This window comes from Hevea brasiliensis, chromosome 11 (genome assembly GCF_030052815.1).
Source record: "Hevea brasiliensis isolate MT/VB/25A 57/8 chromosome 11, ASM3005281v1, whole genome shotgun sequence".
In the NCBI taxonomy this organism is placed as follows: domain Eukaryota; kingdom Viridiplantae; phylum Streptophyta; class Magnoliopsida; order Malpighiales; family Euphorbiaceae; genus Hevea; species Hevea brasiliensis.
The window spans coordinates 2,446,537-2,563,961 of record NC_079503.1 but is presented as its reverse complement, the minus strand read 5'-3'; the positions used below and the strand labels follow the sequence as shown (position 1 = coordinate 2,563,961).

The following is a 117,425-nucleotide window of genomic DNA, read 5'->3' as shown; positions in this document are numbered from 1 at the left end:
TTGATGATGCTGATGTAGATACAGCTGCTGATCTTGCTCTCCTCGGCATCCTCTTTAACAAGGCAAATTAATTCATTTCCTTTATGTTCCGATTTAATTTCCAAGGTACGTATTTGTCTCCTATATTATTTCCTTTTGATTCATTTTTTCAGGGAGAGATTTGCGTGGCAAGTTCAAGAGTTTATGTCCAAGAAGGGATTTATGACGAATTTGTAAAGAAATTGGCAGAGAAAGCAAAGCAATGGGTGGTAGGGGATCCTTTTGATCCTAACACTCGCCAGGGTCCACAGGTAAAAACTACAAATTCACTCATGGCACCACCAATTAATCTATTTTCATGAACCCACCAATTGAAATGTACTGTGTACACCTTATCCTGTGCAGGTGGATAAACAGCAGTTCGATAAAATTTTGTCTTACATTGAGCATGGCAAAAGAGAAGGAGCCACCTTGTTAATAGGTGGCAAGCCTACTGGAGAAAAAGGATACTATATTCAGCCTACTATTTTCACTGATGTTAAGGTACAGCACTGTACAAGACTCTCTGGCTAGTCAGGCATTTGCATATATTTCTCTTATTTTGATTGTTTCTCAGGAGGACATGTTGATCGCCAAGGATGAAATTTTTGGGCCTGTAATGTCACTGATGAAGTTCAAGTAAGCACGGTAGATTTGATCATTTCTGCTTTATTTCCCAGACCATCCAAATAAGACAATAATAAAAACATAAAGCAAAATACAGATAATGATTCCTAAAAAAGTAGCAAGAGCTTAGGAGAAAGAAGAAATCATTTCTTTGTTTAAAGTTAATGGAATTTAATTACAGGACAATGGATGAGGCAATCAAGAGTGCAAATAATACAAGATATGGGCTGGCAGCTGGGATTATAACCAAGAATTTGGATGTGGCTAACACAGTTTCAAGATCAATAAGAGCTGGTATCATTTGGATCAATTGTTACTTTGCATTTGATAATGATTGTCCTTATGGAGGATACAAGATGAGTGGGTTTGGAAAAGATCTTGGATTGGATGCTCTGCATAAGTATCTGCAAGTGAAGTCTGTGGTCACTCCTATTTGTAATTCTCCTTGGCTCTGAACATGTTTACGGTGAATTAGTGTTGATTTGGAGAATGGGTTGAATCGTCTTTTAATGAGCTTATAAAATAAATTTTCAATTTAAATATTGATGTATTATTGGATTGTCTCATCACTCTCATCTTATATGAAGATATTAAATAATTTATCCATCTTAGATTTCATTTTCATTTTTTTCAGAAAACTGAAAGAAAATTTTTTAAATTTATTAGCTTTTTTATAACGTGTGTTGAATGTTGTACTCATTATAAATACTAACAATTTAATTTTTTTTATATAATTTTATACAAATTTTCATACTAATTAACTAATAAATATTAAAATATTTTGTAAATTTATTTTTGTATTTTCTTAAGAATATATTGTTGAAAATTTCCTATATTCAGAATTCATTTAACTTATTAAAATAATGATTTTGATTAACTTAATTAAGGATTATTTAATTACTTTTTTTTGTATTTTTTCGTGTTTTTAAAATTCTATTAGAATTCCTATTCTTTATTAAGATTTTATTAATTAATTAATGTATTGATTACTTTAATTTTTATTATCCAATTAAAATAAAATAAAATAAATTTTTTATTATTATAATTCTAAATTATTATGAGTAATTTTGACAATCTTTAACTAAATATTTTAATTGATTTTCTTGCAGTGTGTTGTGATACATATTCATAATTAAACTTAATTATGCAATTTCATTCCATTTAAATCTTTGTTTTTATAATTTTATCAATTTTATTATGATTTTATAATTCAATCACAATTCTATCTAACAAAATTTATTTAATTATAATTAAAATATATAATAGAATTGTTTAAAAAAATATATATAAGAATTCAATCACAATTTTATCTAAAAAAATAGAATTGTTTAAAAAAATTTTCATACTAATTAACTAATAAATATTAAAATATTTTGTAAATTTATTTTTTTATTTTCTTAAGAATATGTCGTTGAAAATTTCCTATATTCAAAATTCATTTAACTTATTAAAATAATGATTTTGATTAACTTAATTAAGCATTATAATTACTTTTTTTTCATTTTTTTATGTTTTTAAAATTCTATTAGAATTCCTATTCTTTATTATGATTTTATTAATTAATTAATGTATTGCTTACTTTAATTTTTATTATCCAATTAAAATAGAATAAAATTAATTTTTTATTATCATAATACTAAATTATTATGAGTCTTTAACTAAATATTTTAATTGATTTTCTTGCAGTGTGTTGTGATACATATTCATAATTAAACTTAATTATGCAATTTCATTCCATTTAAATCTTTGTTTTTATAATTTTATGAATTTTATTACAATTTTATAATTCAATCACAATTTTATCTAGCAAAATTTATTTAATTATAATTAAAATATATAAGAGAATTGTTTAAAAAAAATAAACTCAACTCAACTAAGCCTTTATCTCAAAAATTTGGAGTCGGCTGTATGGATTCGCTTTCTCCACTCTAAACGATTTTGGGTTAAGTCCTCAGAAATATATAATACTTCTAGGTCATATTGTACTATTCTCCTCCAAGTCAATTTAGGTCTACTCATTTTTTTCTTTCTATCCTCTAACCTAATGTGCTCTACTTGTCTAACTGGAGTTTCCGTATGTCTATGCTTCACATGACCAAACCACCTCAATCTCCCTTCTCTCAACTTATCCTCAATTGGCACCACTCATACATTTTCTCTAATACTCTCATTACGGATTTTATATAATCTAGTATGATCACTCATCCACCTTAACATTCTCATCTCTGCAACTCTTATCTTAGACGCATATGACTCCTTCAGTGCCCAACACTCACTACCATATAACATAGTCGGTCGTATGGCTATACGGTAAAATTTTCCTTTCAACTTATTAGGAATCTTGCGATCGCATAAAATTCCTATGACATGTTTTCATTTCAACCATCCGGCTTTAATTCTATAACTAACATCCTCCTCACATCCCCCATCTACTTGAATGACTGAGTCGATATATTTAAAGTGATTACTTAATCAAGTTAATCATTAAAACCGTTAATTCAAGAAGTAAAATGAATTTGAATATAGAAAAATTTAAAAAATATATCGAATTTCCAAATAAAAACTTATATAAAATAAAAAATATTATATAAAATTATAAATATAATTCTATTTAAAATTAAATTAGAAAAATTAGTTGAAATATGATTGCAATGTTAATAGTGTACTAAAATGATAAAGTAATTAAACATATATATATATATATATATATATATATATATATATATATATATATAATAGTTTTGTAGAAATTGGCTTAACATTCTATTAAAATTCCTATTTTTATTAAGATTTTATTAATTAATGTATAATTAATTTAGTTTTTATTAAAATAAAATTAATCTTTTGTTATCATAATGGTTAATTATTATTGGTAATATTTGACAATTTTTAATTATATATTTTATTTGGTTTTCTTGCAACATGCACCCCGCACATTATTTGTGCATATTTATAATTAAATTTTTATATGAGTAATGTTTTTGTTAATTTCTCTTATAATAATAACTAATTAATAATATTTTATTATATAAATAATTAAATTAATAACACAAAGATAATTTAATATTATGAATTAAAAATTATGTTTTTTTTACAGCTTTATCAATTTTTTTAAATGTTATAATTTCATAAATTTATAGTTGAAAAGAATAGAGAAGTTATTACAATTAAAATATAAAAAAAAAAATCATAACACATGCTTGGTTTGTCTATTTTCAAACACGAGTATAAAAATTTATATTTTATAATGATTTAACTTAAAAAATTAAAATTTTACAATTTCATTCCATTTAAATATTTGTTTTTATAATTTTATTCAAAATTTTATAATTTTTTCTATTTTATTGTGATTTTAAAACTTAATCACAATTTTATGCAATAAAATCTGATTACTTATAATTAAAATATATAAGAGAATTTTTTCAGTAACTATAAGTCAGTGATAACTCATTAGGTAACTTTAATATTTTCAAAGAAAAGTTTAAAACCAATCTATTTTTATAAGTTTGTCTAAATTTATCCCAATAAATCAAGTGTAATATAATGACTGAATACTCGCATTATAATACAAGAAGTTAAACCCCATTAAAATTGTAAGTGGGTACAAAATATTCATTGAAACCACAAGTTATGTCCCGTGTATATATATCAATGAAATCAAGCCCTGTAACCTATGCAATTTCATTACTATAAATATTACATTCTTATAATTGGACCCTAATCGATGTTCATATGCTTGCTTCATGATTAGCTAAGCTAGCTTTATGCATTTTTTTAACTATTGCAATACTCATAATATATTCAATTTCTTCAGTAACATCTTTTATGGCCTATTCTGTCTCTTTTTCTCCAAACAACCCAAAGCCAAAAATCTCAATGTCTTCATGGTCTCAAATTACATAGTAGTCGCTTTCTCTTTTAGCAAGGAGTTAACTACATCCATTAACCTCTCCTCCTCCACCATCCTTTGTGCATAAACTACCAAGTTTACTCTTTATTATTCTCTATTGAAATTTATTATATTCATAGAAGTCAAAAGCTCCAACAACACAATGCCAAAACTTTAGACATTACTCTTAATAGTTAACCGATATTCTTCATTTGTCTTCTTACAGGTTGTTCTTTGCGTGGAGTCATGTGTTTCTGTTGAACTTGTATCGCAGGTAATCTTTATAGGAGTAAGATTGTGAATTTCAAACATCTACGTGATACACTGTTGTAGAATTTTTTACTTACGATTGGGTTTACAGCTGCATCAACTTCCTAGCTTTGGCATCTCTCTCGCATCTTTGTTCGGCATTTGTTCTGTGTGTAATTGAATATTTATGTAGTTAAAAACTGGTATTAGGATTTGCATGAAACTAATCAATGGAGTGTTTTTTTTTTTTTTAAATTAGACATGTATTCTGCCTAGTTTGTTTCAATATATATATATATATATATAATTTAATTTTTGTAAAATACTTCAAACGTCAATAAATAAATAATCATTTCTCTATACGTATAATATTTATCTACTCATCATACACTACACTATTAGATGGCCAATGATCTATAATTGAAAGAACGTTAAACTGTCCTTTTAAACTGTACTTTTATAATAAACACTCAATTAATAATATTAATATAATCCAAGTTAAATTAAATTGCTATTTTCTATTCAAATTAATATATTATAATTACATTAATATATATAAAATATAATTCAATTAAAAATTAAAAAAATATGGTAACAAAAAAATATCTTATATTTTTGAATTAATCATTATTGTATTATTCTAGCGAAAAAACTTCGTTTCCACAAGGTAAGATTGTTATTTACACTCAATTAATAATATTAATATAATCCAAATTAAATTAAATTGCTGTTTTCTATTCAAATTAAAATATTATAATTGCATTAATATATATAAAATATAATTAAATTAAATTAAAAATTAAAAATATACGGTAACAAAAAAATATATCTTATATTTTTAAATTAATCATTATTGTATTATTCTAGCAAAAAAACTTCCTTTCCACAAGGTAAGATTGTTATTTACACTCAATTAATAATATTAATATAATCCAAATTAAATTAAATTGCTGTTTTCTATTCAAATTAAAATATTATAATTGCATTAATATATATAAAATATAATTGAATTAAAAATTAAAATATACGGTAACAAAAAAATATCTTATATTTTTAAATTAATCATTATTGTATTATTCTAGCGAAGAAACTTCGTTTCCACAAGGTAAGGTTGTTTTTTTTTTTCATTATATTTTTTTATATTATAAATATTTTAATATTATAAATAATATAAAAATTAAAGATATTTTTATTTATTTTAAATTGTAATAAAAAAAATTCATTGAGTGCAAACTAAATAGAATTTAAATATAAATAGAATTAAAAATTTTAAATTTATATAAACACTGAATTAATTTAAAAAATAAAAATTTTAAATGAATTAATTTTGAATAGTCAATTAAATTTTATCTTTTATTGTTGTATTAATAAATTATTAAGGACATTCTAGGCAATACAAATGTTTCTCCCCTTCATTTATTTATATATAATAAATAAATAATATATAGATAAAAATATTTTTATATTTTTTGAGAATTTACAAAAATTATATTATTTTTGGGAATTGAATTTTTTTTTGTAAATATTATTTTTTTAATAAATTTTAAAAAAATATTTTCCTTTATAACTATTATATTTTTTAATTTTTTTAATTATTTTTTTCTCATCCAAACATGTTATTAGATTAATACAAGCATAATTGCCTGTGGCAAACCACAGATCGACACAATATCTTCTTATAATACTAAATATAAATTTATATTAATTTTCTAATTATTAAATTATAAGAATATAAGAATTTAAATTTTTTAACGCTTGATTATTTTAAAATTGATAATATATTTTCTAAAAAATTTTTATATGTAAATATTCTTAATACATAAATTCATTTTTAATATATTATTTAAATAAAGTAAACATTGTATACTTAACAAAAATAAAAGATATTTTTATATTTTTATATAATACGCTTTTTATTATTAATAAATTAAATAATAATTATAAATATTTTTTTTGTAACATTTCTAATTTTTAAATTTATTATTTTGTGGGTAAATATTAATATTTTATTTTATTTAAATTTTAAGAAATTATTTAAAATTTTTCGGGTTTTAGAAATTGGGTATGATTTTTCCAAAATATAAAACTTTGATAATTTTTAAAAATTTATTTAAAGACCACGTGGCAAAACTAAAAATATATTTGGACTCTATGAATTTTTCTGAGTTTTCTAGAATTTTTTCAGAATTTTTGGGCTTCGTTTTCGATCCCAAGGCACAATAAAAATTCAAAATTTTGTATCTTGAATCGGACCGGATGAATCAAACTGGACAGGATCGGACCAGTTGAATCGGATCGACCTTTTCTTTTTCTCCTTCCTCCTCTTGAGCGTGCTCGACGTCTCCTCTCTCTCTCCCATTTTCTCTCTCCTCTCACCTACCCTCGCCGCGCCGCTGCCACCCCAGCCCTCCTCACTCACCGACGCGCCGCCCCAGCACCTCCCCACCGCCGGCCTAAGCTCCAGGGGGCCGGAAAAAGCGCGCGAAGTTCCCTCTGCGAGTGTGCGCCGTTTCAACTTCCCAGCCAAAATTCGGTCGATCCGGCCACCGTTTGGGCTGGGTCTTATGTCAAAACACATCTACACCTCGAGAGCTTTCCATAGACACCAAGAACACCAAAATCTATAAAGCGGTTTGCCCAATTTTTATCCGGGAAGTTTTAGCCCATTTCGACTTTTGGGTTACATTTCTCGCAAACCGTGAATCCCACGAGAAAACCAAAAGTACTGGAGCTCTCCACTTATCGAGACCTTCGCGGCAATATAAGTTTCAAAATTTTCCGACACTATTTTTCGGTGGATACCATGAAACTTTGTAATGTTTTTCTGAGCACTAAATGAGCTTAGAAAATTCTGTAAAAATTATATACTAACCCTCGTGTTGTGGGCTTCGTGCAGGTACCTTCAATTTGCAGAAATTCAACGGTTGCCCAAATCTGCAAATTTCCGGTCAGACAGACAGGCTACCCAAAAAGTCTTGGAATTAGGTCAAGATTTTGGCTACCCTACCATTGTCAGACATCTCGAGTGCGTTCCCGAGGTCGGAATCGGCATAGGTAAACCCGAACCTTACTTTTTCTTAATTATCTAGTGCTTGAATGGGATTAAAAATCCATAAAATATTCGTTGTAGCTTAGAAAATTATGATTTCTTTTACATTAGCTTAGTAATAATGCTAAGGACAGTGGGGCAAAGTTTTAGAATTTTTAAAACTCATTTGGGTTGTTTTTTTGCAAAAGGATTAAATTATAAGGACTAAACTGTAATTTTTCATATTGTGGTTGTTGACTGGTTGAATGGGCCCAAGAGGGGCTATGTGATGTGATTGAGTTGTGGATGTATGGTTTGTGGATATAGAAGTGCGTTTTAAGCCCTTTTGTAGGTTGGGTAGGTCCTAGGTATAGGGGAGATTCTGCCAGATTTTCAACATGACTTAGGACATCTTTGGTCTTTTCTCAGTTTGTATTGAGTAAAATATATTAAATAATTATAATAAAAATTGTCAGGTGATGTAACACCCCTATTTGTATAGCCTAGTATATTTCACTGTTTCGGTGACCGGTGTCGGTTCAGACAATTAAGGGGATTAGAACCACACTTAAGACAACTAGATAAGCCTTAAACACAAATAATTAGTAATTGTCAATTAGTTGAGTATAAATAAGAAAAATAGAACATAAGAAGTTAAACGAGCCGAGAGTCACAGCGATGGTTGACCTTCTTGGGAAGGACTGCGAAGTTGTTTTAAACTCAAATTTAGAAACGTAAAATGTGACGCTACGGTCCTTAGGACTATTATAAACACAGTGGAAAAGAGAAAATCACGAAAAAGAACTGTTAAGCCAGTCAAATAATTAGGTCAGGGAGCCGAAAGAAATATTGAATTAATTGCAAACCGGGATGAACCGGCGAGGGGCAATTTGGTCAATTGACACCGAGAGCTGACTCCTGACCTAACTGTCAATTAAAATCAGAGAAAAGAAAATTTCGGAATCGAGAATTAAATTAAAGAGCTAATAAAAAAATAAATAGAAAAAAAAAAAAGAAAATGAAAAAGTTAAAAAGGTGATGACATCATGCATGACATCATGCATGATGCCATAAAAATAATAATTAATATATTTAATTAATTAGATTTTTGGTCTTCCTAAAGACATAAAAACAAAAAGGAAAAGAAAAAAAAAAAGGATCAAAAGTCTTCTTCCTCACCTTGTTGCCGCCCCATCTCTCTCTCCATTCCTTCACCATGTTTCACCATTGTTAAGGGAAAGAAAGCTTAAATTTCCCTACTCTCTTCCATAAATTCACAAAGTCCCAACATTAAAAATTCTCTTTACATGTTGAGGAAGCATTAGAGAGTAAAAAGAAGAAGAAAGACTTGAAGAAAGGGAAGCCTAAAAACCCTCCAAGCAAGGTTAGTAATGCAAACTTCAAATTTTTAGTTTAATTAGTGTGTGTATGGCATCAAGAATATAGAAATAAATTTAAAATGAAATGAAACAAATTGTTGGGGGACTAAGCTGAAATTTAGCCAGCATGAAGGGGAGAGTGATTTGCATGATTTGAATGGTCTGAATGGGTTTAGGAACTTTAATTAGTTGAATGGTTAGGATTAAAGGCTTTGAAAGTAGCTAAATGCATGAGTTTATGAATTAGGGTTTTGAACATTAGGGTTTAGAGACAAAAAAATGTGAGGAAGTGGTAAATGATGTCTTTGACCTAATGTGAAGTGAAAAATGGTCATTTGTGACCAAATGAAGTGTGTTGGAATGGTTGAAGTTAAGGCAAATTCGGATGGAGTATGGTCATGCTGCTGGCAGCATGACCAAATTTCTTTTGAGGAACCAAAAATGAAATTTTACAAGTCCAATTGGTATGGGACCAATTGGGGATGAAAATAGACACTAAATGATACAATTTTCATTCAGGAAGCATGCCCAAAAAGTGACCAAAACCTAGTGAACAAATTGACCAAAGTTGAAAAATCACAGTCTGCCTCTGTACAAACTGACCAAATGAACAGTGTTTATTCATTTGGTCATAACTTGAGCTAGGTAGGTCAAAATGACCTGAAATTTTACCAGTGGTTAGATAAGATATAGACCTAAAACTTTCATGAAGAACACAAACCCAAATTCTTCCATTAACCAAGTCATTTGGCCACCCAAAGTTGGTGACCTAAAACTGCCAGAACCAAAAATTGCCCAGAATTCTGGGTTGTGTCCAATCTGGCAGTCATGGTTCAAATGGCTATAACTTGAGCTACAAAACTCCAATTGGAGTGATTCAAAAAGGAAAATAAACTTAAGACAATAGGGAACATTTTCTATGAAGGAAGTTTTGCCAAATTCTAACAGAAAAGTGACCAATGGAACAGTGCAACCTTAGACTCCAAAACTAAAAATTTTCAAATTTGCCTAAAAAGACTTAGAATTTGAATAAACAACTAAAACCAATAAATTTAGTGACCAAAATGTGGTATGTGGGTGAAGTTGGAATTCCCATACCTATTAAGCCTTAGAAAGTCAACAATTTGACCTGAATAGTATAGTGAATAGTAACCCCGAAACACAAAATTTTAAGAACGTCGAGTTTAGCACGTCAGAGCTAGGTAAAAGTAAAGTTAAATTTATTTTTGGATTTATGCTAAGTTATGATACTGAAAAACTGTAAAATTGTGTATTTCAGTTGAAAAGAATACCGGGAAAGAACCCGATAAACCAAGTCAAGGCCAAGAGGCGACTCGCTTTAGGTTTGTGCACAACATCACTATGCTTTAAAATTCATTGATTAAGTGAATGAAATATGCATTTTACTTTTGCTTTGAATTGTTGAAAGTATTGTGACCTTATTTATGATGTTTTGATTTAAATTGTGAAGTTACTGTGTATATTTGAAATGATAATGTTTAGCAAATTGTTAAGATAAGTTTTGAAACCACAGTGTCATGACCATATATTTGAACACCTCACTAGCACGACTAGTGGGGGTAATTAGTTTCGAATTTTGATTCCTTCTCTAGAGAAGTGTTGAGGTGTGCCAGTAGAAGAGGATGTGAATGGATATCCATATATTTGAGCTAGCTAGCCTTGTGATATGATTTCTCTTTAGCCTCTGGCTTTTGAGATTCTATTTCTTTCGAATGGCATGAACTAACTGTGGGTTTTATGAAATGCGATTTAATACTTCAAAATGAAATTGATTGGGATTAAAATCTCATAATGCATGATTTGTATTTAATTCTCATGTTCAGTCAAATTTTCAAATAAATGTGATTTAAGTTCTGCATAAAGATTATTTTAGTATGTTGTGCACCACTGAGTCCTAGTACTCAGCGATAGCTTTTATTGCTGTTACAGATATAGAGACTAGAGGAGCAGCAGACTGAGCAGCTGAGGATTGAGGATTTATCAGCTTGAAGTTATCGGGTATAATTTATACCCCGCCTGTAAATATTTATTTTGATGTATGTATTGCACATAAATGTATGGACATGTAAAAATTGGTCTTGAGCAGTTTGTACAAAGTTTGTATAAAGTTGTAATAAAATTTAGTTTGGATTTTCCCAATGTAGACTTTAGTATGATGTATATATAGATTGTTTGTCTTTAATGAATGGAAATGTTTTATTTTAATTTGAATGAGATTGATAGATATTATTTTACTGATGATTGAACTTTGGAAATTGAGAAATGTTGACTGTTGAATTTTGAGATTTGAGAAATTGTTGAGATTGATTGTGAAATTGAAGTAGTGGTTGAGAAAATTTTTGGAAGTGTTTTTTACAGGTATTTGAAGAACTGTTTTCTCAAAATATAAACGGAACTCTGTCAAAATTTTTATAAAATTTGTGAAAAAATAAAATGGGCCAAAAGTTTTAACTAGTTTCTAATTTCAATTAAATGTTTTAAATACCTATTAGAAAATGCTCACCACTTATCAAAAATAAGAAAATTGTTTTAAAATCCCTTGTGGGGTACTTAATGAGTTATCGGTAGGTGAAATTCGGTAGTTTATTAGGTATTCTGCGGGATCATGTTATGCCTTACAAAGGGGTAAGGTGCGACATGTTTTAGTGGTATTAGAGCAAATTTTTGAAGTATGTTTTGACTTGAGAATTTGTGTCTTTCTTGTTAAGTACAACTGCTCAATGTCCATATTTGTTACATACAGTGCATTACATCATAAATATGAACTAACGGAGGGAATCTCCATGTGTTACTTGTTTAGGAGATATCCTACTCCATATTGAAATGGAAGAAGGGGATCGCTCAGTTGAGCAATCTGTTGAAGCTGAGGCACAAGGGGAAGCCCCAGCTCTACAGAATGTCAGTGGGTCAGTGGCACCAGCCCCACAAATGCCGCAGTTTCCTGCACAGTTCGCATAGCAGATGGCTGCGATGTTTCAATAAATGGCTGGGGATATGCCTGCTCAAGCTCCACCCCAGACTACTGTGGTGCAACCTCAAGCTCCAGTTAGACAATATGATAAGTTATTGAAGTATGGGGCTATGGAATTCAAGGGTACAGTAGACCCTTTAGAGGCAGAGCAATGGCTTGAAAGAATGGACAGAGTGTTCAAGAAGCTGCATTGCCCAAATGAGCTGAAATTTGAATACTTCGTGTTACTACTGCAAGGGGATGCGTATAATTGGTGGAAGACCATCGCCCACAGCTTGGCTGAACTACCAGTACTGACCTGGGATGACTTCATCAGAGAGTTCAAACAGAAATACGTCCAAGATGCATATGTGGATCAAAAACTACAAGAGTTTCTGAGTCTAAAACAAGGCAACAGAACAGTGGCAGAGTATGAGAGGGAGTTCTCCCGCTTAAGTCATTATGCTGGGAGTCTCCTTTCCACCAGCAAGGCAAGGTGCAAGAGATTTGAGACGGGTTTGAAGCCCAACATAAGGATGCAAGTTGTGAGATTTCGACATAGCAACTTCTCAGAGCTCATGTCTCAAGCACTTGAGTTGGAAAGAATAGAATCAGAAGCAACCCCAGTGAAAAAAAAAATCAGAGAAAGTTGAGAAATCACAAAAAGACAAGGGGGAAAAGTCAGTAGAACAGAGTTATGGTGGGACTTCTGGGAAGAAGAAGAAATTTAGTGGACCCAGCAGGGGTCGAGGTGGAAGATTTGGTAGGGGCAGATTTTCTGGATAGAGACGCCCTAGGTCTGGTCAGCAGTCGAGCAGGGGTTGGGTTCATATTCTGCCCGCCCCTGTGAGACTTGTGGCAAGATTCATGGGGGGGAATGCTATTGGGCCACTGGAGCCTGTTTTAACTGTGGAGGCAAGGGCCATATGGCTAAAGACTACACTAGTGCTCCATCTCCGAGATATGGCCCAGTTCCTACTACTACCGAGGGATCTATTCAGAGTCCTGCTTCCAGAGGTTCACAGTCAGTTGGCAGAGGAAGAGGCAGAGGTAGAGGCACTGCTTCTGGCAGTCAGGGCACGGTTAGTCAGTCAGCACAAGGAAGTGCTTCAGCCATAGTCTACACAATGAGACAACAAGAAGAGGCTGAGACTTCTGATGTAGTAGCTGGTACATTCTCTATCTCTGATCAAGAAGTATTTGTATTGTTTGATCCGGGTTTAACCCATTCATATGTTAGTACTAGCATAGTCTGTTCACTTGCTGTTCCATGTGTGCAAATGGGTTTTGAAGTGCTAGTAACTAGTCCATTAGGACAAGAGGTCCAGGTCAACAGAATCTATAAGGACTGTCCTTTGGTGATCCAAGGACATGTTTTCCTGTCAGACTTGATTGAAATGCCCTTCAGAGAGTATGATATCATATTGGGCATGGATTGGTTAGTCAGGCATCACGCCATGATTGACTGTAGACTGAAGACAGTCACTTTTGGTCTCCCTCTGTACGGTGATGTGGTAATACACGGGGAGAGGCATTTACTGCCATCAAACATCATTTCGGTTGCACTAGTCAGAAAAATGATCAGAAAGGGGTGTGAAGCATACTTGGCACATGTGATAGACACCCAAGTGGAGAGTCCAACACTAAGGGACATCCCTACGGTATGTGACTTTCCAGATGTGTTTCCTGATGAATTTCCAGGATTACCTCTAGAAAGAGAGGTGCAGTTTGAGATTGATGTTATGCCTGGTGTGGACCCAATCTCCATAACACCGTATAGAATGGCACCTGCAGAATTGAAAGAGTTGAAAGTGCAGTTGCAAGAGCTGCTTCACAAGGGCTTTATCCGCCCTAGTGTGTCACCTTGGGGAGCGCCAGTGTTGTTTGTAAAGAAGAAAAATGGCACTCTCCGCTTGTGTATTGATTATCGGCAGTTGAATAAGGTGACAATAAAGAATAGATATCCATTGCCCCGCATTGATGACTTGTTTGATCAGTTGAGGGGTGCAGCTGTGTTCTCCAAAATTGACCTGAGATCAGGTTATTATCAGCTGAAAGTACAAGAGCAGAGTATTCCTAAAACTGCCTTCAGAACCCGCTATGGCCACTATGAGTTCTTGGTCATGCCATTCGGGTTAACTAATGCTCCGGCTGCTTTTATGGATCTGATGAACACTATCTTTAGATCATACCTCGACCAGTTTGTTGTGGTATTCATTGATGATATATTAGTCTATTCGAGGAATATAGAAGAGCATGATAGACATCTGTGGATTGTACTGCAGACTTTGAAGGAGAAACAGCTATATGTCAAATTGTCGAAGTGTGAATTTTGGCTAAAGGAAATATCTTTCTTGGGGCATGTAGTATCAGAAGAGGGCATCAAGGTAGATCCAAGTAAGATTGAAGCTGTCCTTAATTGGAGGCCACCCAGAAATATCATAGAGATTCGCAGTTTTCTGGGTTTAGCTGGATACTACCGTAGATTTGTGAAGGGATTCTCCATATTGGCATCTCCATTAACCAAGCTGCTTAGAAAAGATGTAAAATTTCAGTGGACGAATAAATGCCAATAGAGTTTTGATGAATTGAAGAAATGTTTGACTGAAGCTCCAGTCCTGACTTTACTTACCCCGGGTAAAGAATACACAGTTTATAGTGATGCTTCTCACAATGGGTTAGGCTGTGTATTGATGCAAGATCGAAATGTCGTTGCCTATGCATCACGCCAGCTGAAACCGCATGAGAGGAATTATCCGACACATGACATGGAGCTTGCAGCTATTGTGTTTGCTCTTAAGATCTGGAGACACTATTTGTATGGGGAAATGTGTTACATTTACACAGATCATAAGAGTTTGAAGTATTTGGGCACCCAGAAAGAGTTGAATTTGAGACAGAGGAGATGGTTAGAGTTAATAAAAGACTATGATTGTCTGATAGACTATCAGCCAGGAAAAGCTAATGTTGTGGCTGACGCCTTAAGTCGTCAGACTATAGCAAGTCTACGGGTTACTCCTTTGTCTTTGGTACATGAGTTAAGATCATTACATGCCAGCTTAGAGATTAATGATGAGGGGCAGACAGCAGTTGCATAGCATGTACAGCCAGTGTTGAGTGATCAGATCAGAATGGCTGCTCAGAATGATTAAAAGTATCAGAAGCTGATGGAAGAAGTCCGACAGGGCAAAAAACCAGAATTCTCAATAAGAAATAATAGTCTACTGCTACACCAGGGCAGAATGTGTGTTCCTAATGATGTTGATTTGAGGCAGATCATTTTGAAGGAAGCACATGAGTCTCCTTTTGCCATGCACCCTGGTGGCATAAAAATGTATAGACGGTTAAAGGAACATTACTGGTGGATGGGTATGAAAAGAGATGTGGCAGAATTTATTTCTAAATGCCTAACTTATCAGCAAGTGAAGGCAAAGCATCAAGTACTCGCTGGGTTGTTACATCCACTACCAATACCAGAATGGAAATGGGAGAGAATAACGATGGATTTTGTAATAGGACTTCCGAGGACATATAAGAGTCATGATGCAGTTTGGGTCATTATTGACAGACTGACCAAGTCTGCTCATTTTCTGCCAGTCCGGATGGACTACAATTTAGAAAGATTGGCCAGGTTATACATTGATGAGATTGTGAGACTACATGGAGTGCCAGTATCCATCGTATCAGACAGAGATCCTAGGTTCACTTCTAGATTCTGGGGTAGTCTTTAGAGAGCCCTAGAAACTAGATTGAACTTCAGTACTGCATTCCACCCACAGACAGATGGCCAGTCTGAGAGGGTAATTCAGATCTTGGGGGATATGCTATGAGCTTGTATGATTGAGTTTGAGGGCAGTTGGGATACACACTTGCCTTTGATTGAGTTTGCTTACAACAACAGCTACCAATCAAGCATTGGGATGCCTCCATATGAAGCTTTGTATGGCAGAAAATGTAGAACCCCGTTGTGTTGGGATGACGTGGGTGAAAGAAAGATGATTGGACCCGAAATTGTTCAGCAAACTGAGGAGAAGATCAGAGTAATTAGAGATTGACTTAAGACTGCATCAGACCGTCAGAAGTCCTACATTGATCTGAAGAGAAGGGATATTGAGTATGCAGTGGGTGAGAAAGTATTCCTCAAGGTTTCCCCATGGAAGAGGATTATGAGATTCAACAGAAAGGGGAAACTGAGTCCTCGTTTCATTGGGCCATATGAGGTTCTAGAAAGAGTGGGTCCTTTGGCTTATCGTTTGGCACTACCTCCAGAGTTAAAGAAGATACATAATGTCTTCCATGTGTCTATGTTGAGGAGGTATCGATCAGACCCATCTCATGTACTACCAGTAGAGGAAATTGAAGTAAATCCAGACCTCACATATGAGGAAGAACCCATAGAGATTCTAGCTTATGAGGTGAAGCAGCTACGGAACAAGCAGACACCGTTAGTGAAAGTGCTGTGGAACCATCATTCGGGCCAAGAAGCTACTTGGGAACGAGAGGAGGACATGAGGAAACAGCACCCACAGCTGTTCAGAGATTGATACCAGGTAAAATTTCGAGACGAAATTTATTTTAAGGGGGGGAGAATTGTAACTCCCCTATTTGTATAGCCTGGTATATTTCACTGTTCCGGTGACCGGTGTCGGTCCGGACAATTAAGGGGATTAGAATCACACTTAAGACAACTAGATAAGCCTTAAACACAAATAATTAGTAATTGTCAATTAGTTAAGTATAAATAAGAAAAACAGAACATAAAAAGTTAAACGAGCCGAGAGTCACAGTGATGGGTGACCTTCTCGGGAAGAACTGCGAAGTCATTTTAAACTCAAATTTCGAACCGTAAAATGTGACGCTGCGGTCCTTAGGACTATTATAAACACAGTGGAAAAGAGAAAATCACGAAAAAGAACTGTTAAGCCAGTCAAATAATTATGTCAGGGAGCCAGAAGAAATATTGAATTAATTGCAAACCGGGATGAACCGGCGAGGGGCAATTTAATCAATTGACCCCGAGAGCTGACAACCTGACCTAACTGTCAATTAAAATCGGAGAAAAGAAAATTTCGGAGTCGAGAATTAAATTAAAGAGCTAATAGAAAAATAAATAAAAAAAAATGAAAAAGTTAAAAAGGTGATGACATCATGCATGACATCATGCATGATGCCATAAAAATAATAATTAATATATTTAATTAATTAGATTTTTGGTCTTCCTAAAGACATAAAAACAAAAAGGAAAAGAAAAAAAAAAGGATCAAAAGTCTTCTTCGTCACCTTGTTGCCGCCCCATCTCTCTCTCCATTCCTTCACCATGTTCCACCATTGTTAAGGGAAAGAAAGCTTAAATTTCCCTACTCTCTTCCATAAATTCACAAAGTCCCAACATTAAAAATTCTCTTTACATGTTGAGGAAGCATTAGAGAGTAAAAAGAAGAAGAAAGACTTGAAGAAAGGGAAGCCTAAAAACCCTCCAAGCAAGGTTAGTAATGCAAACTTCAAATTTTTAGTTTAATTAGTGTGTGTATAGCATCAAGAACATAGAAATAAATTTAAAATGAAATGAAACAAATTGTTGGGGGACAAAGCTGAAATTCGGCCAGCATGAAGGGTAGGGTGATTTGCATGATTTGAATGGTTTGAAGGGGTTTAGGAACTTTACTTAGTTGAATGGTTAGGATTAAAGACTTTGAAAGTAGTTAAATGCATGAGTTTATGAATTAGGGTTTTAAACATTAGGGTTTAGAGACAAAAAATGTGAGGAAGTGGTAAATGATGTCTTTGACCTAATGTGAAGTGAAAAATGGTCATTTGTGACCAAATGAAGTGTGTTGGAATGGTTGGAGTTAAGGCAAATTCGGATGGAGTATGGTCATGCTGCTGGCAGCATGACCAAATTTCTTTTGAGGGACCAAAAATGAAATTTTATGAGTCCAATTGGTATGGGACCAATTGGGGATGAAAATAGACATTAAATGACACAATTTTCATTTGGGAAGCATGCCCAAAAAGTGACCAAAACCTAATGAACAAATTGACCAAAGTTGAAAAATCACAGTCTGCCTCTATACAAACTAACCAAATGAACAGTATTTATTCATTTAGTCATAACTTGAGCTAGGCAGGTCAAAATGACCTGAAATGTTACCAGTGGTTAGATGAGATATATACCTAAAACTTTTATGAAGAACACAAATCCAAATTCTTCCATTAACTAAGTCATTTGGCCACCCAAAGTTGGTGACCTAAAACTGCCAGAACCAAAAATTGTCCAGAATTTTGGGTTGTGTCTAATCTGACAGCCATAGTTCAAATGGTTATAACTTGAGCTACAAAACTCCAATTGGAGTGATTCAAAAAGGAAAATAAACTTAAGACAATAGGAAACATTTTCTATGAAGGAAGTTTTGCCAAATTCTAACAGAAAAGTGACCAATGGAACAGTGCAACCTTAGACTTCAAAACTGAAAATTTTCAAATTTGCCTAAAAAGACTTAGAATTTGAATAAACAACCAAAACCAACAAATTTAGTGACCAACATGTGGTATGTGGGTGAAGTTGGAATTTCCATACCTATTAAGCCTTAGAAAGTCAACAATTTGACTTGAATAGTGTAGTGAATAGTAACCCCAAAACACAAAATTTCAAGAATGTCGAGTTTAGCATGTTAGAGCTAGGTAAAAGTGAAGTTAAATTTATTTTTGGATTTATGCTAAGTTATGGTACTGAAACACTGTAAAATTATGTGTTTCAGTTGAAAAGAATACCGGGAAAGAACCCGAGGAACCGAGTCAAGGCCAAGAGGTGACTCGCTTGAGGTTTGTGCACAACATCACTATGCTTTAAAATTCATTGATTAAGTGAATGAAATATGCATTTTACTTTTTCTTTGAATTGTTGAAAGTATTGTGACCTTATTTATGATGTTTTGATTTAAATTGTGAAAGTTACTGTATATATTTGAAATGACAATATTTAGCAAATTGTTAAGATAAGTTTTGAAACCACAGTATTATGACCATATATTTGAACACCTCACTAGCACGATTAGTGGGGGTAATTAGTTTCGAATTTTGATTCCTTCTCTAGAGAAGTGTTGAGGTGTGCCAGTAGAAGAGGATGTGAATGGATATCCATATATTTGAGCTAGCTAGCCTTGTGATGTGATTTCTCTTTAGCCTCTGGCTATTGAGATTCTATTTGTTTCGAATGGCATGAACTAACTGTGGGTTTTATGAAATGTGATTTAATACTTCAAAATGAAATTGATTGGGATTAAAATCTCATAATGCATAATTTGTATTTAATTCTCATGTTCAGTCAAATTTTCGAATAAATGTGATTTAAGTTCTGCATAAAGATTATTTTAGTAAGTTGTGCACCACTGAGTCCTAGTACTCAGCGATAGCTTTTATTGCTGTCGTAGATATAGAGAATAGAGGAGCAGCAGACTGAGCCGCTGAGGATTGAGGATATATCAGCTTGAAGTTATTGGGTATAATTTATACCCCGCCTGTAAATATTTATTTTGATTTATGTATTGCATATAAATGTATGGACATGTAAAAATTGGTTTTGAGCAGTTTGTACAAGGTTTGTATAAAGTTATGATAAAATTTAGTTTGTATAAAGTTATAATAAAATCTAGTTTGGATTTTCCCAATGTAGACTTTAGTATTATGTATATATAGATTGTTTGTCTTTAATGAATGGAAATGTTTTATTTTAATTTGAATGAGATTGATAGATATTATTTTACTGATGATTGAACTTTGGAAATTGAGAAATGTTGACTGTTGAATTTTGAGATTTGAGAAATTGTTGAGATTGATTGTGAAATTGAAGTAGTGGTTAAGAAAATTTTTGGAAGTGCTTTTTACAGGTATTTGAAGAACTGTTTTCTCAAAATATAAACGGAACTCTGTCAAAATTTTTATAAAATTTGAGGAAAAATAAAATGGGCCAAAAGTTTTAACTAGTTTCTAATTTCAATTAAATGTTTTAAATACCTATTAGAAAATGCTCACCACTTATCAAAAATAAGAAAATTATTTTAAAATCCCTTGTAGGGTACTTAATGAGTTATCGGTAGGTGAAGTTCAGTAGTTCATTAGGTATTCTACGGGATCATGTTATGCCTTACGGAGGGGTAAGGTGTGACAGGTGAGTCGGGGCAGCCTTCCTCCTTTGTCCAGCCACCACAGTGGCTGCGATTAAGTTTGTGAGTAAAATATTAATTTTAATTGTAATTTCAATATTATTATATGTTCAGATATGCTCATGCATCACTTATATGTATACATCTATGTAGTTAAACACTAGGCACGTTTTATATTGCATTCTTAATTGATGAATTGCCATGGGTGTTGTTTGTGGTAATTTGGAGCAGTGTGCATGCGTTGGCGTGCGTGTGGTATGGTGTTGGATATGGACAGGACGGGTAGACACTACTTGAGGGATACTCGCTGGGACCCGGTCCTTTGGGGTAGACACAGCTTGAGAGATTCACTGGGACCCCATATTTGGTTTATTAAGCGAAAGTCCGGCTTGAGATCTTTGCTGGCAGAGGTTGGATTAGGAGGGCTGTATAGGGGATCAGCTCCCGTATATGTATTGCTTGACATTATTGGGTGTGTGAGTGCTCCAAATTACTTTTTTGCTGTTATGATGTGAATTGTATGAAAATTTATGATGATATTGCATGTCACTTCACATGGTGCATTAGCTTTAGATAGCTATAGAGATTATGGTTAAAATTGATATTTTACTCTCTGAGTTGAATGCTCACTCCTGTTCACCTTATTTTTTCATGATACAGGAAATTTCTTGTTGAGTTCTAACCTGCCTCTCTCCCTCGCAGGTCGTCTATTAATGTCCGTAATGTTTGTGTAATTCTGTTAACTCCTAGAATTCCGCATGTGTTAGAAATATTTATTTGATTTGGGTCTGTAATATAATTGTCATGTTGGACCTGTAAACTTATTAAATACATGTATATTGGACTGGATGAGGGAGCCGATCTCCCATTTATTTTTACGGCATCATGATTATGTGGAGGGTGAGCTGAGCTCCCCAGATGATTATATATATTGTGTTTACAGGTCGGGTGAGTCAAAAACTTCCCGTTAAATAATCCATTTTATGATCGGACTCTGTCTGGTTGAATTCTTGAAATTGGGCCCAAATGGGCCTTAGAGTTGGGTTGAGAAATAGTTAGGCTTACTACGGGCCTCGGGGACTTTAGGCTGGCCCAAGACCTAGTATCGGTCCAGCCCATAGGTTGGGTCGTGACATTTTTAAATATAAATAATTTATTTTATGTCAATTCCTATTTTATTATAGGTGAAATCTTATATAATATATTCATTTTATTTCTTATTTATTAACTTTTAAGAGATTAAAAATTAGTTCAAGTGTTTAACTTATTGGTAAATATCATATAGAGATCTTAAAAGCTTTAAAATTTGGCTAAATCTAATAAGTTATATAGCGAATGGTGTATTAAAAAAAAGAAGGTATAATTTCATCAGAAAATTTATAAAATTTATTAATAAAAAAATATGTAATTATAATATCACGAAGTTCAAATCTTTATTGTGTACACGAAACGCGCATATATATATATATATATATATATATATATATATATATATATATATATATATATATATATGGTTAGTTAGTTAGTTATAACATCAATAATTATATTTTATCTATAAGTATTTAAAATTAAATATTATATTTTAATTTAAGTAAAATTCTTTGTTTGAATTTTTATATTAAACTATTATTTTATTTTGATATTTATTTTTTGAACATAATTAAAATAAATAATGCTTTTTTACATACTAAGTTTAATTTTAAATTATTTATTATTATTTTTATTTTCCTATATTTATCATAATCTTGTAATATCATTTTGTACAACTGTTTTTATAGTTTTTTTTTTACATAATCACATATTATTTTACATTAAAATACTTAAAGAATGAGTAAGAAGAAATTTAATATCACTCATAATAATATTTTATTATTTAATATTGATTAAAAGTAATATATATTTTAAAAAAATACATGAGACTCTTTTTTTTATTTAAAGAAAAATAAACTTTTTATGAGTATCACATGTATTTCTAAGACATTAATAATATTCTATAATTTATCTCATTTGAAGTATATATTTTTTAATTTCAAAATCAAAATCAAAGTAAAATATTAATTTTCTCAATTTTTACTTAATTAATGAAACTAAAAGTAATATAAGTAACTTTTTCTTTAATCAAATAGCATGAAAATAAGATTTTTTCATTGATAATCGACAAAAAAATATTTAATTTTATACATCTAAATTATTTAGAAATGTCACCTAATTATAATAGAAATATCAAAATAGGAAAAAAAATTCAACCATACATATATATATATTATAACTTTTTAAATTCCCTATAATTTAAAAGGAAAACTTTGAAAGATTCAATTAAACACATTAAACACAATAGGTTTAGTATATAAAATTAATTTATGTTCACATTGTTAAAATATTTTTAAATTATTAACATAAATTAAATATAATATAAATTACATAAAAAATTGAGAGCAAAATAATTTTAAAAATTTGTTACTTACAAATCAGAATTACACATAAACAAACAACTTTAAATAGATATTATGAAAATGTCTATAATTATGAAATTTTAATACTTTTTAGATAATAATTACAAAATTATAACAAAATAATAATAAGTTGAATCAAAATCTTACTATTTTAAAATAGTGCTTATAGTAAAAATAAAAAAATACAAAAAATAATGCTAAAATAGATCAACAATTTATTGTTACTATATTTTTTTTTGTAATAAGAAAAAACGTATGATATTTCATTAATATAATGTTGATAAAGTAAAATTTAATTTAACATAAAATAAAGTTATCTTAAAATTGATTTAATAAAGATAATAATAATTAACAAAAATTTAATTATCAAATAGTCAAATGATTAAAAAATTAAAAAAATAATAACAAAAAATAGTAAAAAAATTATTTGAATTTGTATATAAACATTTAAGTGATTTAGTAATTAAAATAAATAAATAAAATTTAAAAATTCAATTAATAAATTAAATACTTAAATAAAAATAAAAAAGCGAGATAATATATCAAAAGATTTAAAGTTATATCCTGTAAAAATTATATTTATTTCTAGCAAAAAAAATTATAAAAAAATAAAGACATAAAAAATAAAGAATCATAATAAGATAAATTGATTATAATACTATAGTTAGAACAGTGAATTATACTTTATTAAAATTAATTTATTTTAAAATTATTTTTAATAAATGTAATAATTTAAAAATAATTAATATATATATTAATCCAATTCATGAATTAAAAAAAAAAAGAAAAAATAATGAAATGGTAAGGTTAAGGTTAAAAGTAACTTTTTATTGTTTTTAAGAATAATAAGAAGTCGTTCTAATTTAATAATATATAATAATTTTATAAATTCAAACCAAAATTAGCCTATTCTTTTCACATTGACACATAAGCATGGTTAATACTGACAAGACTTAATCTACAACCACAACCATACCTTTCCATCGATTGCCAAGAACAGGGAGCCTCAGTTTCCAGCTACTTCGCACCTTTGTCATCTTCTTCTTGTGCAATTTCTCCACCAAAGGACCTCTGTATTATTTTCTTGTGAGCTTAATTAAAGAACGCTGATTTCCTTTTTCTTGACCACGCAAGCATGAAACCTCCATACTGCAATTGAGAGAGTCCAAAAGACTGCAGCCACAACTTATTAACCCTTATTACGAGGATGCCAATCCCTTATTGTTCTCCTATTCAAATAATAAGATAAAATACCTAAAAAATAGATATTCACAATGAGAAAATATCAAATCCTCGCAAAGAAGTAAAATATTAAATTCTCAACAATAATAAATTCTATCAAAGGAAAAGATAAAACTCAAATGAATTAAAGATAAATATAAATTTATTTTAAAAAAATATAAATATAAAAATTATTGAAAAAAATATAATATAAAAAAAAAAGAGTAATCATATCGGTTAAAATACTTACCGATTGTCACTCCAAAAGGGCTTAAAAAGAAATGAATAGAATAAAAAGGTGGCTAAGCAGCAAAGAATCTTAAGTTAGAAATGTTGTTTTCATAATTAATTTGGAGGTTGAAAAAAAATCAAAGAGAGTGTAAGGTATCATTTCCCCTTTTCTTTAATCTGCTTTCTTAAATTTCACTCATCATAATCAATTTGTTAAATGTAGGGATTTGGTAGCCCAACGTCCTCCGCAAATAAAGAAATGGGGGGCCTCACACTCAACCTTTTTTTTTTAATGAGAACCAATAAATTTGATATATTCAAGAAAATGGATTTTGACTCCCAATGTATAGCTAGCTGTGTAATTTGGATAATATATATATAATACCAAGTCAAATTCATGCGTTTACAAATTATTATTATTTTATTTTAATAATATTAGAATTATTTTTAAAATTTTAAATTTTGATTTTAATTAAAATTAAAAAAAATTATAAATCAATAAAAGAAATCAGATCCCGTAAATTAATGGTTAAAGAGTCATATTCAATTCCAATGTGACGGCTCCAAGAAAACTGTCATTTGGCGATTATAAAAATAAAGTCCATGGAATGTGCTCATTGCTGATGCATATATATATGTATATATAATTGTAAAATTCTATTTAAATGAGTTTAATAATTATTAAATTAAATATTTTTATATAGATTCATGTATTTATTATATGTAATTTAATTAATTTATATAAATTTTAATATAAATATTTAATTTAATAATTATAAAATTTATTTTTATATGAGATTGAATTTATATTAAATATGTCATAAATTTATATATAAAATTATGAAAAAAATTTTAAATAAGCCCTCAACTTTTTTATTGATGACTCATAACTTACATTTAACTTCAACTTAGTTCATTTAAAAAAAAATTAAATAATAATATTTTATTTTTTTATTAATAAAATATTAATTTTATGTTTCTGAACTTGTTTCTAGTTTTCTATTTTACAGGTTTACCCTAATCTTTCAATCTTGTACTGATGGCATTTATCAATTTCAATTTCTTTAACAATGGGTCCAATAAACCTCTAAACCCACTTCCTCCTGTCAATCTTCTTGTCACGCACTAAAAGTTGAGAAGATTCTAAATAAATAAGCATTTTTGGAGAAAAAAGATAACCCAATTGAAGAAGAAATCAAAGAAAACGAGAGATGATATGTAACACCCCTATATGTATAATTCTGTGCATCTCACTGTTTCGGTGACCGGTGTCAGTCCAGATAATTAAGAGGATTAGAACTATATTGAAGCCATCTAAAAAAGTCTTGAACAAAAATAAATAGCAATTACATGAAAGTACAAAGGAAATAAATGAAACAAAGCACAATGAGTTAAATGAGCCAGGGGTCACAACGATGGGTGACCGTATCGGAAAGTGACTACGAGGTCAGTTATAACTCTATTTTTGTATGGAGCATTATGACACCTCAAGCCTAAGAATTATTGCGAAACTAGTGGAAAGGAGAAATCACAGAAAAGAGTTGATAAGTAGATCAAATAATTAGGTCAGGGTTCTGGAATTTTTAGTAAATCGGATTAGACCGGCGAGGGGCAAATTGGTCAATTTACCCCTAGAGATGACTCATGACCTAAATGTCCAATAAAATGTGAGAAATTAAAATTGTAAAATATATAATTAAATTGAAAAAGAAAGGAAAAGAAAAGAAAAGAAAAGAAAAGAAAAGATTAATGACATCATACAAGTGACATAGGCATGACCTTATAAATAATTATCATTTAATTAATTAATTTGACAAAGTAAAATTTAAGATAAATATACATAAAATGAAAATGAAAATCAAAATAATTTGGTCTTTTTCTTTCCATACTTGCCGCCCCCTCTCTCTCTTGGTTCTCTCTCTCAATTTCCACCATGAAAGCTTATGTTTAGGGTTTCTAAACCCTAATTTCAACCCTAAATCCCCTACTTTCCTTAAACAAAATTAGTAATTGAGCCTTGTTAAGAAGTTTAGAAGAAAGAAATTTGAGAAAGATTGGAGAATTAAGAAGATTGAAAAGCTATACAAAGGTTAGTGTTATTCCTTCAATTCTTTCCTTATCTTTATGCTTAGATACTTGAATTAAGTTGAAATTTAATGAAAAATTGAAAGAATTATACAAGTAAAGAGACCCCATGAATTTCGGCCATGATAGGGAAAGGTAGGATTTGATGGATTTTGATGAAACTAAAAGTGTTAGCAAGCTTGATGGAATGTGTAAATGAGATTTATATACTTTGATTGCATGAGATGTAACAATTAGTGAATTAGGGTTTGTGACCATTGAAAGTTTGGGGGGAAAAATTGGGAATTTGGGGAATTGATGCTTAAATTGGTTAATTGGTGTGATTTAGAATGTGTTTGAATGGTTAAAATTGAAATGGGATTGTGAATGTGTGATGTCCAATTCTGGACAACTTGACCCTTACCCGTTCAAATAGGTATAACTAGAAATTGGTTGCTCCAACTGGCATGAGGCTAATTGGAGATGAAAATTAAGACATAATGCAACAATTTTGGTAAAGAAACCTTGCCCTAAAACTGAACACAACGTGATGTAAAATTAGATCAAACCCGAAATTAGCACACTGCCACTGTATAGAAATGACCAAATTAACAGTATTTATTCATTTGGCCATAACTTGGCCTAAGCAGGTCCAAATGACCTGATTTTTAAACCATTAGAAAGCTATGACATAGTACTATAACTTTCATGAAGAATACAATCCCAAATTCAACCCATAACCAAGTCAAAATGTCAACCAAAATTGGTTGCTCAAAACTGCCAGAACCAAATTTGGTACCCAGAATCTGGATTTAGACCAATCCGGCTGGCCTTAGAAAAATGTCCATAACTTGAGCTACAAAACACCAAATGGAGTAATTTAAAAAGGAAATTAAATAAGACACATTAAGGAACAACTTTGATGGAGGAAAGTTGGCCAAAATTCCACTGTAGACAGACTAATGGAATAGTAGAAACTTGTGACCCAAAACTGAATTTTTGGGATTTTACTTAGGTAGTGTGGAAATTTAATTGGCAATCAATGCCAATAAATTTGATACCCAAAATGTGGTATGTGGGTGCAATTAGAGTAAATAAACCTATTTAGAAGGAAAAAGTCAACATTTTGACTTGAATAGCGCCATGAATAGTATCACCATACACAAAAATATAAAGAACCGTAATGAGTAGGATAAGTCTGCAAAGAAATTATTAGAATTAATTATTAGAAATGGATTGAATGGATGCTGAAGTACTTTAAATTTATGTGTTTTAGTTGGAAAGAGATCTTTGAAGGAAAAACAAAAATTGGAGTAAATTGAGTCAACAAAAGAGGTTTGTGCACAACTAGTTTTCTATTTATAATGTTTTGCATATTTCCTTTGATTAAATGAGTTTATTTTCTCTATGTATTATGTTTCTCAAGCATTGAAGTTATTTCAACAATTATGAAAATGTGTTACATTATGCATGAGTTTAGTTTTGGGAAATTGTTAAATTATGACTTTAATGTTATTATGGATTGAAAGGAATTTTGCTTTGGAAAATTATGATTGGAATATGGTTATATGGGAAATGGATAAAATATGTTTTGAATTGTGATGGGCATGAAAATTATTGGTTATTGGAATTGACATTGAATTGAATTGTATTGTGATTTTATGCTCACAAAAAGGATAATGAAATTTATGATGTTGTTTTATATCTCACAACAAATGCTCGATATGTTATTACCCGTTCCTCATTTGTTAAGGAGACACTATAGTTAGCTTTGTTTTGATTACCATGATACGTGCACATACTTAGATCCTCCTCTTATCAGAGGTTAGATCTAAGTTTAACTTGGCCCTTTCAAAAGTAACTTGTTGTGTGGATGTAATGTGCACGACGATTCGATCTCCCTGACCATAGGGAGTGAGAATCACTTCGAAGATAGCTCTTACGGATTAGTCTTGCATAGAGTTAGTGAGATTAATAATGGTTTTTGGAAATTGAGCAATGATGATTTTTTTAAAATGAGAATTGTACATAATTGATTTTAGTGAAATTTTCTCTTTATTTCCATAAATTAATGGAATTATTTAAAATGTCCATTTATGATTTGATAAATTGTGATTATTATTCAAGGTCATTTAAATAAATGATTTATATTATTGGAAGTTTTCATTTTAATTTGAGGAAGTATGATGAATTTAAAGATTTTCAAATTCTTGTTCTAATTTTGTCAATGTATATTGTATTACATTTTAAATTATAGTTGTGCACCACTGAGTTCACCGTTCAGCGATAGCTTTGTATGCTGTTGCAGGTGAAAAGAATATAGAGTAGCTGAGTAAGATTCCTTGAAGACACATTGGAACTACCTCTGGGTATATCATAGGTATACTTTAGTATATTAGATTTTGATGTATTCATATAATTATATGTATGTAATTTTATTTGAGTTATTGTACAAAAACTCTTGTAAAATATTTTGGTATGTAATTAAATGCAAATTATTGTAATGTAAATTTGAGATTTTTATTTACCTGTATAGTTTTGTAATATTATTTTTATTACCTTAATGAATGTAATATTCAAAATTCTTCCTGAGTTTGATAATGAATGAATTGTTTCCTCTATGATGAGACTGACTTAAAAATTGAATTGAGTTACTTGTATTGATTTGGGAGATGAAATTAAATTTATTGGAGTTGTGGTTGAGAAAACATATTGGAAGTATTTTTTTTTTTTAGGTTTTAAAGAACTGTTTTTTCAAAATACAACCGGCACTCTGCCAAAATTTTGAAAAATTTTCGTAACATCAGATTTTAATCGAGGATTTGATCCATGACAAAAATTTTAATTAAAAGCTTTTAATAAATATTCAACATTCCCACCACTATAAAAATAATTGAAAATTGTTTTAAAATATCTTGTAGTATATTTAATGGGTTACCGGTAGACGAAGTACGGTAATTCATTAGGTGTACTATGGGAGCATGTTATACCTTACGGAGAGATAAGGTGCGACATGATAGGAGGAGTTCCAAGGCCAACTTTGAGCAAGACCTAAGTTGACTATGCCCTTGATTATTTAGCTAATTGGATCTACCAGTCTAGTGGGTTTGTCTCGATTTTTGCCTCTCAATCATCCTAAATTTTAGACATTCCTAAATCAAGTTGGCTTGCATACGATTTCAAGGAAAGAGTATTGTGGTGGTAGGACTGGGATGTTAAGTTTGAGGGGCACTGTGTGGTGTCTCTATTATTGAAGACACATATACATCGTGTCATCATCGCCCCTGAAGAAAGGAATCACAAGTCTCGTTGTTGGATGGGTGTGACTGGATGTTAAGTTTGAAGGGCTGCTGGGCGAGTGAGTTTTTAGGTTAGAATGGGTGAGTTCTTGGTGTTCTTCAGTTCCTAGTTTCGAATTGTTGAGTTAGGGTTCTTAGTGTTCTTGAGTTTTTGGATTTGAATTGCTGAGTTGTTGGTGTTGTTGAATTTGAATTGTTGAGTTAGGATCGTTGATGTTCTTAAATTGTTCTTGTTGGATTAAAGTATTTTGAGTTTGAAGTTGTTATTTTTGTGGCTTGAATTTTGGATATATTTTTCATGGACTCGAATTGTGATCCGATCCGAAAGTTTCGCGCTACGACTCGATTGGGATAAAAAGTGAGATCTATAATGGTAGCAGAGGGCATGGGTATGGACCAGTATGAATATTATAATATTCTATCCTTTATGGGAGAGTTGTGAAATATTTGGGAAACACATTGGGGTTGGAGTTAGAGAGTTCTGATTGATTGTATCTTGTTCTTTTCATTATAGTCGAACCTTTTTCTCTTGTCTTGCCCGTAGACGTAGATCTTACTATTGAACCAGTTAAATTCTGTGTTATTCTTCTTTTCTTTTCAATTCTGTGTGATTATACGATTTATATGTGTGCGCCTTAAATTTACGTGCTTGTTATAACATAACCTTTTAGTTTAGTTGATTAGGTTTCTTAGTATTCTTATTTTTTACAATTTCATTTCAATTAAAAATAAAAAATACTTTTACTATTTAAAATTAGAGAAATTATATTAGTAATTTGATCTTAAATGAAAAGTTTAGAACTAATTTGATTAAAAAATTAAAATTAAACCTGTGTAGACTTAACCCAAAAGTTGAGGACTTATTTAGAATTTTCCATACAATTCTCCATTTAGGATTTGTGGGGCTTACATTTGTTGGCACGCCAAGATATTATATTATATATACCCTACATGGAATAATAAATTAATAGTAAATAAATTTAAAAAATTATAAGTATTTTAGTAAATTTTAGTAATTATATTTATATATTTGTCCATTTCCAATTAGTCTGCTATTTATGTAAAATAAGGGTACTGGTGTGATGTCATCCCGCACTGTATAATTTCTCCTCCACATTGGCCTGTCTATAAATATTGTGTTGGATGATGATAAAATAAAAGAAGAAGAAAGGAAGAAGAAAGAGCACCGAGCTGACTAAATTTAAGGTATAAAAGATCGATGGCAATTCAAGGCAATAGAACCTCTGATGAATCTTTTTTCAAGATTCCTGCCATAAAGTTTACAAAGCTGTTCATTAATGGAGAATTTGTTGATTCCATCTCAGGTTCTGTTAATCTCTCTGTTTCTTTCACTGCAAATTTTCTTGATGTTATGACTCTGTGAAAGGCATAGATTTCTTTCTTTTTTTAATTTCTTGTTGCCTTTCTTCTTCTTCTGAATCCAATGGAAAGTCTGTTCTCTGGTTTGAATTCTTCACTTTCCCTTCTTTTACAAAACTACAAAATACAGCTGGAACTCATCCTGCCCAGAAATAAAATACTTTTTGCTTGTGATTCCTTATGTTCATCAAGAATGAAGTGAGATTATTTCATTTGGAATGGAAACAATGTAGAGTGGAGTTAATTAATATCAATCTATTGATCAAGATCTTTTATCACGATACCTCATTGATCTTTAATCAAGCTTGTATTAGTGATTTCTACGCTAGGACCATTTTAATTTTTTTTTTTTTAATTTTCTTGACAGTGACTTACATTGTTGAAAACAGAGTATTTAATTTAGAAATCTGTATGATGAGAATCAGTCAAACGGATGAATTTTGTTGATTCACAGAGACTTTGATGTAAACGTTTATCTCGCCTTTGACTTATAATTGCAAAAAACTGTACAGGAAAAACGTTTGAGACAATAGACCCAAGAACAGGAGAGGTAATCGCAAGAATTGCAGAGGGAGATAAGGCTGACATAGATTTGGCTGTGAAGGCTGCTCGCGATGCATTTGACAACGGCCCTTGGCCCCGCTTGCCTGGTGTTGTAAGTTTTCTTTTATCTTCTACATCGTTCTGCATCGCTCTCCTTTTCCACAATTAAAATTAAATTAATTTTGAGAGAATTTATTTGATAATTTATATGTGATAAAATATTATATTTTATTAATTTTATAATTATAATAGGAATGATTTATTTTTGAAAAATAAAAAATAATAATAACCTGTAGCATAAAAAAAATTCAAAAAAGTAATTAAGAATAATTTTTTTTGAACATCATTTTTTTTTTTAAACGTAAAGTTCAAACCTTTATTTTTCTTACTTATATTAGACAAATTTATGATTGTAATTGTGTTCTTGAATGGCGATGATTAGGCGAGAGCAAGGATTATGCAGAAATTTGCAGATTTAATTGAAGAAAACGTAGAGGAATTGGCAGCACTGGATACTATTGATGCAGGGAAGTTGTTCAGTGCGGGCAAAGCTGTGGACATTCCTCACGCAGCAAGCCTCCTTCGTTACTATGCAGGTGCAGCAGATAAAATCCATGGAGAAGTGTTGAAGATGTCAAGGGAGTTCCAAGGCTATACCCTGCTTGAACCCGTTGGTGTTGTGGGCCATATCACCCCCTGGAATTTCCCTAGTACCATTTTCTTCATGAAGGTCGCCCCTGCCTTGGCTGCTGGGTGCACCATGGTTGTCAAGCCAGCGGAGCAAACACCTCTTTCTGCTCTCTATTATGCTCATCTCTCCAAGCTGGTATGCCTGCTCGATACTGAAGTTTTTGCAGTCTTTGCTTTCACTTTTATTTTTCTTTAATTTTTGGTTCTTTAATGCTTGTAAATCAGGCTGGGATTCCTGATGGAGTGATCAATGTTGTGACTGGGTACGGACCGACAGCTGGAGCTGCCATTTCCTCTCATATGGATGTTGATAAGGTTACATAAACTTTGTTCATTTGGTTTAAAAAAAAAAAGTAATTAGAACGTAATTATGAATGCCATTTAACTTCATTGTCTTGGTGTTTTCAGGTCAGTTTTACTGGGTCTACAGAAGTTGGACACATGGTAATGAAGGCTGCAGCAGAAAGCAATTTGAAACAAGTTTCACTTGAATTAGGAGGAAAATCACCTCTCCTAATTTTTGACGATGCTGATATAGATAAAGCTGCAGAGCTTGCCCTTTTCGGCATCCTGTATAATAAGGCAAATGAATTTCTTTTTCCTTTTCTCATGCTTACGTTTCAAGTGAGTTTTGGTTAATATGCAGAGACGATTAATTTAATTCTTTTATTCACATTTCAGGGAGAAATTTGTGTGGCAAGTTCGCGGGTTTATGTTCAGGAAGGGATTTATGATGAACTTGTAAAGAAGTTGGTGGAAAAGGCAAAAAACTGTGTAATTGCAGATCCTTTTGATTCTAAATCTCAGCTTGGTCCACAGGTAATTAATCATTATGAATTCCATGATTTTTCTAATGTAATTGTATGAACCCACCAACTGAAATCTGCATTTCATCTTATTTTCAGGTTGATAAGCGGCAATTTGAAAAAATTCTGTCTTACATTGAGCATGGGAAAAGAGAAGGAGCCACCTTGTTAACCGGTGGTAAGCCTTCAGGAAACAAGGGATATTATCTCCATCCCACCATTTTCAGCGATGTTAAGGTAACACTATCTAATAATTTCAGCTGCTCTTTACCAGTTGGAATCCCAATTTTAACACAATTAGTCGAAGACTTACTCTTAGTTCAATTGTTATTCTTGACAACTTGTTCAGGAGGATATGCTCATAGCAAAGGATGAAATTTTTGGACCTGTAATGGCACTCATGAAGTTCAAGTATGCAATCGACATCTTTCATTTCATTACATTACGCTTGTACAATTATTATATTAAGAAATTTTGTTTCTCCTGTGTGATGATCAATTGCAGGACTATCGATGAGGCAATTAAATGTGCTAACAATACAAGGTATGGCTTGGCAGCTGGGATTGTTACCAAGAACTTGGATGTGGCTAACACAGTTTCAAGATCAATCCGAGCCGGCATTATCTGGATTAATTGTTACTTTGCATTTGATAACGATTGTCCTTATGGAGGATATAAGATGAGTGGATTTGGAAGAGATTTTGGATTAGAGGCCCTTCATAAGTTTCTTCAAATCAAGTCTGTTGTAACCCCCATTTACAACTCTCCTTGGCTGTGATCAAATACGGTGTCGTTTTGAAAATTGCCAGAATGGTCTATGATTAGATTACAATCATTATACTTTTGTATTTCAGGATTTTAATAAATGACCATTCTTTTCTTTCCCCCTTAGAGCAAAATAGTTCAAATCTTTGAATTGTACAACTTTGATTGATTATAGATGAAATTTTATATTGGTCAATAATTTCATGTGATAATAAAAATATTTAAAAAAAATTATGAACTATATAACAAGAGATAGTTTTTTTTTTTTTTTTTAATTAGTTACAAATATGAAAAAGTTAAACTCAAAATTTCTCTCATTTCCTACATCTTATTCCTTTAAAATGAAGAAAAACTAATCAATTTACTCATAATTTCTTTAATCTGTATTTTAAAAGTACTAATTAGTTATTAATATTGAAAGACTTTTTTTTTTTTTAAATTAATGGTTAAATATTGATAGGCTCTCATTGCCCAATTAAATAAATATAAAATATATTTTTTTCATAAAAAATTAGTTTAATTTTTTTTTATTTAATAGAGACTCAATAAATCGAATAACAGCTGATAAGCTACATAACGGGAGGTAGCTATCTCCTTTCTTATTATAAAGGTGAATTATCTTAGAATAGATAATTAGTGATATTTAAAGTTGAGATCTTCCTACTTTCTACATCTTAAAAATAAAGGAAGACTAATAAGACCACTACTTATTAACAAATTAGTTTAATTATTGATAAGTCTTAGATATAATATAATATTTTTGTCTCTTAACAATGCCTAGAGATTGAAAATTAATGGTTAAGTATTTTTTTTTTAAGATTCAATGGAGATTCAATGAATTGAGTAATAATTAATGAGTTATATAATAGGAGATAGCCATCTCTCTTCTTCTAGGCAAAATGTAAATTTCTTAAGTGAATAGTGCTATGGAGGTACACGTTATAAGAGATATTCTTAAGTTTACTCCATTACTTAAAAGAGATAGTTGATGAAACTTGAACTCGAGACCTCCATTTTCTACGTCTTAAAGATGAAATTTGGTTAAATATTAGTAATAGGCTGTCAATGCCTAATACATATATATAAGTATGAGATATAATATGATATTTTTGTCTCTTATGCAATGCCTAGAGATTGAAAATTGGGGATTAGGACACCGTGAATCTCAAGTTGAATTAATGCGTATTAGTCCCTCTCTGGCAGCAGCAGGGCAACATATTAATGAAATGTGGCATTTTACGTTGGAAATAATGATGTGGGCTAAGGAATATGCTTCTCAACAAAGCCATTGAAACTGAAAGTGATTAGTAGCTTAATTTGATATTAATTAACAACTATTGATGCGGAAATGATGCAGATCCAATGTGCCTATCCTTAATGTGTCATCATCATACACATCCGGTCAACAATATAAGGCCAACATAAGTCTTAATCACAATCTTTCAAACATTTTTAATACATTCTAAAATTAAAAAAATAATTATCTTTTATTTATGATTTATAATATATAATTTATTTAATCATTTAATATATTCAAAGGTACATATTATAACCAGTCAAAAAAGGTGCCGACAGCTGATATATATATATATATATATATATACTATTTTTAATAATTATGTAGAAAAGCTGGGCACTATTTTTGTGTGTGTGAATAGAGTATTCTATAATCTTTCCCAGATCAGTAGGCAAGCTCATGCTGCGTGTAGGTGATATCAGCAATTTTTGTGCCTATAAAGGAGTACATGCGAACTTGCGATGGTAAAACATACCTAGGTAGACTTAAAGATAGAGATATGGCAGGCCATACCGATGGAAGCTCTGAGTGTCTTATCAAGATTCCAACTATAAAGTTCACCAAGCTCTTTATCAATGGAGAATTTGTTGATTCTGTTTCAGGTGCTTTTACACTTTCTTTTTGTTATCAAGAACTCAATTTCTAAGACTTACCAAAAAAAAAAAAAAAAAGAGTTTCTAGCTGCTCTTCTATTTTTCTTGAAGCATCATATCTATTATATCACTTTTCACATTCAAAAGCGAGGATTTGCATATTAGATTGAGTTGCTTAATATCCCTTTGGATGGAGTGGAGATTTATTTTCTTTGATAGCAAAAAAAGAATCTTTCTTTTTCATCTTCGAGCACTGGTCGCTCACTAAAATTTCTGCTAACACCATCTGGTTGGGGTACCCAAACGATTTTAACAGGGAAAACATTTGAGACCATAGACCCGAGAACTGGAGATGTGACAGCGAGAATTGCTGAAGGAGATAAGGAGGATGTTGATTTGGCTGTGAAAGCTGCCCGTGAGGCGTTTGAACATGGGCCGTGGCCCCGAATGTCTGGTTCTGTATGGGCTTTAACTTTCTTTATGCATTTTAAAAAAAAAAATAAATCTCTAAAAACTGGATACAACTTTTATGTTCGGTGATTAGTATTATCTAGCACGTTATGCATTAGCTTAATGTTGATGATCAATTTGCTTGTTCTTGAATGGCGACAGGCAAGGGGAAGGATTATGATGAAATATGCGGACTTAATTGATCAAAATATAGAAGAATTAGCTGCATTGGATACTATTGACGCTGGAAAATTATATGGCTGGGGCAAAGCAGTGGACATTCCTTCAGCAGCAAATCACCTTCGTTACTATGCTGGTGCGGCAGACAAAATTCATGGAGAAGTGCTAAAAATGTCTCGAGAATTACAGGGATATACCCTACGTGAACCCATTGGTGTTGTAGGACACATAATCCCCTGGAACTTCCCTAGCTCTTTGTTCTTCACCAAGGTTAGCCCAGCCTTAGCTGCAGGGTGCACCATGGTTGTCAAGCCAGCTGAGCAAACCCCTCTTTCAGCTCTATTTTATGCTTATCTTGCTAAGCTGGTAAGCTTGAATGATGTTTAATTTTGACTGAGTAGATCCCAGTTGGTTCAAATGTGCCTTTCTCAACTTCCTTTGAAGCTCAATTGATAACATCTTTCATGCCCTTGTAAATTCCTTATTAGTTTTGTATTTCGAAAATCCTAATTACTAGGCTGGTATTCCTGATGGAGTAATCAATGTTGTAACTGGGTATGGACCAACAGCTGGTGCGGCCATTGCCTCTCACATGGACATTGATAAAGTGAGGCCTAATTTTCGCCAAAAGAAATAAGATCATCCCATTTGCCAATTTACATGTCTAAATGTGGTATTTTTTATGCTTCAGGTAAGTTTTACAGGGTCTACTGAAGTTGGGCGTTTAGTAATGCAGGCTGCAGCAACAAGCAATTTGAAACAGGTTTCACTTGAATTAGGAGGCAAGTCACCACTCCTAATTTTTGATGATGCTGATATAAGTACAGCTGCTGATCTCGCTCTCCTTGGTATCCTGTATAACAAGGTAAAATGATGTTTCTTTCTTTGATATTACCAGACATTCATTCAATGTAGCCAATGATATTTTCTTCCATTCTTCAGGGGGAAGTTTGTGTTGCAAGTTCACGTGTTTATGTTCAGGAAGGAATTTATGACAAATTAGTTCAGAAATTGGTCGAGAAGGCAAAAGCTTGGGTTGTTGGGGATCCTTTTGATCCTAATGTTCGACAGGGACCCCAGGTAAGAACTGAGAAGTTCACCAAGCAACTGAATCTGGTTAAGACTTGAATTTGACTGAAAGATGGCTAGCACCAAAAAAACTTAGTAAAGAAAAACTTCTTCTACCTTTTCAAATACCTGCAAGGAATTATTCATTCCCAAAGCTTATAAATTCGTGGCCAATATATATATATATATTTTCAAACATGGTAGGCTCCTCCTTCTGGTGTTCTAGGTAAATAATTTCTTGTTAACTGGTAATTGATGAATGCATTATTTTGCTGGTGGCAGGTTGATAAACAGCAGTATGAAAAAATTCTTTCTTACATTGAGCATGGCAAAAGAGAAGGAGCAACATTATTAACAGGGGGTAAACCTCTATTCAAGAAGGGATATTTTATCGAGCCGACAATTTTCACTGATGTTAAGGTACAGTTTCAACTTTCAAGACAAATAATTGGTAATATTAGCTCAATTTGCTTCATAGTTAATCTGTATTAAGTTTAATTTTCTGAACAAATTGTTCAGGAGGACATGTTAATAGCGAAGGATGAAATTTTCGGACCTGTGATGTCGCTAATGAAGTTCAAGACTGTAGAAGAGGCAATTAAGAGCGCTAACAATACAAGATATGGTTTAGCAGCAGGCATTGTGACCAAGGACTTGAATGTAGCTAACACTGTCTCGAGATCAATCCGCGCTGGCATCATTTGGATAAACTGTTATTTTGCCTTTGATGAGGACTGCCCTGGTGGAGGATATAAGATGAGTGGCTTTGGAAGAGATTTTGGATTGGAAGCCCTCCACAAGTACCTCCAAGTTAAATCTGTTGTTACTCCCATTTACAATTCTCCTTGGCTATGATCAACATGCTTTTGGTTTCCAGAATGGGAGGAACACCTCCTCACAGATTATGCAATGAGTTTCTACATCTCATCAAATAAAATTTCTTTTTATCATATGAGATCCAGTAAAGAATAGTAAACTCGAAAATAAGTCCAAAGTTTTTTTTGTTTTTTGAACTGATAATTTTCATTTAAGAATAAGATCGAAGGGAATTTTTAACAAAACAATCCTGACACAGCAGGACTAGGACAGGTAAAGAACTTGGCATCAGAAACCCAACCCACAAGAGACAAGAATAAACTCTAGTTGCTTGAGCTAGCCAATTGGCTCACCTGTTACTGCTTCCAAAACATAGGTCAAACACTAAAAACAATTGGATCTGAATTTGTTGAATCTCATTCAGAATGAAATTCATCTGTACGCATGAAATGAGAATGGCCAAATGAGATTCAAGAATCCCAATTTGTTAAAAAAAAAACCAAAAAAAATCCCTTTTTGACAGTCTTAAGTTCTTTGCCCAAAAAGCTGCTTCCCTTGCTGCAAAAGTTCAAGCCATAAAAAGGGATTAACATTTACGAAAGAGAATTCTTGCCATCAACAATGATATCATTGTAGTCTTGACAAACAAATCCAATCTTTGCTAGATGGCTTTTAAAAGAGGTATCACAGTTTAGTATGAGGGAACCAGAGCGTGCCAAGCTCTTATCCTTCCCTCACTATGATTTATGCGAGATGAGATAAACCTGAGCGAAACTTGCAGAAGTGGGAAAGGAAATCTAATTGAAATGGCTGCAGAGGGCACCTTTTATTATCTTTGAATTGCAATTTTAGCATCAACTTGGTTCTTTTTTATTTTTTTTCTCGATTAGAAGCAATAAGTAAAATCAAATTAACCAAAACAGAGCATGAGATTTCAATATATACTTTTCAACACTTCTACTGTTAGCATAATTACAACAATTAGCATGATTATAGGAGATTTGTGTACCATAATTACAACAATTATTATTCTTGTCTAAATTAGCTCATATTCTCATGTATAAATAGATGTAATATCTCTGTAAATAAGATACAGACAAATACACAATCATTTCCTTCATTACTTGTATTCTTTCTTCTAATATGGTATCATAGCCGTAAAGTTTTTATTTCTAGTTGCTAGGGTCTCTCTTCTCTCTCTACAACCTGTTCTAGTTCATTCTTTCATTCCTGTTATTATACCATATATTTTTTTTTCTCCTCATCTTGTTATCAATGGAGAAATTTGATATTTCAAAACCTATTGCAACAGTTCTGACTGGTTCTAACTATAATTTTGGGTTCAAGGAATGAAAAGTTTTTTGATAGGTCGCAAGTTTTGGCGTATTATTATCGGAGATATCACTATGCCGACAAAAGAGAACGATGAAACTGATGCAAAATTTGCTGACTGTCTTGAGGACTGGGATAGTAAAAATCATCAGATCATTACCTGGTTTCGCAATACTTCTATCTCGTCCATCCACATCCAATTTGCTAATTATAACTCTGCAAAAGAAATCTGAGATTTTTTTGGCGAATCGATATCAGACCATTGGACTTGCCCACTATTATCAGTTGTGGACTATTCTTCATAATCTGAAACAAGAAGCAGGTCAATCTGTGAATGATTTTCTTGCCCAGGTCCAACCCATTTGGAATCAAATATCTCAGGCTAAAATCAGTGAAGATCATCTTCATCTCGTTCAAGTTCTAATGGCTCTTCAATCAGAATATGAGGTCGTTCGAGCGTCCCTGCTACATCGAAATCCACTCCCATCATTGGATACTGCTATTCAAGAGATTATTTTTAAAGAGACTCGTCTCAGTTTGGATAAAACTCCTCAATTTGAAACTGCTCTTGTAACTACTTGATCCTCACATCAGAAATCTGGCAATCAACTCTGTAAGAATTGTAATCAAATTGGTCATGCTTTTGCATATTGTCCTACTATAGAATGCAGATATTGTCATGGTTACGGTCATATTCTTGAACATTGTCCCACACGCCCTCCAAGACTAAAAGGAGGGCATTCTAAATTTAAGAATGTCTCAAAGCCTGGATCTTCTTCTGTCACTGCTGTTGCTGCTACTGAGGGTTCTACTGCCATCACCATGAGTGATCTTGAGGTACTATTCAAACAGGTTATCTCTTCTAATTCTTCTGCTGCCATGTCTGGCACTCTGGGTAATTCTTATTAGCTTTTTGACTCTGCATGTTATAATCATATGACTACTAATCTTAAATTCTTGTCTTCTGCAAAACCTGTATCTTCCTTACCACTAATCCATACTGCAAATGGTACTAAAATGAACATCACACATACTAGTCATGTGTCTACCTCAAATCTTCATCTCCCTGACACCTATTATATCCCTAATTTGGCACTCAATCTTATTTATGTTAGTCAGTTGTGTGAAAAAGGACTAAATGTTATTTTTTCTCCCCATGGTGTCCAGGTACAGGATCCACAAACGGGACAGATTCTTGGGGAGGGTCGCAGAGTGGGTCGATTCTTTGAGCTTGCATTTTCACATCTTCCTCAGAGATTTGTGTCTGCAGCTACAATCCCTAATTCCTCCATTCACTAATGGCATCTTCGTCTTGGTCATGCTTCTGCCAGTAAAATTCAACCTTTAATTTCTCGTGGATTATTAGGATCTACTAAGTTTGAGTCATCTAATTGTTTAAATTGTCAACTTGCAAAACAAACTGCATTATCTTTTTCTCATAATAATACTACTTCGGACACTCCTTTTGGTTTAATTCATTCTGACATTTGGGGTCCTTTTCCTATTTCTTCAATAAATGATTTTCATTATTTTGTGATATTTATTGATGATTATTCTCGGTTTACTTGGATATATTTTTTGAAACATCGATCTGAGTTATCACAAATTTACATCACATTTGTAAAAATGATTAAAACTCAGTTCTCTTGTGACATTAAAATTCTCCGAACAGACAATGCCATGGAATATCAGGATTCTTCTTTACTTCATTTTCTTAGTCAACAAGGCATCGTTGTTCAACGTTCTTGTCCTCACACCTCTCAACAGAATGGGCGAGCTGAACTCAAGCATCGCCATATTCTTGATTCTGTACGTACTCTTCTTCTTTCTGCCTCATGTCCAGAAAATTTTTGGGGAGAAGCAGCTCTTCATGCTGTCTATATTATTAACCGTCTTCCTACATTGGCTCTTCATAATTTATCTCCTTTTGAAAAGTTGTTTGGACAACCTCCTGACTATTCCATCCTTTAAACCTTTTGGATGTGTTTCTTTTGTTCTTTTACAACCTCATGAACATACCAAATTAGAAGCCTGTGCTCGTCTATGTTGTTTTCTTAGTTATGGCATTGAACACAAAGGGTATCGATGTTGGGATCCTGTTTTTAATAAGTTACGCATCTCTTGTCATGTTACCTTTTGGGACAATACTATGTTCTCTTCTCTTTTCAAATTTCATCACTCTGTGAATACTGACTCTCTATTTTTCACAGACTACTCCAAAGAGCTATTTTCAAGTCCTGATCCAGGTGATTGTGATGTGCTCAATATTAGCCCAACTACACCTGTCCCTGTTGAATCTACACCAGTTGTTGATCCAGTACCTGCGCCTGCATTTCCTCCTAGCACTACTCTTCGTCGTTCTACCCATGTAAGAGAAACTCCTCATTATCTTTCTGATTTTCACTGTTACTCTACTATTGCAACCCTTCATGAGTCTCGTTCTTATCGTGAGGCAAATAATGACCCTCTTTGGCAGCAAGCTATGACTGACGAACTTCAGGCTTTAGAGAAAACTCATACTTGGGATTTAGTTGATCTTCCACCAAACAAGACCCCTATTGGTTGCAAATGGATTTACAAAATCAAGATCCATTCTGATGGAACTATTAAACGCTACAAAGCTCGCTTAGTAGCCAAAGGGTACACTCAAGAGTATGGTATCGACTATGAAGAAACTTTTGCTCTAGTGGCCCGATTAACATCTATTCGCAGTCTCTTAGCTATTGCTGCAGTTCGTAAATGAAAACTTTTCCAGATGGATGTCAAGAATGCTTTTCTTCATGGTGATTTAACAGAAGAGGTTTATATGCATCATCCTCTGGTTATCATTCTCCTCATAAGGTTTGCAAACTTCAGCGAGCCTTATAAGGATTAAAACAAGCTTCCAGGGCCTGGTTTGCCAAATTTAGTTCCACTCTTGCTCAACTTGGTTTTCTCTCTAGTCCATATGATTCTGTATTATTCACTCGCCGAACTGACAATGGTATTGTTCTTCTATTGCTTTATATTGATGATATGATAATAACAGGAGATGATTCATCTGGTATTTCAGAGTTATAACATGAACCCAATCAGCATTTTAAAATTAAAGACCTAAGTTCTCTCAGCTATTTTCTGGGTCTTGAAGTTTCTCAAAATTCTGATGGCTATTATCTATCTCAAGCCAAGTATGCATTTGACTTACTTTCTCGAGCAGGCATCACTGATAGCAAAATAGTATCAACCCCATTAGAGCTCAATTGCAAACTTACACCTTTTGATGGCACTCCTCTTGATGATCCTACTTTATATCGACAGCTTATCGGGAGTCTTGTTTATCTCACAGTTACTCGACTTGATATTTCATATGATATTCATCTGGTCAGCTAGTTTATGTCTACTCCTCGCTCAACTCATTTCTCTGCAGTACTTCGAATCCTTCGTTATATCAAAGGCACTCTTTTTCATGGTTTGCACTTTTTTGCTACCTCCTCCCTAGTACTATCTGGCTACTCTGATGCTGATTGGGTTGGTGATCTGACAGATCATCGCTCTATAATTGGTTATTGTTTCTTCTTGGGTAATTCTCTTATCTCTTGGCGTAGCAAAAAGCAAACTGTTGTTGCACGTTCTAGCACAAAATCTGAATATCGTGCTCTTGCTGATGCTACATCTGAATTATTTTGGTTACGGTGGTTATTAACTAATTTGGGTGTCACTCATTCTTCTGCTACAATGCTTTATTGCAATAATAGAAGTGCCATACAGATTTCTCATAATGTTGTATTTCATGAGCATACCAAACACATCGAAATTGATTGTTATTTTGCACATCATCATGTTGCTCATGGCACCATATGTTTGATTCCTGTCTCCTCTGTCAGCCAAATCGCTGATATATTCACCAAAACACATCCTCCCGCTCGCTTTCAGGATCTCTTAAGCAAACTCAAGTTAGCACCTGTGCTACCACCTTGAGTTTGAGGGGGGATGTTAGCATAATTATAGCAATTAGCATGATTATAGGAGATTTGTGTAGCATAATTACAGCAATTAGCATAATTATAAGAGATTTGTATAGCATAATTACAGTAATTAGCATGATTATAGGAGATTTGTGTAGCATAATTATAGCAATTATTATTCTTGTCTAAATTAGCTCATATTCTCATGTATAAATAGATGTAATATCTCTGTAAATAAGATACAGACAAATACACAATCCTTTCTTTTATTACTTATATTCTTTCTTCTAACATCTATAAACACTAAGAGCAGAGCCAACTACGACGAACAACACATATATTCAAATCACAAAGTATATTCAAATCACAAAGCACCCCCAAATAAAAGCCAGTAAACTACCCTTCCACCAAAAAAGTTACTTCCTGATCTTCCCCCTGAGCTTCACGCCCAGCACTTTCTCCATCTTTGCCAAAATGGCCTAATTAGGAACCTCCTTGCCATTCTCATACTCCTGCACCACCTTAGGCTGCTCATTAATCAACTTAGCAAGCTTCGATTGGCTCATCTTCTTCTCCAGCTGCGTTTTTTGGATCGCCTGCCTTACCTCACTCTACACCTTTTGTAATGCCGCCGGCTCCGTCTCTTCGTCCAACTTCCTTGCGTTTACAACAATTGCTGCTTTCTTGTTTGAACCAGTGTCAAACTTCTTGATTGTCTGGACTGGCGCGCCTGATCGGAGGGCCTGGTTCACCGCCTTGTGATTGCGCAGGTCTTGGGCCTTGGGTTTTGACTTGCATAGCACAACTGGTTCCCAGTCCTGGTTGATTACTCCAGTCGATCTACTAGGCATTTTCTAAGAGGCACAAACAACAAATGAAGTTGCTTTTTCTATGAGAAAGCGATAATCACTTCATCAAAACCAAGCGATTGATATCGTAAATGATAACAAACAGCAGGTGTAAACCAGCAGAATGCTTTATATAGGAAGCTTGGGATCTTGAAATTTCTTCCTCGCAGGTAATTAAAATGGTTATCTTCAGTTTTATCTAGAAGGTTCGAGGGAAAATCGGCCGTGGCTTTGCTTACGTGGTAAATATTTATTGGGCAGAGCTGCTGACCGTAGTCTGGGTAATTCTTACGTGACCCAATCAATAATCGCCACATCAAGGGACACAATTTAGCACCAATATTTGATTATATTCTACTTCCATATGCCAAATTCGTATCGTACCCCTACTCTTTCTGTGTGAACTTAGAAAAAAAGCAACAGATATCGATACTCTCATTCTTCCAAAACCCTCGCAGGTGAATTAGAACCCTGGTGCCGGAGACACTCTCAACGGGCGAAAACATCATTTTCTGGCATTATGGTAGCCTGAGATTCATGGTTCATTGGATTCTTCTCTAGAAATTATGCTAACCGATACCCCACCAGAGAAGGTGGCACGCCAGATTCTCCCATGGAGCTTCAACTTCAAGCCGAATGAAGGCAGCAGTGGTTCTTTGCTTTTCTCTGGTATTATGGATAAATTTGCGAAGGTCGATGACAAAGAAAAGCCTCCTGAGAGGTATCTTCGTTTCTTTCCCAGCAATTCTTAAATTTATTGCCTAGTTTGTTGTTAAATCTAAGTAATTAGGAAAATGTTGCTTAATTAATTATTACACTAGATTGTCTGCTCAACTATTATATATTTTGAAGCACTTATAAGAAGAAATTGTTGTGCTGTGAATTAAGCTCAATCGTAACTTAGTTCTGTACGGAGAAGCTTTGCTTAACTAGTTTTTCTTATGCATAATCACGTGCTTGATTTTGAAATGATAAGCAGGTAAGAATTTATGAAAATATTGCCTGGGCCAAGTTTCAGGGCAATAATTTTTACTAGTTAATAATTTATGATGTTACCCTATTTGATTGCTCGGCATTTATCTATTGTAAATGGAAATGTTGTACAATCCAGGCTAATCAATCTTCCATTGATATATATTTTCTTGGTCTTGGTAGATTTATTGATTCAAAAGGATTGGCCAAACAAGGAGCAGCTGCTCAACATCCTGAAAAGGACAATGCTTTCTACTCCAATGGGGTGGTTGAACATGCTTACTTGTTAAAAGCAACGATTATATGGTAGATTTATTGTCGCTCTTACAGAAGGAAGGACAAATAATCTCTTTATTATCAAAAAAATTTTTCACTATCAGAGCTAAGTTGAAGTGGAGCTTGTGGAGCTTGTGGATACCTTGGAAAGGAGAATGGTGAATATTACCTGCATTCAAGAGATTAAATGGGTAGGAGAGAAAAGTAAGGAAGTGGGTAATTCAGAGTACAAATTGTAGTTTGCCAGAAAGGAGAGGAACAAGAACGGAGTGGGCATAATCATAGATAGGATATTGAAAGATGCTGTAATAGCTGTGAAAAGAGTAGGAGATAGAATTATACTAGTAAAACTAGTACTAGAAGGAGAAACAATAAATGTAGTTAGTGTTTATGCCCCACAAATAGGACTAGATAGTGAGAGTAAACAAAGGTTTTGGGAAGATATGGATGATCTAATGCAAAGCATACAGAATGAAGAGAATGTTTTTATCGGTGGAGATTTGAATGGATTTGTAGGAAGTGATAGGCAAGGTTATGAGAATGTTAATGGACATTTTGGTTTTGGCAGCCGAAATGAAGAGAGATAAAGTATTCTGGATTTTGCTGTGGCATACGACCTAATACTAGTAAATACCTACCTTATAAAAAGAGAATCAAATTTAATAACTTTTAAAAGTAGGTAACATAGAAGCCAAATTGACTTCCTCTTAACCAGAAAGATAAATAGAGCTCTATGCAAGGATTGCAAGGTCATTCCAAGTCAATATCGGTTAGTGGTCTTGGATGTCAAGTTTATGAACAATTCAAGTAAAGGTTAGAAGAAATAATGTAGCTCGAACAAAGTGGTAGGAGTTCAAAAGAGTAAAGCAAGTAAAGTTCAAAAATGAACTTCTCGAGTCTGAAGCATGGAAGCTGGATGTAGAAGCCAATGATATGTGGATATAGATTGCATCAAAGATTAGAGAAGTAGCTAGAAAAGTACTTGGAGAGTCTAGAGAACATGGACCACCCTCAAAAGAGAGATGGTAGTGAAATGAGGAAGTACAAAAAGCAGTGAAGAGAAAGAGGGAATGTTATAAGAAATTACCTAAGTGTGATAATAATGAGACATATGAACAGTACAAAATAGCAAAGAAAGAGGTAAAAAAAGGCAGTTAGTCAAGCAAGAGAATAGACCTTTGAAAAGTTATATGAGAAACTTGGAATAAAAGAAGGAGAAAAAGATATTTATAGATTAGTACGGAAGAGAGAAAAGAAATGTCAAGATCTCAATCAAGTTAGATGCATTAAGAATAAAGAAGGAAAAGTATTTGTGAAAGATGAAGACATTAAAAAAATATGGAGAAATTATTTTGATGATCTCTTTAACAATAGTCAAAGTGGTAATAGCGTGAATATAGACTATAGAGCAATAGAAAAGAATACTAATTATACTAGAAGGATTAGATCTTTAGAAGTAAAGGAAGCACTTAAGAGAATGAAAGTGGGTAAAGCCTGTGGATCTGATAGAATACCAATTGAAGTGTAGAAGTATTTGGGAGATATGGGAGTAGCATGGTTAACTAAATTATTTAATAAGATTCTAAACTTAAAGAAAATGCCTGATGAATGGGGGAGGAGTATTTTAGTATATATTTTTTAAAATAAGGGAGACATACAGAGTTGCTTAAACTATAGGAGAATTAAACTCATGAGCCATATTATGAAGTTGTGGGAGAGAGTTGTAGAACATCGACTACGTCATGACACTTCTATCTCTCCCAATCAATTTGGTTTCATGCCCGATTGTTCAACTATGGAAGCGATCTTTCTCATTAGAAGCTTGATGGAGAAATATAGAGATGTGAAGAGAGATCTACACATGGTTTTTATCGATTTGGAGAAGGCTTATGATAGTATTCCAAGAGATGTCTTATGGAGAGTGTTAGAACAAAAGAGGGTATCTATTAGGAACATACAAGTGTTAAAAGATATGTATGAAGGAGCAACGACTATTGTGTGCATAGTGAGAGGGGACACAAGAGATTTTCCTATCTCAATTGGATTATACTAAGGTTCAGCTATAAGCCCTTACCATTTTACATTAGTTTTAGATGAATTAATGAAACATATATAAAAAAGTATCCCTTGGTGCATGATGTTTGCAGATGATATAGTTATAATAGATGAGATGCGAGAAGGAGTCAATGGAAAGTTAGAGCTTTGGAGAAGTACTCTAGAGTTAAAGGGTTTTAAGTTAAGTAGAATGAAGATAGAATACATGCATTGCAAGTTTAGTGAAGGCCCAACTGGTGATAGGGAAGGAGTTAGTTTGGATGGAGTGGTACTGCCTCAAAGTAATTACTTTAAATATCTCAGCTCAATCCTTCAAGTAGATGGGGGATGTGAGGAGGATGTTAGTCATAGGATTAAAACCGAATGATTGAGGTGGAAAAGTGCCATGGGAGTTTTATGTGATCGCAAGATTCCCAATAATTTGAAAGGAAAATTTTATCGTACAGCCATACGACCGGCCATGTTATATAGTAGTGAGTGTTGGGCACTGAAGGAGTCGTATGTGTCTAAGATAAGAGTTGCGAAGATGAAAATATTAAGGTAGATGAGTGGTCATACTAGACTAAATAAAATCCATAATGAGAGTATTAGAGAAAAGGTAGGAGTGGTGCCAATTGAGGATAAGTTGAGAGAATGGAGATTGAGGTGGTTTGGTCATGTGAAACGTAGACATACAGAGGCTCTAGTTAGAAAAATAGATCACATTAGGTTAGAGGATAGAAAGAAAAGAAAGGGCAGATATAAACTGACTTGGAGGAGAGTAATACAACATGACTTAGAAGCATTACACATTTCTGAAGATTTAACCCAAAATCGTTTAGAATGGAAAAAGAAAATCCATATAGCAGACCTCAAATTCTTAGGACAAAGGCTTAATTGAGTTGAGTTGAGTTGAGAACTAAGTTGAAGTGCTAGGCTTGACAAATTCCTTACCCAATTTGAAGCAGCTGTAGATGGTGAGTTCCCTAACTACCGGATCTGGGTCTTTCTGCTCTAACCACCCGCACCGCCCCAACCCCAGTGGATGTTTGGATGCTTATTTTGTAGATTTTTTCTTTCTTTTTTTTCCCCCTTATGCTGAAATAAATGCATATTTCTGTACTAGTAACAGTCCATTTTTAGCGTTAGGTCCTTTGGTCATTTGGATCTAACAGGTGGTGTTTGGTGTCTGGGAACCAGTTTAAGTTCACTAGGGTGTTACTCAAATTTGTTATATTTCCCTTAATTCACTATTGTAAGTTCTTTGATTATTCCTTCAATAATAATAATAAAAAAAAAGTTGTTTGATTGTTGATGTATTAAGATCCTTTGCAATCACAACAAGCATGTCATCTGGATATATGTCTAGGCCAATTATCTTGCCAGGCTCAAAAACTGCTGCCTTCAACCAAGAGACCAAAGGACCTGTTCTTAAAATTAAAAGTCTATGGCATCCATATGCTCTTGGAGAGAATGGAGGATTTTCTGACTCGTTATTTTGCTTATGGCATAAACTAAGGAGCGCACCAATAGGGTAACTGAGAGGATTTTATATGCTTACTTAAAAGTTATTGATTTGCGAAAAGAAAGGTCGGTTTGCTCTGAAATCTGAATTTATTAGTGATTATAAATATGAAAAAATGAAAATTGATTCAGTAATTTGGTTCATTTGATTATATTAGTTATTTAAATTATTAAGTGCTTATATATATGTGTGTGTGCACGTGTGATTTGGATTAAAAAAAATACATCTTATATGCACATAAAATAAAACTACAAAGTAAATTTTTATATTTATTTTAGTGTTCCTTAAGATTTCTCAATTGAAATCAGTGAAATTAGGAGACATTGTGGAAATTTTCAAGTACTTATCCTCAACCACAAAAATTTATTAAAATAAATTACAGAATAATTAAATTAACCTCTTGTTTAGCACATGGTAGGGCATCTTTTTCTTGATCCTGCTCACTCTCTCTCACAAGTTTCTTACCAACTTTTCCTTTTATAGACATTCCATGGGTTAAATTTTTTGCTAGGAAAAAAATCATTTTTAACACATACATGAAACCTGACTGCCAAAAACTGCAGGAAGCTCTTGCTCAACTTCCATTCTTTACCCTATGTGAAGAAAAAATAATAATAAAATAAAAGAAATGGGGAAAATAGCAGGCGAAGAGGAAGAAAGCGAGAAAGAGAAAAAGTGAAGAAAAGAGGTAAACCTCTCTTGCATGTTAAACACTGAACTCTACGCTGTTCTTGCCATGATTCGACGACCACAGGATTCTACAAGTTTCATGTTTCCTCAAGAATATGGCTTCGATATTAGCGTTCTCTAATCTTTGAAATCTTTACGACCTCTCATCTTCAATCCACAGTAAGAATGGTGGACAATGGATCCTTCCATTTATATCTCCCCATTTCTTGATGTGATACAAAGTGATAACATCCCTGCCATGGCTACAAACGTTGCTCTCTCAACCATTTCAAAGATTTTCGAGCTCTAAATCTTCGATTTAAATACCCCTGGTGCTAAAGATGCTATTAATTCCATTGTGACAAGGATTACAAGTTGTCGCCTGGAGAGAACAGACACTGTCACTGAAGATGCAATCATGATGAGAATTCTACAAGCTTTGACATCTATCATCAAACACAAGGCTTCAATTTTGCTCACGAATCATTCTATTTGCACCATTGTGAACATATGTTTTCAAGTTGTTCAACAATCAATGAATAGAGCTTATTTGCTTCAACGTGGTACGAGGTATGCAATGCGTGACATTATAGATGTAATCTTTATGAGGCTACAAGATGTAGAGCTAAAACTTGGGGAGGAATCTGAATCTGATATTGAGGATGCTGACATTGATAGCAATATGGATTCGGGATACGGAGTTTCTCGTGTGGTTGATATTTTTTACTTCTTATGCTCTTTGCTTAATGTGGTGGAAGTTGTAGAGGTAGAAAGGGTCTCATCGCATGAGAATATTCAGATTTTTGGATTGGTTTTGATAAATTCTGCAATAGAGTTGAGTAGGGATGCCATTGGGAAGCACCCAAAGCTTTTAAGAATAATCCAAGATGACTTGTTTCATCATTTGATTCATTATGGAATGTCTTCTAGCCCACTTATGCTATCAATGATTTGTAGTACTGTTTTGAATATCTATCACTTTCTTCGCAGGTAAATCAAGATTGAAATTACTAATTCTTATGTTTCACTTTTTTAAAATATGCAAATTACATTTGTGTATACATGCTTGGGCAGGTTCATTCGTGTTCAATTAGAAGCATTTTTTGAATTTGTGTTATTGAAAGCTGCAACCGTGGGGAGTTCCAGTCAACTCCAAGAAGTTGCAGTTGAAGAAATTAAAAATTTTTGTAGACAACCAACTTTCAACTTTCATTGCTGAAATGTATGTGAACTACAACTGTGATCCCATTTGTCAAAATATATTTGAGGAAATTGGGAAATTGCTTTGCAAACTCTCCTTTCTAGGGTCCAGCCTTTTGAGTTTTGTGCAAATTCAAGCTTTTGAAGGATTGCAGATCATAATTCACAACATTGCAGATAATGTCGACAAAGAAGATTATTCATGCCCATCTGGACCATACCCTGTTCAAATTACCTAGTATAGACCATTCTAGGAAGAGAAGTCCTTCAAAGAATTAGATATTGGGTGGACTATTTAAGATTCAGGAAAGAACAAAAAAAGAAAATATTGATTGCAGGAGACCATTTTAATCGAGATGAAAAGAAAGGTTTGGATTATCTAAAACTTTGTCAATTGGTTTCTGATCCAGCAGATCCACAAGCCTTTGCTATCTTCTTTCGCTTTACACCTGGATTAGACAAAAGCATGATTGGTGATTATTTAGGCGACCCTGATGAGTTTAACATGCAGGTTCTTAAAGAATTCACTGAAACTTTCCAATTTTCTAGCACGATTCTTGATACTGCTCTTCGTACTTATCTTGCAACCTTCAGACTACATGGTGAGTCCCAAAAGATTCAGTAGATCCTTAAAGCTTTCTTTCAGAGTGTTGTGAAAAACCACACCCACACAGGGGGTGTAAGCCTACTCCACCAAACAAATTCACTATTAAGGAAAAATAATTACAGCTACTAATTATTTTTTTCACCATCAAAATCACTCAAACAAAACTCACGGAATTCAATACACATCTCTACTTTATGGGCTCTCTGCAATACTTTTCATATAATGGTCAACCAACTATTCATATCTATAGACTACTAAAATCTAGTCCTTTTAGGACTTTAATTAATAAACTTCATAATTTAAATTCTACTAAACTTGCTAAACTAAATATACTTCTTAAATTAATTATACTTCCTAATTCTAATTGGACTAATTTCTAAACAATCTCCACCTCCAAGTCAAATGGAATTAGTTTTCACAATTTCTGCGAGAGTCAATTTTCTCTTGGGTACTTCTTTGCATTCTTGATTGTTGATGTTGCCTCTTGCTTCCACTTGTATTCTTCCAATCAATATGCTTTCTTATAATTTGTAGAGATTCTTTGTACCAATCTTCTCACCCTTCATTATCACAAAAGCACCTCGGCTAACTCTCATGACTCCACTATGAATCGAACACCCATAACCCAAACTATACGTCCTAAACTAATTATACTTTCTAAATTAATTATACTTCATAATTCCAATTGGAGTTGGACTCTAACAATCTCTACCTCCAAGTCAAATGGAATTATTTTTTAGAATTTCTATAAAAGTCAATTTTCTCTTGGGTACTTCTTTGCATTCTTAATTGTTGATGTTGCCTCTTGCTTCCACTTGCATTCTTCCAATCAATGTGCTTCCTTCCAATTTGTAGAGATTCTTTGTACCAATATTCTCACCATTCATGATCAAAAGAGCACATCAGCTAACTCTCATGACTCCACCATGAATCGAACACACATAACCCAAAGAATCCAATTTACCCAAGGAAATTAAGTTCCTTTCAAATTTAGGAACATTTCTCACTTTATCGAACACTTTTACTGGATCACCATGCAACTTGATTTTTGCTCTTCCAATACCTTTAACTTTTATCTTGTTCCCATTGGCTAACTTCACTTTTTCTTCTTTTTTTTTCTTCAATCACATTAAACTACTTCTTCTTTGAGCAAATATGGAATGGGCAAGCAGAATCCATTAACCACTCATCTTGTAATGAATCTTTTGCTTTTTCCTTATCATCATCCACATTCAAACATTCCCTATCAATACCATCATCCATTGCAATTACAGCAGTTCCTTCTTTTTCTTTTTCGCGACTCCTTTTGAATTGTTTAAACTCTACAAGATCTTTCTTCATCTTCATAAAATGGTATTGAAGATGGCCCTTCTCAAGACAGTAGTAGCATTCTCTATCTTCATGGTCTACTCGTGATCTCGAACTCGATCTACTATTCCTTCTCCAATTATTTCCATGTGAAATGCTTCTATCATGATTAGAACCAGCAACAAAAGCTCCACATTCATTGTTATTACCTGTCTTCTTAAACTTCTCATCATCCAAGATAATTGCAGTAACCTCTTCCACCTTCAAAGTCTCCTTCCCAACTATTAGAGCTGTCACCAAGCTTTTATAAGAGTGTGGGAGAGAGGTTAAAGTAAGAGGATTTTATCTTATTCATCAACCTTCACACCAACACTAGCCAAAATATTAAGATGATTACTCACATTAGTACCTTCATCCATTTTGAGTTGGTATAACTCCTTCTTCAAGTACAAACGATTTGTGAGTGATTTTGACATGTACAGACTCTCCAATTTCTTCCACAAAACAACAAGCAAGGTCTCCTCCAAGACATTGTACTTCATATCTGCGGCTAACATCAATCTAATCGTACTCACAGCCCTTTGTTGAAGATCCTCCCAATCATCATCTTTAATGGTCGTTGGTTTCTTCTCGTTCAATGCTTTAATTAATCCTTGTTGTAAAAGGATATTTTTCAAGATGCTTTGCCATAAACTGAAATTATTTGTCCCTTCAAACGGCTCCACCTCAAATTTTGTGCTTGCTATCTTTGACATCTCGAACCAGGCTCTGATATCACTTGTTGTGAAAACCACACCCATACGAAATAAAGAACACAAAATTTAACGTGGTTCGGGGTAAGCCTACTCCACCAAACAAATTCACTATCAAGGAAAAATAATTACAACCACTAATTATTTTTCTCACCCTCAAAATCACTCAAATAAAACTCACAGAATTCAACACATCTCTCTACTTTATGGGCTCTCTGTAATACTTCTCATATAATGGCCAACTAACTATTCATTAATATATAGACCATTAAAACCTAGTCCTTTTAGGACTCTAATTATTAAACTTCATAATTTAAATTTTACTAAACTTTCTAAATAAATTATACTTCCTAATTCCAATTGTACTTGGACTCTAATAGAGAGGTTTCATGATCAACAATCCTCTGATACTTTTGCTAGTAAGGATGCAGTTTTCATTCTTTGTTACTCCCTTATTATGCTTAATGCCGATCAACACAATCCTCAAGTTAAGAAAAAAATGACAGTGGATGAGTTCATTAGGAACAATAGAGCAATTAATGGAGGGCAAGATCTTCCTAGAGAGTATCTCTCTGAGCTTCTTCAATCAATTGCAACCAATGTAATCACACTTTTTGGTCAGTCTGGTCTAGTGGAGATGAACCCAGGTACTTGGATTGAGCTAATGAATCGATCCAAACTTATCCATCCATTAATTCTGTGTGATTTTGAACATCGGCTGGGGAGAGATATGTTTGCTTGCATAGCTGGTCCATCAGTTGCAGCACTTTCTTCCTTCTTTGAGCATGCTGATGAAGATGAAATGTTGCATGAATGCATTGGATGTTTGATTTCAGTGGCTAGGATAACTCAGTATGATTTAGAAGATATCCTTGATGAGCTCGTTGCTTCTTTCTCTAAATTCACAACATTGTTAAATCCTTATGCCTCTGCAGAAGAAACATTATTTGCTTTTAGTAATGATTTAAAGCCAAGAATGGCTACTCTTGCAGTTTTCACCATCGCCAACAATTTTGGAGATTCAATTTGAGGGGGCTGGGGGAAGATTGTTGACTGCTTATTGAAACTCAAAAGGCCTAAGCTTCTCCCTCAAGCTGTGATTGAATTTGATGATACTTCTGCCTCATCATCTGATGGCCTAAGACACAAGAGAAATGAATCTGGTATATCACACTCTTATGATCCTAAATTTGGTACCCGTAGGAGTGCTGGCATGATTAGTCGTTTCTCACATTTCCTAACACTAGACAGCATGGAAGATTCAATATCTCTTGGAATGAGAAAATTTGAGCAGAATCTGAAGATTATTAAACAATGCCGAATTGGCAGCATCTTCAGCAATAGTTGTAATTTACCTGATGATGCGTTGGTGAATATTGGGCGTTCTCTAATATTTGCAGCTGGTGGAAAAGGCCAAAAATTCACCACTACAATAGAAGAGGAAGAAACAGTTGGGTTCTGCTGGGATTTGATAGTTGCCATTGCTTTGGTCTACATTAATAGATTCCATAATTTTTGGCCTTCTTTCCATGAGAATGTCGCTCAGTTTCCTCTATTTTCTTCTATCCCATTTGTTGAGGCCTTTTCAAGGTTTGTGTCAGACTTTTTTCTTCACCCAGAGATGAAAGATTCCCAGAGGAGTTCATTTTCAAATCCATAAATTTAATGTGGAAGCTTGATAAGGAAATTCTCGACACATGCTGCAGGTTCATCACAGAGTCTGTTAGCAAGATTCTCACTGAGTGTCCCGCAAATTTACAAACCTCTCTTGGTTGGAAATCATCCCTTCATCTGTTGTCTATCACTGGTCGACACCCAGAAACGTATGAACAAGGTGTTGACACTTTGATTACACTAATGTCAGATGCAAAATACGTTTGTCGGATAAATTATGCATATTGAATTGATTGTGCATTTGGTTTTGTTGCACTTAAGAACAGTCCATTAGAGAAGAATTTGAAGATCTTAGACCTTCTGTCAGATTCGGTGAATTTACTGACCCAATGGTGTAAAGATTACACAGATTCGGGGAGCAATTTTAGCGTTGCAAGCAGTACGAATAATTCCTCAATGGATGACAGCTCCAAGGTTTTGGTTCTCCCAACTTTGCTATGAATTTATTTATCAAAATAGGAGAAGCATTTAGAAAAACTAGCTTGGCACCACGAGAAGAGATCAGAAACCATACAATCATCTCTCTCCAAAAAAAGCTTTTCATTGGCTCAAGAACTTGATTTCTCACCTCTCAACTGTATCAATTGTTTTAACTTAGTGATATTTGCAATGGTTGATGACTTGCATGAAAATATGGTAGAATATTCAAGGCGTGACAATGCAGAAGAAGAGATGAGAAGTATGGAAGGGACTTTGAAGCTAGCAATGGAGCCCCTGGCAAATGTTTACTTGCAATTCCTGAAGCCAATAACATTGAGTCCTGGGTTCAGAACATTCTGTCTAGGAGTGTGAAGAAGAATGGATACGCGTATGAAAGCTGATTTGGGTGAATATGGGGAGACAAAATTGCTGGAAGTAATGCCTGACTTACTAAGATTATTACAAAAATGAAGGAAGAAGAGATTTTAGTACAGAAGGAAGAAGATGATTTATGGGATGTTACCTACATTCAAATACAGTGGATAGCGCCTTCTTTGAAAGAGGAATTGTTTCCTGATTTATAAATTCAGGACAAAAATAACATCAAACTGTAGTTGGATATGATTATATGATTTTTCTTATTTAAATTTGATTCGCCATGACCCGCCTTGCTTTAGTCTAGTGGTAAGGGCATAATGAACTTGGGGCCACGTCCCCAGTTCGATCCCCCCTCCTCCCAACAAAAAAAATTCGATTCACCGTGAATTAAGACACAAAATATATGATGAAATCTACTTATTAAATAAGGTTCTACATATTTATATTTTGAGATCATAATAAAAAAAATTTTCCTTGATTATATCGCATTAGTACTTATAGTAAAAGTATAGTTGAATATTTATTTCATGACCCTACTTAAAATACTGACTCGTCAGTTTTAAGGAAAATTATTTAGTCTTTTATTCTAATAATTTGCCATAAATTTGACCATGTAGTCTGATTATACCGATCATCAATAAAAAAAATAATGACAAAAAGCATTTTAAATTGAAAATTTTTCTATACTTCGATCATCTTAAACAACAAACTGAGAGTACTGAAGTAAGGCCCAAACATTATCCTTCGTGCAAGAAGTTCAAGATAATTCTCTTCGGTAAATCCCATTTTCAAAAGGGCTTTTGCAGGATAGAACCAGTTTTTAAAAGAGGCTGAAATTTGATATTCAGCTTTTGCGCACAGCCCATATGTGCGAAGAGTCGGTTAGAGCAATGCTTTTCATGCAAATCATATGTTGGTTAGAAGGGCAGATACCATCAACGAGGACTTGTTGTCGATACATAGCAGGGAAGTGGAACGACCAATTGACATCGAGACATTTTGATAGAGATAACCTTATATGCCAACAGTTTTTAGGTCAGAAAATTTCACAAAAGTAAGAAGCAGTTGGCTTGTATTAAGCTTTTCTCCACTTTGCAAGACACAAGCACTTTTATATATCACAGGGCTTGCATGAAGGGGTGGCCATTTTAGATCATAAATCAAGTGAGGAACAAAAGAAGGCAAATTTATTTCAATGATTCAGTGGAAACTACTTCAACTGTTGACAAGAGGATAAATGTACAAGCTATATAATCAGAACATCTTAATTCTTGGCGATATGAGAGCAAGACATACAATACAAAGGGTACATTTGGTCGAGGAAGACTATTATTTAAACTCCAATCAAAAGAAAATGTTGGTAACCAATAGAAAACCATTATGCCCAACAGATTAATAAAACCTTGGGCTTCCAAGGATGTAGGCACCTTTTGGCACTCTCCGAGTAGAAAACGGGCAGTAGAAATTCCTTTCTCCATATAACACTCCCATGATGCTAAGATTTTTCTACCAAGGTTCTAAACATTGGAATGCCAAGACTTCCCCTTCAAAAAACCTGTCACAATCAATTCCACCGGAATTAAAACACAATCAGTAAGATGTAGGGAAACAAAAATTAGAAAACACACGTCAACCTAACAGAGTATTACTATTGATCAATACAAAACATCAATATACAATGCATTATGCAGATCTGTCAAATGTCAAGAAGAAAGTATTGCATATACCTCAGTAGTTCAGAGACTGGGTAATCAAGTTTCCTGATCACCTCAATAAGTAAGCACAATGTATCAGAGTGTAGAACATAGGTAGCTCCTCAAACTGCCAGGTATAACCTGACAATTACTAATCCAAAGCACTAAGACCACTACACCATCGAAAACATATTCATAGGCCTTCTCAAAAAAGAAGATGAAAAACATATTCATAGATAGTTTGACACATCAAGACTTGACTTGATGCATTGTACATGCCACTAAGGACAAAAGTGGATTCACTAATTATCTGCCCCTTGCCAATGCAGAGTCAAGGGAAAATGATACATCAACCATGTTTCAAAAATACGTTTACATAGTCCAATTTTCAATTTCTCTCTCCAAAGGAACATGTGGAAAACATGTTTTACCTGCTGAAAAGAGATGAGTAGTTTTCAGAGTTGAGAAAAAGAAATTAACTCAACTAACAAACGTATTTTACAAACAGTCTTTTCTCGTTTATGCAAAAATTTCTGATTATATTTTATAAGTTTTAATGTTTTATTACCTTGTAAAATGACAAATTCAAGTGACAACAACAGAACTTGTGAAGAAGTTATTCAAATCAGAACATAATAATAATAATAATAATAATAATAATAATAATAATAATAATAATAATAAGATTTACGGATCTAGACTATGCATGTTGCCAATGTTGGTTTAAGTATAAAAGTAATACATAGAAATTAATCTTCTAGATTAACCATATCAAAAATAGGAAAATGATACAAAAAGTAAGACCTGTAATACAACATCTTTTTCTTCATGATAAATGAAAACAATCCTAGCTATAATAAAGAGATCAAAGTGTAACTCCTAAGAACAACTATGATATAATATGAAACCCAATTGTTAGCAACTATTTTGGTGCCTGTGACTCTTAATGAAATTACTTCATATTTACATAAAAATTATCTAACTTCATCCATTTGGTTTGATGTAACAATTCCACTTGAACAACATTTAGTTTGATGTAACATTTCCACTTGAACACCCTCTCGTTCAAAACAAATATTTAAAACAAGATTGACTTGTAATATTTTTAGTGAGTTTGACTTGTGATTGCTCTCAAGACCTGGGCCAATGTAATTATTTGGTGACATCTTAATCTCCATGATAAAAATAAATTAACATTAAACTAATATATGATTGTGAACCGAGACATTAGTCACAGACATGAGAAGGGAACAAGGTTTCACTCACATACATAAGCTTTTTTAAATGTTACCAATAGATAATTACAAGAGTATTTTAAATATAAGAACCATTCATGGAGAGGTGTAGTCCAAATTTTAGGAGTTGGTAGAGTTTTGACGACTTGCAATTACAATGAGTGAGTGCCTGAGTTAACTAACTACATAACATAGCTTACGCACTGTGATTTGCCTAGTCATATTCTCATCTTCCTATAGTCAAATCCACGTATCTTATCATTTAAGTAACCATTTCAATGGAATTGGAATATATAAGGGTGAGAATATGATCAGGTAAAACACAATGCATCAGTTAATTCAGTCACTCACTCATTGTAGTTTTAAATCTTCAAAACATCTACCAACTCCTAAATTTAGAACCTGAGTTACCATGTTTGATTCTCATGCCATAATGAACGGAGCCTAGATATCCACATCTACTGCTTGGCATGGCTTTTAGTAAATTCAACAGAAGGTCAGTCCAGAAACCACAAAACAGTAAGCTTGCATTCTATTTGTTAATAATCAAATGACAATTAGATTGACATATGGATCCCTATCGATCTTTGCTGATAATGTAAATTATCAAATCTCCCTTTATAACATAGCACTTGAAACAATTTATAAATGCGTTGTAGTCACAACAATGCTTCAATTAAACCCAGTAATTAAAAGCAAAAACTAAATAATAAAGCGAGATTAACCCCAAAAAAAATGAAGTTGAGATTTAATGCATACGTTCAACAACGAAGTCCTAGAGAAAGAAATGAAGCCTAGGGACGAAGAAAAAGGAATCATCAGGCAACAAGCTAAAAAATATGGCTTACTATTAAACACCAAATAAGTCATTTATCATCACATGTTTCTGAAAATATATTTAAGACTTCTTTGAACCTAAAATTTAAGTTTTTTTGGGAAAAAAAATCCAGACAAACAGATTACAGACTGAAAATCATTTACAGATTATATAAAAGGAAGAAAATATATATTCACATGAAAGTTTAATTAATTTTTATGGAAAAATCTGAAAAGCTATTACTGAAATGAATATTTCTGTGTTAATATACTAAGAATCATTGGAAATGCACAATAATAGCAACTGCATAGTAAGCATAAATTAGGAAATACAGCAGTAGAGATTTCTTGTCTATACTCAAAGGGTACTAGGACCATGGAGAGATGACAAGAGGGAATTATGATAATGAATATCACAGTCAAATTGATTGTTTTACTCGATGGTGAGCCATTGGAAGGCAAGCAACAACAGTATGTCTATATCACATAAGCAACGCTCGTGTGACAAAATTTTGACAAATTATTGAAGTTTGTCAAAGTAAACTTCCCAGCGGTGTCTTCTATGATTACTCTATTTCTAATTTATTTTGTCTCTACTTTGTTTATTTCACCATTTCGTTTGAATTCATTAATTCATTTAATGGTAGTTATTAACAAAGTAAGATTTACTTTGTAAAAAACAAAGTTACCATAGAAACAACCCTTATCAACCCATGTAAAAATACGAGGCACGGTTGTACTACTTTAAACAGGGAAAATCATGACCAAATAAGCTGACAATGATAACTAAATGCCAACCAACGAAAGAAAACAAGTAAAAAAGACCGTCCCGTTTAACCAATTTTCCAAGTAAGCAAAAATAAATAAATATAAAACCATAACACATAGGGATATTACATAGAAAGCATAGATGTACCTGGATACCTACATTATTCACTGACTTCTTCTCCAGAATCATCTTCATCATCAGTATCCTCTACATCCTCTTCATCATCATCTCCTTCCCTTATTTTGGCAATCTCTGCCTGCGCCCTCTCCAAAATTTGCTTCTTCTGCAACTCCAACTCTCTCTGAAATTCCACCCTCATCCTCTCCAATTCCATCATCTGTTCCCTCTTACTACTCTCTATCTTCTCATATATCTCCCCAAACTTCTGCACTGAATCTGCCAACACTTTCAACCCCTTCACCCCCTCATTTCCGCCACCCCTCTCCCCCTTCTCCTCTTCCTCTTCATCCTCTGATTCACATGGACTATCTCGCATCTCATCATTCCCATTTGCACGGTCCAAATACACATGCGTGTCCATGAATACAAATTCTCCTGAATCCACCCCACAAGCTAAACTAAACCCACTGCCACCTCCAAATTCTTGCTTCATTAACATATCCATTTTTCTAAAGTACGCCCATTTGCTATTATTAACACCTTTTGCCTTCTCTTTTTTATATTTTCTCTTCAAAACATCCATCATTAGTTTACACTGAGCTTCTGTTCTCTTGATTTTTGATGACTCCGACACTTTCTCTGCTACCTCGACCCAGTCATCGGATCTTAGGCTGTTCCTGCCCAATTGCAAGAACCTATCTCCCCAAACCTCCAAAAGCACGAATTTCTCGTGCTCACTCCAATCCGGGGAGAAATTACCGTCCTCATACGACAACAATCTCCCACTTCTCGGAACGAATTCATAATTGGAAACGGAGCTTTTCAGCTTTTGCCTCTTCGGGTATCTATCGAAATCATTGTTTTGTTGATCGAAATTGTGGGAATACCTTCTAGAGCTATAGTTGTCGTCGGAATCTCGATCGTTGTCTTCACCAAATTCGACATCGTCGTCATCATCGTCGACGACGTAATCATGATTGTAGTGAGAGTATACAGGACCTTTTCTCGAGCGATTGAAAGAAAGGGCTTTTGGTGGAAACCTAGCATCGTCTTCAATATCGTCCATTTTGTTCGTGAATTTGAGATTTTGAATCAAGGTTTGCGGGAAATTAAAGGGAAAGGAAGTGAATTTGTGGGTTGAAGAAACCCTGATTTCTAGGGTTTTTAGGACTGGTGCGAGAGTTTCAAGGGTCGATGGGGGAAGAGGCTACGCTGCGCCTGCGAGTGGGTGGGTGAGTGCGCGCTCACTCTAAGGCCACCTTCTAGTTCTACTATTGGATTTTTTTTTTTATTATATTTTTTGGCCCTTTTCCATCATTAATTATAATAAACTTTGTATCGATTCTATCACTAAAGTGATGGCCGTGCGTGTGGAGACGAAAAATTATAAAATAAAATTAATATATATAAAATAGTTTTATCATTAATTGTGATGGGTTTTGCTGCGATTAATAATTATAGTTAAATTATTATATGTATAATAATTATATTAAATAAAAATTTAGAAAGTAGGGATTAAAATTATATAAAATGTCTAAAATTAATTAATTAAATACTTATAGATGTTATTTAAAATTAATAATTAATAATAAATTAGTAAGTTAGTGACACTGAAATTATTTCTAAAATGGTGAAGTATTGAGTTAGAAGTCAATTATAAAAAAAAAAATTAAATGTGTTTTTAACTTGGGAGTTTATAGTTTTAAAAATAATTTTAATTTGATTGAATTAAAATTTATAGTAAAAATCAAATGCTTTGTCATAATACAAGAAAACCTCATAATTGTCTTGATTACAAATAAAAAAATGGGGTTGATATAGCATTATGAACTTGGTAAAAATATTCTCCACAGCTAGGATTCCACAACAAAGATTTTTAATGGAAATTCAATTGGGATCAGCTTTTATCCCAGGGAACGTGAGGTGGAGTTGCACTCTTATGCATGCAAAATGTAGGTAATGCAAGGGACCATTAAATGAAACCTCTTTCCAATAATGGATAACACAACAATAAGGTGCTTTCTGCTTAGACATGACGGTGGCTATGAATGCAAAATGGTCCAATCACGTTCACGTAGATGTGTATGTAATCGAGTTGGAGGTGTTGTAAAGCTATCGGCATGACAATTGAACAGTCTCAAAACCGTTCTAAAATTCTCTCTTTACTGGAGAAATGGCTAGTCTTGACCTAAGATTAAAAGGCCATGTAAGCTCCTATACATATATATATATATATATTCAACCATGGAAGACTCGTTTCATCTTCCCAATCACGTGTTTTAGTGGCAATGGAGTCTCTCAAATTTACGCGGGTGGCTGTGTTCATTGCTATGTTGGTATGCAGTGAGTCTGTCGAGAACAGGAAACCAGAGGAGAATAAGGGTGGGGAAGTCAAGAAACCTCAGTGGTTTTTCGATGGTGTTGGTAACCCGGGCTGGGTTGTTTGTGGTATTGGAGGTTTTGCTGGTGGTTTCGGTGGCGGAAAAGTGTTGAACTTTAGTCATTCTTTTGTTTTTGGGAAGGAAGTGGGTTTCAGATTTGGTACCGGTAGCCCTGGCATTGGTCTTGGTAAGCCTGACTGTGTTGGAAAAGGTCGTGTTGGCGGGGGATTGGTGGAGGTGTTGGTGGCGGTAGTGGGACTAGTGGTGGCGCTGGTGGGGGAGGTGGAATTGATGGAGGAGGTGGTGTTGGTGGAAGCACCATCAGAAAAGGAAAAGCATCATCATGGAGGTGGTGGTGGTGGTATTGGAGGCAGCATTGGCAAAGGAGGTGGTGGTGGAGTTGGAGGTGGTGCAGGTGTAGGAAATGCAGAAGTTGTTGTTGGTGGTGGTGGTGGTGGTGTTGGTGGAGGTGGAGGTGGAGGTGCGGGTGGTGGCTTTGGGGGAGTACTGGGAAAGGAGTTGGAGGTGGAGTGGGTGGCGGTGCAAGGGGAGGATTTGGAGGAGGCATTGACAAGGGAGCCGGTGGAGTTGTAGGTAGTGGAGCTGGTGGTGGATTCGGAGGCAGTGTAGGTATTGGTGGTGACGAGGCGGGGGAGGAGGATTTGGTGGAGGTGGAGGTGGTGGTGGTGGTATCGGTGGTGGAGGCATTAATTGATTGTGGTAATGGATTTGGTGGCATAATCGTGGCTAATCAGTAAAACCTTATGAGATGAATAAATCATGCGCAATGAATTAGGAATCTACAATTGTTGACAGCTTGCTGCTTTGGGTTCCTTTATCAACTTCTAAATATTGTACCTATCTGAATAATTCCTTTTATCAGATTTTTCGTAATGTTGCTTCTAGTTAGCAACTATATGTTCATTATTTTTATGGTAAACTAGTTAGAAATGTAATCGGAGAAGATGATTCTGAAATATTTTTATTAGAATTATCTGATATGTATGTGATTGTTAAAAATACCTAAAATACACACTAGTGCTGAAAACAATTTAAAGCCATGGCATCAAGGATGGTGATACATCAATTACAGCTCTCCAATTTTTCTTTTTTTATAAGTAAAATGATTTTATTGAAAATTATAGGCTCAAAAAAAAAACTTAGTTTATGTCGTCTAACTATCTCAGTCATCAGACTATCTGATGCACCCAATTTAGGATGAAACAAGTAAAGTTAAAATCTGAAAAATATGATACAAGATAAAATAGAGTCAACGTAGACATGCATAGAAGTAATGAATCACTTATCAGCAAAGCACACGATAGGACACAAGTAGTAGCAACCGAACTCAACAAAACATTCTGGGGCTTGAAGATACAATAACATACCAACTAAGCAACAAAAACCAACAATATAGCAACAATTAAGACTCGCAAGACACAATGAACAAAGGCTAAACACTCAGTGTGAATGAGGTATCCAAAACAAATAGGTAGCCAAGTTTAGAGAACAACTACTTCAGAACACATGTGACACTGATTAACCTCAACATTTAGCACCTCCAACTCCACTTGGCAGTCTAGGATATGAAGATGATTTTACCTCCACTTTTTATGATTCGGGTTTAGGTTTAGATTTTTCCTGTTCTGGTGGATTATTCTTCAGTTCCTCCCAACAATTCCTTTCTAATTCCTCTTGCCTTCGCCTTTCTAATTTCTCCAACATGTTAAGTGCCAGATCTACAAAGCATTTCTCCTCATTTTCTGTAGTTTTAGCGCTCAATTCAATAAACAAATATCTAAGGTATTGTTGTTTTGAATCTCTCTTGTCCAGTACTGTCATAGATTGTAAGCTTCAATTCTTTCCCACTTATTTTCTCTACGTGATCTTCATTTCCACACTTGGAGGGAATCTTGCTATCCTTCACCTACCCATTGGTTGTTACAGAGGCAGAGATCTCCTTTGATTATATTCACATAGTGGTTCATAACAAAATTATCTTCTTTCTCGTACTCAAACTCGAGATCTTTTCCTAATTCAAATATTTGAGCCGGTTCCTTTGAGGGAGAAAGAACTGTTGTAGCCTCAGTTTCATTACTTCTAGGCAAGAGAAGTAGAAAATCGTTCCTTCTCTTGATGTCATTGTCCGACGCCACAAAAGCTTTTTTTGAATGCTTCCTTTTCTCTTTATTTTTCCCAACAGAGCTCAATTTTGAATATAAATCTAACAGTTCTAAGATGGGCGTGGACTTTCTCCTTTGCTTTTGGATTGTATTTGCCTTAAAGAATGAAAGTGGCACATTATAATCAAAACTTGGACCTTATTCAGCAGCAGAATTAACCTGTTGGTTTGAGGGTCCATCCAATGAGACCTTATCATGTTGTTTATTTGGGCCCATGATTGACTTTTTGAATTACCAGAGATTGAGTGGGCTTATTCAAACTCATCACAAGGAAGGACAGATGGGCAATCCCATGAATGCATCCTATCAATCATGTCCAGCTCATAGCTGTAACCATTTGAGTGCTGTGCCGGAGAGGTTTGCGCGTCTCTTGAGTTATCGAGGATTACTGCATCGTGGGTCTGAATAAGGATGTCAGAGTTTAAATTTAAATTTGAGCGGCTACTTGTTGACATTGACCATCATGAGCCTCTTCTTGAACTTCATTTCCTTGACTCAAGAACCCTGAGCAATCAGCATGATTACTTGCCTCATCTGGTGTGCCCATCTCTTCATTGACATTGGCAGAGTCCATTGGATGTAAAGCAATCAAGAATTGATGATATGGCCTAACCGTTAGTGTACGAGTCGTACAAATAGTATATTTGTGTTAATGATTGAATTTTTAATATAAAAATTGATTAATTTAAGTTAATTTTGAAATTCAAGTGATAGATTGATAGAATTTGAGGTAAGAAATTTATATACGCAAAATTAACAATCTAATTACCAATATGAAGATTCAACTAAATTAGAAGCAAATTAAAATATAACAAGATTTAAAATGATAAGCAATTAAACTCGATTAAAATTAATAATGGTAAAATGGTAATTCCGGAGTTTGGAAATTCATATTCAAACTATTATGGGATTTTTAAATTGGTTATTCAATCTTATGGAAATCATGGGTTTCCAGAATATTAATTTTTAAATCTTTTGAATACCCTTTCGAGTGAGACAAAGAATGTCTTAATTAACTTAATCCTACTTTCGTGGAGTTAAAATTAATCAAGACCCATTAAGTTTCTTAATTAATCTATAAATCTTCTTAATCCTTAATCTATTTCTAGATCTAAGTTAATCAAGTCTAATTTATTGATCATCTATCACAGGGTTTTCTCCTTTTAGTGCTTCAACCATGGATTAAGAACAATACTTAATGGGATTCTACACTAAACATGTCATTAAGCATATAAAAAATAGATAAAATCTCATAAAAACCACAAAATATGGATTACCCAATCAAAATCTACAAGATATCTCAAATATTACATCCCAACTCCAGAATCTATGAAAACTACTCACTATCCATAATATTTACAAGAAATTCTGAGTAAATATGGAAATAAAACTTGAATCTATGCTAAGAACTAAGAAACCCAATATAAGAAAGGTAGAAAATAGTTAAGAAAAGAGGAAAGCTCCAAATCTGGTTTAGAAAATGAGAAGTGACGTTTCCACTGCTCTGTTTTTCTGATCGTTCCTCTGCTGCTGCTTTTTCTTCCTTTTTTTCTCTCTTTTCTTCCCTTTTCAAAATGAGATAAGGACATATTTATATTCTTCTGATAAGTAGCCCTAAAATGGTGTGATTTGAGGTGAAGTTCACATGAGAGAATCTTTCTGCCAGCTCATTGTGAAGAGTTATGCAAGTTTCTTATGCAGGTTCCATGCAAATTTGATAGTTCTAGGTGTTTCCCGTGATGTTGCATAAGCTATGCAGGTTGGTCGTGCGGGTTTTTCAAGCTTTGGAGTCTTCTACGAAACTGCATAAGTAGAGTGCATAAGTTATGCAGGCTCTTATGTAGTTTTCAGCAGGCTTGAGAGCTCTTTCCATGAAGCTGCATAAGTAGGGAGTGAAACTGCATAAATTATGCAGTTAGTCATGCAGGATTCCGTGAAGCTGTATAAGCAAGGTGTGAACCTGCATAAGTCATACAGATTTTGGCAAGTTTAAGAATTTGCTTATTCTCCCTGTGTAGAACTGTACAACTTGTATAGCAGGTTATGCACATTTCGACCATTTTGCATTCTTTAACTTTTAAGCTTTGTTTTTTATATCTTTGGCTATAGGAATCACTCCTCATTGGCGTAATTTCTTTTTAGTCCCTCAAAAACACCATTTTACCTACAAAACAAAGCAAAATTACAAATTAACTCAAAAATTGATAATTACGAAAAACTATCTAAATAACTAATAAAATTAGCTAAAAGTGACTAATAAGTAAATGAAATGGCCATGAAATCTAACCTAAATGGCTATGCAAAATGTATGTATCAAATACCCCCAAATTCAAATATTTGCTTGTCCTCAAGCAAACTTTAAAATATAATGCAAATTTAAGGGTGTCTTGTCCAAAGAGCTATAAAGTAACTTAACATACCTTTAGCCAAACCAACAATCCATATACAGATTCTTCAAGATGCAAAGAATCTAATGCTTATCCAAGCTTTCATTGCTTAGCCATCCTTACCCATTCAATCTCATTTAGTGATACAACCTAAATCTAAACAATATATCACAACTTTAGCAATGTCATAAATATTCAAATGAGTTATATTTTGTCATGTGAAAAGGCTATATTATCCCCTAAAAGGCTTACTACTCCTATGTAAATGAGGGTATTTCATAAAATTTCTCATAAAATTATTATTATCCTTTTGTTGCCAAAGTAATATAAGTCAATTATCATCCAAAATTCTCAAACCATCCAATCAAAAGAAAAAGTCATGCTCAAAAAGAATTCTAGAACAATCAATAGCTAAAGTATCTCTATATAGAATGATAGAATTTAATGAGTTAATGAATGAATTTCCAATCTCATAGGCAAACTCCCTACTCCTATCTCCACTAATGTTGCAATTACTATCAAGAGATCAGGGGTCTTTTAGGGATGTAATAGGGCTATGGGGTTCAAAATGAGGTTAAGAAGGAAAAGGATAAAAGGGATTCAAAGTATGAGAATATTTTCAATCTTAAAAACATAAGGTACACTTATATATATATATATATATATATATATGAAGAGGAGAGAAATACACAATGAAAATTTTCAAGTGTTAGCCTATTTTACAAAATACATTAAATGGAGGGACTCATTCCTAATTCTGAAGATAATATTAGTATAACTAAGTTAAAACTTATTGATTTATTTATTAAATTTTTAATATCAATGTTTTATCTCAAATTTTTAGAAGTATAGGGCTATTTTATTGTTAATATTCAAATGAATTGAGACAGTTTAAAATCGAAGGCATGAAAATCGATTTTTGACTTAAAATAGCTAGCACTTGAAAATATTTTCCATTGAATTATAAATTATAATTCTGTGTCTAAACAATTGAAATTTGTTGGTGAAAGTAGCCATTATTCAAGCAATATATTTCTACTTTATTTCTTCTTGATATAACTTTAAACTTGTATCTTGTATCTTTTCTTGATGATTGTCCCTTAAAATGCCACCCCCAAACTCATTTCCTTTAATCACTTTGGGTGGATTTCTTTCAATTTGAATGACAATAATGAAAGGCACATAGACTATCACTTTACAAGATGACAAGCATTTTTCTCCCCTTCATTTTTTTTTTCTTTTTTTTTATATATAGTGTACCTAATATTATAAATAATTATTCTCATGAAAAAGGTTGGAGTGTTTGGCTCATTGACTAGGTAGCAATAAAGGTTCCAAGAAAAATTTAGAATACAAAGGCTCAAATGGGCTTACAAGAGTTAGTTATAGTCAGAAGAAAAGGCCAAAGGTTTAAAATGAGAAGGTTTAAGTCAAAGAATGCCTAATCATCTCTCTTTTCAAGTACGAGCTGGTATTTCACTTTGAAAGGTTTAGAAAATTTGTTCTAGGATTGGTGAGACATCACTTAACTACCTTTTATCCTATAGCTCTATCTAAGCACTCCAATCTCTAAATGACTGGTTGGGTGGTTTTTTGGCTAAGAAGATATAAGCAAATAATGCACACTTTAAAACTTTGCACCTCTTAGGAAAACTTTCAATTTACAAACCCAACTAAAAGTAAGTCAAATCACTCTTATAAGCAACTTCTCATTACTCAAGGGATTTGGCAAAAGATTTTATTTCATGAATGCATGATTCCTAAAAATGAGCAATGCATTAACTAAATGGAAGAAATGGAAGAAATCTATTTGTATGCATTATGTACAATTTCAAAGTGATGTATAATGTGTATGTGAATGTGCTAAATATGTGTGTATGTGTAATATGTATGCAAAATATTTACAATATATATATATATATATATATATATATATATATATATATATATATAGAGTGGGATGAGATGTTCTTGTACTCAAAATGTGAAAAATTTAGCAAAAATCAAAATGCACACCCCCAAACTCAAAATTGGACATTGTCCTCAATGTCTAAGGTAGTGCTGCAGGAAAATTCAAATTAAAGAGGAATAACCAGGAATTGTTAAATTTAGAAGCAAAGATAAGGAGGTACCTGGCATGGAGCAGTAATTTAGCATCTAAAATGTGAATAGAAAAGATGATGATGATGCATAAGAAAGCTACATAGGTTATGCAGAATAAATGCTTTGCAGAACAGTTGCATAAGGAGACTGCACAAGCTATGCAGGATGGCATGAGTTGCATAAGGGACTGCATAGGTTATGCAAAACAGTTGCATAAGGAGAAATATAAGTTGAAAAGTAGCTGCATAAGCAGTTTCATAGCCTGTGCAGTATACTGAATAACTGCAGCATAATGATATATCAAGGAACAACTTGAAAACAACTGCATAGGCATGTAAATATATACAATCTATTGATAAGTATGCATAAAGGAGCAACAAAGGTAAATAGAAGCAATGAAAAACCAATGGAATAGTCATCCAATTGTATTTCAAGAAAATAGAATTCGAAACAAACTAAAATTATTCTTTACATTTAAAAATAAAAGCTCCAAGAAGTTGAACAAGGGTAAAATAAAAATTAATCTATTTCTATGGCTTTGACCTTGTCCAAAGGTGCTGCTAGAGGACTGGATGGAGCTGGCTGCTGCTGAAGGGGTGGCTCTGGAGGAGGTGATGGAGGTGGAGGTGGCATACCCAAAAAAGCCATAAGCTGCTTCATCATCTCGTGCAATATCTCTCCAAAACTGAATAGCATTCCAAACTCCTTTATCTGCTACCTCTGTGCTTATGTATGGGACCCTAAATAATCCATCAATAGCAAACCCAAAGATACTATGAAATTGGTTCAATGATAACTCCCTATCCTGCCCTAAGCACCTAAATTTCATAATTGGCTTGTAATCCATCTCATGCAGTTTCAAGGTATCAGAAAATGAGGATATAAATTCCAAAACTATGGCTGGATAAACTAACTCCTGTCTATGCACAAATTCCATTCAACCTAGACCATCAAGGTAGGTAACAACACTATCAAATAAACCAACAGATTGGAGGGCATTTATAGAAATGTACCTAGTGGGTTGAACTTTTCTGTCCTTTAGCTGCTTAAAAGTTGCCTTATAGGTTGCATCAAGAAGAGGCCAAGGTAATTTGGATACCTGTGTTGCAGCGGATGAGGATTGCTTCTTGCTAGAGGAGGGAGATTTGGCTTGTGGGGTAGAGGCAGAAGCACTAGCCCCTTATCATTTGGAAGTCATAGTTCTGGGGTTTTTGGGTGTAGGCTCAGAAGGAGGAGTAGCAAGTGGGTCCTTGCGTTTTGCAGGAGGTGGTGCAGATGCCATGGGTCAGGTTTTCTTAGACCAGATTCTTCTTTTGAAGGTAGATGGTTGGGGAGGTTGAGAGGTTTGTGGTGGAGGGGAATCGGGATTCGAGGCTTGAATGGCGAGGGGAGTGACTTGGAGAGGAGAGCCTTGAGGGGAAAGGGGAGAAGTTTCCATGGCAGTGGTCGATGATGATAGGAATAGAGGAGGGAAGAAGAAAATAAAAGAAATAGAGGAGAAATTAGGGTTTTGGTCGGCGAAAAGATAGGAAAATGAAAAAGTAATGCCGAGAAAAGTGGGAGGGAGGGTGGTTGTGAACAGTAATTATGGGAAGTGAAAGGTGGGAAATTGGGTGTATGAAAATTTTGATTTGCATAGGACATGCGAATTTCTGCATAAGGGGAAAATGGATGTGCATAACTTATACAGGCACTTATGCAAGTTTCGACAAGAATGAGAATTTTTTAAAAGTTAGTTGTGTAAGAGTGCATAAGTCATGCATGCTCTTATACAAGTTTCGGTAGAAAAGAAATCCCAGTAAATTTGGTTGTGCAATAGTACATAAGTTATGCACTTGGTTATGCAAAATTCGGCAGAAATGAGGATTTCAGGAAATTAAGTTATGCAAGAGTGCATAAGTTATGCAAATACTTATGCAGATTTCGGCAAGAATGGAAATGATAAAATTTTAATTATGCAGGATTGCATAAGTTACACAAGAACTTATGCAGATTTCGGCAAGAATGAAAATTTTTGGAAAATGCATGGGAATGAGTCTCAATAAGAATCTACACAAAGTTATGCAGTTACTTATACACAATTTAACAAGATTCAAATTATAATAAAAGTGCATTGTAAATTTGGAAAATGCATGGGAATGAAGAAATTCTACCTTAAAACATGAAAACTTGTCATCAAAAACAAATCAACACATGCAAAATCCATCTTAATTACACCATACAAGTTTATGATAGCAATTTCTGCATAAGAGATATTTGTGAACAGTGCCATTTCAACTCAAACCCTGCAAATTAACATTCTAGCACATTAAAGTTCAATAAGAATTTGCACAAAGTTGCACTTATTCACCAAAGAAAATAGGCATTCCAAATTATGCCAATTAAATACAATATGTCCAAATTGAATCACACAACCCAATTGATGCGTCCCTACCGCAAGTGCACAGGTCGTACAAGTAGTATAGAAAAATATCGATCCCATGAGGAGTCGTGTTAATGATTGAATTTTTGATATAAAAGTTGACTAAATCGAAGTATCTATGAAATTAAAGAAGTGAATTGATGAGTAATGGAGCGTAAAATCTATATGTGCAAAATCAATATTCTATTTAACAATGTATCGCATTAAACTAAAATTGCATCAAATTGAAATAGGCAAGTTCAAATATGGCAATATTGAAAATGGCAATCAATTAAATTCAATTGAAAATTAACAATGGTAAAAAGGCGATTCTGGAGTTCGGGATTTCATATTCGAGCTATTTTGGGATTTAAATCGGTTATCCAATTTTATGAAACTTATGGGTTTTAAGGAGATTAATTCTTAAATCCTTTGAATTCCCTTTCGAGTGAGACAAAGAGTGCCTTAATCAAACTAATCCTACTTTCGTGGAGTTAGAATTAATTAAGACCCATTAAGTTCTTTAATTAATCTGTGAATCCTCTTAATCCTTAGCCTATTTCTAGGTCTAAGTTAATTAAGTCCAATTTCTTGATTATCTATCACAAGGTCTTCTCCTTTTGGTGCTTCAACCATGGATTAAGAACATCACTTAATGGGATCCTACACTAAGCATGTCATTAAGCATACAAGAAATGAATAAAACTCATTAAGACCACAAAATATGGATTACCCAATCAAAATCCATAAAATATCTCAAATATTACAACCCTTACTCCAGAATCAAAAGTAAACTACTCACTATCCATAATGCTTACAAGATATGATGAGTTTAAATGGAAATAAAGCTTTAATCTAAGCTAAGAAGTAAGAAATTAAATACTAGAAATGTAGAAAAATGTAAGGGAAGAAAGAAATCTGCAAATCTTGGTTGAAAATGGTGTGGAAGGTGAAAGTGACTCCTCAAATTCTGCCTCTCTTCTCCTTTCCTTTTCTGCTCCTTGTCTCTCTCTAAAATGGGAAAATGGGACTATTTATAGCATTTTTCTGACATGGAGCCCTAAAATGGTATGTTCTAGGAGGAATTAATTGAGGGAATCTTACAACACTCATTAATGAACTCTTTATGGATCAGATAAGTGGACTGCATAAGTTATGCAGTCCCTTATGCAGTTTTCGGCTGGTTCTGAGTCACTTATGCGAAACTGCATGACTTGGTGCATAGGTTATGCACAATTCCGTGAAGGTGCATAAGCTATGCAGTCTCCTTATGCACATTTCGGCTGGTTCTGGAACAGTGATCTTTCTCCTTATGCAGATCTGCATAGCTTATGCGGCAAGTTATGCACAATTTGGTCAATGCATATTTCAGCTTGAAAACTTGTTTTTGACATCTTTGGCTGTAGAAGACACTCCTCAATGGCAAAATTCTCTTTAGTCCTTCAAAAATACCATTTTTCCTACAAAACAAAGTAAAAATTACAAATTAATCCAAAATCGACAATTATGAAAAACTAACTAATTTACTAATGAAATTAGCTAAAAATAACTAATAATAGAATAAAATGGCTATAAAATTAGACCTAAATGACTATGCAAAATGTATGCATCAAATACCCTCAAACTCAAGCTTTTGCTTGTCCTCAAGCAAACTTTAAAATGTGGTGCAAAGTTTTTAGGGGTGCCTTATCCAAAGAGTTATGAAAATTACCAATTGAAGTAACTTAACACACCTTCAGCCATACCAGCAATCCATATACCCATCCTTCAAAATGCAAAGAATTTAATGCTTATCCAAGTTTTCACCGCTTAGCCATCAAGTCAATTATCATTCAAAATCTCTAAACCAACCAATCAAAAGAGAGGGTCATGCTCAAAAGGAATTCTAGAACAATCAATAGTCAAAGTGTCTCTATATGGAATGATGGAATTGAATGAATAGATGAATAGTTTTCCAATCCCATAGGCAAATTCCCTACTCCTATCTCCACTAATGTAGCAAGTACTATCAAGAGATCAAAGGTCTTTTTAGGGATGTAATGGGGCCATGGGATTCAAAAAGAGGCTAAGAAGAAAAATGGGTAAAAAGTATTCAAAGCATGAGAATATGTTGCAATTTTGAAACATAAGGTACACTTTATTATATCTTTTTCTCTTTTCTTTATATATATATATATATAGGAGAGAGAAATACATAATGAGGATTGTCAAGTGCTAGCATATTTTACAAGACACATAAAATGGAGGGACATTTTGATACTTTAGACTTGTATTTTGCATTTTCTTTTGATGATTGTCCCTAAAAATGCCACCCCCAAACTCATTTCTTTTAATACTTTGGGTGGATTTCTTTCATTTTGAATGACAATGGTGAAAAGCACATATACTAGCACTTTTACAAGGTGACAAGTATTTCTTCTCCCTTTTATTGTATATATATATATATATTTTTTTTTATTTATTTTTTTTATGTACCTAATATTATGAATAATTATTCTCATGAAAAGGGTTGGAGTGTTTGGTTCATTGGCTAGGTACTAATAAGGATTTCAAGAAAAATTAGGGATAAAAAGGTTCAAAGGGGTTTGCAAGGGTAAATTTTAATTGGGAAAAAGGGCCAAAGGTTTAAAATGAGAAGGTTTTAAATCAAAGAATGCCTAATCATCTCTCTCTTCAAGTACAAGCTGGTATTTCGCCTTGAAAGGTTTAGAAAATTTGTTCTAGGATTGGTGAGACATCATTTGACTATCTTATATCCAATAACTCCCTCTAAACACTTCCTTCTCCAAATGACTAGTTGGGTGGCTTTTTGGCTAAGAAGATATAGGCAAGGGATAGACACTTCAAAACTTTGCACCTTTTAGGAAACTTTCAATCCACAAACCCAACTAAAGGGTGAGTCAAATCATTCTCATAGGCACATTTTCAATACTCAAGGGATTTGGCAAAAGATTTTAATGCATGATGCATGATTCCTAAAATGAGTAATGCATTAACTAAATGGAGGGAGTCTATTTGTATGCAATGTGTACAATTTCTAAGTGATGTATAATGTGTGTGTAAATGTGTTATGTATATGTATGTGTGGAAATATATGTAAAATATTTACAATATATGTAAATGAAATGGGATGAGATGTTCCTAACTCAAAATGTGAAAAATGAAGCAAAAATAAAGCAAAAATCAGAATGTGCACCCCCAAACTCAAAATTGGACATTGTCCTCAATGTCTCATGCAATGTGTTATCAAAAGTCAAAGGAAATGGTAATTACCAGGAATTGTAAAGATTAAGAGCAAAAAGAAAGAGTTACCTGGTATGTAGCAGATGAGAATTCAAGATAAAGGGATGCATAAGAAACTGCACAGGTTATGCAGAGTTAAGTCTTGCCCGAGCATGTGCATAGGTAAGGTGCATAAGCCATGCAGTGCTGCATAAGAGGCAATATATGTTGCATAGGCTATGCAGGACAGTTGCATAAGGGGAATACAACCTGTGCAGTGCTGCATAAGTAGCAGAAAGGGTTGCACAGGCTATGCAAAACATGCATAAGGGGAATACAACCTGCAGTGTATACAAAAGCTGCTGCATGGGAATTGGCAAGGGGAATGTACAACCAGCAGTAGAAGTATTGAAATATATACATAGTATGGGCAAATATGTACAAAAGGGCAATAAGTGCAATGAAAATCAAAGAAGACTAATGTAATAGCTATCTAATAAAACTGCAAGAAAAAGCAATTTAAAACAAACTAATTCGAATAAACAAACATAATCCAAAACAAACTATAAATGTTTGAACATATTTACAAAGAAAAGGTCCTATAAGATTGAACAAAAGTAAAGCAGCTAATCTATGTCTATTGTTTTGCCTTTGTCCAAGGATGTTGCTAAGGGGCTGGTGGCTGCTGCTGGCTGTCGAAATGATGGTGCTGGAGGAGGTGATGGAGGTGGGGGTGGCATGCCCAAAAAGATCATGAGTTGCTTCACCATCTCCTTCAGTTCTTTCTGTTTGTCCCTGGTTTCCATGACAAGGTCAAATAGTTGATCATGACGATCCTTGAGTGTATCAAGACCAGTGTCAAGCTTCCTATCCACAAAGTATATGTCATCACTAAGCCTTTCAAGATAGGTGAATAAGGCTTTAGTGTTGAATGCGAGAGTCTTGTGGATGAGGAAGGTTCATTTGTAGGAGGTATGAAATGAGCAGGTAGCTGGAATGTCCTGAGCAGGCTGAGGGGGTGGGGTAGGTGTAGTAGGGTGCTGTGGGACTGATGTGAAAGGTTGGGTTTCTGGTTGTGCAATAGGCTCAGTTTCTGCTGCAGGGTGGACAGTATCAAAACATGACAAATTGAACCCTGTTTTGGTTAAGTGTGCAGTATCAAAATATGAAGTGTCCTCAAGTGCTGGTATTGAGTGCTCTGCAGGATTAAAACCAAAATGCTTGGCTATGACAGTGATGAGCCCACCCAAAACAATGTCACCTATGGATTTGGTGGCAATATGCAGCACATGTTCACAAAAGAAATAACCAGGAGATACCTTAACTTTGTGAAATGCACACCATAACATAAATAGTTCAGATTTTCCCACAGCACCAGAACTAGTCCCTCTGCCCAATATGGTGCTAGCCATCAGCTTATGAATAAACCTAAGTACAGGGTCAAGTATTTAGGATGTTTTTGATCTTCCAGCAGAGAAAGTTTGAGGTTGGTTTGTGATGATTCTCCAAAATTGGGCAGCATTCCAAATGCCCTTGCTGGCTATACTTACTCCAGTATGTGGTACTCTAAACAACCCATCAATTGCAAAACCGAAAATGCTATGAAATTGGTCTAATGACAGCTCTCTATTTTGCCCCAAGCATCTAAATTTCATAATTGGCTTATGGTCTACATCATGCAAGTTGAGGGTAGCAGAGAATGAAGAAATAAACTCCAAAACTAGAATTGGATAAACTATCTCTTGCTTATGCACAAATTCTGTCCAACCCATACCATCAAGATATGCAACTACATTGTCAAATAAACCAAGAGATTGTAAAGCATCAGCAGATATATACCTAGTGGGTTGTACCTTCCTATCCTTAAGTCGCTTAAAAGCTGCTTTTTGAATCGTATCAGGGAGAGGCCAGGGTAGCTTTGATACAAATGAGGTTGCCGAAATTGTCTTTTTGCTGGAAGAGGGTGTAGAGGCTGGAGCTTTTGGCTTTTTGGGAGGCGGTTCCGACAATGGGGTGGGTGGGTCTTTGCGTTTGGACAGAGGAGGGGCAGAGGACATGGGTCGCACAGATTTTGACCGGATTTTGCGTTTGTATGTGGTTGGGGGAGGTGGTGGGGGTGTCGCTTATGGAGGGGAATTGGGAGTGGGGGGTATCGATGACAATGGTGAAACTTGGAGAGGGGAAGCGGGGCGGGAATGTGGAGGGGACTCCATTGCCGATGGGAAGATGGAAGAGATAAGGGGGAAAGAAGAAAATCGAAGAAGAATGAGAATTAGGGCAAATGTAGTGAGAATCGAAATGGAGGAGAAGGTGTGAGAAGGAGTTATGCCGGAATGAGGATTGTGAGAGAGGAAGGGAAGTGAACAGGGTTTATCGGGGTGAAGGTGGGAAAGGAAAAGGAAAAAATTTTGATTTAAATGAGTTATGTAAAAGACTGCATAAGTGAAAAATGATTTATGCATAACCTATGCACTGTTCGGCTGGTATTGAAATCTTAGGTTGGTGGTCATGCAGTTGTGCATAAGTCATGCACCTTCCTTATGCATGTTTCGGTGACCCTTGAAATTTTGAGGAGCGAAGTCATGCGGGAGTGCATAAGTTATGCACTCCCCTTATGCATCTCTCGGCAGAAGTGGTTTTTCAGAAAATCGGGTCATGCAGAAGTGCATAGGTCATGCACTCTGCTCATGCACTGTTCGGCAATTTTTGGAATTTGGGTTGGTGGTCATGCAGTTGTGCATAAGCTATGCACTCTGCTTATGCACTCTTCGGTGAGTTTTGAGTTTCAGAGAATGAGGTCATGCAGAAGTGCATAAGTTATGCACTCTGCTTATGCAGGTCTCGGCAACTTTGATTTTTCTGGGTTTCTGGTCATGTAGAAGTGCATAGGTTATGCACTCTGCTTATGCACCCCTCGGCAGAATTGGAAATTCAGAGTTTTTGGTTATGCAGAAGTGCATAAGCTATGCACTCTGCTTATGCAAACTTCGGTAGAGAGAGAAAATAAAGAATTTGAGGTTATGCAAATGTGCATAGGTCATGCACTCTGCTTATGCAAGTTTCTGGAGATGTGAAATTTGACAAAATTAGGCTATGCAGAGTTGCATAAGCTATGCACCCTCCTTATGCACTTGTAATAAAGGTGAAAAATGGCAAGAATTGTGGTTATGCAGGATTGCATAAGCTATGCAGTTGCTTATGCACAATTTAACAAGATCCAGAATGCAATAGAACATGGATTGCAAGTGTGAAAAATACCCTAGAATGAGGAAATATAATTCCATGAAGCATAAACCATGAGAATTTTCACCAAAAACACATCAATATATACAAAGTATATCAAAAAGGCATCACACAGGCATGTAGACATTGATCCTACATAAAAGACCTTTGAGAGCTATGCCATCTTGACTCAAATTCTGCAAATCAACATTCAGCACATAAAACTCCATAAAAATCTGCATAAAGTTGCATCTAACCACAAATGAGAAATGAACTCTCCAAGATTTGCCAAGAAAATGCAGCATTTCTACCTTGTATCCTATAACCCAAAGAAGCTCAAAACTGCAAAAATAACTCACTTACCACCATATTAACATTATAAGCACAAGTATTAAAAAAAATACACACCCAACCTCACCAAGAATTTAAGTGATCTGCTGCAGATTCTATTTTTCTGCTCTGCATAAACCAGATAGCAACTTCAGCAGTTCACCAACCTTCCTCCATTGATATACATCCAACCTCACCAAAAATACAAGCCATTTGCTGCAGACACCCTTTTTGCTGCAGATTTCATTTTTCCTCTGCATGAACTAGATTGCAGCTCCTGCACAGATTATGCAGCAAAAACTTATCAGTTCTTTTGAAGGACAAAATTTTTCAAGTTAAGAATTACTTCCCCAACAGTTCACCAGCCTTTCTTCATTGAATTACATCTACAAGGGACAAGATTTAACAATGTCAAAAATTGAATTTGGGGAGATTTAAGATAAAACAAAATCAATGAAAATGAAAGTAAATTAGCAAAAGCAAAATAAAAGGACTTGGGATGCCTCCCAAGAGGGCTATTTTATAGTCCTTAGCTGGACTTTTCATGAATTTCACTGAAAAGAGGTGAGGGATTGGAGAGCTTGTAACAGCTTGCTCCTATTATTGGGTCTCCAGTTATGTAATGTTTCAATCTATGCCCATTGACCTTAAAATTCCCAGATTTTTCACTCCAAATTTCAATTGCTCCATAAGGGAAAACCTTAGAAACTCTATATGGACCAGTCCACCTTGACTTGAGTTTTCCAGGGAACAATTTCAATCTTGAGTTAAACAACAAAACTAAATCACCTTCTTTGAATTCCTTTTTCCTCAGATGCTTATCATGCCAAACTTTAGTTCTTTCTTTGTAAATACGGGCACTTTCATAAGCATCCATCCTCAATTCCTCAAGCTCATTAAGTTGTAACAACCTTTTCTCACCAGCTTGCTTAAGATCAAAATTCAAGGTTTGAATGGCCCAATATGCTCTATGTTCTAGCTCCACAGGTAAATGACAAGACTTACCATACACCAACCTAAAGGGAGTAGTTCCTATAGGGGTTTTGTAGGCAGTCCTATATGCCCATAAAGCATCATCTAGTTTGATAGACCAATCTTTCCGAGAATTGTTCACTGTTTTCTCCAAAATATGCTTGAGCTCTCTGTTAGAAATTTCAACTTGTCCTGAAGTTTGAGGATGGTATGGGGTAGCTATCTTGTGCACTACACCATACTTCCTCATTAAGCTCTCAAATTGCTTATTACAAAAATGGGAACCCCCATCACTAATTATAGCCCTAGGAGCTCCAAATCTGCTCAAGACAAATTTCTTTAAGAATTTCACTACCACTCTAGCATCATTAGTTGGAGTTGCAATAGCTTCCACCCACTTTGACACATAGTCAACCCCAACTAAGATGTATCTATTACCATATGAAGGAGGGAATGACCCCATAAAATCTATTCCCCAAACATCAAACAATTCCACTTCAAGAATATTATTTAGGGGCATTTGATCTCTTTTTGACAAATTTCCACTCCTTTGACATTTATCACAATCCAACACAAATTTCCTCACATCCTTAAAAAGATTTGGCCAAAAGAAACCAGCTTGCAAAATTTTACTAGCTGTCTTAGAGATTCCAAAATGACCTCCATAATCAGAAGCATGGCAATGATGCATAATACTCTGTACCTCCTCTTCAGGAATACATCTTCTAATCAGGCCATCACAACATCTCCTAAAGAGTAAAGGGTCATCCCATCTATAAAACTTCACCTCATGCATAAACTTTTTCTTTTGTTGCCATGTCATACCTAGAGGTAAAACTCCACAAGATAGATAATTCACAAAGTCTACATACCAAGGTAGTTTAGCAACAAGAGAGAAAAGTTGTTCATCCAAGAAAAACTCATCAATAGGGATTTCATCCAATTCTTCACCATCCAATTTCAACCTACTAAGATTATCAGCAACTACATTTTCAGCTCCCTTCTTATCTCTAATCTCTAAATCAAACTCTTGTAGCATCAGAATCCACCTAATGAGCCTAGGCTTAGCCTCCTTTTTACGGAGCAAATATCTGATGGCTCCATGATCTGAAAATATAATCACCTTTGAGTCAATAATGTAAGGTCTGAATTTTTCCAATGCAAAGACAATTGCTAAAAATTCCTTTTCAGTTGTTGCATAATTTGTTTGAGCCTCATCCAGTGTTCTACTAGCATAATAAATAGCATAAGCCTTTTTGTCCTTTCTTTGACCAAGAACAGCCCCAATTGCATAGTTGCTAGCATCACACATAATTTCAAAAGGTAGGCTCCAATCAGGTGGTTGCATGATTGGTGCAGTGATAAGAGCTTGCTTCAACCTGCAAAAGGCATCCAAACACTCTTGGTCAAATACAAATGGTGTATCATTACTTAACAAATTAGACAAAGGTTTAGCTATTTTAGAAAAATCCTTGATAAAGCGTCTGTAGAACCCGGCGTGTCCTAGGAAACTTCGAATTCCCTTGACATTGGTAGGAGGAGCCATCTTCTCTATCACTTCGACTTTGGCTTTATCAACCTCTATTCCTCTGTTAGACACCAAATGTCCAAGCACTATCCCTTCCTGGACCATGAAATGACACTTTTCCCAGTTTAACACAAGGTCAGTATCTGCACATCGCTGCAAAATTTTAGAAAGGTTAGCCAAGCATATATCAAATGAAGATCCATAAACAGAGAAATCGTCCATAAAAACCTCCATTATGTCTTCAATGAAATCTGAGAAAATTGCCATCATGCACCTTTGAAAAGTGGCTGGTGCATTACACAACCCAAATGGCATCCTCCTATAAGCAAAGGTTCCATATGGACAAGTAAAAGTGGTTTTCTCTTGATCATTTGGATGGATAGGGATTTGAAAAAAACCTGAATATCCATCTAAATAGCAAAAGTAAGAATGCCTAGCTAGTCTTTCCAACATCTTATCAATGAAGGGAAGTGGAAAATGATCTTTTCTAGTGGCAACATTTAATTTTCTGTAATCTATGCACATTCGCCAACTAGTCACTGTTCTAGTGGGAATTAATTCATTATTTTCATTTTTGACCACTGTCATTCCACCCTTTTTTGGAACAATATGTACTGGGCTCACCCAAGTACTGTCTGAGATAGGATATATGATCCCTGCATCAAACAGCTTCAAAATTTCCTTTTTAACAACTTCTTTCATATTTGGGTTCAACCTCCTCTGATGTTCAATAGATGGCTTACAATTTTCTTCCAAAATGATTCTATGCATGCAAAAGTGTGGGCTTATTCCCTTAATGTCATCTATGGTGTATCCTAAGACTTTCCTAAATTGTCTCAACACTCTTAACAACTTATCAGCCTCTAAGGTACTCAAGTTTGCATTTACAATTACTGGATAAGTGTTATTAGTGCCAAGAAATTCATACCTGAGCTGAGAAGGAAGTTGCTTAAGTTCTACCTTAGGTGCATCTTCTTCCTTGAATGATGGTTGCTTAAATTCAACTTTTTCCTTTTGTGTAAGTTGAAAAACTGGAGCAGAAATGAATGGTGGACTACCCTCTAAGTGTTGAGCATTTGCAGCTACATGAGGGTTGTCATAGTCTATGCCTCCTCCATGAACCAAACAATTTTCAAGTGGATCTTACGATATTTCTTTCTGAAGTGTTCTTCAACCAGCTCATCAATGATATCAACTCTCAAGCAAGTATCAGCTTCAGAATGATGCTTTTTCATAGTGTTATTAATATTGAAAACCAATTGCTCTTCACCAACCCTAAGAGTTAATTTTTCTCCCTTGACATCAATCAATGCTCCTGCTGTAGCCAGAAAAGGCCTTCCCAAGATAATTGGAATATTAAAATCTTCCTCCATGTCCAAGATGACAAAGTCAACAGGTATGTAGAACTTCCCAACCTTCAGAGGCACATTCTCCAAAATCCCTTCAGGATACTTAATTGACCTGTCAGCTAACTGAAGAGAAATGTGGGTTGGTTTAAGATCTCCCATGTTGAGCTTCTCATAAATGGAAAGGGGCATAAGGCTAACACTAGCCCCTAAATCACATAAAGCTTTTGTAGAACATGATTCCCCAATGTGGCATGGAATTGAAAAACTCCCTGGATCCTTGAGCTTTGGAGGAAGTTTCCTTTGGAGGATAGCACTACATTCTTCAGTCAAAGCTACAGTTTCATCATCTTCAAGTTTCCTCTTGTTTGAGAGAATTTCTTTCAAGAATTTTGCATAAGAGGGCATTTGTGAAAGAGCATCAACAAAAGGCACATTTATGTAAAGTTTCTTCAAAACCTCTAAGAACTTCCCAAATTGCCTATCAAGCTTGGCTTTGTGAAAAGGGAAGTTGTGGCTTGTCGGGTTCAGGAGGTATATATTTCTCTTCCTTCTCTTCAATTTCCTCTTTACATTTTTCTGCACTCTCTTGTTTTTCACTCTCATCAGTATTTTTCTCATTTTCTCTCTTCTCACTGTTTTCACTCTTCTCGTGTTTTTCACTCCCATCATTATTTACAACTCTCCCACTTCTTAAAGTAATAGCTTGACATTGCTCTCTTGGGTTTTCTGGTTGACTTGGCAGTTTTCCAAAAGATTTAGCACTTGAGGAAGATGCTTGTTGTGCAATCTGGTTTTCCAGCATTCTGTTATGTGTTTGCATCTGTTCCAGCCTTGCTTTCATCTCTCTCATCTCCTCATCATGCTTATTTTGGTTAGCAAGAATCTGTTGCAATAAAGCTTCAGTGATGGAATTTCGTTCTTGCTGTTTTGGTGGAGGGTTCATATTTTTCTGCTGAAAATTAGGCAGTGGTTGCCTATTTTGCTGATATGGAACTTGACTCTGCTGTTGTGGTTGAAAATTCTGATTTTGAACTTGATTTTGCTGATTTCCCCATGAAAAGTTGGGATGATTCCTCCAATTTGGATTGTAAGTTTGAGAATAAGAATTCCCCATTTGTTTGTTTCCATAATTACCAACATATGCTGCTTGTTCTACATAGTCTACTCCACAGCTGGTAGTTTCCTTTGCATAAGCCACTTGTTGTGAACTTCCAGCTGATGATGATGAACTAACCAACATACTCAAATCTTCCATCTTCTTAGCAAGGACATTTGTAAGTGCATCAAACTTTGCATTAATCATGTTGAATGGGTCAAGATCATACATTCCAGCAGCTTGCCTCTTTTGAGTTGGAGCTGGTCCTCTTGGACTACTCCAAAGATGAGTATTCTTTGCAATTTTCTCCAATAGCTCATAAGCTTCATCTTCATGCTTTATAATAAATTCTCCTCCTGTTTGAGCATCAATAATTTTTTTGATTGCAGGAGTGACATTTGTGTAGAAATTCTGATTTATCATCCATTTTGGAATGGCATGATGTGGGCATAATCTCTCTAATTCCTTCCATCTCATCCATGACTCATAGAGAGTTTCATCTTCTCTTGGTCTGAAAAAGTCATTTGATTCCTCGGCTCTTGAGTTTTCAGTGGAAAATATTGTGCAAGAAATGCATCAGTGAGTTACTCCCAATTTGTAATGGAGTTGTGAGGTAAAGAATCAAGCCAATCCAATGCTCTATCTTTCAAAGAGAATAGGAATAGCTTCAATCTTGCTGCATCATCAGACACTCCAGGTTGTTTTTGCATGTCGCAAATCATAGCAAATTTCTTCAGGTGTGTGTGTGGATTTTCAGAAGGATGACCTCCAAGTTGAGAATTTTGAATCATTTGAAGAACTCCAAAATCCATCTTGTAACTATTTGCATCAATCCTTGGTCTTGCTATGCTCTCTCTCAAGTCATCAAAACGTGGAAAAGCATGATCCATCATACTTCCCCTAGGCACGTTTGCATTAACAACTTCTTCTCCGTGGGCTTCATTTTCATTGTTTTGACCATTTCCAGCATTACCAACACCAATTCTAATTCTTTCATCAGCCATGTCTGCTTCAATTTCAATCTCTCTCAAAGCTTCCTTCCTTTTTCTGGTTTCTTTCTTGTTGGCTTTACAAAACTTTTCAATTTCAGGATTGAACAATAAGGATGTGTCACTTGAGCTTCTAGCTCTTCTCATAAAAGATTAAAAGTACCTGAAAAAGAACAAACAAACACAAAATGAAAAGATAACAAAGATAAACTATAAACAACTAAAATAATCAAAAATTCAATATTAAACAAACAACTCCCCGGCAACGGCGCCAAAAACTTGATGCGTCCCTACCGCAAGTGCACGGGTCGTACAAGTAGTATAGAAAAATATCGATCCCACGAGGAGTCGTGTTAATGATTGAATTTTTGATATAAAAGTTGACTAAATCGAAGTATCTATGAAATTAAAGAAGTGAATTGATGAGTAATGGAGCGTAAAATCTATATGTGCAAAATCAATATTCTATTTAACAATGTATCGCATTAAACTAAAATTGCATCAAATTGAAATAGGCAAGTTCAAATATGGCAATATTGAAAATGGCAATCAATTAAATTCAATTGAAAATTAACAATGGTAAAAAGGCGATTCCGGAGTTCGGGATTTCATATTCGAGCTATTTTGGGATTTAAATCGGTTATCCAATTTTATGAAACTTATGGGTTTTAAGGAGATTAATTCTTAAATCCTTTGAATTCCCTTTCGAGTGAGACAAAGAGTGCCTTAATCAAACTAATCCTACTTTCGTGGAGTTAGAATTAATTAAGACCCATTAAGTTCTTTAATTAATCTGTGAATCCTCTTAATCCTTAGCCTATTTCTAGGTCTAAGTTAATTAAGTCCAATTTCTTGATTATCTATCATAAGGTCTTCTCCTTTCGGTGCTTCAACCATGGATTAAGAACATCACTTAATGGGATCCTACACTAAGCATGTCATTAAGCATACAAGAAATGAATAAAACTCATTAAGACCACAAAATATGGATTACCCAATCAAAATCCACAAAATATCTCAAATATTACAACCATTACTCCAGAATCAAAAGTAAACTACTCACTATCCATAATGCTTACAAGATATGATGAGTTTAAATGGAAATAAAGTTTTAATCTAAGCTAAGAAGTAAGAAATTAAACACTAGAAATGTAGAAAAATGTAAGGGAAGAAAGAAATCTGCAAATCTTGGTTGAAAATGGTATGGAAGGTGAAAGTGACTCCTCAAATTCTGCCTCTCTTCTCCTTTCCTTTTCTGCTCCTTGTCTCTCTCTAAAATGGGAAAATGGGACTATTTATAGCATTTTTTTGACATGGAGCCCTAAAATGGTATGTTCTAGGAGGAATTAATTGAGGGAATCTTCTGCCAGCTCATTAATGAACTCTTTATGGGACTGCATAAGTGGACTGCATAAGTTATGCAGTCCCTTATCTGATTTTAACTGGTTACGAGTCACTTATGCATCGCATGACTTGGTGCATAGGTTATGCACAATTCCGTGAAGGTGCATAAGGGAGGCGAGAATGTGCATAAGCTATGCAGTCTCCTTATGCACATTTTGGCTGGTTCTGGAACAGTGATCTTTCTCCTTATGCAGATCTGTATAGCTTATGCGGCAAGTTATGCACAATTTGGTCAATGCATATTTCAGCTTGAAAACTTGTTTTTGACATCTTTGGCTGTAGAAGACACTCCTCAATGGCAAAATTCTCTTCAGTCCTTCAAAAACACCATTTTTCCTACAAAACAAAGTAAAAATTACAAATTAATCCAAAATCGACAATTATGAAAAACTAACTAATTTACTAATGAAATTAGCTAAAAATAACTAATAATAGAATAAAATGGCTATAAAATTAGACCTAAATAACTATGCAAAATGTATGTATCACCAATTAAGTTGAAAACCACAAAAATGACCCACTTACCATAATATCATCATGATAAGGACAAATATGTAAAGGAAATACCCAACCTCAATAAAGAAGGACATAACACATACTGCAGAACCCTTTTGCCAGAATTTTTCTGCATAAGCTAAGAAGAGATCCTGCACAGAAAGCAATGAAAACAAATCAATCTTGGAAGATTCAATGGATACTAGTAGTGCAACAACCTTCATCCCTTTGAAATACATCTACAAAAGACAAAATTCAACAATGTCAAAAATTGAATTTGGGGAGATTTAAGAAAAAAACAAAAGTAATGCAAATAAAAGTAAATCAACAAAGCCAAAATAAAGAAACTTGGGGTGCTTCCCAAGAATGCTAATTTATAGTCCTTAGCTGGACTCTTGATGCATTTTACTAAAAAGAAGGTGTGGGATGAGAGAGCTTGTAATAGCTTGCTCCCTCTATTAGTTCTTCAGTTATGTAATGCTTCAATCTATGCCCATTGACCTTAAAATTTCCAGATTTTTCACTCCAAATTTCAATTACTTTATAAGGGAAAACTTTAGAACTCTATATGGGCCAGTCCATCTTGATTTAAGTTTCCCTAAGAATAATTTCAATCTTAAGTTGAGCAACAAAACTGAATCACCTTCTTTAAATTCCTTTTTCCTAAGATGCTTATCATGCCAAACTTTGGTTCTTTCTTTATAATTACGGGTATTTTCATAGGCATCCATCCTCAATTCTTCAAGCTCATTAAGTTGTAATAGCCTCTTCTCATCAGCTTGCTTGAGATCAAAATTCAAGGTTTGAATGGCCCAATATGCTCTATGCTCTAGCTCCACAGGTAAATGACAAGGCTTACCATACACCAACCTAGAGGGAGTAGTTCCTATAGGGGTTTTGTAAGCAGTCCCATATGCCCATAAAGCATTATTTAGTTTGACAAACCAATCTTTCTTAGAATTGTTCACTGTTTTCTCCAAGATATGTTTGAGTTCCCTGTTAGAAATTTCAACTTGCCCTGAAGTTGGAGGATGGTATGGGGTAGCTATCTTGTGCACTACACCATACCTCCTCATTAAGCTCTCAAATTGCTTATTACAAAAATGTGAACCCCTATCTCTAATTATAGCCCATGGAGCTCCAAATCTACTCAAGATAAATTTCTTCAAGAATTTTACTACCACCTTAGCATCATTAGTTGGAGTTGCAACAGCTTCTAGCCACTTTGACACATAGTCAACTCCAACTAGAATGTATTTATTACCATATGAAGAAGGAAATGAGCTCATAAAATCTATTCTCCATACATCAAATAATTCCACCTCAAGAATACCATTTAGGGTCATTTCATCTCTTTTTGACAGATTTTCACTCCTTTGACATTTATCACATCCTAACACAAATTTTCTCACATCCTTGAAAAGGTTTGGCCAAAAGAAACCAGCCTAAAGAATTTTACTAGCTATTTTAGAGGTTCCAAAGTGTCCCCCATAATCAGAAGCATGACAATGATGCATAGCACTCTCTATCTCCTCATCAGGAATACATCTTTTTATTAAACCATCACAACATCTCCTAAAGAGTAAAGGATCATTCCATCTATAAAATTTTGCCTCATGCAAAAACTTTTTCTTTTGTTTCCATGTCATTCCTAGAGGTAAAACTCTTCAAGATAGATAATTCACCAAGTCTGCATATCAAGGTAATGTAGCAACAAGAGAGAAAAGTTGTTCATCCAAGAAAAACTCATCAATAGGGACTGCATCTATTTCTTCATCATCCAATTTCAACCTATTAAGATTATCTGCAACTACATTTTCAGCTCCCTTCTTATCTCTAATTTCTAAATTAAACTCTTGTAGCATCAAAATCCACCTAATGAGCCTAGGTTTAGCCTCCGTTTTATTGTGAAAATAACTAATGGCAGCATGATCTGAAAAATATAACTACCTTTGAATCAATAATGTAAGGTCTAAACTTTTCCAATGCAAAGACAATTGCTAAGAATTCATTTTCGGTTGTTGCATAATTTGTCTGAGCCTCATCCAGTGTTCTACTAGCATAATAAATAGCATAAGCCCTTTTGTCTTTCCTTTAACCAAGAACAACTCCAATCGCATAGTTGTTAGCATCGCACATGATTTTAAAAGAGAGACTCCAATCAGGCAACTGCATAATTGGTGCAGTAATAAGAGCTTGCTTCAACCTACAAAAGGCATCCAAACACTCTTGTTCAAATACAAAATGGTGTGTCATGACTTAATAAATTAAACAAAGGTTTAGCTATTTTAGAAAAATCATTAATAAAGCGTCTGTAGAAACTAGCATGTCCTAAAAAACTTCGAATTTCTTTGATATTGGTAGGAGGGGCCATTTTTTCTATCACTTCAACCTTGGCTTTATCAACCTCTATTCCTTTGTTAGAAACTAAATGTCCAAGCACTATCCCTTCCTGAACCATGAAATGATACTTTTTCCAGTTTAACACAAGGTCAATGTCTGCACATCGCTACAAAACTTTAGAAAGATTAGCCAAGCATATGTCAAATGAAGATCTATAAATAGAAAAGTCATCCATAAAAACCTCCATTATATCTTCAATGAAATCTGAGAAGATTGCCATCATGCACCTTTAAAAAGTGGTTGGTGCATTACACAACCCGAATGACATTCTTTTATAGGTGAAGGTTCCATATGGATAAGTAAAAGTGATTTTCTCTTGAACATTTGGATGGATAGGGATTTGGACAAATCCCGAATACCCATCTAAATAGCAAAAATAAGAGTGCCTAGCCAGTCTTTCTAACATTTGATCAATTAAGGGAAGTGGAAAGTGATATTTTCTAGTGGCATTATTTAATTTTCTATAATCTATGCACATTCACCAATTAGTCACTGTTCTAGTGGGAATTAATTCGTTATTTTCATTTTTAACCATTGTCATTCCACCTTTTTTAGGGACAATATGTATTGGACTCACCCAAGTACTGTCTGAGATAGGGCATATGATCCCTATATCAAGTAACTTCAAAGTTTTCTTTTTAACAACTTCTTTCATATTTGGGTTCAACCTCCTCTGATGTTTAATAAATGGCTTACAATTTTCTTCCAAAATAATTATGTGCATGCAAAAGTGTGGACTTATTCCCATAATGTCATCTATGGTGTATCCTAAAACCTTTCTAAATTGCCTCAACACTCTTAACAACTTATCAACCTCTAAAGTGCTCAAGTTTGCATTTACAATTATTGGATAAGTATCATTGGGGCCAAAAAATTCATACCTGAGCTGAAAAGGAAGTTGCTTAAGTTCTACCTTAGGTGCATCTTCTTCCTTGAATGATGGTTGCTTAATTTTAACTTTTTCTTTCTGTGTGAGTTAAAGAACTGGAGCAAAAATGAATGGTGGACTACCCTCTAAATGTTGAGCATATGCAGCCACATGAGGGTTGTCATTATCTATGCTTCCTCCATAAACCAAGCAATTTTCAAGTGGACCTTTCGGATATCTCTTTCTGAAGTGTTCTTCAACAAGCTCATCAATGATATCAATTCTCAAACAAGTATCAGCCTGAGATTGATGCTTCTTCATGGTGTTATTAATATTGAAAACCAATTGATCTTCACCAACTCTAAGAGTTAATTTTTCTCCATTAACATCAATCAATGCTCCTGCTATAGCTAGAAAGGGCCTTCCCAAAATAATTGGGATATTAGAATCCTCTTCCATGTCCAAGATGACAAAGTCAATAGGTATATAGAACTTCCCAACCTTTAGAGGTACATTCTCCAAAATCCCTTCAGGATACTTAATTGATATGTCAACTAACTGAAGAGAAATGTAGGTTGGCTTAAGATCTCTCATATTGAGCTTCTCATAAATGGAGAGGGGCAGAAGGCTAACACTAGCCCCTAGATCACATAAAGCTTTTATAGAACATGACTCTCCAATATGACATGGAATTGAAAAACTTCTGGGGTCTTTGAGCTTAGGAGGAAGTTTCCTCTGGAGTATGGCACTACATTCTTCTGTCAAAGCTACAGTTTCATGGTCTTCAAGTCTCCTCTTGTTTGAGAGAATTTCTTTTAAAAATTTTGCATAAGAAGGCATTTGTGAAAGAGCATCAATAAAAGACATATTTACGTATAGCTTTTTCAAAACCTCTAAGAACTTCCCAATTTGCTTATCAAGCTTGGCTTTTTGAAATCTTTGTGGAAAGGGAAGTTGTGGCTTATAGGGCTCTAGAGGTATATACTTCTCTTCCTTCTCTTCAACTTTCTCTTTACCTTTTTCTGCACTTTCTTTCTCACTTTCTTATTTTTCACTCTCATCAATTTCTTTCTCATTTTCTCTCTTCTCACCTTTTTTCACTCTTCTCATTATGCACTATTTTACCACTTCTTAAAGTAATGGCTTGACACTGCTCTCTTAGGTTTTCCGGCTGACTTGGAAGTTTTCCAAAAGATTTGACACCTGAGGAAGATGCTTGTTGTGCAATCTGGTTTTTCAGCATTTTGTTATGTGTTTACATCTGTTCTAGCCTTGCTTTCATCTCTTTCATCTCTTCATCATGCTTAGTTTGGTTAGCAAGAATCTGTTGTAATAAAGCTTCTATGGTGAAACCTTGCTCTTACTGTTTTGGTGGAGGATTCATGTTTCTCTACTGAAAATTATGCACTGAATGCCTATTTTGCTGATATGGGATTCCTTATTGCTTTTGTGATTGAAGATTCTGATTTGGGACTTTATTTTGCTGATTTCCTTATGAAAAGTTGGGATGATTCCTCCAAGCTGGATTATACATTTGAGAGTAAGGATTTCCCATCTGTTTGTTTCCATAATTACCAACATATGCAGCCTGCTCTTCATATTCTACTCCACAGTTGGTAGTTCCTTATGCATAAGCAACTTGTTGTGAACTTCCAAATAATGATGATGAACTAACCAGCATACTTAAATCTTCTGTCTTCTTTGCCAAAACATTTGTAAGTGCATTAAACTTTGCATTAATCATGTTGAATGGATCAATGTCATACATTCTAGCAGCTTGCCTCTTTTGAGTTGGAGCTTGTCCTCTTGGACTACTCAAAAGATGAGTATTCTTTGCAATTTTCTCCAACAGCTCATAAGCTTCATCTTCTTGCTTCATAATAAATTTTCCTCCTGTTTGAGCATCAACAATCCCTCTAATTGCAGGAGTAACATTGGTGTAAAAATTCCAGTTTATCATCCATTTTGGAATGGCATGATGTGGACATTGTCTCTCTAACTCCTTCCATCTCATCCATGATTCATAGAAAGTTTCATCTTCTTTTGATCTGAAAGCTGTCATATGATTCCTTAATTCTTGAGTTTTTCCAGGTGGAAAAATATTGAGTAAGAAATGCATCAGTGAGTTGCTCCTAATTTGTAATAGAGTTGTGAGGTAGAGAATCAAGCCAATCCAATGCTCTATCCTTCAAAGAGAATGGGAATAGCTTCAATCTTACTGCATTATCAGATACTCCAAGTTGTTTTTGCATATCTCAAATCATAGCAAACTTCTTAAGATATTTGTGTGGATTTTCTGAGGGATGTTTCCCAAATTGGGAATTTTGAATCATTTGAAGTACTCCAAAATCCATCTTGTAGCTATTTGCATCAATTCCTGGTCTTGCTATACTCTCTCTCAAATCATCAAAACAAGGGAATGCATGATCCATCATACTTCCCCTAGGTAAATTAGCATTTACAACTTCTTCACCATGAGTTGCATTCTCATTGTTTCAATCATTTCAGCATTATCACCACTAATTCTAATTCTTTCATCAGCCATTTCTGCTTCAATTTTAGTTGCTCTCAAGGCTTCTTTCCTTTTTCTGATTTCTTTCTTGTTGGCTCTACAAAACTTCTCAATTTCAGGGTTAAACAATAAGGATGTGTTGCTTGTGCTTCTAGCTCTTCTCATAAAAGATTAAGAGTACCTAAAAAGAATAAACAAACTCAAAATGAAAAGATAACAAAGATAAAAATTATAAACAACTAAAATAATCAAGAATTCAATCCTAAACAAACGACTCTCTGGCAACGGCGTCAAAAACTTGATGTGTCCAACCGCAAGTGCACGGGTCATACAAGTAGTATATAAAAGTTATCATTCCCTTGAAGAGTTGTGTTAATGATTGAATTTTTGATATAAAAATTGATTAATTCAAGCTAATTTTGAAATTCAAGTGATAGATTGATAGAATTTGAGGTAAGAAATTTATATATGCAAAATTAACAATCTAATTACTAATATGAAGATTCAACTAAATTAGAAGCAAAGTAAAATGAGCAAATTGAAATATGGCAAGATTTAAAATGATAAGCAATTAAACTCGATTAAAATTAACAATGGTAAAAGGGCGATTCCAGAGTTTGGGAATTCATATTCAAACTATTTTGGGATTTTTAAATTGGTTATCTAATCTTGTGGAAATTATGGGTTTCAAGAAGATTAATTCTTAAATTCTTTGAATACCCTTTCGAGTGAGACAAAGTGTGCCTTAATTAACTTAATCATACTTTCGAGGAGTTAAAATTAATCAAGACTCATTAGGTTCCTTAATTAATCTCTAAATCCTCTTAATCCTTAGTCTATTTCTAGATCTAAGTTAATCAAGTCTAATTTCTTGATTATCTATCACAGGGTTTTCTCCTTTTGATGCTTCAACCATGGATTAAGAATAATAATTAATGGGATCCTATACTAAGCATTTCATTAAGCACACAAGAAGTGGATAAAACCTTATAAAAACCACAAAATATGGATTACCCAATCAAAATCCACAAGATATCTCAAATATTACATCCCAACTCCATAATCTATAAAAACTATTCATTATCCATAATATTTACAAGAAATTCTGAGTAAATATGGAAATAAAACTTGAATCTATGCTAAGAACTAAGAAACCCAATACAAGAAAGGTAAAAAATAGTTAAGAAAAGAAGAAGCTCTCTGGTTCAGAAAATGAGAAGTGACGTTTCCACTGCTTTGTTTTTCTGACCGTTCCTCTGCTGCTGCTCTTTCTTCCTTTTTTTCTCTCCTTTCTTCCCTTTTCAAAAAGAGATAAGGACATATTTATATTCTTCTGACAAGTAGCCCTAAAATGGTGTGTTTGAGGTGAAGTTTACGTGAGAGAATCTTTCTGCCAGCTCATTATGAAGAGTTGCACAATTTGTGCAAGTTTCTTATGCAGGTTCCATGCAAAACTGATAGTTCCAAGTGCTTCCCGTGATGTTGCATAAGCTATGCGGGTTGGTCGTGCGGGTTTTTCAAGCTTCGGTCTCTTTTATGAGACTGCATAAGTGGACTGCATAAGTTATGCAAGCTCTTATGTAGTTTTCAGTAGGTTTGGGAGCTCTTTCCGTGAAGCTGCATAAGTGGGGAGTGAAACTGCATAAATTATGCAGCAAGTCATGCAGGATTCCGTGAAGCTGCGTAAGCAAGGCTTGAACCTGCATAAGTCATGCAGGTAAGTCATGTAGATTTCGGCAGGTTTAAGAATTTGCTTCTTCTCCCTGTGCAGAACTGCACAACTTGTGTAGCAGGTTATGCATATTTCGGCCATTTTGCATTCTTCAACTTTCAAGCTTTATTTTTGATATCTTTGGCTATAGGAATCACTCTTTATTGACATAATTTCTTTTTAGTCTCTCAAAAATACTATTTTACCTATAAAACAAAGCAAAATTATAAATTAACCTAAAAATTGATAATTATGAAAAACTATCTAAATAACTAATAAAATTAGCTAAAAGTGACTAATAAGTAAATGAAATAACAATGAAATCTAATCTAAATGACTATACAAAATGCATGTATCAGTTGAAAAACTTCTATAATAAAGTTTCAACAGCATGTACCAAAACAAGCTGCAGTAGAACAATCACCACAATGGCATTAAGAAACAATGTAATATTAAAGTTGTTAAATTTCCCAAAGAATTTGTTTCATCTTTTTCTGACCTGGAGTGACTTTCTGTCCGTTGTATTTATAAGATCATATATAGCATCAACACCACTAGCATCTATGGTTGTAACTACTGCAATTTGAAAGAGACTTGAGTTTATTACTTTCAACCTAATCACAGAATATTATTGCTAATTTTTCATCACAGATGCAATTGCCAAATTCGTAAACTATATTCTGGAGCTCATTCTTAAAGACTTTGAGGGGTTATCTCTTCTCAGAGCTCGTGTTTTGTAGTTTTTGACTTTGTTTCAGTTTGAAAAGATACATAGTAGGATATCATTGCAATTTTTTTCCTTTTTTATTTATTGGAGTATTTTCCAACCTTTCATATCCAAACTTCTCAGAACAGCATGTCCACTGTCTTCGATCCTGTCCTCTTCATCCCTGATCCGTTCCAATATCATGAAACTCCAACCTGAATCCAAGAATTTTAAGGATTTAAAATACCTGAGATGTTAAAGAGTAAATAGTATGAGAATACAAGTTTTTCAAAATAAAAAGAGCAATTAATTAGTTTTATTAAAATAGTTGAATGAAATAATAATTTTTTCTATAATATTTATAACCTGTTAATTTCTTTTATATATATATATATATATATATATATATATATATATATATATATATATATATATTTGTCTCAATGAAATTTCTTACCTACACCAAAGTGTACAAATACACAACCCAACCAATGAAAAATTACATTCATATATTTTTAAGTGGAACCCACTATAATTTAAACTAAAATAGTAATAGATGATTAGCTGGGTGTGTAAATAAAGAATTACTCTGTCTCAATAGTAATTTTCGTTTGACAGACTCATTGACATAAGGTGGCCATTGTGGACTGATTTCAGATTAATTTTAATTTAAAATTTAAGGGATTGGAACCGAATTATAATGGAGACATTATTTAGTACACTCGGTATACATGTTTTTTTAATTCTAACTTTATCTCTGTTCAGATTTCTCTATTTCAATTGGTTTCATTTTAATTTGGTTTTAATCCAAAACTGAATCGATCTGTCTTAAGATTTCAATTTCGAATCAGACTGTAATCCAGTCTAAATAGACAAACGATATATTTAAAATGATTTCTATATTACAGACCAAAAAAAATTATACAATCTACTCATCATGTACTGTTAATCACGTAGCGTTCTTGTTCATTTCCATTGAAAATAGGATGGTAGCACCGAACACACAAGAAAATGACAAGCAAATGCATGGAAATCATGCTAATAAACACTTTGGATCTGGCCGCCTGAGTCTTGACATTAGTTTTATGCCATTTGACAGCCAGAACTGTGAGGACAAATATAAAACTTCGAATTGATCAAACAAGTTCACAAAAGGGAAATTCTTCCATTTCGTTAATTGTAATATAAAACGGCCTTCTAACTCCTCATTATCAGAAGAATAAGGCTCTATTTGGATGGAGTGAGGGAAGGGTAATTAATGAAAGGATAAGGGAGGGTAAGGGAGGGTAAGGAAAGGGAAGGGTGAAGAGGGTTACAATAAAAAAAATCTCATGTTTGGAAATATGTGAATTAATGGAAAGATAATGAAAGGTAATGTATATTATTCATGTTTGGAAAAAGGTGAAAGAATGATAAATAATTATTAGAAGTACAAAATTACTCTTTTTTATTCGATAATTTATTAAATGGTAAACTCATTATGATAAATCTTAAATTTATAAATAATAATGGTCCACTATAAATAAATCATAAAATTAATAAATCAAAACAATAATGCACAAATCTAATAAAGATTGAATAAAAAATGAATGTTTTTGAAAAAAATGATAATTGAAGCATAATAATTGAAGCAAACTATTGAAAAAACAAATAAAAAAATGACAATTAAAGTATAATAATTATAGCAAACTATTTAAAAATAAATGATTAAAAGTAGAGAAACTATGTATGGCTACTTGAGAGAGAAAATATTTATTTGTAGTGGTACGCTAGGTTTATTTTTAATGGGTATAATAGGATTTTTAATAAAAAATTAAGGATACAATAGAAAAATAAAAAATAAAGTAATTTTCAGCTCTCATCTCTCCCTGCTTACACTTTAATTTGGGGTGTAAGAAAAATTGGGATTTGAGGGGTAAGGGAGGATAAGTCTTACCATTACTTATTCTTATCATTTACTAATTCATCTCTTTCTAAACAGAGGTATAATAATTACTTATCCCTCCTTACCCTTATTCACCCTTCCCTCACCCCCACCCAAAAAGAGCGTGAGTTGCTTATGGAGAACCAGCAGCTCAATATCTGGGAATAAACTTGGATGGTATGGTTTTATGGCTCATTGTATTTGCACTAATAAATTTGGTTATTTCCTGGAATCAAGCAATTAAATGTATTAGGGGGTGTTTGGTTTACCTGTTGGGTGCAGCTGATAGCTGATAGACACCCAAACAGGTAAATTATAGTGTTTGGCAAAAAAAAAAATGAGTGATAAGCGATGGGCAAGCGATATGATACCCATCAGCTCTATTTTTAGAGCTGTTTCTCATCAGCTGATAGCTGATTTGGTTTTATTTTTTATTTTGACCATATTATCCTTTTTTATTTAACTTGAAAATTAATATTATTAATATTTTTATTTTTTCATTTGTAATTTTAACATTTTAATTAACGTATTTCAATTTTGGTAAAATATTTTTTATTAATAACATAAAATATAAAATATTTATTTATATCTAAAAACTTAAAATTAATTATAAATTTTTCTATTAACAATAATAATTATTTTATTATTTTATTTATATTTTTAAAATTATTTAATTATCTTAAAAAATAATTATTTTCTTATTTCAATAATAAAATAAATGATATAATATAAAAGATTAATAATTATATATTTATTTAAATAATATAATGTATTAATTTAATAATAATATATTTAATTTAATAATAAAATAAAAAATATAATGTAATAAATTTATAATTTTATATTTATTTAAATAATAAAATAAATTATATGATATATACCCTTATTAGTCATTTCGCATATCAACAGCAACAGCTAAATATAATTTTACCAAACACTTAACATAAAACAGCTATCATCATCGATTTATCGGTATCGATTATGATATGATTATCGGTGCGGTATCGATTGTATTCAACAGTTAAACCAAACAGTCCCTTAATACTAATCTTGGAAAGATCAGGGAGATGAAATATGGGAAAGATGGATTCCAAGCTAGATGAACTTAGCAATAGCTACAGAGAAATGAGTTCCATCAACGAGAAGCAAGAGAAAAGAGTAAGACAACGGGAAACAAAGTTGATATGGTTAGTCACTTCCTATGTTGTCTCCCAGGGCATCGTTTTCTTGTCTATTTCTCGACCCTCAAATATCTCCTGCAACAAGTGGTGGTACCCATTTTGCCTTGCCTTGTCGGTGGCTGCCATTTTTGTCCTCACCTTCACTAGTACCATCTCCAAGTGGGCACGGACACAGTATCAATGCGAGTTGAATTTATTGACATGGAAATGATCTTGCTTAAACACGGCCAAACAAAGGTGGATTCTCTCTCCAACTTGGAACAACAACAGCGGGTTTTGACGCCTGACAAGATTAGGGTGTACCAGAGGTATGCTTTCATCTACCCGTCAGCTTTTTCTTTGCTTGGATTCGCCGTTGTCATCTTGCGTTCCCCTTGGACCCTTCTCTGCAATTAATGGCGGTGCATCGAAGGAGCTGTGGAGGGGTGAGTTCTTGATTGACCCACAAATTAAGTTTTGTAGTACTACATCATAAGTTTGAGGCTTTTAGAAGCATTCAGGAGAGGTTGTATACCCTTGCGACGTTCTAAATTTTTACTCCCTTGTTTCTCAGGTCCGGTTGATGATAAAACTTTATTCCACGGATTAGATCGAGCAATAAAATCATTCTGTTTCAACAATTAGCACCTGTAAAATCACTCTGCCAATCGCTTGGTAATCCTTCCAGTGGTCTGCCAGTGCTTATGTGAAATAGCTGATCTTAGATCTTATCATGCTCCCATGTTTATCAAAAATAAATATAAAGTTAACGTTTTTTTCTTGTCCGTGAGTCTCTCTACAGATATTAGAGAAAACAAATTTCACAATTACAAAACATGTAAGACAAAATTCGATATGTGGATTCCAACCATCAGATTCCGAACAGTTATTTGATTAAAATGAATTTGAATCATCCTCATCAATCATCGAACACCAAGCAGAAAATCAATAACACTAGAAGATTAAAAAATAAAATAAAATCCACAGGCATAAAAATTACGTCAAAATCCAGAATACACGAACAAAAAATGATTGAAGGGACTGATAAATCGATGCCTATTAGGAGGTGAAGAACAGGATTGGATATGAGCTTGATGTGTCCATTGGTGGAGCACTTACTCCAATTGTGTTGCAGAATAGGTTTGGAAGTGCGTAACTTTTCCCTTCTTTACCTGCAATGCCAAATAAACAATGGGCAAAATTAATTATTTTTCTTTCTTTCCTTTTTTTTTCCAGAGTTTTCTCAGCAACCAAACATGAGTGAATAAGTGAATTTGTAAAGGATGGGATTATGAATGGCCAGGATGGACCGACGAGGACATTGAGAACGAGACCTCAAAACCACCAAAATAAATTCACTCTCGCTCCTATACTACCAGTCTGTTTTGAGAAGACTATGAATTACGAGGATAAGACCAAGAGGGATGGCACGTCGACCTCGACATCGGGAGCTTCGTCGGGGACATCAGCTTGTACCTAGCACCACCAAAGGTAGCACCACCGGTGGCGTCAAACTCATGCCATGTCGGATCGCTAGAATCGAACCGGCCATTGGAGGCTTGCCGAAGTCAAAGCACAAACTCAAAGCTACAATTATTCATTGGAAAAGATATAAAGAGGTTTTAGAGATTGTAAAGAAAGTAGTGGACTTCGTATGGAATTAGAGAAGAAGAGTGAATTTTGTGAACAAAATGGTGTATTTTGGAGAGAGAGAGAGAGAGAGAGAGAGAGAGAGAGAGAGAGAGAGAGAGAGAGAGAGAGAGAGCATCATGCAAGTTTCCTACTAGTTTCCATTGAAATGAGAAGCCTGGCAACTACTCTGAAAATATTCTATTTCTAATACAACTGCTGCGTAGTAGCTAGGAAATAAGATCTCATGCCTATCTGCAATTAGCATTGGCATTTTTGGCAGCAGAAAGTTTCAAAGAAGTTGCCCCAACAGACCAACTGCTTTTCCGCGTAAAAGTCCAACATGATCGTGTATATCTCATTGCAACTACTTGGAAATTGCATCTGTATATATATGCTCTTGCCACTACCATTCGGTGTATATAAAACCCTTTCTTTGCTTGTAAGGTTCGATGGAGGAGAACTCCAAGAACTCCTAAACATTCAACCTTTATTGATTTCCGGTCAGACGCATCATTTCTCAATTCAACTCAATTCAACTCAACTAAGCCTTTATTCCAAGAATTTGGGATCAGCTATATGGATTCCCTTTCTCCATTCTAAACGATTTTGGGTTAAATCTTCAGAAATGTGTGATACTTCTAGGTCATATTTTACTACTCTCTTCCAAGTCAGTTTAGATCTACCCCTTTTTTTCTTTCTATCATCTAACCTAATGTGCTCTACTTGTCTAACTGGAGCCTCCGTATGTCTATACTTTACATGACCAAACCACCTCAATCTCACTTCTCTTAATTTATCCTCAATTGGCGCCACTTCTAACTTTTCTCTAATACTCTCATTACGTATTTTATTTAGTCTAGTATGACTACTCATTCACCTTAACATTCTTATTTTCGCAACTCTTATCTTAGACACATACGACTCCTTCAGTGTCCAACACTCACTACCATATAACATGACCGGTCGTACGGCTGTACGGTAAAATTTTCCTTTCAATTTATTGAGAATCTTGTGATCACATAAAACTCCTGTGGCACTTCTTCACTTCAACCATCCAGCTTTAATCCTATGACTAACATCCTCCTCACATTTTCTATCTACTTGAAGGATTAAGCCGAGATATTTAAAGTGATTACTTTGGAGTAATACTACTCCATCTAAACTAACTCCTTCCCTATCATCAGTTCTCCCTTCACCGAACTTACAATGCATGTATTCTGTCTTCGTTCTACTTAACTTAAAATCTTTTGACTTTAAAGTACTTCTCCAAAGCTCTAGCTTTCTATTGACTCCTTATCGCGTCTCATCTATTAGAAATATATCATCTGCAAACACCATGCACCAAGTGATACTCTCTTATATATGTTTCGTCAATTCATCTAAAACTAATATAAAAAGGTAAGGGCTTATAGCTAAACTTTGGTGTAATCAAATTGAGATAGGAAAATCTCTTGTGTCCCCTCCCACTATGCGCACAATAGTAGTTGCTCCTTCATACATATCTTTTAACACTTAAATGTACCTAATAGATACTATCTTTTGTTCTAACACTTTCCATAAGACATCTCTTGAAACACTATCATAAGCCTTCTCCAAATCGATAAAAACCATGTGTAGATCTTTCTTCACATCTCTATATTTCTCTATCAAGTTTCTAATGAGAAAGATCGCTTCCATTATTGAATGATCAGGCATAAAGCCAAATTGATTAGGAGAGATAGAAATGTAGTTGATGTTCCATAACTCTCTCCCACAATTTTATAATATGGCTCATGAGTTTAATTCCCCTATAGTTTGAGCAACTCTGTATGTCTTCCTTATTTTTAAAAATATGTACTAAAATACTCATTCTCCATTCATCAGGCATTTTCTTTAAGTTTAGAATCTTATTTAAATAATTTAGTTAACCATGCCACTCCCATATCTCCCAAACACTTCCACACTTCAATTGGTATTCCATCGGGTCCACAGACTTTACCCACTTTCATTCTTTTAAGTGTTTCCTTTATTTCTAAATATCTAATCTTTTTAGTATAATTCACATTCTTTTCTATTACTCTGTAGTATATATTCACGCTATTACAACTTTGACTATTGCTAAAGAGATCATCAAAATAATTTCTCCATCTTTCTTTAATGTCTTCATTTTTCACCAATACTTTTCTTTATTTATCCTTAATGCACCTAACTTGAATGAGATATTGACATTTCTTTTCTCTTCTCCTTGCTAATCTATAAATATATTTCTCTCCTTCTTTAGTTCCAAGTTTCTCATATAACTTTTCAAAGGCTCTTGCTTGACCAACTGTCTTTTTTGCCTCTTTCTTTGCTATCTTGTACTGTTCATATGCTTTATTATTATCACACTTAGATAATTTTTTATATCATTCTCTCTTTCTCTCCACTGCCTTTTGTACTTCCTCATTCCACTACCATCTCTCTTTTGAGAGTGGTCCATGTCATCTAGACTCTCTAAATACTTTTCTAGCTACTTCTCTAATCTTTGATGCCATCTATATCCACATATCATTGGCCTCCACATTCAGCTTGTATGCTTCGGACTCGAGAAGCTCATTTTTGAACTTCACTTGCTTTACGCCTTTGAACTCCCACCACTTTGTTCGAGCTGCACTATTTCTTCTAACCTTACTTGAATTGTTTCTAAACTTGACATCTAAGACCACTAACCGATGTTGACTTGTTAAAGCCTCTCTTGGAATGACCTTGCAATCCTTGTATAGAGCTTTATTTGTCTTCCTGATTAAGAGGAAGTCAATTTGGCTTCTATGTTGCCCACTTTTAAAAATTACTAAATGCGACTCTCTTTTTATAAAGTATCTGCTAGTATTAGGTCGTATGCCATAGCAAAATCTAGGATATTTTTTCCCTCTTCATTTCAGCTGCCAAAACCAAAACCTCCATGAACATTCTCATAACCTTGCCTATCACTTCCTACATGTCCATTCAAATCTCCACCGATGAAAACATTCTCTTCATTCGGTATGCTTTGCATTAGATCATCCATATCTTCTCAAAACCTTTGTTTACTCTCACTATCTAGTCCTATTTGTGGGGCATAAGCACTAACTACATTTATTATTTCTCCTTCTAGTACTAGCTTTACTAGTATAATTCTATCTCCTACTCTTTTCACGGCTATTACAGCATCTTTCAATGTCCTGTCTATGATTATGCCCACTTTGTTCTTATTTCTCTCCTTTCCGGTAAATCACAGTTTGTAACCTGAATTACCCACTTCCTTACTTTATTTAGGTGGAGTTTCAAACGTATCATTTCTATATCCAATAAATTCAACTCATATTGATATGTAGCACGGTCGTTCTGCCCCTATTTGAAGATGGAACAACAAAAATTCTTGAGGCCAACTTTTGTTGGATACCACCAATTGTTGCAGGAAAAATGATACCCTGGAAGAAAAAAATTATACAATACAAGAAACCATATTGCCTTCATTAATTTCAAGATCACTCCCTTCTCCTGCTTTTCGTCGATGGAAGTCGTTAAATTCTTCTGTAGCCTTTCAAGTTCTGCTAGTTAGAAATCTAGCAGAATAGGGAGCACAGACGAAGACTTTTTAGTTGTTAGTCAACTGGGTTCAGGATAATGACAAAGAAATGACTTTCATCAACCAAAAGCAGTAGATGGGATCATCTTGAGATAGATATGGTATGGCCTCGTTTACTTGATTTCTTCCGGGTTATCATTTTTATTTTATAGTCTATTTTGTGAGAAATCTGTGCAACAATCGGTGGAATTCATTTTCTTGAACATAAAATTTGTGATTCTTTCAAATACAAATATGTAAAATTTATAAAATAAGTAAATCCCAAGCAAAGATTTTCCTCAGTGTGTTCAATATCAGTACGAGCTGAATTTATTGGATATGAAAGGATACTCTATAAAGGCAAATCTCAATTGCAATGGATGATTCCATGAAATCCGGCAAGGATACCCGTTTCTGGAACTTTAGGCCCATGTTTGTTAAAAAGACCAAGCCCAAGCCCAAGCCGTTGCTTGGGTCATCACGAATGATGATTTTGTTTTCTGGACATTTTCAGTTTCCAACTCTATCCCGATGGACCCCAACCTGTAGCAAGACAACAAGTTGTACTAGTTTTCTGTTTTACCATCTTCGGAGTTGTACTATGCGTACTGCAAACTCCAACACAAATGGAACCAATGTATTACTGCCATCTAATGCTCGAAGATCAAAACAGAAAAGAAATATCTATTTCAAGCTTCCAAAAGGACATCAACCATGAATTTGAAGAAATGGGTAATAATCATTGTCACTCTTTGTTTTTATTTTTTTTTTCTGTCATTAATAATCTTAATAATTTTATATTATGTGTCTGCATGACTTGCAAGCAACAGCAACTCGATGTTTTAGTTTACATGGTAAAGCAATTGTTGCTGCTTCTAACTATCACTTTAATTGCCTGAGCCTCAGCCTGAGCCGGAGCCGGAGCCGGAGTGGGAGCATTCTTGGAATAACCAATTTCCTCCCATCTCCGCCGAGACGATGGCCTTGGTAGGTTCTCTGGCACAATGGTCTCTAGTGCATTAAGACGCCAGGGAGGGCACATTCTTCTGTCGCTCCATCTGTGACCCTTCGGTATCTGCTTTGATTCTACAAGTGACAATCGCAAATCTTGGGCCGTGGCAAGATTTCCTTGGCTCGCCAAATCCATTTCAAGCCCAATTATGATGCAGGCCATGCCCAGTACACATTGGCTTCTCCATTTCTCGTTCTTAAACCTTTAAACCGTAAAATTAATAAAATTGTATGTGTATGTAGAGATTTTGTACATAAATTATTAAAAAAGAGTGGTTAAAAAAGAGTTGGTTGAAGGATCTTGACTTACCATGCAACTTCAGTATTCTTTGTATTGGAAGAGGCCTGGAGGCTTGAAGGACGAGAGGTTGGAGTTGGAGGGGGAAGATTGAGGCAGCAACTGGCAGCAATAGCCATATTCTATGTTTCTGTAACCTTTCGTTGAAGTAGAGGGGCCTCTAGCCTCTCTCTCACTATTTTAAGGTTCAAGTAAAAAATATTGGGAGACACAGAGATGGGCTTCAAATTTGTTGTATAAATAACTTTAAAGACCAAACCCAATAGACCTTAGGGTATACAGGAAGGAAGGTTTGTTTTCTTTCTGGGGTTGGTCAAGTCGGGGAGGCTGACAAATGGGCAATAGGTGGTGGGGTGTTTAACAAGTGACACGTTCTTCATGTAAGCTACCTTTCATTACTTGCCGTCTTCCACCACCTTTTAAACTTCGAGACGCGTGTAGGAAAAGGCTTCCTGTAGCGTAGCTCCCATGCTCCCAGACAAACCCATCGCACTCAACCTAACCCATTGTTTGAAAGGTAGAAAGTAGGTGTAGAAAAATATTTAGGAAAATATATTGATATTTAAAAATAATTATTAAAATAAAAAAATAAAATCAAGATATGAATGAAAGATCCTTTATTTCAATTATAAATTTAAAACCGAAATTACTTGTTAAATAAAAACCTTTTTTTCTTAAAAAAAAAAAAAGTAATTATCAAATGACGATTAGCATGTGTTATCACATGCAAATCACATGGGACACAAATTTTATAGTTAAATGCGGACCCACGTTTTATTATTATAAGAAAAATCAAAGCAGATACTCCGCACCTAACGGAAGACACCATTAAATTCAATGCCTCTCATTAATTTTCTTTTAATTTTATTAAGAGATAATGGTTTGAATATAATTCGTAATTTTTTTTATTATTAGAAAAATAAATAATTTTAAAATAAATAAACTCATTCATATTTCTTCTAATTTTAAAAGTATAAAAATTAACTAAATTAAAAATAAAAATGAGTCAATTTTTATTTAAATAATTAATTTAATTAAATTTTATTAAGATCAATCTGAGTAGTGTATAATTAAATTTTAATGATAAATAATATAATGACATATTTTAATCAAATTTAAATTTTATATATTTAGTAGTCATTATTAGAATTTATTTATATAAATATTTAATTAAATATAAAATATATATATTTTTTATAATAATATTTATAGAATTTTATATATTTTATTTTGAATAAAATAAAATTTAAATATTTTATAAAATTATTAAATTTTTAAAATATAAATTATTAATAAAAAATAATTTTTTATATAAATTATTAATTAAAATATATAAAATTAAATAAATTTAAATATTTTTTAAATAATAATGATCAAATTTAAGAAAAATTTAAATAATTAATAAAAAATTTTAATTAAATATAAGATAAATTCAAAATTTAAATATCCGTTGTGATTTCTAAATTAGATTATCATCATCTGATTGGCACTCTCATTAATCTAAGTAAAGCCTAAAGATATTATTATATTATATTCATCAACTTATTCTATAATGAGAAGTGACTGAAGGGCCACGTTACCCGAATCGAAACGTCATCGTTTGGACATACAAGGCTATGCTCTGCTGCGCCTCTCTCATCTTTCACCTGGAAAAACCAGTACCATCGAGCGAGTCGCCCCAAATCTCTCCTGTTTCTCTGTAGATCAACTGAATCGCTACAATTTCGTCTCTTTTATATAATCCCTAAAACAGTATTTTGTATTCTTCTCCTCCTTCTTCGCCACTTGAAAACCCTAATAAATTCCCAAATCAACCATAGTCTTCACATTATTGAAATCCTGGATCAGCACTTCTGTTTGCTCATTATATCCTAAACTTTGCAGCTGAGTCAACTCATTGACTGATTCAATAAGTCCTTTCACATTACTCTCTCAATTTAAACTCCACTTGTTTAAGCTGTTAGCATCCGGTTTATATTCGAGTTAACTCAGTCAGACTCAGTGAGTTACTCTGAAACAGATTTTTTTGGAAAATTTGAGATTTTGAAGTTGTGGTTTGGTACTGAATAGAGGTATGTGAAAATGGAGGGAAGCAAAGGGTTTGGTGGAATTGGGGAGAATGGCAGCTCCAGCGAGGGTCGGCCTCCGAATCCTCTCTCTGAAGCGTGTCGACAGCGTTTTAGCATTGATAACGTTACCGTTTCGTGTAAGAAGACGCTTGTTCGGCACCAGTCCCTTGTGAGTTCCTTTCTAAAAATTTCTGCACTTTCTCATTCGGGATTTTTTTTTTAATTGTTACTAGGTAATGCAATTGTTTGTTTGCTCTAATTTGTTATTGTCATCCAGTAAAAAACTTTTTTTTTTTTTTTAATTAAAGTGTGGTTTTTGTTTTGATTGAATGAAATTCCCAGCTTCCTGGTATAGACCATCTTTATTATTACTTATCCCTTATTATTCCTTTTTTCTTTTTCTTTTTTTGGGTTATATTTTTAAGCTGAAGTGAAGAGAGGCATATGCCATGTGCTCTTAAAAAGTTGGAAACTGTTCTGGGCAAAACGATGACAAACTGCCTTTTTCTGGAGTTGAGATGAGCTATCATCATAATTGGTTTTTCTCATTTCTACATCATTCTGGCAACAATAGTTGTAATTAGTATATGTGGTTTTTCATAGAGCTGAATTATGAGCACCGGATTCTTAAATAGCTCATCCAACTGGTTGGATTAACGGTTTGTAGAGTTTAGATGACCTGAATAAACTGTGTATCCACTTTTAGCAATCTGACCATATTTCTAAACATGCTTTTTAATGATGGAAAATGATGAAGGTAGATATTATTTAGCGTGTTCATTGCCCAAGTTTCTGTATGATTAGCTATTATTGTGAAATTTGATATTTACTCTATAGGTTTTCTTTATCTTTTTTGTTCATTTTAGGTTGCAAATTATCAGTTGAAGCTTTCTTTATCACATTGTCAGTGATTTCTTCTGTTGTTCCATTAGGCACCATCTCCAATGGCATGGTCTAAATGTATGCAATTTAATTTTACAATTTTGCCTGTACCAAGGAATGATGATACTTTATTCCCATGCATATCTTCATATTGAGCTTTTTGCTAGAGATTTTGTTCTTTTGCGTAGATGCTAAGTTGAGCTGGTGGGTACAAATGGCTTTTATTATGTCGATGTTTCTGTGAGCCATTTTATTATTTGTTTCCTTGCCTTGTTTTAACATGATCTGTTATTTTTCCTTTTCTGTTTGATCTTTTTGGCTTATGGAAGCAGAGCATTGGCAAAATTGTTCGACTACTGTTCTTCTACATTTGTTTTTGTTGAGGTTTTTTACAAGAAATTTGGCAGGTGAAAACAAGGACATCAGATATCTCTGTTGAACCTGATCTTGGCGTAGAAAATCACAACACTGACTTCATTCCTATTGTCCGTTCTGGAGCATGGAAGGACATTGGCTTTCGCACCAGCATGGAAGATGTATATATATGCATTGACAATTTTATGAGTGACTATGGACTCAATAATGTAGTCAGTGGGCCTAATTCCTTCTATGGGGTATTTTTCTTCTCTTATACTCATGATTCTTGATGTGCTTGCATATTATCAATTATTCCATCATATATTTATATTTTTTAATTTTATGGTGTCAAATTCTGAGAGGTTATGCTTTGGGATGTATTTTGATGATGGTGGTTCTGATCATTGTTAGTGTTGTGACAGTGTTGCCTGGGATGCAAGACAAATCATATGCAAATAATAGTTTTGGTCTTGCATTTATTTTTGAGATTCAATATTTGGGCAATTTAACATTATTTTTATACTGACGGTTAGGTGTTTGATGGACATGGAGGAAAACATGCGGCAGACTTTGCATGCTTGCATTTGCCAAAGTTCATTGTTGAGGATGAAGACTTCCCAAGGGAGATTGAGAGGGTTGTTGCTTCTGCATTTCTGCAAACTGATGCTGCTTTTGCAAAGGCTTGCTCCCTGGATACAGCCCTTGCTTCTGGCACGACTGCACTGGCAGCTCTTGTCATTGGGAGGTTTGTGTTCATCTAACCCACAAATAGTGCTATCTTATGGCTTACTAATCTCTTCAACTAATTTCTCTATTTTTTTTCATATTACACCTTTTAGTGTCCTTTCTAGGGCTAAACTTAGAGGTTATTTGGATCCTTATGTTGTATTCAGTTTATGGTTATCGATCATGACTTTTAATGGTATGTAGAAGTGCATTCTACTGGGTCAATTCTTAATGATCTATGTACTTTGTGCTTTAATGTGTAACCGAGAAGCCAAACGTAAGAGCTATGCAGGCTATATTGAGCCAAAAATGGTTAAGCCGGATTTAATATTCATGAGAAAACCAGTTTGTGGCACATATCTTTTAGAATTTGATAATCTTTGATTGATTGAAAATCACGAGAAGCTGCAGCTAAATGAGTGCAGGCTTCCCTTTGGTCACATTCCCAAATTCAATCATCCATAATATTGCACTGGCATCTTCTGGTGCTCTTTTTCCTCATCTCTGAAAGCTTGTTCATGAGTGCTCAAAATTGTAATCATGTGATGTTGGTTATGTATACTTTCTTGATATTAGTCTCTGATGACAGGTTGTTGGTGGTGGCAAATGCTGGAGACTGCCGAGCAGTGTTATGCCGTCGTGGCAAAGCAATTGAAATGTCTAGGGATCATAAACCAACTTGCAGCAAAGAGAGGAAGCGTATTGAGGCGTCAGGGGGACATGTTTTTGATGGTTACCTCAATGGTCTACTTAATGTGGCTCGTGCTATAGGAGACTGGCACATGGAAGAAATGAAAGGTACAGATGGTGGGCCACTTAGTGCAGAACCAGAGCTTATGACTACAGAACTGACAGCAGAGGATGAATTCCTTATTATAGGTTGTGATGGGCTCTGGGATGTGTTTAGGAGCCAAAATGCTGTGGATTTTGCCAGGCGGAGGCTTCAGGAGCACAATGACCCACTCACGTGTAGCAAAGATCTGGTTGATGAAGCTTTGAAAAGGAAAAGTGGGGATAATTTAGCTGTTGTTGTGGTTTGCTTCAGATCTGAGCCTCCCCCTAACTTAATTGCCCCACGCCCAAGGGTGCATAGGAGCTTCTCTGCTGAGGGTTTGAGGGAGTTGCAAAGCATCTTGGATAGCTTGGCAAATTGAGATGGGCACGAATGCTTTTTCAGTTTCTTCTTTCTTTCTTTTTGTTCTCCAATTTAAAGTCGTTGTTGTAGTTTTAGATATTGAGAGATTCGAGTTCAACTGTAACATATGCGGCAGCAAGTTGGTAGCATAATTTGTTGCTTGGTAGGAGTTTAATCTGTCTCATTGTATTTTAGCTTTTGTATGAGCAGCAGATATTTTAAACCAAATTATTTATTCCATGAAGATATTTCAATGTCCCGGATTTAATCAACTAGGCTTCATCCTAGTCCAATAATACTGAACACATCCTCAAGTTGAGGCGATATTTGGTTAAGGTGTAGCCCTTGAGTCTCCTTGTGCTTTCTCTCCATCTCCTCTACTTACTATTGGTGGTTACTGTAACATAATTATGGTTTTAACATGCTTTTTGAGCCTTTATGTGATCTTGGTGAATCACTGATGATTTATTGAGTTTCCTATGGTATGAATGGGGATTGTTGCTGCTTGAGTTCAAGAGTAAATATATATATAGCTGCTTCCTGTTTGTGAAGATCTGCGTGATTTCAAAGAACTTTGCAATTTTCACTAGCGCTCCAGTGGATTTCTTTGCAATTATGCCAGTCTCTTTCTCATTGAGTATACCTCTTTTTATGCGTAGATACGCAGGCAGTCTCTCCAGAGTCCAAAGCAGCCAATTTTAGAGCTTCTTCATTCTCTTGGACGTCATGATAAGACTTGGAGAAAGCTTCCATGGTATTGTTTGTCCAACCGCTGAGACTGCATTTTCGTCTACTGCTAAGTACTGACTCTTACCCGTATCGCTCATCTCAGTGTTGTAAATTTTTCACTAGTCAATTCTAACATTTACCTCTTATTTCAACAAGCGTTTGTAGTCCAACGGTTAGGATAATTGCCTTCCAAGCAATAGACCCGGGTTCGACTCCCGGCAAACGCATGCTTTTGGTCGTTTTCCCCAATCACTTGATATACTTCAATTGTTCATTTCTTTTAACAGAACTGAAAAAGGCTTCTAACAAGCAATGTTATCAAGAAATTTCATACTCAATAATTTATACATCTCTCAAGGGAAAGCTAGCAACTAGGGGTGGCCACGGTCCAGTTTCGAACCGGAATCGATTCGGTCAAAACCGAATCGAAACTGGTCAAAATTGAAATCGACTTCAAACCGGACCGAAACCTTCTTTCTACAGTTTGGTTCAGGTTCATAATTTTTAGAAGCCGTGAATCAGCGGTTCCGAACCGAATTGAACCGACGATTCCGAACCAGACCAAACCGGCGATTTAAATACAAAAAAATTCAATAAATACTTCACTCTACTCCTAATTCATTTATATATATATATATATATATATATATATATATATATATATATAATTAATTCTCTACACAATTATTCTCTACACACTCTTTAATTCTTATTACTCTTTCAATTTCTCTCAAATTTTGTAAATAATTATTTTCTACACTCCTTTTAATTTTCAGTACTTTCACAATTTCCCTAATTTATTACTTTTATACTCACTGAAATTTTTAATACAATCTCAATTACTCTGTTATTATTTTATATCTTCAATAAAATTTTCAATACCCTCTATTTTGATTTTTTTTTCTTTTATATTTTTTTAATTATCAATTATTATATAATTTTTTAAAAAATGGCAAATAATACTCAATTCAACTAAGTTTTTATCTCAAAAATTTATTGGGGTCGGCTATATGAATTCTCTTTCTTCACTTTAAACGATTTTGGGTTAAATCCTCGGAAATGTATAATGCTTCTAGGTCATGTTGTACTATTCTACTTCAAGTCAGTTTAGGTCTACCTATTATTTTCATTCTATCCTCAACCCAATATGCTCTACTTGTCTAATTGGAGCTTTCCTACGTCTATGCTTCACATGACCAAATCACCTCAATCTCCCTTCTCTCAACTTATAAATGAAAATTTTGATTCTTCTAAATCCTAAAGGGATACATAGGCAAAATTAAATTTATGCACCTTGTTCTAATTTTTTTTTTAAATTAATTTTATCTCTAGTTTTTTAATAAGTTCAAGTCTTTGCTTATTAAATTTTTTTTAAAAATAAGTTATTTTTATTCTTATTTTTCTTATTTTATTTTGATTGAAAGATTTATAAGAAAAATTAAAATATTTTTACAAATATAACTTAAATTCTAAATTAATAAAATTTTTCTCTAATTTTTTCCTTTAAGTTGCTCTTAAACCGCCCCTAAACCACTTTCAAACCGTCTTGAATTGTCATTTTTCAAACCGTCCTCTAAACCGTTTTAAACCGGGGCTCGAACCGGAACCGGCGGTTCAAGAACCGTCTTCCAAACCGTCCCATGACGGTTTGGTTCAGGTTCATGATTTTCTTGAACCTGAACTGGGGTACCGTAAACCGGCGGTTCCTGAACCGTGGCCACCCCTACTAGCAACGAAGTAATCGAGGAATCTATCCCAGGAAGTTCCGCTCGTTTGTTTTAAAGAACATCCAATTCATCACCAATATATAACTTCGACAAATAATAATAATAATAATTCATCACCAATATAAATGTTGCTTTATGTCTTGCACCATTTTCACACTTTTGTTGCCTTAATTTCCAAAGTCTTGTCTGCAATCTGCTCTTTCTTGCACCATGGTACGCATAGCCACTATTAAGAACGAGTCCAGTGCACAGATGGAACTGAGGGTATTTGCACCCCCAGCACGACCAGACAACTTTCGAAGGATTATAAGAATCAAACCAGGAGGAAAGGTGAATGTTTCGACCTGAGAAGATTCAACAAGCTCAGGAAGGCTTGTGATAGTTATGGTTTATGTGGAAGGAGCGTATAGTGGTGTGTCTTTGATGCCTGCTTACTTGGCTTGTTGCTCGGAAGTCATTTGTGACAGAGGTGAGGATGGATTTGTGCATCTTCAAGGGATCAAAGCCACAATATTTAACACTTGCAAGCCAATGTTTCTGCATCATCTCCTCCTTGGGATGAATTTTTTTGGTGGCCCTGAGCAGTTAATTTAAGTTTGGCTACTGCCTTTCAGTTGCCAAGGTATTTCTTCTCCATTTGTAAATGTTTGGGTGATATATAAAAATAATGCCTAAAGTAGACTATCACACTAATATCATCGGTTGGATGCAATAACAATACAAATTTCTTTAATTTTGTTTTCTTGACTGTGGGTTCATTTGCCAATAGAATGAAGTAATTAAAGAAATTAATGATTATAGTTTATCAATTAAGTTCTTTAATTCATTTTTTAATTCCATTGCAATTATATTAATCAGGATTAATAAAAAAATAGAATGATATTATTTTCTTTGTTTTGGTACCACTAGCTTGGATTGAGACTCAAACTTGAGATCTTGCAGATCTTACATTTACTTTTTGTGCAGGGATCGATGCTAAAATAAAAGCTGAAAACAGTTGTTCATTCTCCGATGACTCTTTGAAGCTTTAAACGAAATGCATCAGATATTTGTCTATCATTTCATCTTCTTCTCCTTAAAAACAAGAGCTCCATTGTGTTACAACCTGACGAGTACAGTTTCCCTCATGTATCGATGAGGTAGTCTTAAACAAAGTTCTTGATCTTGATCATATTTAAAAATATATATATATATTGTTCTTGATCTTTGTTACTTATAATTATTATGTCAATATCTAAGACCTCCATTTGATTCATGAGGAAATAAAAAATGGCAATGGAGGCTTATTATACCTAATTTTAATAGTGCGACTTTCAATTTTATAAAATAAAACTAAACATTTCTGCAGCTCCAAAAGGAAGAAGACGTTTACAACAAAAGAGAGGAATAACAAACAAGATATAGAGAGAGGAAGATGAAGACAACAAAAGGTGTCAAGGCCGCCCAATGGACACTAAAATAAATAAAAAGCATGCTACCATCTTAGCTAGACTGCTCATAATGACGAGCAATGTGGGTATTGGTGTTAAGTAGGAGGCGTTTTTGGGTGAGTGATGGAGACCTTGGACCTTTCAGAATTCATGTGCAGTTTTAACCCATCTTCTCTGCTCTTCTTACCTGCCAAGAGTCCTCTGTCACAAATGGCTTCCAGCATTCCTTATGCTCTTTCTCAGTAGTTTACATGCAAAACTCATATGCGAGAAGCCTTTCTGAGTGATTTGTTGTAAATGTAAGAGCTAGTGCATCTGGAAGCCATGTGGACGGAAGAACAATGCAGATAAGAAGAAGAGAGTTGTTTTGGGTGAAACTAGACTGAGTTTGGAAGGATCAAGTTCTCTTGTTTTCTCACCATCATCATCTATTATTTGTTTTGGAAACAAACTAGTTGGCAATTTCATCATAATCACATGATTCAAGGAAGAAGAAATGCAAGAAAATGGTAAACTAGCTAGTTACAAGGATTCAGTAATTTCTCTCCGTACAATTCATAATGATATGTTTATATGTTGCTTTGGGCTAACTTTATATAGTGGACCTTTTTTTTTCCTTTCCAGAAATATTTATGGAGAAACTATGCAGTTTCTGGAAGTCTCTTTCCTGAAAAAGCTAATATGTCTTGCCTAACTTAGCAACTGTCTTGCCTGATTCCTAAACGTCTTGAGCATTTCCAACTATACTCTTGATTAGTTATAAAAAAATAAAAATAAAAATAAAAATAAAAGAGCAGTGAAACTGGCCTAAGTTAAAACCACCTCTCTCTATATATATGGTCTATGAATCTGTTTTCATTTGTTAGAAATCTTTGATGCAGTTTCACAAATTTCTCATTTGCGAGAATTATTTGTCAACATCATACTATACTGACAATTGTACAGAAGTTTAAAGCAAAAAGGAAAGAAATCCAGCTTATTTTTATTCAAGGAAATTTCAGAATTTATACAAGAAGAGAATAACAAACTTTCTTATCTAGCTGCCACTTACAAAGTGGGCAAAAACTAAAATAAGAATATTCAACCACTAACAGCTCTAACTTCAGAAAAATAAGCAACTATTTTTGGACGTGATCTTTTGCTTAAAAATAGGAAACAATAAATTGAAATAATAAAGAAACAATGAGCTGGAACTGAAATGCCAGCTTTCTAACACTCATCCTTGGCATTTCGTTTACAAAAACCAATTTTTTGTCTCAAATTTTTGAACCTTTCTTTTGGTAGAGACTTGGTAAAATTGTCTGCTAATTGATTCTCAGATGAGCAATGAACAAGTAACACTTCATTAGATTGTTGAACTTCTCTAATAAAATGGAATTTGATCTTGATGTGCTTAGTTTGGCCATGAAACACTGAATTTTTTGAGATTGACACTCCTGAAATGTTGTAACGCATAATTTTGGTAGCCTCTGTTTGTTCACACCCCAAGTCTTTCATCATCTTCCTTAGCCAGATAGCCTAGTTTGCAGCAGAGGCAGCAGCAATAAACTATACTTCTGCTGTTGATTGAGCTGTTGTTTCTTGTTTCCTTGAACTATAGCCGAAAAAACTTGAGCCTAAGGAAAATAGATATCCAGAAGTGCTTTTTGAGTCTTCAATGCAGCCACCCCAATCACTGTCAGAGTAACCACCCAGCTTCAAGGTCTTTCCTGCAGATGCTGGAAAGAAAATCCCAAGTGTGCTGGTTCCTTTGATATACCTTAACACCCTTTTAGCAGCTATAAGGTGAGTTTCTCTAGGCGAATGCATGAATCTAGAGAGTAAACTTACAGCAAATAGAATGTCAGGTCTGCTTGCTGTAAGATACAGAAGGCTGCCAATTAAATTTCTATAGATGCTTTCATCCACTTTTTCAGCATTCTCATCCTTGCCAAGCTTCAAACCAATGGAGATTGGAGTGCTCACAGGTTTACAATCTTGCATTTTGAACCTGTGTAAAATATCATACATGTATTTCTGCTAACATATAAAAAAACTATCATTAGACTACATCACTTCCAACCCAAGAAAGTACTTCATGACTCCAAGATCAGTCATTTCAAAGACTTTCTCCATTTCATACTTGAACTTTTGAATTAGTTCAATTTTGCTGCCTATCACAAGCATGTCATCAACATAAATTGAAACGACTAAGGATTCACCATCTATGTTTTTCACATACAAGGTAGCTTCTCTCTAACTTCTGCTAAAGCCAAGTTGGATGATATGGTTGTCCATCCTTTCATACCAAGCTCTTGGAGCTTGTTTTAAGCCATGCAAGGCCTTCTTTAGAGGATAAACTTGATCCTCTTTACCAGGAATTAAAAACCATCAGGTTGTTCTACAAAAATCTCTTCAGTGAGCAGCCATTCAAGAAGGCTGAGTTGACATCAAGTTGATGAATCTACCATGAGTTGTGAGCTACAAATGCAAGAATAAGTTTGATTGTGTCATACCTTGCTACTGGAGCAAATGTTTCCTGGTAGTCCACACCATATTGTCGTGCATAGCCTTTCACCACCAATCTGGCTTTGTGTTTGCATATCGAGCCATCAAGATTGAGTTTTGTCTTGAAAACCCATTTTACACCAATTACCTTGCTATTTGCTGGCCTATGCACCAGCTGCCAGGTCTCATTCTTATTGATCATGTCTAGTTCAGCTTGCATAGCTCTCCTCCATGCTTGAGAGTCTTGTGCTTCAACATAGCTTGTTGGTTCATTGATAACCAAGCTGCACCTCTGATAAATGTCCTCCAAGGCTCTGGTACCCTTCACAGGTAAGTCATCCACCAATTCATCTACTGCAAGTTGAGGTTGCACTTTTGGATAGAGCGGAGTATGAGCATCCTTTTGATTCTCCCAATCCCAAGCAGCTGCCTCATCAAACTTCACATCTCTTCTCAAAATTACTTTTTCTATTCTCAAACAGAAAATCCTGTAGCCTTTGGATGATGAACCATAGCCCATGAAAATACCTTTTCGGGCCTTATTGTCTAGTTTGCTTCTTTTGGGTTCTGGCACTTGATAATAACATATACATCCAAAGATTATGAGATGGTGTATTGATGGTTTGTTGTCATACCAAGCTTCATATGGAGTCTTATCTTGTAAAGCCTTTGTCTGTAGTCTATTCAATAAATAAAAATATGTATTGACTGCCTCTGCCCAGAACTGGTTTGGCATTTGTTTTTCAATCAAAAGACACCTGGCCATCTCCATTACTGTCCTATTCTTCCTTTCAGACACCCTATTTTGTTGTGGGGTGTATGGTAAGGTCAGTTGATGTTCAATGCCTGCACTTTTACAAAATTCAACAAACTGACAAGAAGTATATTCTCCACCATTGTCAGATCTTAAAGCTTCAATTTTAAGATTACATTGATTCTCTACTAAAGCTTTAAATTGTTTAAAAACATCAAAAACTTCACTTTTGAGTTTATGAAATAAACCCACACATCCTGGTGCAGTCATAAATAAATAGGAGAAAATAATTGTTACCATTCAAGGACTTGGTTTTCATTAGGCCACACACATCAGTGCGGATGAGTTGAAGTTTCTGGTTGGCTCTCCATGCTTGATTAGTTTGAAATGGTAGCTTTGTTTGCTTACACTGCCGACAGATCTCACAAACTTGAGCATCACAAGGAAATTCAGGCATATTTTCCACCAGCCCCTTCTTGTTCATCTTAGCAATGCTTCTCTGATTGACATGACCAAGCCTTC

At 34.2% G+C, this 117,425-nt stretch overlaps 7 protein-coding genes, 1 long non-coding RNA gene, 3 other non-coding genes and 2 pseudogenes across 15 annotated transcripts in view; 10 read left to right on the top strand and 3 right to left on the bottom strand.

Annotated features, from left to right (window-relative positions):
• Positions 1-1,269, top strand: part of LOC110637342 (aldehyde dehydrogenase family 2 member C4) — a 7,453-nt gene extending 6,184 nt beyond the window's left edge. For all 4 annotated transcript variants that reach the window (XM_058129659.1, XM_058129657.1, XM_058129656.1 and 1 more), the window contains 5 exons: positions 1-62; positions 153-290; positions 385-522; positions 596-657; positions 827-1,269. The exon at positions 1-62 is cut by the window's left edge and continues 112 nt beyond it. In XM_058129659.1, coding sequence (XP_057985642.1) covers positions 1-62; positions 153-290; positions 385-522; positions 596-657; positions 827-1,100 — 674 coding nt within the window. In that variant the 3' untranslated portion in view covers positions 1,101-1,269. The remainder of the gene's footprint in view (positions 63-152; positions 291-384; positions 523-595; positions 658-826) is intronic.
• A 29,409-nt stretch (positions 1,270-30,678) lies between these two features.
• LOC110637318 (aldehyde dehydrogenase family 2 member C4) lies at positions 30,679-33,898 on the top strand. The gene is made up of 9 exons (XM_058129655.1): positions 30,679-30,919; positions 31,487-31,629; positions 31,960-32,343; positions 32,433-32,522; positions 32,616-32,789; positions 32,889-33,026; positions 33,113-33,250; positions 33,363-33,424; positions 33,518-33,898. The coding sequence occupies exons 1-9, from the start codon at positions 30,814-30,816 to the stop codon at positions 33,789-33,791; spliced, it is 1,509 nt and encodes a 502-aa protein (XP_057985638.1). The 5' UTR covers positions 30,679-30,813; the 3' UTR covers positions 33,792-33,898.
• Positions 33,899-35,409: 1,511 nt separating this feature from the next.
• LOC110637319 (aldehyde dehydrogenase family 2 member C4) lies at positions 35,410-38,316 on the top strand. Its single transcript, XM_021787365.2, has 8 exons — positions 35,410-35,677; positions 35,985-36,127; positions 36,281-36,664; positions 36,816-36,905; positions 36,990-37,163; positions 37,241-37,378; positions 37,649-37,786; positions 37,886-38,316. Exons 1-8 carry the CDS (start codon positions 35,524-35,526, stop codon positions 38,219-38,221), a joined length of 1,557 nt encoding a protein of 518 aa, XP_021643057.2. The 5' UTR covers positions 35,410-35,523; the 3' UTR covers positions 38,222-38,316.
• Positions 38,317-43,818: 5,502 nt separating this feature from the next.
• LOC110637345 (multiprotein-bridging factor 1c-like) lies at positions 43,819-44,448 on the bottom strand. The gene has a single exon (XM_058129449.1). The coding sequence runs from the start codon at positions 44,307-44,309 to the stop codon at positions 44,070-44,072; it is 240 nt and encodes a 79-aa protein (XP_057985432.1). The 5' UTR covers positions 44,310-44,448; the 3' UTR covers positions 43,819-44,069.
• Positions 44,449-48,934: 4,486 nt separating this feature from the next.
• On the top strand, positions 48,935-56,327 carry LOC110637295 (ARF guanine-nucleotide exchange factor GNL2-like; annotated as a pseudogene).
• A 959-nt stretch (positions 56,328-57,286) lies between these two features.
• Positions 57,287-62,040, bottom strand: LOC110637321 (trihelix transcription factor ENAP1). 2 transcript variants are annotated; one of them, XM_021787368.2, is made up of 2 exons: positions 60,783-62,040; positions 57,287-57,676 (listed from the first exon to the last, which is right to left on the bottom strand). In XM_021787368.2, exon 1 carries the CDS (start codon positions 61,819-61,821, stop codon positions 60,796-60,798), a length of 1,026 nt encoding a protein of 341 aa, XP_021643060.1. In that variant the 5' UTR covers positions 61,822-62,040; the 3' UTR covers positions 57,287-57,676; positions 60,783-60,795. The 2 variants fall into 2 exon arrangements, with proteins under 2 accessions (XP_021643060.1, XP_021643059.1); XM_021787367.2 differs by having other exon boundaries at positions 60,795-62,007.
• Positions 62,041-62,887: 847 nt separating this feature from the next.
• On the top strand, positions 62,888-63,851 carry LOC131170613 (glycine-rich protein 5-like; annotated as a pseudogene).
• A 20,511-nt stretch (positions 63,852-84,362) lies between these two features.
• LOC131170879 (small nucleolar RNA R71) lies at positions 84,363-84,469 on the top strand. The gene has a single exon (XR_009141644.1). It is a non-coding gene; the product is annotated as a small nucleolar RNA R71 (small nucleolar RNA).
• A 7,589-nt stretch (positions 84,470-92,058) lies between these two features.
• LOC131170757 (small nucleolar RNA R71) lies at positions 92,059-92,166 on the top strand. The gene has a single exon (XR_009141525.1). It is a non-coding gene; the product is annotated as a small nucleolar RNA R71 (small nucleolar RNA).
• Positions 92,167-103,908: 11,742 nt separating this feature from the next.
• LOC131170513 (uncharacterized) lies at positions 103,909-104,605 on the top strand. The gene is made up of 2 exons (XR_009141270.1): positions 103,909-104,030; positions 104,129-104,605. It is a non-coding gene; the product is annotated as an uncharacterized LOC131170513 (long non-coding RNA).
• LOC110637317 (protein CHLOROPLAST VESICULATION) lies at positions 104,028-105,199 on the bottom strand. The gene is made up of 2 exons (XM_021787362.2): positions 104,620-105,199; positions 104,028-104,512 (listed from the first exon to the last, which is right to left on the bottom strand). The coding sequence occupies exons 1-2, from the start codon at positions 104,724-104,726 to the stop codon at positions 104,146-104,148; spliced, it is 474 nt and encodes a 157-aa protein (XP_021643054.2). The 5' UTR covers positions 104,727-105,199; the 3' UTR covers positions 104,028-104,145.
• An 893-nt stretch (positions 105,200-106,092) lies between these two features.
• Positions 106,093-110,030, top strand: LOC110637316 (probable protein phosphatase 2C 22). The gene is made up of 4 exons (XM_021787360.2): positions 106,093-106,845; positions 107,966-108,172; positions 108,449-108,660; positions 109,231-110,030. Exons 1-4 carry the CDS (start codon positions 106,690-106,692, stop codon positions 109,793-109,795), a joined length of 1,140 nt encoding a protein of 379 aa, XP_021643052.1. The 5' UTR covers positions 106,093-106,689; the 3' UTR covers positions 109,796-110,030.
• Positions 110,031-110,660: 630 nt separating this feature from the next.
• Positions 110,661-110,732, top strand: TRNAG-UCC (transfer RNA glycine (anticodon UCC)). Its single transcript has one exon. It is a non-coding gene; the product is annotated as a tRNA-Gly (tRNA).
• The last annotated feature ends 6,693 nt before the right edge of the window (positions 110,733-117,425 follow it).

Bases quoted from the DNA above. Each gene is read 5' to 3' on its own strand.
- LOC110637321 (XM_021787368.2), bottom strand. From the start codon at position 61,821: ATGGACGATATTGAAGACGATGCTAGGTTTCCACCAAAAGCCCTTTCT.
- LOC110637319 (XM_021787365.2), top strand. From the start codon at position 35,524: ATGCGAACTTGCGATGGTAAAACATACCTAGGTAGACTTAAAGATAGA. The intron at 36,128-36,280 runs GTATGGGCTTTA...GAATGGCGACAG, and splicing joins GGCCCCGAATGTCTGGTTCT to GCAAGGGGAAGGATTATGAT. The intron at 37,379-37,648 runs GTAAGAACTGAG...TGCTGGTGGCAG, and splicing joins ATGTTCGACAGGGACCCCAG to GTTGATAAACAGCAGTATGA.
- LOC110637316 (XM_021787360.2), top strand. From the start codon at position 106,690: ATGGAGGGAAGCAAAGGGTTTGGTGGAATTGGGGAGAATGGCAGCTCC. The intron at 108,173-108,448 runs GTATTTTTCTTC...ACTGACGGTTAG, and splicing joins GGCCTAATTCCTTCTATGGG to GTGTTTGATGGACATGGAGG. The intron at 108,661-109,230 runs GTTTGTGTTCAT...CTCTGATGACAG, and splicing joins GCAGCTCTTGTCATTGGGAG to GTTGTTGGTGGTGGCAAATG.
- LOC110637318 (XM_058129655.1), top strand. From the start codon at position 30,814: ATGGCAATTCAAGGCAATAGAACCTCTGATGAATCTTTTTTCAAGATT. The intron at 32,523-32,615 runs GTTACATAAACT...TGGTGTTTTCAG, and splicing joins CTCATATGGATGTTGATAAG to GTCAGTTTTACTGGGTCTAC. The intron at 33,027-33,112 runs GTAATTAATCAT...TCTTATTTTCAG, and splicing joins AATCTCAGCTTGGTCCACAG to GTTGATAAGCGGCAATTTGA.
- LOC110637317 (XM_021787362.2), bottom strand. From the start codon at position 104,726: ATGGCTATTGCTGCCAGTTGCTGCCTCAATCTTCCCCCTCCAACTCCA. The intron at 104,513-104,619 runs GTAAGTCAAGAT...TACGGTTTAAAG, and splicing joins AAGAATACTGAAGTTGCATG to GTTTAAGAACGAGAAATGGA.
- LOC110637345 (XM_058129449.1), bottom strand. From the start codon at position 44,309: ATGCCTAGTAGATCGACTGGAGTAATCAACCAGGACTGGGAACCAGTT.